Source organism: Mytilus galloprovincialis, chromosome 2 (assembly GCF_965363235.1).
Source record: "Mytilus galloprovincialis chromosome 2, xbMytGall1.hap1.1, whole genome shotgun sequence".
NCBI lineage: Eukaryota > Metazoa > Mollusca > Bivalvia > Mytilida > Mytilidae > Mytilus > Mytilus galloprovincialis.
This window is the reverse complement of record NC_134839.1, coordinates 14,544,490-14,688,668: the sequence shown is the minus strand read 5'-3', so window position 1 is coordinate 14,688,668 and position 144,179 is coordinate 14,544,490. Positions and strand designations below refer to the sequence as shown.

Sequence of the window (144,179 nt, the reverse complement as noted above, 5' to 3'; positions counted from 1 at the left end):
TGTTGCCTTTATCTAGAGGCAAAAACTAACATGTGCTTATCCTGTTATAGGTCACTCTATCATGGTAGTTCATATGCCAAACTCGATGTATGCGCTTTTTGTGGAAAGGATGATGGCATAAATAAACTTGGCAAAGTTCAAACCTAAAACACTTCATACAAATGAAAAGGAAATATCATATTCCTGACATTTTCTTATGTAGAAGACAAATAAAAATAACAGTATGTTCTCTCATTACTTTGAATTGCCGTTGACAAACGATAAATCCAAACTTAAAATGAACCTGTCTTATAATCTGTTGTGCAAATATCTTCATTTTTGTACACAGTCGTAAGAGTGTACAGGAGAACGCGCAAATGGGATGAAAACATGATTTGTATGATTAAATTATGTAGTAAAATTATTTAAATCATGTGGAATGGAATCAAATTTTAGTTGCAACTCATCGTATGCATTCCAATTTATCAATATACGGAAAGACGGAAAATCATAGTCGCAAAAGCGACCTTTTATTTCATACTTTTTAATTTGGCATCTGTATCTTTAATAACATTTTCTATAAGTCTCAATGCATGATCAAACAAGCCAGTATTAGTTCTTTGAAGAGACGATTCTTGACATATCAATTCGCGATTAAGTTGTAAAATACAAATAACCGGTTTTCCAACGTGAAGTACACGATCTTCAGACTACCTATATTTTTAAATGCATCATATGTGCACTATTTATTTTCCCTCCAGGCACTACATATTATGTTTAACTACTAAGTTTGCCTTCTCAATCTTCTTCTTTACTGATATGTAAATGTATGTATAACAAACAAAAATGTAACTAAATAGAAGTACAAATAAACTCAAAATATAAAGCACAATTATTTAAAAAGGAAACATCTGATAAAATTCTAGAATTAAAAAAAAAAAAACCAAAATATATATAAAAAAAAAATCCAAAAATAAATTCTCAACGGAAAGTCCCTAAACAAATGGCAAAATCAAGAGCTTGGACACCAAATGAATGAAAAATATTCCTAACTTGGTTAAGGCATTTTCCTTTGTAGAGACAATTGAGGATTAAGCGTGCTGGATAGCTAGCGTAACCTCACACTAGAATGACAGTTGCATTACATTACATAACATAGTTGCTAAACATACCGACATAATAGATAAACCTGTAAAAATTTGGGTACAGCATTCAAGGTATAATCGTAATCACTATAAAAACAATCAAAAATGTCAAGAAAGAAACCAAAATGGCATGTTTATATAGTGTACATTGTGGCCAACATGACATACCTTGTAAAACTAGCTTCGCCGGACCTCTCCTTCAAAATATTGAGAACACTACAGTCGATATACAAAAATTTATCGATAAAGCTATGACTGAGCAATCAAAGCAACCAGAACTGTTTTAAAGTCGGTCTGTAAATTGCTGTGTGGTAAGTAAAACATTATAATTATATGATACAAAACATGTATGAGATAAGATCAATTTGTTTGCACGATGAGTGAAACAAGTTTTGAATGTTACCGTTCGAATAGTGGGCTCAGATTACGTGAATAATTTTTGGCAGCAATGTGCCAAAGAAAGACGCGATGGACTTGCACTTTCCATTTAAAATTTTGTGTGATCGTTAATGCGTTTGGACACTTAAATCAAACATGTATTTAGTATTAAGAAAGCAACTTAAAACATGTCTTCCACTTGTATGTAGTTTACACTAAAATAAAAGAATGATAGATGCTGGGCTTTTCAAATATTCAAATAAAGCGAACACCGTTCTAATGTTTCTGCTTGAACATAGCCCCCGTCAGAGTTAAATAGTTTCTCCCTTCAATCAAAATGTCACAATTTTCGGCAAATAAAAATATGTAATTATATCTTTAATACTACTTATTTATTCAAGATTTGCTTACACTCGCGATTGGTTGTATTTGAAACAAACGTGTTACAGAGGAGGTTGTGCAGGGACCATATGGAAAGAATTGAAATAAATATCTTCTGTTCAACTTATTTTTGCGCCTTTTAAAAGACGTTCTAAGGAGCAGATTCAAATCGGTCAAGAAACTTTTGTGGTTATGGATATTTTTTTTCAAATCTAGTGAAATTTTAAAGAAATATTTCGATCACTACACAAAAGATTTTTTTTTTTCAGTTATTATTATAATTTAATCAGAATTATTAAATTTCTTTATTACATGTAAATTTACTTTTGATTTTTATTTCTTTCAAAACCAAAATAAATAGTTGCAGTTTGCTTTGTTTGTAGTATAAACCGCAGCATTGAGGAGAAAGGGTTGGAAAATGTCAGGACGGTCAACCAAATCATGTAAAATTATAAAAGTGATAACAGCAGTAACAATTCAAATGCATTGGTTCAATGGTTTCAACTGTGAGATATATACGTCCTATATTTAGATAAGCCATAAGGCGAAATTTGCTTGACATTAATTGATAAGTTGGAATAACTGCGTCATTTGGCCCGTCAATTTGATAAAAGAAATATGACATCGTTAAAGAAGATAAATTTGTTTTAAAACTTTGACAAAATTCAGAAATTATGAAAATGCTTTCTAATTACGCAAAATATGGATGGTCATTAACTGCACTATCATTCGATATTTGCGATAGGTTAATCGGATTTGTATTTGAAAGGTTCTGAATAATCGCATAGACCGATGAACATGTCTCAAATTTGGTCGAAACCTTTAGTGTATGTATCACTCGTTAGTCTAAATAATCTCATTTTACACGTTACTTTGCCTGTTATTACCACAATAAACCAAGGATTGTAAAATTAGTTGAAGATTGAAAATATACAGTTTAAATTGATTTATCTGTTCATAATTTACATTTATTGGACATTAAAATATAAACTTTTAAACGTTCCTAAAGTTAAAATCATAAAAGGACTTTGGAACCATGCATGTCTTTCAAAAAACGTTTAAAACCTGATCCATTATCAAAGTAAGTGTAGTATCGAGAAATCGATGATTGATGAACTAGGTTTGAACTCAACAAAACAGAGGGGGGTTTTGTTGAATAAATACATCAAACTTATTCAAAAAGAGAAAACTTTCAGTGCAACAATAAAGCATTGATATTCATTTTGTATGCCTATTCGTGGTTTTGTTTGAAACATAATATTACTCTACAATATATATGTCAGTTCCAAAGTATTATCTAATTTTCAAGATTAAAAATGCATGATCGCTCTTTGAACAAAACAAATGATAAACTATAAAGCATTGATATTCATTTTGTATACCTATCCGTGGTAATGTTTGAAACATAATATTACTCAAAAATAGATCTAAAACATATATTTCAGTTTTACGGTTATATCTAAATTTTTAAGATTGAAAATGCATTATCGCTCTTCGAACAAAACGAATGAAATAAAATAATCTTTTAAAAATTGTTGGTAGATTATTCGTCATTAATTATCTGTGAGCACAAAACGCCGATTGCTGTATGTTTAAAAAAGAAGGACGAAAGATACCAGAGCGACAGTCAAACTCATAAATTGAAAATAAACTGACAACGCCATGGCTAAGATGAAAAAAGACAAACAGACAAACAATAGTACACATGACACAACGTATAAAACTAAAGAAGTTGAGGATTAAAATGAAATAAACTCAGCTAGATATCATTTGACGAACTTGGATTTTAAGAACAGAAGATTTAGACTACGACTATAAATATTTTAAAAATTATAATTTATTTTAAAGTATTTTTTTTTTTTTTTTTAATAACTAAGTACTTTCCGTTTTATAGTGAAAAAAAAACTAATAAGGTGAGAGAAACTTCGGATTTACCACACGAAACCCTTGCTTTTTTTACTAAATTTAGTCCTGGTATCTATGATGAGTTTATTTCTTGTATGTCTTAATCTTTTATCTTGGGAATCATGATAGGACATGCAAGCTCTGAAATATAGTATTATCTGGTTGATATATATAAAACAGCGCTATTGAAATTAAGTGATGTATGATGTTTCAAAGAAAGCTAACTTATAAATCAGTCTTATAATTGATCGCAACAGACGCCCTTCGACAATATAACATGCATCGCTGAAATTGAAATCTAAACAATTTGAAAGGGGAAAAAATAAACACTTTAGAAAGCATTGAAAACCATAAAATCCCTAAGTAGAATTTGTTAATAATAAAATTGGTAAAATTTCTGATAAATAAACAAGCAGCTTTAAGCTTTTAGAGAGCCGTGGTGTAGTGGTTAGTGCATCTGACTTCTAATACAAAGGTTCCTTGTTCGATTTCCGTTCCGGGATGAACATTTCAGGGACTGAATTTTCGGCTCTCCCTTGACACCATTTGCAAGTATGGTCTTGAGAAAAAGATGATAGTCCATCGAAGGGCACGATAAATGACTGACTCGTGTTTAGAAAGAGCGATATCTCTTGCACGGTAAGGACACCCTTGTAGACTTCGAAAAAGAGCAGGCTAATGCCGCTACAAAAGCAGCACTCGCACCCGCAAAGTGGAAAGGGATTAATATAAGTTGCAAAACTTGTTTCACAATCCACTATAAATAAATATGTTTAAACTCAAAACTAAACTAAACACCACTTTATCAGATCTTTGTACCAAATGAAAACTGATAATGCTTCCTTTGTAGCATACAGAAAAGAAACTTGTTTGTTATTTCTTGATACGATACATCTGTGCATATCAAACAAATAGTAAAATTTCTCAAATATCAAAGTTCTTTCTCTATATGGAAAAAAGTCAAATAACAAAAGTACATAACCCCTTAAAACATTTAAAACAAAACTTCCTTATATGATGGCAAAGTTCAAACCTAAAACACTTCAAACGAATGGAAAAAAATGTCATATTCCTGACTTGGTACACGCATTTTCTCATGTAGAAGACAAATAAAAATAACAATATGTTCTCTCATTACTTTGAATTGCCGTTGACAAACGATAAATCCAAACGTAAATTGAACCTGTCTTATAATCTGTTGTGCAAGTATCTTCATTTTTTGTACACAGTCGTAAGAGTGTACAAGAGAACGCGTAAATAGGATGAAGACATGATTTGTATGATTAAATTATGTAGTAAAATTATTTAAATCATGTGGAATGGAATCAAATTTTAGCTGCATCTTATCGTATGCATTCCAATTTGACAATATACGGAAAGACGGAAAATCATAGCTGCAAAAGCGACCTTGTATCTCATACATTTTAATTTAGTTTCTGTATCTTTAATTACATTCTCTATAAGTCTCAATGCATGATCAAACGAACCAGTATTAGTTCTTTGAAGAGACGATTCTTGACATATCAATTCGCGATTGAGTTGTAAAATACAAATAACAGGGTTTTCCAACCTGAAGTACACGATCTTCAGACTACCTATATTTTTAAATGCAACATATATGCACTAACTATTTATTTTCCCTCCAGGCACTACATATTATGTTTAACTACTAAGTTTGCCTTCTCAAACTTCTTCTTTACTAGACATGTAAATGTATGTATAACAAACACAAATGTAACTAAATAGAAGTACAAAAAAAACTCAAAATATAAAGCAAAATTATTCAAAAAGGAAAAATCTTATAAAATTCTAGAATTAAAAAAAAATATATATATAAAAGAAAAAATTGAAAAATAAATTCTCTACGGAAAGTCCCTAAACAAATGGCAAAATCAAGAGCTTGGACACCAAATGAATAGAAAATATTCCTAACTTGTTTAAGGCATTTTCTTTTGTAGAGACAATGGAGGATTAAGCATGCTGGATAGCTAGCATTACCTCACACTGGAATGACAGTTGCATTTCATTACATAACATAGTTGATAAACATACCGACATAATAGATAAAATTGTAAAAATTGGGGTACCGCATTCAAGGTATAATCGTTATCACTATAAAAACAATCAAAAATGTCAACAAAGAAACCAAAATGGCATGTTAACATAAGTGTACATTGTGGCCAACATGATATACCTAGTAAAACTACACCGGGCCTCTCCTTCAAAATATTGAAAACACTCCAGTCGATATACAAAAATTTATCGTTTATACAACATGTTTCAAACATAATAAATACACATCAAGCGTATGATCCAAAGGTAATACCGACACAGCAGATCAAAGCCAATTAACTAATAAAACCTCAATGCGTTGACCTTAATAGACCTTTGATAAGAGAATTACAGGCTTGAACAATGATTAGAGATGTACAAATAAATATAATTTAACCTTGACCGCAGATAATTGATAGCTTTTAATGACCGTCTATAAGAACGATCACAGACAATATACCATAATTACGAAAGTAGTTATTGTTGATATAAAGCCTGTAAAAGTCCAGCAGGAAGTATTTCAAGATACCCAGTCTGATTTGTTTGAGTACTGAAAAAATATAAAACAATAAAATAATTATTTTTATTATACAAATATTTGGGCTTAAGGGTAACACGTTATGTTACAGAAAACCACCTTGGCGTCAGTGAATAAAAAGCGATGAATGTAAATTAACTGACGCCAACATTATACTTAACTATCCGAGCAGTGTGCGCGACACACTGTGTGAATGCTTGAGGATATTTTTTCTCTAGTATCATGTAATTCACTCAGTTTTGTCATGTTGTAAATCAAGAACAAAACAAATTACATGCTACCTGCAGTTGACCCAAAACACACAGTATGTACATAAAATGATAGTGTGTTCTCAGATAATTAAGGATAATTTGCCGCTAAAATACTGTGCCTGAGCTAGCCACATATCTTTGACAGAAATGCGTCACCATAGGGGTATTTTCATACACGTGTGTGTACGACTACCAGTCTACTTGTCTCAGAGTACTTTAGCAAGCCGTTCCCGAGCGGTATAGCCTTACTTGATTTACCACGTGGTACCGCATAAGAGTAAATCTTTGTGGGCATAGACCGACGTGAAATAGAGCTGTTGAGCAATCAAGATGAGACTATTCCTCGTTAAGGCACGTAGGCACCCTAACTACTCAGAAATGTTTTGGGGAAACGATATTATATTTGGCCAAAATATAATATCATAGCCCAAAACGAAATATGTAACGTTATGTTGCCTGCCCAAGTTGCATATTGAGTAACCCCAAAAAATTGAAGATGTTGTGCCTGATGAAGCCTTGTGTCTTGTTAAAATTAAAGTTGATCTAGAGAAAAATTAATGTCAATATAAAATTCCTTAACCACAATATTGAGATCAACGTGAGAAGAAAAGACACAAGGCTAGGATGGAGGACAAGTTACAAAGTTATAACCGATTATAAAAAACGTTTTCTGCATTGTATCTTGTCATTTAATCTTTTCCAGCGCGGATTTAATATCCAATTTGTAACGTTTAAAGCAATCTGATTTCCAACGTCCCAGTGTTTGTATCATGCTGTCCTCAATACCTTGAGAACTAGCACTTGTCGCCGCACCTGATCGAAAAGAATGTCCGCTATAATCCTTGTCACTATATCCTAATGCTATGAGTATTGTTTTCAGCTTGCTTATAAAATAGTTCCGGGAAAGTGGTTTTTCGGTTTCTTCAACGAAAAACGAATCATTCTGCTTTGCGTTTAGGTTTAATCTTACACTCATTAGCTGGGATAGCAATTTATACGGACAAACGACGCCCTCTATCTTGAACAAGGAAATTATAATACCTTGTCGGAATATATCTGTCTTTGTAGCTTTTAAATTAACAGTTACTTCGCATTCTGAAACGAAAGTTATGTCAGAAACGCATAAATTTGAATATGGATCAAACACAGTTCTACATGTAAACTCATTGCATCTCAGGAAACCATAAAATGCCAGAACACACGCTGTTTGAAATGTTAAATCCATATAATCATGATTGAAAAATCCACATTGCAAACAAGTTACTATTTCCTGTAAAATTTTAAGCGTTATTGGTAACTTTTGTCGTAATGGCTTACTCTCAGATTTTTTAACTCCATTTAACACATTTTGCAAGCGTTGGTATGTATGCCCAAATTTATCACAAAGTGGGTTCACATTATCAAAATTAACTCCATGAAAACGAACTCCAGCGAGATATAATTTGATTGTTGAATATTTCAGTTTTAACACTGATTGGCAATGGGCCACGAAATAGATCAATAAATCTTCCGAAACTTTAGACATATTGAAACTCCTTGAGTTGAATCCAGTGATATGATTGCCACAAAATTTAATAAAACATTTATATCCTGTTGAATAAACATTGCGGGTATTCACATTGATACTTTTATTCCATAAACTGTCGACTGCTTGATCTAACTCCACAGAATTTCGGAATGAGGAGGGCAGGTGCATGGATTTGGCGAAGCGTCCGGAGCCAATTGTCGAAACCGCTTCATCTGGTAACGAGAAAGAGCATCTGCTATGTTATTTCTTTCCCTGGTACATGTACAGCATGTATAACAAAATTAAATATAGCCACACACCAAGTTAAACGGCGAACAAGATTCATAATTACGTTACACTTTGAACGACCCTTATTAATAATGTACACACTAGACATATTATCACAATGATAAAGAATGCGTTTAGTAGACCATTCATGCCCCCATAAAATAGCAGATATAACAATCGGATACAATTCTAAGTAAGCCATTGAGAAAGACTCCTCATCGGGCCGAATAAAATTGTCGGGCCAAATGCCTTGAAACCACCTTTTCCTAAAATAACCTCCGTATCCGATTGTTGATGAAGCATCCATAAATAAATGAAAATCGGACGCATTAATAACGTTATCGCTGATAAAAAAAAAAAAAAAAAAACCATTCCACTGGCTTAGGAATTTAAACCACATTGCCATGTCATCTCTACATCCCTTTGCAATTGTAACGTGATGATAAAGTTCTCTAACGGAGTATGCTAATGTCAATAAATACGACACAAACGATCTCCCTGGTATAATTACTTTACATGCATAATTGAGATGACCCAATAAACTTAACATTTCACGCTTAGTACATGAACGTCTATTAAGATAGCTGTATAAAATATCCTTAATTCGAACAAGCTTCTCATCAGGTAATTTAGCAATCATATGCATTGAATCGAGAATTATGCCGAGATATTCTAATGAAGTAGATGGACCAACTGTTTTATGAGCGCTGAGAGGAATCTTTAAACTATTAAATACATATAACATAGTGTTCATATTCCTTGTAGCATCTACGTAAGGATTGTTAATCAGGAGAAAATCGTCTAACAAATGTAACACGTGCCGCAAACCGTAATTATTTTGTAAGATCCAACATATTGCCACTGATAATGTATCGAATATCTTGGGACTTGAACGGCAACCAAATGCTAAACGAGTATAAAAATAGTACATTCCATTTTAATCCATAAAGTCGCCATAAAGAATTATGTACAGGTATTAATTTGAATGCATCGGTTACGTCACACTTACATAATTGACTTTTAATTCTTAATGACTTAATTATTTTTATAGCGTCGTCAATTCTTACATAGGTTAATGAATAGTCTTCCTTATTTATCAAATCATTGATGCTGTGATGCTCATCTTTGTTGTGAGGAGCCGAAAGGTCTAGAATTAATCGTTTCTTTTTTGAATATTTTCCTTCAACAATACCTATCGGACTAATTCTATAAGTATCAAACGGAGGTTTTGTAAATGGTCCAATAAGGTATCCTTTACGAAGTTCGTCATCTACCAGTTTCGTAACATCATCGGGAAATTTCTTGGTAGACAATAAATTCTTACATTCCAAAGATTTACTTGGTAGTACGTTTATGTCTGTGTCAAAACCGTATCGAAGTCCATTAATTAAATTAAAAACAAAATTTTTATCTGGATAATGTGTAAGTTCAAATTCAAGTTGATCGATATCAATAGGCGTAGACACTAGTCAAATTTTTGCCTGCGCTTGTTCTTGTGACGGCCTACTGTTAGTAGTAGCACCAGTAGATGATCTAGTATTGACATGGGCGAATGAACATTTTGTCCCCTTGAAACATTTTCCTGATAAGAAATTGTTACACACTTCCCGACCACGAAAGAAAAGAACAGGGCGTCCTCGTATATCTGTATTGGAATCAACACGATCGTTACTCTCAACTTGTGATTTCTGAAAATGAGTTTGATTATAAGTTGGTTTGGGTCGATTATTCGATTGACCAAAGCTTGGTAACGTTTGACAAACAGCTGTGAGATGCCCAAGACTACCGCATGTTTCACATTCCTTAATTATTTGTCCACTTGTGATGGATGAATAGAGTTTTTCGTCTCTGATGGACCAATCCACAACTTTACCGTGGGTCAGTTTGATAGCAGCTACCTTATTTGCGAAAGCCTTGTGATACTCGTAGAAAACGGGACCTTTATATCTTGCAGAGATATCAATGACATCTTGAATATACATATCGAATTCGATTCGTCGGTCTTGCTTTTCACAGATAATATTTTTGTAAATATTAAAAGCTTCTAGAAATTCTTGTATAAACAAGTTTCTTTGAAGGCGGGGATCGCGATGTTTGATTAACAGAACGGACCCGTCAGATTCATCAACGGTTTTGTAATCTTGTACGTTTTCTTGATTGTTAAGAAGGGTAGCCAGATTAATGTACTTGCCTTCTAAAATCTGCTTCCGAACGTTCGGCGCCACTGCTTGAACATGCGGAAACATGCCTGAGGAAACCTTGGTAGTGTGATAAGATCCTGTATCATGATGTACTCCATTATTTATATCACTAACGACTGCAGGTTGACTAATGATATTTGATTCTCGACCTTAAAACGACTGAATTAAAGTTCCTTGATTCTGAACAGTTTGCTCCATATTGTTTAAACTGGTGGTAAGTTGAGTTAATGCTGGAATTTCGGGCATAACTGTATTATCCTGTCCTGAATTCTCATTTAGTAGTTCCAATAACTGCTCTTTTGTGAAAGTTGATGGAGCCCTGATGCCTTGCTTCCTTAGTTTTTCTTTAACTTCGTCAAATGTCAATTCTGTATTGGAATTCTGTACAACTGGTGTGTCACTTTTCTTACTTTTCTTACTAGAAACACGCTTTTTACGAACTGGCAGCATTTTAAGGAAGTTGTGAAAAGTTGTGAAATAACCAAATAATATTGATTTGAATTTTGCACTTCTATACTGCTACTAACTATCAATGCAACTGACTGAATAAACCTGACAAAGATTGAAAAATTAACACGTGCACCAAGTCATGAGACGGTTAAGAAAACATTGCCGTCTCTACCACAGACATCATAAATCTAGTAATAAAATGTGTATCGTCCACCTAAATAAATAATGATTTTAACAGAAGCCGAGTCGGACAGAACATGAAACATTAATATAAACATCAATTAAAAATTTCTAAATAAAGCCATGACTGAGCAATCAAAGCAAACAGAACTGTTTTAAAGTCGGTCTGTAAATTGCTGTGTGGTAAGTAAAACATTATAATTATATGATACAAAACATGTATGAGATAAGATCAATTTGTTTGCACGATGAGTGAAACAAGTTTTGAATGTTACCGTTCGAATAGTGGGCTCAGATTACGTAAATCATTTTTGGCAGCAATGTGACAAAAAAACACTCGTTGGACTTGCACTTTACATTAAAAATTTTGTGTGATCGTTAATGCGTTTGGACACTTAAATCAAACATGTATTTTGTATTAAGAAAGCAACTTTAAACATGTCTTCCACTTGTATATAGTTTACACTAAAATTAAAGAATGATAGATGCTGACCATTTAACTATTCAAATAAACCGAACACTGTTCTAATGTTTCTGCTGGAACATATTCCCCGTTAGAGTTAAATAGTTTCTCCCTTCAATCAAAATGTCACAATTTTCGGCAAATAAAAATATGTAATTACATCTTTTATACTACTTATTTATTCAAGACTCTGCTTCCAATCGCGATTGGTTGTATTTGAAACAAACGTGTTACAGAGGAGGTTGTGCAGGGACCATATGGAAAGAATTGAAATAAATATCTTCTGTTCAACTTATTTTTGCGCCTTTTAAAAGACGTTTTAAGGAGCGGATTCAAATCAGGCAACAAACATTTGTGGTTATGGATGATATATGGAGAATTTTGTTTTTCAAATCTAGTGAAATTTTAAAGAAATATTTCGATCACTACACAAAAGATTTTTTTTCAGTTATTATTCTAATTTAGTCAGAGTTATTAAATTTCATTATTACATATAAATTTACTTTGATTTTATTTCTTTCAAAACTAAAATAAATAGTTGCAGTTTGCTTTGTTTGTAGTATAAACCGCAGCATTGAGGAGAAAGAGTTGGAAAATGCCAGGATTGTCAACCAAATCATGTAAAATTATAAAAGTGATAACAGCAGTAACAATTCAAATGCATTGGTTCAATGGTTTCAACTGTGAGATATATACGTCCTATATTCAGATAAGCCATAAGGCGAAATTTGCTTGACATTAATTGATAAGTTGCAATAAAAAAATTAACGGTACCAATTTTCTTGCACCAGATGCGCATTTCGACAATACATGTCTCTTCAGTGATGCTAATAACTGCGTCATTTAGCCCGTCAATTTGATAAAAGAAATATGCCATCGTTAAAGAAGCTTAATTTGTTTTAAAACTTTGACAAAATTCAGAAATTATGAAAATGCTTTCTAATAACACGGGTCAGCCATTTATCGTCCCCTTCCGACGGACTATCATCGTTTCCCCGAGACCATACTCGCAGATGGTGTCAAGGGAGAGCCGAAAATTGAGTTCCTGAAATTTTCATTCCAAACGGGAATCGAACCAGGAACCTTTGTGATAGTAGTCCGATGCACTAACCACTACACCGCGGCTCTCATCGAGTGATAGTCTTAATAATCTCATTTCACACCTTACTTTGCCTGTTATTACCACAATAAACCAATAATTGTAAAATTAGTTGAAAATTGAAAATATACAGTTGAAATTGATTTATCAGTTCATAATTTGCATTTATTGGACATTAAAATGTAAACTTTTAAACGTTCCTGAAGTAAAAATCATAAAAGGTCTTTGGAACCATGCAATTCTTAAAAAATTTTTTTTAAACCTGATCCATTATCAAAGTTAGTGTAGTATCGAGAAATCGATGATTGATGAAATAGGTTTTAACTCAACAAAACAGAGGGGGTTTTGTTTAATAAATACATCAAACTTATTCAAAAAGAGAAATATTTCAGTGCAACAATAAAGCATTGATATTCGTTTTGTATGCCTATTCGTGGTTTTGTTTGAAACATAATATTACTCTAAAACATATATGTCAGTTCCAAAGTATTATCTAAATTTTCAAGATTGAAAATGCATGATCGCTCTTTGAACAAACCGAATGATAAACTATAAAGCATTTATATTCATTTTGTATACCTATATCCGTGGTAATGTTTGAAACATAATATTACTCTAGATCTAAAACATATACACTTTTACGGTTTTATCTAAATTTTTAAGATTGAAAATGCATTATCGCTCTTTGAACAAAACGAATGAAATAAAATAATCTTTTAAAAATTGTTGGTAGTTTATTCGTCATTAATTATCTTTGAGCACCAAACGCCGATTGCTGTATGTTTAAAAAAGAGGGACGAAAGATACCAGAGGGACAACGTCATGGCTAAAATGAAAACGACAAACATACAAACAATAGTACACATGACACAACGTAGAAAACTAAAGAAGTTGAGGATGAAAATAAAATAAACTCAGCTAGATATCATTTGACGAACTTGGATTATAAGAACAGAAGATTTAGACTACGACTATAAATATTTTAAAAACTATAATTTATTCTAAAGTATTTTTTCTTTTTGTTTTTAATAACTAAGTACTTTCCGTTTTATAGTGACAAAGAAGCTGAAGACACCAAAAGGACTTTAAAAACTAATAAGGCGAGAGAAACTTCGCCTTTACCACACGGAACCCAGGCTTTCTTGTATCTCTTAATCTTTTATCTTGGGAATCATGATAGGACACGCAAGCTCTGAAATATCGTTTTATCTGGTTGATATATAAAACAGTGCTATTGGAATTAAGTGATGCATGATGTTTCAAAGAAAGCTAACTTATAAATCAGTCTTAGAATTGATCGCAACAGACGCCCTTCGACAATATAAATTCTCAACGGAAAGTCCCTAAACAAATGGCAAAATCAAGAGCTTGGACACCAAATGAATGGAAAATATTCCTAACTTGGTTAAGGCATTTTCCTTTGTAGAGACAATGGAGGATTAAGCATACTGGATAGCTAGCGTAACCTCACTTTGGAATGACAGTTGCATTTCATTACATAACATAGTTACTAAACATACCGACATAATAAATAAACATGTTTAAATTGGGGTACAGCATTCAAGGTATAATCGTAATCACTATAAAAACAATCAAAATTGTCAACAAAGAAACCAAAATGGCATGTTTACATAAGTGTACATTGTGGCCAACATGATATACCTTGTAAAACTAGCTTCACCGGGCCTCTCCTTCAAAATATTGAAAACACTACAGTCGATATACAAAAATTTATCGATAAAGCCATGACTGAGCAATCACGGCAAACAGAACTGTTTCAAAGTCGGTCTATAAATTGCTGTGTGGTAAGTAAAACATTATACGTCCTTCGGTACTGGCATGAAAATACGGATTTTTTGTGTTATTAAAATTTGCTGTTACACAATATTAAAAATTATTATAAATTAAGGAATGTATCTCCCTCATGCAAAGCTCTGATTCCTTTCACGAATTTGGCTATACTTTTTGGACCTTTTGGATTATAGCTCTTCATCTTTTATATAAGATTGGATTTCAAATATTTTGGCCACGAGCATCACTGAAGAGACATGTATTGTCGAAATGCGCATCTGGTGCAACAAAATTGGTACCGTTGATTTTATTCAGATAAGCCATAAGGCGAAATTTCCTTAACATTAATTGATAAGTTGCAATAATAAAATTAACGGTACTGCGTCATTTGGCCCGTCAATTTGATAAAAAGAAATATGCCATCGTTAAAGAAGCTCAATTTGTTTTAAAACTTTGACAAAATTCAGAAATTATGAAAATGCTTTCTAATTACGCAAAATATGGATGGTCATTAACTGCACTATCATTCGATATTTGCTATAGGTTAATCGGATATGTATTTGAAAGGTTCTGAAAAATCGCGTAGACCGATGAACATGTCTCAAATTTGGCCGAAACCTTTAGCGTATGTAGCACTCGTTTAGTTTAAACATATTTATTTGTAGTGGATTGGGAAACAAGTTTTGTAACTTATATTAATCCCTTTCCACTTTGCAGGTGCGAGTGCTGCCTTGTAGTGGCATTAGCCTACTCTTTTTCGAAATCTACAAGGGTGTCTTTAATTAACGTGCAAGAGATATGGCTCTCTCTAAACACGGGTCAGCCATTTATCGTCCCCTTCCGACGGACTATCATCGTTTCCCCGAGACCATACTCGCAGATGGTGTCAAGGGAGAGCCGAAAATTGAGTTCCTGAAATTTTCATCCCAAACGGGAATCGAACCAGGAACCTTTGTGATAGTAGTCCGATGCACTAACCACTACACCGCGGCTCTCATCGAATGATAGTCTTAATAATCTCATTTCACACCTTACTTTGCCTGTTATTACCACAATAAACCAATAATTGTAAAATTAGTTGAAAATTGAAATATACAGTTTAAATTGATTTATCAGTTCATAATTTATATTTATTGGACATTAAAATGTAAACTTTTAAACGTTCCTGAAGTAAAAATCATAAAAGGTTTTTGGAACCATGCAATTCTTACAAAAAATATTTTTAAACCTGATCCATTATCAAAGTTAGTGTAGTATCGAGAAATCGATGATTGATGAAATAGGTTTTAACTCAACAAAACAGAGGGGGGTTTTGTTTAATAAATACATCAAACTTATTCAAAAAGAGAAATATTTCAGTGCAACAATAAAGCATTGATATTCGTTTTGTATGCCTATTCGTGGTTTTGTTTGAAACATAATATTACTCTAAAACATATATGACAGTTCCAAAGTATTATCTAAATTTTCAAGATTGAAAATGCATGATCGCTCTTTGAACAAAACGAATGATAAACTATAAAGCATTTATATTCAATCATTTTGTATACCTATCCGTGGTAATGTTTGAAACGTAATATTACTCTAGATCTAAAACATATACACTTTTACGGTTTTATCTAAATTTTTAAGATTGAAAATGCATTATCGCTCTTTGAACAAAACGAATGAAATAAAATAATCTTTTAAGAATTGTTGGTAGATTATTCGTCATTTATTATATTTGAGCACAAATCGCCGATTGCTGTATGTTTAAAAAAGAGGGACGAAAGATAAGAGAGGGACAACGTCATGGCTAAAATGAAAACGACAAACATACAAACAATAGTACACATGACACAACGTAGAAAACTAAAGAAGTTGAGGATGAAAATAAAATAAACTCAGCTAGATATCATTTGACGAACTTGGATTATAAGAACAGAAGATTTAGACACCAAAAGGACTTTAAAAACTAATAAGGCGAGAGAAACTTCGCCTTTACCACACGGAACCCAGGCTTTCTTGTATCTCTTAATTTTTTTATTTTGGGAATCATGATTGGACACGCAAGCTCTGAAATATAGTATTATCTGGTTGATATATAAAACAGCGCTATTGGAATTAAGTGATGTTTGATGTTTCCACGAAAGCAGCTAACTTATAAATCAGTCTTAGAATTAGTCGCAACAGACGCCCTTCGACAATATAACATGCATTGCTGAAATTGAAATCTAAACAGTTTGAAAGGGGGGGGGGGGGGAAATAAAACGACGTTAGAAAGCATTGAAAACCATAAAATCCCTAAGCAGAATTTGTTAATAAAAAAATTGTTAAAATTTCTGATAAATAAACAAGCAGCTTTAAGCTCTACTCTAAAGGCCACACCAATTTGATTAATAGTTCTTTGGATTGTCCCGCTCCTGTTTTGGAGAAATTGACTTTTCAATAAAAAAAATTATTACCGCTTCAGCAAATTTTTGGGCCACATGCCGCTCCAAAATTAGTTTATTCTTGACATTTTTTTTCTCGTAGATGTTTTTCTTGTGTATATATTGCTCCCATCGATTCAAACGCAAGTGTGATAAATCAATTTGTTAATAAACGGTCAAATTCGGGATGCCAACATGAAGTTGTGTCAGATCATTGCATAAGACAAGTAGTTATTAAACACACAGTTAATTGAGATGGATTTCGTTTCATCTATGAAGACCTGTCGTCAGACGACCACGATCACAACAGTACTCGTTAGAACCATTGTCATTCTCAAACAGTGTTTCAACAGATATAGTCCGAGATTAATCTGAAGTACAACGGCTGTTTTGCCAGACAAGATATGGTGTTGTTGTCCAACGGCTCCAGCTTGTCTGGCAAAACAGCCGTTGGACGTCAGATTAATCTCGGACTACAACATACATAGTTAGAGCTATCTGTCTTGGATGAAATTGATATTAAATTGACATGATTTTAAAAAAATGACATATTAATCTTATTTTAATGGAAACCTATATCCAATTGTTAGTCTATTGACATGCGCTCAGACCTCTTTGTAATGGACAATTTTCGCGACCGAAGTGGTGGTGGCCTGCAAAAAATAATAAGGGATGTATTATTGGTGCAACCACTTACAGTTTGAGATACATTTCAGGTTGCAGAAGGCAAAAGGAAAATATATTTTGCAAAATCAGAATAATGCATGTGAATGTGGTTTAAGGACTTGATCTATTTTAAGGGAATGTTGCGTTGTCAGTTTATTTTAGATTTATGAGTTTGGCTGTCCCTTTGGTATCTTTCGTCCCTCTTTTACATTACACTGGGATCTACATGCATAGCATAGCAGTATAATTATCTTACTCAGGATGTTGTTGAAATATTCACCTCACTCATTATGTTGATACTTTTATGGATAAATAGTTCCAACTAGATGCCAAGCAGCCAATAAACAATCACTACCATACATGAAAATATCTGTATCAAAGCAAGGATTTGTATAGTATACAATTATACAAATCCTTGATCAAAGATATTTAATATTTTTCAAGGACATTTTTTTAATATATACACATATTTTAATTTTATTCCATACAATATATTAACCTAACTAACCTAATTCATCTTGTTAAACTTTATCCGCTTTGCCTCCGTAATATATTCACATGTGTGAATTTAAATAAAAAGTCATGCAGTGAAAGCTTATTTGACGATAATCATAAAAATTATACTAAACCAAAGCGAACCAGAAAGTTGGGAATGTAGTACAGGCACTGTCAACGTATATTTGTTCCGCCTAACAGAAGTTCCACCGGAAACTTTGTTATAAACACGGGGCCTTTTATAGCTGACTATGAGGAATGGGCTTTGCTCATTGTTGAAGACCACACGGTGACCTGTTAATGTCTGTGTCATTTTGGTCTCGTGTGGACAGTTGTCGCATTGGCGATCATACCACATCTTCTTTTTTATGTCATAATACCTATCCCTGTTGGAACAAATATTCTAAACCATTTATTCCGTTAGGAACATACATGAATACTGTAATATTTATTCCTGTGGAAATAGTATTCCAGAATATTTTTTCCTTTTGGAACTTATATTATTAAGGAATTTCTATTCCGTGACAGCACAAACACATCAAATTATATGCATAAGAGCATGTTTCTCCTCCCTTTTCTTTGAAGTTACCTAGTTTAAACATTTATATAAATTTCTAAATTGCACAATTTGAAAAAAAAAAAAAAATGATACCGCTCGCTCCTCTTGTAGTGCACCCGCCTCAACAAAACTCATTTTCAAGAATTTTTTACAATCAAAAACATTTCGCTCGCTCGCCCCATATTTTTTGGAGCTTTTGTCCAAAGAACTATAAATCAAAGTGGTGTGTCCAAAGAGATAGGTTACTTGCGAATTTGCAGTCATAAATGTGTCGAAATTTAAGTATTTGTTCTAAACTTGACACAATATTTTGGTGAAAATACAAATGAGCAATATATTATTTTAGTGTATAGCAATATACTATTTTCCACAGAACGTAACCAAAAGTTAGCGTGCAATAAATTCTAATATTGCACTAGTGCAATAAATCTTTAAAATTCATGACGTCATTAACGACAAAATCTTAGTTTAAACCAATTTTTACTTTCAAATATTATATTGCTATACAATAAAAGGGTTATTGCATGAATATTGGGGAATATTGTCCCTCGTAGAACATATATTGCACTCGCAAGCTCGTGCAATATAAAATTCTACTCGGGACAATATTCCTCAATATTCATGCAATAACCCTATAATAGTTTTACTCAAACAGGTATATTACACGCATTAACATATTTGTTGTATCTTCTTTTTTAGCAAATGATCTTTTAAAGCTCTTGCTCATAAATAAATATAAACGACAATTTATCAAAATTAGACGATTGTGTGAGGGGAAACAAATACAGGTGAAATGGTCCTACCTCGTTTTGCAAATAGCAAATACAGTTATATCAATATCTGAGTAATTCTTTATCAGGAAAGAAATAGGCAGATATCCTCCTTCGTTGAACGTTTTTAAATGGTTTATTTTAACTCCTTGTATTTAAGTTGCATAGCTTTAACAAATAAACAGCTGCGCCATGAGCGCATGATACGCCCGACGTCTTGTGTGGAAGTTTTATGCAATAATCATAAATAGTTTCTGAGAACGTTTAAAGCAATAACCATATATTGTTTTTAAGACATGGCGGGACATGTGAAACCCCCCACCCTGTTTTTTTTCAAAAAAACTAAATATCACTAAAATAAAATTTTGAATCAAAACCAAAAAGTATACAGATCTTTAGATTAATATAACAAAGAAGTATGTAAAGTTTTAGGCAATAATCATAAATTATTTTTGAGGTACGGCGCGACATGTAAAAAAAACCCCTCCCCTGTATAACAAAATACTCAATAACTCAAAAATCAAATTTTGTGTCATCACCAAAAAATATACATATCTTTAGATTAATATAACAAAGAATTGTGTAAAGTGTTAAGCAATAATCATAAATTGTTTTTGAGATACGGCACAACATGTAAAAAAAACCCTCCCCCTTTTTTACAAAATACTCAATAACTCAAAAATGAAATTTTGAATCATCAGCAAGAAGTATACAGATCTTTAGATTAATATAACAAGGACATGTGTAAAGTTTTAGGCAATAATCATAAATAGTTTTTGAGATACAGCGTGACATGTAAAAAAAAAACTCCCCCTTTTTTACAAAATACTCAATAACTCAAAAATGAAATTTTGAATCATCACCAAAAAATATACAGATATTGAGATTAATATAACTAAGAAGTGTGTAAAGTTTTAAGCAATAATCAAGAATCGTTTTTGAGATACGGTGCGACATGTGAAAAAAAACACCCCTCTGTTTTAGTTATATTACAAAGTGCCTTAACTCAAACAGTTTAAATCTTATTTTCACTAAAAAGTATACAGATCATTTGACCATCATAAGAAACAACTGTATTAAGTTTCATGAAATTTGGATAAGTCGTTTTCAAGTTACGGTGCAACATGTTTACGCCGGACAGATAGACGGACGGACGGACAGACTGACGGACATCGGACATTTGTATATCATAATACGTCCCGTCAACATTTTGACTGGCGTATAAAAACGGGGCCAAATTTACTGCAACAGATGCGCATTTAAACAGTTATCGTCTCTTCAGTGATGGTTGCGATCAACATAGATCTATTAGAAAAATCAGACCCTAATGAAAGCGTTAGAGCACTTACTAACAAGGTGATAATGGGAAAAGAATATTATCAGCTGTGCAATGAATGCATGATGCATCATGTCCTTCCAAACGAATTTCCTTATTTTCAAGTACAAAGTGGATAGACTTATTGAAACTAGTGGAAGTGAAAAGTATATTCTTTCAATCTATTTTTTATATATTATATTCGTTTTTCGTTGAAATAAACGACTTCCTCTTTTGAAATTTATTCAAATTGTCCAACGACTTTAAATAAATGAAGGAAGTAATTCTTAATGAAATCTAATATTCCTTTGAAAGATCTGTTTAGAAAATGAGTTATACATGTAGCACTACTTCCTATGCATTGACAGACACATGTATACAAACACAGTCGTACATGTATTTATGGATAAACATGTCTGTGAAAAAACTAAAGACTTTCATTTGCATTCGTAAATTTCATATTTTGTATGTCACAACTTAATGTTTAAAAATTTATATGGCAATAAATATTTGAAAATATTGAATATTTAAAATATATATATATATAAAATTAAAGATTCATTATGGATACTTTTACTTTCAGGCTATCGTAAACCGTTCTCGAACCGACAACCACATGAAAATTGTGTTCAATTGAAATTCTTAAGAGCATCATGGATCGCATTTTCAAATCCGCAGAACAAGAATAATAAATATATGAAATATACAAGTTCGAATCATGCATTTGTTTTCACGAAATATCATGGTTAAATTCACCTGAATATTGTGTTAAACTCTTTATGATATGAAATTTATAATACCGAAACATATCAACTGTTATGCAATATTGAATAATATGAATATTATCGCTAACAAAATACAATTCATAAAAAAACTAAAACCAACTTTCTAAATCTGTATCCTATTAATCCTATCAATTTTGCATCATGGATATCAAAATAGTAATGAAACTATCTCAGATTGCAATAATCTTATAATATTCCTCATTCAAGTTTTCTCAACTAAACTTAAGGTGGTACCTAACACTACAGGGAAATAACTCTGTAAAATCAGCAGAACGTTTTAATGACGTTGAGTTCATAAGGGAATATTAAGCTTCTCAATGATCAAAATAAGTGTTTGTCAAACTGCTATATAATTGTGTAATTTTTCTGATTAAACGGTTGGTTCAAGTTTTTTGAATTTTTTATATTTTTGTCAAAGGATCAAAGTAAATACTTTGTCAAAATTTTAAGAAAATTAAACGAGCCAAATTAATTTTTAGTTAAAGTGTTAGGTACCACCTTAATACCATCTTAATATAAATAAATGCTACTCCAATCTCAACGCTCTTCAAAGCACTTGCTGTCAGTATGGGATAGAACAAACGAATATAATTATTTTGTCAGAAAAGTAAAAATATAAGAATTTGTCGTTTTTTTATGCTTTTCATCATTATTCTTGAATATTAAAGAAAATGGACTTTTGTTGTGCGACTTAATTTGATATATGAAATCATAGTGAAATGACAGCCAGACTATATTCTCATTTAGTTTGACTGCATTTCGTTTTAATGTGTTTTCAACCAAAATTTAGTCTTTTTTCATGTTAATAAAATTGAAATACAATATTTGCGTCTATAGACCGAAGTTAAATGTCCATATATGAAGATAAGGTGTACTTTTGAAAGTTGTAGAAACGTATTGTACACAACTTACAGATTTACTGAATATGTTTTTATCAATTTGGACTTGATATGTCATACAGCTAGGAGGCAAAGCACTGTAATATCTATTTCCGCCCATTACTGTTATAAATATGCCAAGTGATGAATGTGAAAATCAGACAAATTTATTAAATATTCCAATCATGAAGTATCGAAAAGGAACAATGAATATTGATCACATATTGTGTTAATATTTTGAAATTGATGAAATTTACTTTTCACATTTATGTCAGTATTTTTTTATTTAAGTTAGTCATAAAAGAATTCTAAACTTTTTAACTCCTTAAAAAAAATCCCTTTCCAAACAAATGGAAATTTTTCTGCTGTAAACGTTACATAAAAGCTTATGACGTATACATTTTGTCTTTGATGCGAACAAACGAGATGTGATTAAGTACTAGTAGGCTAAAAAACGAGTGCTTTCGTTTTTTCTCTTTATCTTTCCTGTTTTATCTGAAATTATAAATCAAAAGAATGAGGGAGACTGTGTCTTTTATGTATATTAGTTTTTAGAGTGCCTAGAAAATAAGCTTGACAATAACAAAGTAGATTGTATTCTTTATGTTCTTTCAAAACCGGGGCTTGAATCTGTACTTCTACTAAATCTATCTTAAATAAGCAATAATGAGCTTTTGTTATGCGACTTAATTAATGTATTAAATTATAGTGAAATACAGACAGATCATATTCTCATTAAGTTTGACTACATTTTGTTTTGATCTATTTTCAACCAAAATTAAGTCTATTTTCATGCTAATAAAATTGAAATACAATACAGTAATTGCGTCTATAAACCGGATTTAAATGTCCATATATGAGAATAAGGTGTATTTTTGAAAGTTATGAATGTGACAAACATACATATGTGTTCAATGTTTCAATCATGAATTGTTGAACAGAAATTTGACAGTGTATATTGACTTCAACTTGTATCAATATTTTGAAGTTGGACACATTTTCTTTTCACTTTTATGTCAGTATTATTTTTTATTTACCTAAGTACTAAATGAAATCTAAACTTTCACACTTCTTAAAGAAAAATTCCACTCCAAAGAAATGGAAAATTACCAGCTGTGAACTTTATTTGGCTTTTTTAAACTTTTTTGAATTCGAGCGTCACTGATGAGTCTTTTGTAGACGAAACGCACGTCTGGCGTATGTATAAAATTTAGTCCTGTTAGTCTATGATGAGTTTTTTTTATATTAAATCTTGTGACTTATATCTTTTTTCTTTGGTGTGAGCAAACGAGATACTTTGGCTGAAAAAAAAGTTTTCTTTTTCTTTCCATCTTTTCCTGTTTTATGTGTTTAAAAACTTTTTCTGAAATTATAAATTGAAAGAGTACAGGTGACAGGATCTAATAGGTGCATAGTCCAAATAACTATGACGTCTTGAAAGGCTATTATTAATTTTTTTTTCTTTGACGACTTACATCGACGTCATAACGCCGAACTCATATTCTTAGTTGGACTTTGAGAAGGATTTTACTGCTTTATTAAAACGTTCAGCTGATTTATCCCAAACATGCTTCATTTTGGGAGTATAAAATGTTTTTTTTTAAAACAAACTCGGTAAAATTTGACGGACCTGAATCTCCGGATAATATAAAACAAAGGTTCTGGAAATTCGAGTCTTGTCAAATTTTACCGAGTTAGGTGTAAAAATTATTTATAATCTAAAAAGAAATAAGATAAACGTTTAAAAAAGCAGTCGACAAGTTCCCGCCTCGGATGGAATTGTCACTTATTTTATTACTACTTAAGGGGTTAATTGGAAATATTTTGCACAAACAAGCACATGAAAGATTAGAATTTTTATATATGCCAAAACATTTAGCCTTCAATGAAAATGTTATGGCTAGATTGGGTCTCAAAGTTGAGAGCATATTTTGCTCTCAAAGCCCAACCGAAAATAGTGGCTTCAGCATTATGACGTAGCAGGAAGGCGTCAAAGCAAAAATTTAAAATAGCCTTCCTAGACGTCATAATTAATTGGACTAATAGGTGCATAGAAAAATCAAATTATTATCAGAGTAAACCTTATTCGTTACTTCTTCCCAATCGGAGGAGGAAAAAAGAGGAACAAAAGATACCAAAGGGACAGTCAAACTCATAAATCTAAAACAAACTGACAACGTCATGGCTAAAAATGAAAAAAAAAAGACAATCAAACAACAGCACACATGACACAACATAGAAAACTAAAGAATAAACAACACGAACCCCACCAAAAAACTAGGGGTGATCTCAGGTGCTCCGGAAGGGTAAGCAAATCCTGCTCCACATGTGTCACCCGTCGTGTTGCTTATGTGATAACAAATCCGGTAAATAGTCTAATTCGGTAGGTCACATTCATGAAAGGTAAGGGGATTGTAGTTACGACGTAAGGAACATATCCGATATCATTTGTGAAACGGTTATTCAATAACGGTAAACCAACTCGTGATGGCGTCCGTAAAATTTACGAAGGGATGATTTCAACTTCACCATTTGGAACTCTTGGTTTAATAGCTTCCTTGTGAGCAGCAACCCTCTGTCCAGAAAATCATGGTAGGAAATGCTAGCACGGGAATATCGTATCGATTGGGAGATATATAACCCGTATGCAGGTGCTGCTAGAATGTTGCTACTTAGAAATGGAAAGTTCACAATTGGAAAGCTGAAATCATCTCTTTTGTCGTAAAGTTTTGTTTTCAACCGACCCTCATTGTCAATTTCTAGGTGTAAGTCAAGATATTAGGAACCTGTTCTTTAAATATATATGTCTAAAATAAGCATCAACATTCAATTTAAATTGGATAGGATCAGTTTGAAAATAAGAGTTGCCTCGTGGTTGGGTAAACAAAAAAGTAATGCAACTAAAAAATAATAAATCACCTGCTAGGTGTTCAGAACAACTATTGGCACTTTTTACTAAAAAATATAAAAACAAATCTGCAGCAGCTCTTTTTTTATGTTAAAGGGGTCTTTACATAAAGATTAAGACATACTCATTTTTTTTTACCATTTTCATCTCGACCAAATCACTACTTTATCTTGTTATATTCATGACTCAATTCAAAAATAACTTTTCTCCGGTTGTAGTTACTTTATTTATGCCTGGAGATGTCTATGTTTCGAATTTACAGTTTAAGAATGTTATATTATTTCTACAGTTATGTATTTTCCGATATCTTTATGAATTCACCCTTTCTTCTTTTTATCAATGAAAACGGCATCGAAATCATCCCTTTGTCATTGGTTGTTATAAGACGCTTTACCTGTACAGTCGTTGCTAGGGTGCTCTCTTCGAGGTCTGCGTTAGAAGTATAAATAGTGGGTAGCTATTCAGTTTAAATTGTGTTGCCGACCGTTTGAAGACTGTATAGCCAGTCAAGGTCGTTAAACACTTCCAGTTGTTTTTAAATTGTCATTTGTACTGAAGACAGCAGACGGTAAACATCGGAAAGGAAGTGGTTTTATAGCAGGCAGAAGGTTTAGTTTGAGTAAAGTGAAGTGCTTGGAACAGGTCGAGAACTTTAGATTTCTTTACGTCAGAATATATTTGCATAGTAATTTCCCAAACACAAGGCCAATACGGCCTTGAAAAACTGACCAATCGATTCAGTGAGCTACAATGCATTGCGGGCTACTACGAGTTTACTTCAACCGAAAAACACGTGGAATTAGTGGAAGAACTGTCAACTAATATAGTGTCTGGGATTCTCAAAATATATGTTTTTGTTCTGCGAATGTGATTATTGTAAAATATATAACATAATCTTAATTTGCATGCTCAGATTAAAAAAGTATTGTTTACGGGCTTCACTATTCGACTTTCTTTTTCGCCTTGTTAAAGTTGTTGAACAGGTTTTTTCCATTGTTATTCATTGTACCTGTGCAATAATATTACGACATGAAACAGTGAAATTTCAGATGAAATGACCACTGTCCACTATGAAATTTTTTTGAGCTCTTTTAAACCTGTATAATGTCATTCCAGAATCATTTATGCCTAGAAAAACACGAAAACTTTCATTGAAACACTTCTTTCTGTACTGGATGTGTAAAATTTATCAGGAGCTGAACTAAAGTAAGAACATCATAATATTCATTATGCTAAAAATAAGTGTTATGAAAGCGGCAGGGCGGATCCAGCCATTTTAAAAAGGGGGTCCGAACCCAGGACAAAAAAGGGGGGTTTCAAACTACATGTCCCCATTCAAGTGCATTGATGTTCAAAAAAAGGGGGTCCAACCCCCGGACCCCCCCTTTGGATCCACCACTGAGCGGATACGGTATATAGCTTAATACAATTTATATAGCTTCATCCATCGATAAAGTCCGTTAGTTGCTAATTTTATCACAAAATATACCTCAGAGGTTTTTTATCGTTCGGCTGCTGTCATGTTGACGTATGTGAAATATCTCCAATATTTAAAGCCTCTGGATCACATTTGGTGCCATATTACTTTTATTCTAAAACGTGCTTTGTATATAGAAATAAGAAGATGAGGTATGAGTGCCAAACGAGACATCTTTTATGGCTGACTATGCGGTATGGGCTTTGCTCATTGTTGAAGGCCGTACGGTGAACTATAAATGTTAATTTCTGTGTCATTTTGGTCTCTTGTGGACCGTTGTCCCATTGGCAATCATATCACATCTTCTTTTTTTATATTAGATCCAACGCTGCAATTTTCACAAAACACATATACATATAAGGATAACATCATTACAGCTTATTTCCTAATGAATGTAGAACAAAACTTTGGTTAGCTTGCTTGCTTTGTTTGTATATTGTACAATCATATTAGGATAACAACAAATTAAATTCAAATATAAAATGTACAAGTTAAACTATGCCTATATATATTGTTTAAACAGCTATACACACTAAGCAAGCAAATCAACCAAAGTTTTACTTTGCAAACATTAGGAAATCAGCTGTAATGATTTTATTCAATTTGGCGAATGTCCGAGCCCGTTAAAAAACGAAAACAAAATGAGACTACAGTTGCTGACTTCACTACCTTCAAAACAAAGGGAACAGTTTGGAAGTCTCATATACTGAAATGTGACAAACATAAAAACTTATAGATTTTGTTTACACTGCCATGTATGTAAATATTTCTTCGCCTTTTTTACGAACACAAAATTCAAGGATCACACAGTTGCCTTTAATTATCTATACGGAAATTGCTGTACTCGTGAATATTAGCACCGGCTGTTATCGACGGCTTACTTTACACTAGTAAGTTTGTCTCCTGGGTAATTGGTTTTTTCGCTGTTGTTTCGTTGCTGTCTGGTGGACGAATACATGAAATCTCCGTGCCATCATCAAACATATTAATGGCTAAATATCGGGTAATTCAAACCCTTTTTTTTTTCTTCGCATAGAAACAACTCTTCGTTAATCTGAGCATGGAAGGAATACTTCGTACCACAAACTATACATGAGGATACACAAAATGAAAAACTAAGCGAAATTGTGAATCCCGCATTGCACAAAAAATGTGTTGTATTTCAATAAATAACACGTGTTCTCAGTTGGTTGTAAACACGTTAGAGTTAATCATGCATTGTTACTCATTTAGTTGATTGGTCAAAAACCTAGGTAAAAATAAATTGCGTCACATGTAAATAAACAATTACATGTGCGAGAACATAAGTATGCTAATTTATGCATTTCCATATAAGGTAGTGGTCCCGACCTGTGGAACCTGCGGACAGAATTAATATAGAAAGAGCTTAATAGACTGTTGGTTCGCTACATATTGTCCAAATAGGGCTGGTACTGAGATTTTGCGTCTCACATCTCTCACTATTGCAGTGAGTGTTTGGTGACATGCCATGCCTTAGTGCTACCCTGTTGTTCCGACAATTATAGACATGTATATTTAATAAAATTTTATACGAAAATTTACACCAGTTTAAATAGTTTTCAAACATTCGTTTCAATAGGTTCCATACATTAAGGTTTCATACATTTAGGTTTCGGACCAGTTCTATACATTTAGGTTTCAGACCAGTTCCATACATTTAGGTTTCAGACAAGCTCCATATATTTAGTTTCCAGACCAGTTCCATACATTAAAGTTCCAGACCAGGTTCATAATTTAGGTTTCAGACCAGTTTCATACATTTAGGTTTCAGACTATTATAGTTCCAAACAGTTGGTTTAAACAGTATCGGACTGGAAGTGTTTTAAACAGTTTTAATTTTAACAGGTTCGGGTTAGGTTGATAGGTGTTAAAATTCGTTTTATGTAGTGTGGTATTTGTTTCATATTTGATAGTGATAGTTTAAACTTTTTATTGACTTTAGAACTTTTGAATTGCTTTTCAAATCCCAGGAAACTGGTACGAATCCGAGAATAAAAATATCTAAACGTTCCGCCCGGTTACACGTTACATTTAAAACACTTTATAAGTAATACAAGGAAATCATAAAGAGCATAACGGATCTCATTTTAAATCCTGCAGAGCCAGAATAATAAATATTTATGAAATGTGTACATCCTAGTGCAGATCGTGTATTATTTTCAACGCATATAATGGTTTCGTTTAATTCAATATTGTGTTTAATTTTTTAAGATATACAATTTCATGAAAATGAAACAAATAAACTGTTATGCTTTATTGAATCATGGGAATATAAATGATAAAGAAAGAACCATTACAAGAAAAACTAACTTACTATATCTGTATTACATTAATCCTGATCAATTTGGCATCATGAACATAAAAAAACTTACGAAACTAATTTTGGAATAATAAATATTTGTAAACTCTTCATTCAATTTATCTAACATAAAGTAAAAACCCTCTTTATAATATACAATAACTGATAATTTATTTCAAGTGTTGCAATAAAAAGTAAAATTACAAAACTTTTTCGTTTTTTTTTTTTGTTTTTTTTTTTATACTTTTCACTATCATTTTTAAAAAGAAAGGTACGTTTGTTTTAAGACTAAATTGAGTCTCAGAAACTATAGTCAAATGATACAAGACCATAGTCTCTCTTGACTTACCTGCAGTACATTTATACATACTTTTATATATAAAAAGATTATTCAAGATCTTTGAAAAACAGTTTTCATTATTGCTGCCCAATTGTTAACTTCCATTTCTATGTAGCAACCTACCAGCAGCGGCTGAATATGTAGTACTTAACTAGGAGTTAATACACTATTCCAGTGTTTGTGTTCCTATCATGATTTTTGTGTTAGAGGCTTGCTGTGTTGTGTGGTTCGTGTTGCTGGGTATTATGTTTTTTCTGATTTTTTTCTTTTTTAGCCATGGCTTTGTTTATTTTCGACTTGAGGGGGAGTTTGATTGTCCCTTTGATATATTTTAGTTTTATAGAACCGAATAAAATAATTGAACAATCACGAAATTTAAGGTATGCGTCAACAAAACAGCAATAGATAATTGGTTCTTTTTATATTGATTAAAAATAAAGCCAGTGTCCAGAAAAGTGTTTTTCAGTGTAGACAAGCGCCGCGAACAAAATTAAAAACCTAGTATCTATGATGAGTTTATTTATAAGTTGCAATACAACATCTTAGTCTAGGAACTTCTACCTAAATGAGGGTATTCTTGACTTTTGAAGGGCAAGATGTTCTTTTAATGGTGCATAAACTTCATGATTTAATGTAAGTCTTGAATCTGGAAGACCGTTTTGCACATATGTCCCGGTTCAGGTGAAGATGTTTTTATCAACTTGAACTTGATATATATGACTGTCACAATGTTGAGAGATAAAGTGATATAAAATCTTTCTCAAATTATCACTATAGTTGAAAAGTGAGTGCACCAGGGCATGAATGGAACAATAAGACAACTATTTCAAGGTTTAAATCATCAATTATCGAAAAGAAAGACCGTGAATATTGACGAAAATTTTTGTTTAAGTCTTGAAGTCCAGGTCAATACTTTACCCTGTTATTACTGCGTTTTTACTGTAAAAAAGGAAATAGTTAAAGATTTTTAGACATAGTCAGAAAAAATGTCCCTTATCAAAAATGAACATGTAAATGTAACCTGACTGCTATATATCTTTTGTCTTTGATACAAACATAGGAGATGTGATTTAGTAGGCTGGTGAAATGTGCTCTCTTGTTTCTTTCTTTCCTGTTTTTAACGTAGTAAATATTGCTGAAAATCTAAATTAAAAGACTTCACCAGACAGTGCCAAGCGATAAAGGCTGATACTGATAAAATGATAAATATTATGTAACAAAGTATTTTATATACTTAATACGTTGTGTTTGGTATATTGAAAGATAAGATATATGCATTTGTAAATAACACAATGTAGTAGTCAAGTAGATTACAATCCTTCAAATTTTATGACATGTTTGAGATTGCATGCAGTTATTCATATCGTAATTCCTTCCGTTAATTTCTACTGACAGCATGTTTCCTAATTTCTTATTAATGCACATTTTGTTTTAATCTCTGCCTTGTTATGAATAAGAAGAGTTTGCTTGTAAAGTAAATGTTTTAGTTTAAGTTTGATAAAAAGAAACTTTCCATTTTTTCTTTTTCATTTTAAGTTGCTATTTTTGCAAGAGGATGATATAATTCAATCTTTTGCTATCAACAACTGATAGTGTAATTAATATTTATCCAATACACATTTAATAAAGGGATTGCAGTCAGCGTGTGGTCGTTCAAACAACAGATTTTACATATCAATTTACAATTTCAATACTGATAACGTGTACTTCAATAAAGAAGGAGATGTTGTACATGTTTGAATGCAAACTATACAAAGTATATATATTTGTTTATTGGTCAGCTGAAGGACGCCTCCGGGTGCGGGAATTTCTCGCTGCATTGAAGACCTGTTGGTGACTTTCTGCTGCTGTCTGTTCTATGGTCGGGTTGTTGTCTCTTTGACACATTCCCCATTTCCATTCTCAACTTTAACTGTCCACTAGAATCCAAAATGACGTGGATCTAACGCAGTAATTACTAGTATATGACACTGTATGGCCTGCAATAATGAGATACACCCAAAACCATATAGTCGCTTATTAAAGACCCTGACATGACAAAATGCAAATCAATTCAGCGAACTAAAAACCAAAAGGACTCATTTATGACAAACAAATATAACACACAGCTTACTAAGACGACCACATAATTTCAGGTTCCTGGTCTAAGACATGCGCCTACTGAATTGGTAGGATAAAAGCAAGTTTGTTGAGCGCTCAATTACCGCACACCATCAAAACAAACTGTACAAGTCCGTTACAAATGGCTTGAATCATCAGTTTGATTATTATTGTTTCGTTGACAGTAATGAGTTAAAAACAAAATGTCCAATGTGACTCCTATAATAGTACGCAAATTAAAGAAGACTATTCAGAGCACACATTTTGGTCAGGTTTATTCAATTTTGAGCGAGAAAAAAAAATAAAAAAACTAAAAAACTAAAAAATAACAATAGAATGAAATTAAAAACAGTGTGGCTGTGGCCATTGATTGACACATTAAATTCATCCATTGACTGGGACAATTTACATGAACGTTTGTCTGTAACGACCACTGTTCACGACGTACCTAACGACTACCTACGATAGACATTTAAACTGTGGGGTCACCAAAGGTTTCTTAACGCCTTTAATTATAAAATAATTCAAAAAATTAATCAGGAATAACCTTTATGTTTTGATTGATATAATTGATATAAATCAAAACATCGTGTTATTTTTGATTAGTTTTTCGAATTACTTTATTAAGGTGTTGAGAACCTTTGGTGACCCCATAGTTTAAGTGTCTTTAAAAAGTACACAGTGAGCAGTGGTCGTTACATACAAACGTTCACCTAAATTGTCCCAGTCAATGGATGAATTTAGTGTGTCAATCAATGGCCACAGCCACACTGTTTTGAATTTCATTCTAATAATAATTTAATGATAAAAATAAAGCTTAATGTCACAATGTATAATTATACGATGAACAAACTTTACTAAATAATTGCTGACATTAAATCGTAAATCTATTTGAGGACCAATTTTTGGAATTATTGCACATTACAGAATAAAAAAAGTTAGTAATGCATAGGGTTTTACTACCTTGGTTTTCATTTGAACAAAACAAGTGTTATTGAGAAATTATCTGGCTTTATTCAACGGCCATAGAATATGTATGTTTTGGTATTTTGTAATATTTCTGTGTTAAATTCATATAAATTGTACAAAACGTGAAAAAGTTGTTTTACGCGTTTAAACTTTGAAAGATTTAACAAAAAATAATTGATCTATGAAAATATGAAAATGTGGTATGATTGAAGATTGAATAACTGAGATTTTGTAATGTTATCTCTTACATGATTGTATGTATTTCTTAAACTTCTTTATGGATGTACTTGTCGAACTAACTCCCACTAAACACAATTATGTTTGAAGAGTAATGTTTTTTTTAATTGAAAATACTTCATATAAATTGCTAAAAGGGGAAAAATGCGATTGAAGAGAAATGGAAGTAGAATAAATGTCACCGCATAGGGATGTTCAGCAATCCAATAAATACAGTTGTATTTTATTCTATTTATCTTTTTTATTCATTCTACGCACATATAAAGAGGCTAACTTGCAATGATATTCCTAGTAATCTCCAATGAAGGAAAGCGTCAAACTTAGACATTACTTAAAATAGAAATCAGATAGACAATGCAAGACCCGAAAAAGAAACTAAAACTTACCACGATAGATACATAGGCGAAAACACAATGATTTAGAAAGAAACACGGAAATATGTTAACAAGAACAAAAAATATAAAACTTGGATTGAAAGAAATTTGACAAAGTCTTCCCCAAATGCGACAGCTGTTGGATCGACTACCGATAACATTGGCCACACCAATTCAATTTCTTGTTCTATGGATTATTTCCACTCCGGAAATAAGGACGAGCGAGCCATTTTAAAATTTTAATAACAAATATAATAATTTGCAAATTTTTATGGGCGAAGCTGGAAAAGTATGGGGTACTGACTAATTTTTTTTGTGAACAAAAATCAAAGGTTCAGACAATATTGATCTAAACAAGATTTTATAGAACCATATTTACCTCTTGTACTTAGATATTTCCTTTATTTATAAACTGCTGAAGAGTTTTTTTTTTATTTTGTTCACTAAGACATGAAATACCCACTTTCAATCGCAGCATATCTATGACTTGTAATACTTGTAATACTGTTACTTTCTAAGGATATCAGATCTTTCAACTGCCTTACATGATCTCCATCCAAATGTTATAAATACCATTCCTACTTACATGACATGACTTATAACTAGAAACATAGTGGGTGTCTTGTAAGAAGCAGCAACTGCCCATCCGTTCCGGACACCTGAGGTCATCCCCCTTTTTTAGGGGATCGTGCTGTTTGTTAATGTACTTTTTAGTTTGTTTGTGTTATATGATGATTGTTTTTTCTTCGTCTGTTTTATGTTCTCAGTTTTGTACTTTGTCTTTTGACACTTTGTATATAATAAAAATGTAGTGTAAGTGCCAATGAGAAAATATCCATCCAAGTCACAGTGCAGTTTAAGTTAACAATAAAAGGTCAAAGTACAGCCTTCAACACAGAATTTCCTAAAATTTTAGTGTTGAGTCGAGAGTACAGGCTCTTTGTCTGTAGTTGAATTCATTCTTACCGACACTATAATCGCATCTGAACAGGTTTCTCGGTCGTAAAACTTAACTCAGTACAAAATATGTCTTCGAAACATCAAATCGAGTTTAATTATGTGTTGATTTCTGAGTTTGAGTAAAATAGTCATGCTCGAAAATTTTATCACCACAAGGCCTGGTAATCTTTTCAACCCTTCATTGTTATGTTTGACCATAACGAGAATCGGATGCTGCTCGGCAAAATCTAGACAAATCAGTAGCGGAATTTCCGATTGTGATGGCAAATTACAATAATAAGCATTATCATTGCCGAGATCGTGAAGCTTTTTTAAATTGAACTATTTCAAACAATTATGACTATGATTATACCAGCATTTAGGACTCCGGAAACAGTAATGTTTAGTATGGAAGACATCTTGAGAGTTTTCCTACCACATAAAAAAATTAAAAGAGGTATGTTTAATTAACATTGAAAATATTTTTCACCAGGCACATTTTCGAAAATTCTGTATGTACCTATTTGCGGTATACCAGCTTTCAATCCATACATGTTTAAAAGACATAAGAATTTTGGAATTTTGTAAACATATAACACAATTAGTTAATTGTTTACTTGGTAAAGCGTATGCATTACCTTTCAGATTCAATAAATTATATTTCAGTTAAAGTTAGGTATAGCCTTTCAGATTCAAACAGCAGTTTGATTAAAATTGTCCCTCGATGCATATTCTTTTTGGTACAAAACATATAAATTTACAAAAGTGTATCTAATTTTGGAGATTAAGAATTATGAATGGAACCACAACTGTACGAATCTACTGAGATTCATTCAACTGTCCAAAAATACACACAAGACTTTAACGCGGGACCTTTGGTGATCCTGTTTTTCTTGTGATAAAATACATTAATGAGACTGTCTACCCCATTTGGAAATTTGTCAAATGTGATTTTATTGACTGACAACCCATCTGATAGCGGCTTCATCCCCGTATATAAAAGTCAATACAACTTAATATTTATTGACTTTCATTACAATTTAATGTAGATAAGTGGTGTCTACAAAATGACTACTCGGGTTTATTAAGAAAATCAATCTCGACCATGTCGCTATATAGCTTTTTAAGACGCATTTGTACTATACATGGGGACAGTTATAAAATGCATTAATGTTTCCTGGATGTAAAATGTCACAGACACATGAAACTAACATGCCCTCTCAGTGTTAAATATCATGAATCGGTATTATTTACAGTTTTAGAAGTGCACTATACTTGGATGTTAAGAAAGATTTATTAAAGAATTTACTTTCTCAAATCATATTTGAGGTAGGGATAATTTCCCAAGTATATTTTCCACTCACAAGGTCAAAATAATAAAGTTGTGATAAATACTGGAATTCGAATGTTTTCAATATAATATTGCATGTTATTCGGTGCTAAATATTGCTATTAAATATAGTATTTCTTTTCACGTTCTCAAGTTATTCTTAAATATTGAATCGAAAGGGGCACCTTTAACTAATATGAAATAACTTTATATCTGAAAGACAATATATAATGTAAAGTCATGATACTTTAAATAAAATGTTGGGTTTAGCATAACAATATCAGTTTTGCAGTATATTTATGTCATTATTAGAATAGTAAAATAATGAATACTTGCTTTTGGGAGTATTTCGTCGTCATTTAAACTCTGGTGGATCATTTATAAACAATTATACCACGCATCCTTGTTTTTTTATAGCCATATGATCATTTTTATGTCAGGCAAAATGGTTTTGAAAGTTTAGCACCTGTATCAGTGTATGTAAAGTGCGGATCCTAAAATATCATTTTTACTGTATATGCCATAAATGTCTAATGTAGAATGATAAATAAACAGACGAACTTTTTTTTAATTTTTGAAGAAAATGAAGAAAAATAGTTAAAATGTATATGTTCAGAAATACATAATACTAATAAAACAAAGTAAGAGATGCGAGCGGGATTTATCGCGCTTAAAGCCATCCAACTGTGAAATATATACCAAAATAGGTGAATTTTTAGGACATTTCACGAACAGATCGTGCAGGTGCTTTATAACTAACAGGTGAGATGTTGTTGCAGTAAAAAATATTCATTTTAATACAATTATTAAAGTTGTATAACGTAGAATATGTTTTGTCATTCAGTTTCTTCATATTTAACTAAATTCCACTATGATGATTTCGTAATGCTAGTCATGTTTACTGTCGAATAATGATACTATTCTTTCATTTTAACTGTGGAGCGAATCATTAGTATTGTATATGCGGTGCATTTTCACTGTATAATTATTATTTTTTTTATCTATTACAGCTCATTTCTTTAAGCATGTAGAGCAAGACTTTAGTTGATTTGCTTGCTTTTTTTTATTGGATAATCATTATGATAACACCCAATTTAATTCAAATATTAAAAATACAGGTTAAACTATGCCTATTCATATTGTTTAAAAATGTCAATCTTATTTACAAAGTTTGTATAAACAATTATACAAACAAAGCAAGCAAGCCAACCAAAGTTTTGCTTTACATGCATTAGGAAATTAGCTGTAAAGCCTTAATTTAGCCGACTTGCTCAAATAATAGATAAAGTAAGAGAAAGATTTGATAAAATTTAACTGACGGATAAAAGTTTGGTTTTAAAACACTCTACTAAATTCAATAGAAATAACATTTATTTCAAATGTATTCCATTTTTCTTATAAAGCGTATAGAGATCTTTATCCTTATTTTTTTATTCATTTCCATGACACTTCACCACTAATTACGTACATCTTGATATAGATTGCACCTTTGTTTTCCCGTTTAAAAGGTTTTACACTGGAGCCCTTTATAACTTGCTGTTCGGTGTGAGCCAAGACTCCATGTTGAAGACCGTATTTTGACGTATAATGGTCTACTTTTATAAATTGTGACTCGGATGGAGAGTTGTCTCATTGTCACATACGACATCTATATGGCTCAAAAACGAAACGAGACGGGATAAAAAGGGATGAAAAAATCTACGCTACTTTTTTAATATATTTATAATGGGCTTTATATGAGTCAAAATAGAGTAAAATAGTGGGTCACATTTGGGTATAAGCGTCACGCCGGATTGCCGATTTTTTGCAAGCGTGACAGGTGAAAGTCAAATGATTGTGTAGAGAAAAACGGGAAATGAAGTCTAGCGGGACACGGATAATTACAAAAAATTAGAACTGCATAGTATAAGCGGGATACGGGAATCTGACAAAACAATAAGCGGAATTTTTTTTTATGTTTGGATATATCACAATTGTCGAATCCCAGATTCGTCAAGGTAAGTTATATTTACTATGTAGTAAATATATTTTTTAATTCAAACTCTTACTTTAATTTTAAAATATTTTTTGGGTTACAGTCATGCCTTCGATAACAAAAGTATCCGATGCATGCATTTTTTCATATTTTTGGTCCCTTTTTCAATTTTGTGGGGTCCAAATTTATAGACAAAAGTCCTTTAATATAGATATTTGGAATTCGTTGACATGCTGAATCTGACCATGTATCAAGTTTGGGGATTTTTTGCCTAGTTGCTGAAATAGCCCACATAGAGTTCCAAAGGGTCTAAAATCAACAAAAATGAATTGTAGCATGCATTTCATGTACAATAACCCAAATGTGCATGGTTTTACCTCTGTGGTAGTATCCATTCGCGGATCTAGAATTTTTCATAAGTAGGGGCCCACGGACTGCTTAAGAGGGCCCGCTGCTGTCACGCTCCAGTGATTCACTATATAAGTTAAAATCAAGGAGAAACGTAATCTGAAGAATACAATATGACATTTTGAGAATCGCTTTTGTTACAAGTTTGAAAAGCTATATATTTGATGAAGAATGAATGAGGAGTTTGTATTTCAATTGGAAAATACATGTATCATAAATCCTAAAGTCATCAACTAAGTTTTTTTTCATTTGTTGCAAGTGCATTTATCACATAATTCTACAATAAAAATTCCTCGCATCTTTGAAAATTCTACATTAATAATGACTGCACTAACAGTGATAATTCATCGCATCTATAGTTAAAATGGATCGCTTTCAATAATCGATATGCTATATTATGATGCTTTTATAACACTTATTTGAAGTTTAATGCTATGTTTGTATATTATAAAGACATATCACAATGAAAATATGTTAAAACTTAACTTAAAATCCTTTAACTTGATATTTTCAAAACGTAAACAAATACAGTTTTCCCATGATCCTTTATTCTACAATAGACATACCCGCATATAACAGTAAAAATGAACTAGCTGGATTCGCACTTTATATACACTGTGTATACCTTATTTTTTTTTCTATGGCGATCATTATCCAGAAAGGTTTAAAATCAAGAAGATTCGCCGATGAAGTAGAAAAAAAAAATGCAAAATACATACTAAGAGCTCAATATCAATAAATCGAAGAAAAACAACAAAAAGACCAATAAAAGAAAAATGATAATCTACAAAACACTGCAGAGAAAACTATAGACGGAGCAATATGAACCCTTCAAAGACTTGGTTGATATAAGGTACTTATCCGGGAGGTAAGCAGATCAAACTCCACTAATTGTACTATTTACTTTTCGCAACATTTATAGTAAAATAACTAGTATGCCTTAAAAGACCACCTTACACTATGTATAAACTATTTTTCGTTAACAATTGTATCTCTAGATCTAAATGAAATGTTTGATGTAAACTTAGTAGAAAAGTAAAAGTTTATGTTATCAATCACACACACGTCTTCTAGTAGAAAGTTAAATGTACTTATAAATAAATTGACAGGAAAGTCTACAATTGCCTTTATAATTGTATCAGCATGATTTAAGGCGTGAAATTTCAAGAGTTGAATGCTCGTTTTTCAGTAATCAAAATAAATGTTTAATCAGTCTGATAAAGTCATTTATTTTGTAACCAAAATTTTCTTGACAAATTGATGAATTAACAGAAACGAATATCAAGTGATTGTCAATATGTGAAGGTAAATCGTTTCATTCAGGAAATTAATAGATGTCTGTTAAATGAAATCGAAACTTTCCACAAGATTGTACCACACACCTTGACTAAAATTGATTTAGCTTGATAGATTTTTAAAACAAATTGACAAAATATTTTCTTTGACCCTTTGAGAATAAAAATAAAATTTCACAAAAATTGAACCACACACAACGAAAATATTTCATTCGATTCATAGCAGTTTGACTAACATTGATTTTGAACACTGAGAAGCTTTATCTTACCTTAACAGCAGTACCTAATTAAAATGTTCGGCTTATTTTTTACAGAGTTATCGCCCTGTAGTGGTATGTGCAACCATAATAAGAGTTATTATAGCCATAAAAGGAGGGGTTAACACCGATTTGAAAAGTTCTTCTCTGAATTAATGCTAATCGACCATTTCTGCATCGAACATTTAATTTGTTTTGCGATGTGCTTAGTCTAAATAAATGATTTTTAATGAAGTACACCACCCTATCCACAATATTGTTCAACATGTCACTGTTGAGTCTTATGTAAACGAAATGCGCGTCTAGCGTATTGAATTATAATCCTGGTACTTTTGAGATCTATCTACTGTGCTGAGAAAAGAAATTATGGTTTAGCGCTTTAAAACCAGGTTTAATGCACCATTTCTACATTTGAAAAGGCCTGTACCAAGTTAGGAATATGACAGTTGTTGTCCATTCGCTTTTGATGTGTTTTGTCATATGTTTTTGCCATGTGATTATGGATTTTCCTATTTGATTTCCCTCGGAGTTCAGTATTTTTGTGATTTTACGTTTTTCAGTAAGATCAAATGGAAATTTCGTAAAATAGCGATAATAATGCATCCAACTGTAACGTGTTGTTTTCAATATTTTATGTGTTTTTAAAGACTACATATATTTGTATGTTGGAAGAATTTTAAGTCAATTAAGTTTTGTGGAAACTTTCTTTGATTTTGAAAACGGTTTTATAATTCCCAATTTTCATGAAGAAAAAAAGGACAGATCCATATGCGAGATAAACGTCAAATAGACAGCAACCTTAAGACACAAAACCATTAGAAAGCTAGAGGTGAATATACAGTAACTTTTTAGGAAAAAAGATAAGAAGTTACAACTGTAGCAATAGCCTTTAACTTTACTTTCCGCTATAAAGATGATGTTCTCTCTGTAAATAATTCATAATTTGGTGACTATGTTGAACGCATTCATCCCATCGAACTAGAGATAAAGGATTAAACAGATACAGCTAAGTTTGCCTCATATCTTGACTTACATCCATAAATTGACAATGAAAACAAAACTTTACGACAAACGAGATAATGGCTTCCAAATTGTGAAATTTCCTTTTCTATGTAGCAGCATTCCACCAGCGCCGGCATACGGAAATATTATATATATCTCCCAATTGATACAATATTCCCGGGCTTATACGTCCTATCACGATTTCCTTGACATAGGGTTGCTGCTCACAAGGAAGCTATTAAACAAAGTTGAAATCATCCCTTCGTAAATTTTACGGACGCCATCACGAGTTGGTTGACCGTTATGGAATAAATAAAAGCAACAGTAGAATATCGCTGTTCGAAATTCAAAAATCGATTGAGAAAAAAAAACAAATCCAGGTTACAACATAAAACTGAGAGAAACACATCAAATATAAGAGGAAAACAACGAACCGTTTCACAGATGATATCGGACATGTTCCTTATGTCGTAACTTCAACCCACTACCCTTTTCATCACGAATGTGACTCACCGAATTAGACTATTTACTGGGTTTGTTATAACATGCATTGATAACATGAGCAACACAACGCGGACACGTTTCGAGCAGAATCTGCTAACCCTTCCGGAGCTCCTGATATCACCACAGGTTTTTGGTGGGGTTCTTGTTGTTTATTCTTTAGTTTTCTATGTCATGGCTTGAGTATTATTATGTGTCTGTTTGTCTTTTAATTGTTACCCATGGCGTTGTCAGTTTATTTTCGATCAATGAGTTTGACTTTCAGTTTGGTATCTTTCGCACCTCTTTCATTAGAATACCAGTTCTCCACGTGATTTTTTCAAGTTTTACGTGTATTCGGGTCAAAAAAGTAGTACCTATCTTATATAATCCAAAAAAATTAAGACTTTAAACATAATATTACGCTTACACTGACATGCATATGGTTGTTTGTCAAATTAATGAGATACATGTATGTTTATCTATCGAAGAACCATTTTTCCTTATACTTTATATCATATCTGTTATAGAAATAGTAAACATTTTTTTCTTCCCGGTAACAATAGCGATCTTATTCTTATTTGTAGTAATAAAACTGGTAATAAAAATACTTTGTCGTCATTAACGACTGCGGAAGGAAAATCGGATCCATGTGGTCGTTTGCAAAACCGGTAGGATAATGGCCGTTATTGTCAGTTATAGTGTTTTATTCGAAAAATGTATCTTATGATAACTTTAATTCAGAATGTAAAACAAAAACAGATTTCCCGCTATAGACTGAAGCTTTATAAACACGAATATTGCGACCAAAATGACATCAATTCTGTATAGAGGTTATTAGCTAAAAATGACGATTTGACCATTTTCATATGTTTAGCTAATACAAAAAATATATTTAACTCTTCAAACGATTTCAAAAGATAGCAACTTAATATAACATAACTGAGTTGTAAAACATTATCTGAAAAAATGCCAAATTGAATATAATTGAGTAATTGGGGTTTGTAATTTCAATAAACCTGAAGTTATATATGTCCACAGTCACGAAAAAAAAGAAACAAAGAACCACAATACCCTCAATGCGGGCACTTTTCAAGAGTTTTTGGTAGAGAGAAAGACAAAAACAGCAATATAAGAATTGAAAATTAAACCAATACATACAATGTACTTTCCATTTGACATAAATATTAGAATGTTAACATAGTAATCTTATTCTTTTCATTTATACATCAAATGTTCTTGTCGTTCGTTCATATACTTATACTTGTACATGTAAATAGTCGACTTTAGATTCTCTTTGTACGTTTTCATGTGTTTTCATTCAATACCGCAAAACATATTTTTTTGTTAACTTCACTGGAATCTGATAACATTAAAAAACATATCATTTTGGTATCCGGAAAGAAACATGGTAGTAACTGTGATATATCGTATTCACATTTAACCTATCTTAATTAATTCCCCATTTTCGTCTTTCCCTCCATCGCTTAATGGAAAATACATGTATTAAACAAAATCGAAGAAAAATGCATCTTGTTAGAAGTATAACCAACATGTAATTAAATCACTTCAAATTGTACATTGTTTCTGATATCTTTTAAGCAAATAAAAAAGATATTACCTAGTTCTTGAGTAATTGTTATCTGTGCAACAGTTTTACTCTTTTTTCTAACTTAAAAACATTGTGTCTCTATTGATGGATTTTGTACAGTCATTTGTGTGCTAGTCGTCACGGTGTGACTTCAATGGAGTTTTAATTTCTATACTGAGTTGTCAACCTTAAAATATCAAATATTTCTTTATAGATCAAAGATTGCTATTCTGTATACTTTATTTTCAAAACATTTGTTCACAAAAATATGCTTTTAAAATTATCATACACTAGCATTTTGCTAGATTTAAAGCACACCCCTGCATGACTTGAATCAATAAATGATTTAGTTGTTACAATTGTATGCATGTAATTACATTACTGTGATTCATTTAATTTGTTGTTTTTCACAAAATAACTACTTTACGCTGGATTATAAAATATCTTGATATCACTTAGTCTAATAAAATCTGTTTAAGAAAGCAATATGATTATACGTTTTACTCTAATTGACAATTTTTCTTAAAACAAAAACTTGTAATCTTATAACGTAATTACTATCTTTAACAGAGAAACAACTTGATTCCATTAATACTGCTCTGTGATTTGAAATTATCAAATCCTACTTTTTTGTAAAGTGATCTGTTATTATATAGCATTTAATTTCCAGCAATTTCACCTAAACAGGTTTTAGTCAAGTACGCGTGATATAAGCCTCTTCTAACTTCAGGTAACGACTCTCTCGGTCCTGTGTTGGGGACGAATTACTGGAACTTCGTGAATTTCTTACGTCTGAAGACTGAAATCGAATTCTGACATTAGGCACCATTTTAGATTTAGGCTTTTTGACACCATTTCTGTAATTCCTTCCTCCAACATTGTCATTGAGACAAATATCTGACTGTGTATTATCAATATTTGAGTGTCCTCTAGAACTCTGTGACCCGGTGTGACGCCATGTGGACAGCATGGCTGTACGAGTGTACATTGTGCTGTCTGTTCGATTTAAGGCATATTTGTACCAGCATTTTCGGATCTCTACATGAATCTGAAAATAAAGTTATCAATTTTTGTTTATTATATACTATATACTAATAAATTGTAAACAATGTGAACAAGCATTATTTGTGAAATTGCTTATTTTATACCCACTCACTTTTTCTCCATCTTCATAAAGCCATTTTAACTTAGTGACAGCCACTATGAATGCAAAATTTAGACAATATTTGTTATTTTCTATTTTAATTTTCAACCTTGTAGGTAAAAGACTAAGCCAGGTATATTGCAATTAACATATTCTAGTCCTGAATATTTATTCAATTTGTCGCTTGACGTTAAGCAGTCATCACTATCACCCCAAGTGTGACTGGAGAATAAAAATATGGTCACTTGGTCTTCTCCCGACCGGCAGTAAAACGCTTGCCGAATTGGGGCGTCCGTTTGGCTGTGCGGGATGTATCAAGTTCGCAGTTACGTCCGGTCAGAATGGGAACGTTAAGGTGGCTCGGGGCCTATTAAAAGTTTCTATCAGAAGTGCCGTATTTTTTGTTATTTTATTCTTTACAGAAATTGAATCAAATTGGTAGAAAAAAAATAGGGGGTCACCGACCATTTAAGCTCAAAATTTTACTTTTAAACAGGTATGTAAAAGGGACCATTTTTCAATGAAATGATAGGGAAAATAGAGGTGTTGACATATTTTTATCGGATTATTAAAAAAACGTTCTATGACACATGGTCCAAAACTGTAATATAAAAAGCTAAAATATAGCTTCAAAGAATGAGCAAATAAAAAAGATAGGTCACCGATAAGGAAAAAAATATATTTTGCCTTAAAACCCAAATTTTGGCGGGAAAATGGTGAAAATGGGTGAAATGTCATTTTGACCCTTTAACAAATACGGATAATAATGAAAATATTCTATTATTCACATAACTACAATGATTTAACATTTCTAATCAATCAAAATATTTTAAAAAATTATATCAAATTAACGACAAATACTTTTGTAATTCATGCGTGAAATGATGCGCAGTCGAATAGTCACGAGCCACCTTAAATCCGATTCCTCGTGTAAAGAGAGTGCCACGCTCTTTGCACGTTAAGAACCCTTGCAACAACTCGTTGAGGGGTCCGTAGGCGGCCTGTTGCAAGTCAAAATGTCTGTCCCTATCCAATATACCCTCATTTTCCAGTGGCAGTTCAAATTTCCCCGACCATCATCCCAAATGGCCTATATTGTGACAAGATCTACCTATTGTATTTATTGTGAATTTGTTCTCTTCCTGAATATGCATGAAACATTTTCCACTGGACGTTAAGCAACCAACAATCAATCAATCATCAATATCAATCTCTTTCTTGACCGAGTCCATTTAAACAGAACAAATAACCGTATAAATATAAAGAGGTTTACTAATCTTCAAGTCCAGAATAAAACTATATATTTGCCTAACCAAAATAGTTACTTATCTACAAGTCAAGAATAGACTATATATTTGCCTTTACGACAGCATAATAAATCAAGTACCTCCTCATTCAGGAAGCAAAACACAATTGCCAACAGAAGACCCTGAAAGAAAAACAATTATCGTCCATCAGAAAGGACAAATATGCAAGTATATAATGTATGCAGGTTTATGGACACATAAATCTTTTCCATTATTTAAAATCATTGTGCATTAATCACATGTATGGTCTACGTTTTTCGTACCGGCATTGGGTATGTTTCACATTTATCGTGTTCAGAGTGGGTATGGTTTACGTTCATTTTGTGCGCTGATCGAACGTTTAACATTTCATGAAAAATGTATGTTTCCAACGTGAAAGTTTTATTTACATGTCTATTTAAAATAGCTGTTTATACGCTCCTTTTGTTTTCTGCAGTATGTTATTTTGATTAGATTTGTGTTGATCTGTCTTAAGTTTTCTATGCTCTAGCTGTTCTTTGTACGGTTGTTCGTTGTTGTTTTGTGGTCGATGTTCGTTTTTTGACATGACTTTGTCAGTTGTTTACTTATAAGTTTGACTATCTCTTTGACATCTTTCGCCTCTTCTTTTTGACACATTAGGAAAAAATGAAAATACAAGTACTGTCGATGGATGTATTTTAAAAGAATAACATGGCAACGAAACGCAATTATTCCATTAGTCAGTATCTAAGTCGAATCTATAAAAGTACCACTTTATAGATAATTAGAAAGGATGAATTTACGTCAAATAACTTTGTAAAGATTTATAGTTTTTCTTTAAAGACAGAGATCTGCTTTCGATGTACTTTTTATTCAATCTTAAAAAGATTACTTAATTAAGATTAAATCAAACAGTTTGATTTTCCTTGTCAGTATGATGTAATGTTGTAATGGTTCTTAATGCATTTAAAGTTTAACTCTATATCTGTTGCTCTTTTCGAATATTCTGGCACTTAGGAAAAGTAAGGTATCTTGTCATTACAGCGATGACATTTTAAATCTATGACATTTAAAATAAGTATGTTTTGTATCTTTTTATGATAAATAAATCATGATATCTTAATTAACCTAAAGTTATTGCTTTTTGAGAATTATAACTTAACATACCTGAAAAGAATTATAAAACATTTCAGCATACATAACTACTACATCTCTTTCTTCGTTCAACTTTGGATTATACAGAAATGAAAATACAATATACAGGACTCCAAACAATGGTATCAGAACAACTATGAACTTGGACAGTTTCCTAGAAATAAAAGTTTATAAATCATTAAAACATGATATTCATTAACAACAAAATATTGTGCTACATCATTTTAAAGCAAAAAAGATAATAAAGGTTCAAGATTATTGAACTATTTTCTTGTGTGGGAGGTGTCTCTTCCATACTTCATCAATTGTATTAACAGCTCGTCCCCTTCCCCCAAAAACACTAGCATATACATTGTAAATAAAAAAAAACCTAAATAAAACACAATAAAGAAATATATAAACAAGAATGTTTCCAAAGTAGACGGATGCCCCACTCGCACTATCATTTTGTATGTTCAATGGACCGTGAAATTGGGTAAAAAATCTAATTTGGCATTAAAATTAGAAAGATCATATCATAGGAAACATGTGTACTAAGTTTCAAATTGGTTTCACTTCAACTTCATTAAAAACTACCTTGACCAAAAACTTTCACCTGTAACTCCCACTTTCATTTTCTATGTTCAGTGGACTGTGAAATTGGGGGTCAAAAGTCTATTTTGGCTTAAAAATTAGAAAGATCATATCATAAGCAACAAGTGTACTAAGTTTCAAGTTGAATGGACTTCAGCTTCATCAAAGCTACCATGACAAAAAACTTCAATATGCCAATATGCAGCGGGACAGACGGATGCATGGAAGAACGTATGGACGGACGAACAGGCAAACGGAAGGACACAGGGACGGACGAACAGACGGATGCACAAACCAGAAAACATAATGCCCCTCTCCTATCGTAAGTGAAGCATAAAAACAATATCATAGTTAAGCAAAAAAAAAAGGGAAAAAATACAAAATAGGGCATTACAAATTCTTGGTTGGAGAAAAACAGACAACATGACCAAAATATATGAATATGCAAACACCAATGTTCGTATATCATTCAGCTACTATAACACCAACCAACATACCTATGTTGTAGAACTTGAATCGAAGACATGAGTATTTGTAGTGTTTTATATTTTCAAATTTGCCTTATTTAAATTATGCTGGATAATAGTCTCTATGGTAATTATACATTGTACCACACCTCCTTTTTTATATATGAAACAGAAATACGTTTCTGCAGGTTTTGCATGTACACAAAAATCCATAATATTACTTTTTTGGCTTAACTGTCAAAGCCAACTCATGTTTTATTTTACTATATATTGATAATAATTGGGGCAACCATTTTCCATGCCGCATTGAATGATTATACAAAGAGACAGTAGTATACCGACGTCCTTTACTCGGGATTCATTTCTGATGTATCTATGACCTTTAAAATAAAGCATACAAAATTCTTAGATTTGAGTTTCTTCTGGAGTCGAAAGAGGGACGAAAAATACCAAAGGGACACTCAAACTCATAAATCTAAAACAAACTGACAACGCCATGGCTAAAAATTAAAAGGACAAACAGACAAACAATAGTACACATGACACAACATAGAAAACTAAGAAATAAGCACCACCAAAAACTAGGGGTGATCCGGAAGGGTAAGCAGATCCTGCTCCACATGTGGCACCCGTCGTGTTGCTTATGTGATAACAAATCCGGTAAATAGTCTAATTCGGAAGGTCACATTCATGAAAGGGAAGGGGATTGTAGTTACGACGTATGGAACATATCCGATAGCATTTGTGAAACAGTTATTCCATAACGGCCAACCAACTCGTGATGTCGTCCTTAAAATTTACGAAGGGATGATTTCAACTTCACCATTTGGAACGCGTGGTTTAATAGCTTCCTTGTGAGCAGCAACCCTCTATCAAGAAAATCATGATAGGAAATGCAAGCACGGGAATATTGTATCAATTGGAAGATATATACCCCGTATGCAGGTGCTGCTGGAATGTTGCTACTTAGAAATGGAAATTTCACAACTGGAAAGCTGAAATCATCTCTTTTGTCGTAAAGTTCTGTTTTCAACCGACCGTCATTGTCAATTTTTAGATGTAAGTCAAGATATGAGGCCGACTTAACTGAATATGTAGTATCCTTTATCTCTAGTTTGATGGGATAGATGCGTTCCACATAGTCACCACATTTTGAATTATTTAGTGAAAAAACATCATCTATATAGCGGTAAGTAGAGTTAAAGGATATCGCTAACTTCTTATCTTTTCCCTAAGAAGTTCCTGCATGAAGTACAAGCTGTTCTACATCTAACTTAAAGCTCAACAAGTTTAAGTCTGTAAATATACTAGTGTCAATTCAAGATACGATGATTCAATTCAGAAAGATAAAAATTATCATATATATCCGTTTTAGCAAAACAATTGAGGCTACATTTGTTATAGTATTAGTAAAATGTATATAAAGCTTTTTGGGACCAAATCTTTAATAATTTTCTAGGAATGATAGTTTTGAATTTTTTTACAAGGAATCCCTTGTTGATCGAGTCAGATAAAAGACAGGATTCGTTATTAAAATAATACGATTAAAACAGCCCTAATACTACCACAACGACATGTGTCATACTAGTGACGTCGTCCTGGTCATATAAATCACTAGATCTATATTGCTTTTTGGACCGGTCCAATATTTCAAATACGGACTGGCAATGAATCCTGAATAACATGTAAACATATATTGTGCATGTAATTCAGGATTCATTGCCAGTCCGTATTGGAAATATTGGCCCTATATTCACACCATTGCCAGTCCGTATTGGAAATATTGGCCCTATATTCACATCATTGCCAGTCCGTATTAGAAATATTGGCTCTATATTCACATTTGATGTATGTAATACAGCATTCAGAACAAGTCTGTATTGAAGAGTTGGATTATTTAATAAAAATGTTATGAACTGGCTGTTTATGTATTGGCACTAGGATAGATTCTCGGTCAGCTGTATTGGCCCTCGACCCTATGGGTCTCGATACCAATACAGCAACCCTTGAATTTATACCAGTGCCAATACAGAAACAGCCAGTTAATAACACTATATTATTTCATTCTGATTAATAAATTTTAATTCTTCTTCTCTCGAAAATCTATGCAACAACCAGTTGTACTTGTCGAACATTTTATTTCTTTTCTATGTAAATCATTCAAGTGTAAGAATTTATGAATAGAATCAAGATTCATGAACCTCAATGCTTTATATTTGATAAAAGAAAAAAGTGTCTTTGTTCTTGTTTAAAGATTAACTTGTTGGTGAACTCTGATTATGTTGACCTGGTCATGTAAATTTAGTTACTGACAGGCAGATTTATATACTAAAAAGAATCTTCTAAGAGATCTTTTGGTACTTTGATTTAATAAACCAATTTGATTATGTGATCGATTAGCGGAGATATTTCTGTTCATAAGTAAATGACATCATTCTACTTGAACAATCTAAAATAGTTGTGGTATATAGAATATGCAAGGCGACTACCGTAGCTCAGCTTTCCCCAAAGACTTAATCAAATTACCATCCCAGACATCACTTTATGGAGAATAGCTAATTTAATTTTTGATACATGATAGCAATTTTAATGTTTTATCTTTCATATAAGATATTGACACTTCAGAAAGAAAACATATTTTAACAAAGGCAGTATTAATGAAATTTGTAAATAATTATTCATCAAAAGGCACTATGTCAATTACCTAGAAGAGAAAGCGACAAGGGGACGTGTCTCATAAAGTTGTGATTCAATATACTGTACACATATGTTAATTGTTATGTCATTTTCAACCTACTATATTTGATGACTTGTAAGAGAAATCACATAGCATAAAATGTTTGTCAAAATGGTTATTCGATAAGAATTTTGCAAAAACTGAAATTATTGCTGCTTATGATATGGTGTACTAGTTAAGGCAAAACTGATGTAAGATAAGACGATAGAGGATGAGATACAAATGCAACTAAAACAGCTATTTTTTTAAGGACAAAGGGACAAAAAATAAACTATTGCAGGTCATACTGTATAGTAAGATTTGGATTTAGGAATTTTTGTCCTCACTGCTCTTTAACTTCGTACTTTGTTTGGCCTTTTTAACATTTTTTCGATTCGAGCGTCACTGATGAGTATTTTGTAGACGAAACGCGCGTCTGGCGTAGATATGAAATTTCAATCCTGGTATTTATGATGAGTTTATTTATATGCCCGAGATAATTAAAAAATGTGAAAAATTTGTAAGAAAAAACTGTTGGCCTTAACTATACTTATTTGGAATATACTTTCGGTATTTAATACATGCTTGTGCATTCCAGCTGTGTTAATATGAGCTTCAAAAATTGGACCTATGTAGACAAAACAAACCAGTCTTAAGTAGACGAAACACGCTTCATGGTTTAAGAATTATAAGCCTGGTAATTTGTTTTTCTATTCAATGAAATTAAGACGGCAATTTCAGAAAATGTAGATTGGTCATTTACTGCTATTCATTATTATACAGGAACAAGATGTAATGTGCTTGCGAAAGTAAAGGCGTGCTTTTATATTCTATTTTATTATCTTTAAATTGTATGAGGAAATATAGTTGTATCATGCTCATTTCTGTTAGTCTACATCATCTTTATTGCAAATCAAACTAAAACCAATTTTGGTTATGGAAATACAGACACTAAACAAACATAAGAAAAGCTCAACAATAAAAATAGACATGTTAATAGGTCATTTGTATTACGTAGTATACAATAATTTCATGCAGCAGAGAAAGCCAAATAATATACAAACAAAAGTTTGTCGACCAGCGTCCTGCTTCTATACATTGTGTGCTCTCGACTATATTCAATCCAAATTACGCATTTGTTTTAAACTATACAAATGAAGACATATCAATTAGCTTATAATGGCATCTTTATAATTTGACACTCAAATTGTTTGGAAACTGACAAGGAAAAACTAATTTTTAGAAACATGTGTCCTTTTGTCAATGTCAAATGCACAGAATCGCTTGATAAATGAACATTCAAAAACAGTCGATATTTTTTAATGGGAAATCGACTTACAGCTTAAAGACAGCGGTAATACAAACTATTGCTTGTCTAAAATGAAATTAAACGAAAAAAGCCAATCCGATTACGTTTGTAAAGCCATTCTATGTAACCTTATCAAAGAAACTAGAGGGTCCAAGGACCCTGTGTCGCTCACCTGATATTTTTATTTACAATTGATGCATGATAAATGCAACTGTTGTACTGTCGTTTAGTTTCAGAGATATAATACTAAAAAGTGCGTTTGAAACCTATGTTTTATTTCAGCCATGTGGGCAGGCAGGGTCATCATACACAGTGGTCCCTGGATATCCTAGTGGTGATTTAAACCAAGTTTGTTTAAATTTGACAGTTGTTTCAGGGGAGAATTTTGTAAAATTTATCTAACGAGAAATGCAAAGTGATGAGAAAGTTGTGAAGTTGTTTTGTTGTTGCGCAACCCCCCCCCCCCCCCCCCTGCTCCCCCTTTGCCAAAAAAAAAACAAAAAGATAATAAAAATTATCATATAAGGGCAATCTATCCTATTAATGATTTCTGCAAAATTCAGTTGATTGTTCAAGGGTTGTATAGCCAGCTGAGGTCGTTAAAAACTCTCTTTTGTTGTTGCAGATAGATCTTGACCTGATAAACAATTTTACCACATGTCAGATTTGCTCTAAATGCTTTGGTTTTTGAGTGATAAGCCAAAAACTGCATTTTACCCCTATGTTCTATTTTTAGCCATGGCGGCCATCTTGATTGGTTGGCCAGGTCACCGGACCATTTCGGTCATGTTGACTTATTTGTAGATCTTACTTTGCTGAACAATTTTCGCTGTTTACAGTTTATCTCTATCTATAATAATATTCAAGACAATAACCAAAAACAGCAACATTTCCTTAAAATTACCAATTCAGGGGCAGCAACCTATCAACGGGTTGTCCGATTCATCTCAATATTTCAGGACAGATAGATCTTGACCTGATAAACAATTTCACCACATGTCAGATTTGCTCTAAATGCTTTGGTTTTTGAGTGATAAGCCAAAAACTGCATTTTAACCCATGTTCTATTTTTAGCCATGGCAGCCATCTTGGTTGGTTGGCCGGGTCACCGGACACAATTTTGAAACTAGATACCTGAATAAAGATTGTAGCCAAGTTTGGTTTAATTTGGTCCGGTAGTTCCAGAGGAGACGATTTTTGTAAAAGATAACTAAGATTTAAGAAAAATGTTTAAAAATTGACTATAAAGGGCAATAACTCCTAAAGGGGTCAACAGACCATTTTGGTCATGTTAACTTATTTGTAGATCTTACTTTGCTGAACAATTTTGCTGTTTACAGTTTATCTCTATCTATAATAATATTCAAGATAATAACCAACAACAGCAACATTTCCTTAAAATTACCAACTCAGGGGCAGCAACCTATCAACGGGTTGTTCGATTCATCTCAAAATTTCAGGGCAGATAGATCTTGACCTGATAAACAATTGTACCCCTGTCAGATTTGCTCTAAATGCTTTGTTTTTTGAGTTATAAGCCAAAAACTGCATTTTACCCCTATGTTCTATTTTTAACCATGGCGGCCATCTTGGTTGGTTGGGCGGGTCACCGGACACAATTTTTAAACTAGATACCCTAATAATGATTTTGGCCAAGTTTGGTTAAATTTGGCCCAGCAGTTTCAGAGGAGAAGATTTTTGTAAAAGTTAACGACGACGGACGCAGGACGACGGACGACGGACGACGACGGACGCCGGACGCCAAGTGATGAGAAAAGCTCACTTGGCCCTTCGGGCCGGGTGAGCTAAAAAGATGCAAAGTGAATATATGCGATGACATGTATAACATGTAAAATTAGTAGAAATGCATTCACTTATCATTTTACAAAATAATTGTTGGCGCCAACATTTTACGTCTTCGAATTAATACATCAGACAAAGGCTTTTCATTAAACTTCGTGTTTTAAAAATGATGCAAGTAGTGTTTAATATTCAATCAAAACATGCTTTCCTGTTAAACTGGCTGTTATATATATTACAACTGTCTATCTGCTGACCAAATATTAAGTTGTTATGTTCTGTAGTTCTGTTGACTAGCATTCTGCATTCTGTGCTGTCGAATATATTTAACTTGAATAACAAATTTGTCTCAAACTGTAATGTTACTACTCATCACTGTCTAGTTACTTACTAAATATGAAATACTTCTTCAGAGCAGTTCACGAGAAAAGTGTGACGGAAATGGGTTTTTTTCATTGACAAACGGACGAACGTACAAACAGAAAAGGTAAATGCAATGTCGCCAATATCAGTCTTTTTTATATAGATTATCGTTGGTTTAAATGGTTTTACACTGGTAATTTTTGTGGCACCCTTTATAGCTTACTGTTTTGTGTGAGCCAAGCCTTTGTGTTGACCGTACTTTAACCTATAACGTAAAAATTTGAAAAAATTGTGACTTGGAATGAAAGTTGTCTCATTGGCATTCGTACCACATCTTCTTATATCTGTTTACTCCTTTAGTTGAACATAATAACTTACCTAATCTTTCTACTGCCAGTCACCCGCTTATTTGTATGTACTCTTTTATACAGAACTCGTACTAAATCAACGAAGAAAATGAAGTTTATCTGTAAAAGATGTGCAAAGTGTTAACCAGTGAATATTCATGGAGTGTGTTATAACCTTATTTTAAAAGCATAACATGACCGTCAACAATAATTCTAATGCAACAACGTTTGAAACGTTCATTTTGATTTGATAACGTCACTTTTTTACATGGCATCAATTGACAATTGATGCTATGGGATGTACGCGCAAGCGCAGACGACATATGCCAGATTTTAATGTCATGTTTTAACGTTGTTTTCTGTCAGTTTCATTAGAATGGAAATAACAATATTGCATTTTAAGCTCCGACGGCATCAATTGGGGATTTGATGGTCGCAAATACCCGTTAACTGTCTCCAGTAACGCGTCGCCAGTAAACTTAATTTGCGACTAAAAAACGCAATACAGTTATCTTCTAAATGACAGCAATTGTGTTGTAACTTACACTGTGCTGTATTGTTTGAAAACAAGTTTTGGATTTTCTTATCCCAGGAATAGATTACCTTAGCCGTATTTGGCACTACCTTTTGGAATTTCGGGTTCTCAATGCTCTTCAACCTTGTACTTGTTTGGCTTTATAACTATTTTGATATGAGCGTCACTGATGAGTCTTGTGTAGTCGAAACGCGCGTATGGCGTATTAAATTATAATCCTGGTATCTTTGATAACTATCAGCATGTATTACATGATGTAATGCAATAAGATACTGTATGTGGTGCAAATATAACAAAGTCGAAGGAGTCTATGAATAGGCAACAATAAAGGGGAAAAAATGATGTTACTCGACATGTTCTCGAAATTCTGAATATGGTCTTAAAATTTCTTGACATTTGAATACTGTCTTGAAATTTATCGACATATTCTCGACATTCTTATTTTTTCTCAGTATGGCTTGACATATTCTGAACATTTTGAAATGTGTCTTTAATTTACTTGACAGTTCTGTGCTCTGCAAATCATGACCAATATTCATGATATAACTTTAATCTTTATTTCTCTTTTTTATGATATACTGTTGTTTCAAGTTACACTTCTTACAACAAAAATACAAGTTTGGCATGTAAAATAATTGTAAATTTGGGTATATAAATATTTGTACAAATTCAAATATGGCTATGAAATCTAAAGTATGAAGTAATTTAAATGTGGATTTTTAAATAATTACAAATTTTGATTCCTAAATCTTATAAATTAAATGATTTACACCAATCATACTGTAGACACATTTCATTCAACATTCATGATGTTTTATGTTTATATGGTAAAAAATTATTGTACCAAAATGTGGTTGATATAAATAGCAAATCATGATGATATACAAATCATTCATTTAACAGATTAAAAATTTGTGTAATGTAATCTGTTAGAATATATATAAAGTATTACACATGGACAGGATGTTCCCAATAAAATTAAGATATTCCACACCCCAGAGTACACGCAACTGTCAAATAGAAATTACCGCTATACATGTAATCAGCCATACAACTTATCAGTTGACTGACCATGCCTCTACAATTTAAAAAGTTTGTTGATAGATGAAAATGAAAACATCATTTTGATGATGAGAAATTAAATTAAAATGAAATTTATTCATCAAAATTTTGAAGTTAATTATTTTAACATAAAAACAAATTGAATAAATCCCAAAGATTAAAAGAAAATTATTATCTCCTCCAGAAATAATAAGTCTGTTCACATTTCAGGAAAAATTTATACTGTTGAGATAGTGTTAAGACATATTTTAGACTGTCAAGAATGTGTCGAGAAATATTCAGATATTATTAAGAATGTCAAGAATATGTCAAGACAGATGGAGACAAATTTAAGACAGTCAAGAATTGGTCGAGACTAATACAGAATCTTATCAGATGAAACAGGATGTGTCGAGATATTTTAAGACAATGTTCATACTGTCAAGATACTTGTCAAGAAAAATCAGGAACCTTATTAGACAAATTCATACTCTGTTAAAAATTTTTAAAAATTATTCAGGCAAATTAAGAATGTCGAGTAAAAATTCATGCAAATTCAGACAAATACTGGTCTTTTCAGACTTTTTGACTTATGTACTGAAGGTTCGAAACAGTTAAAGAATAAACCTACAATAAATGTAACACTGTTAGGACAGTAAATTACGGAATATACTTATCTACAAAATGTATACTATCAAGCAAAACATAAATGGCTTTAAATATTTATTTGCATATACAAGTGTAATAAATTTAATTAATTTTATACATCTATCTATTTCAATATATTACAAGGTGAAGTATAAATATATCTGGTATTATAACAAATGTCTGGGTATTTTTTGCAGTAAAAAGTGATTTCACAAAAATACTGAACTCCGCGGAAAATTCAAAACGGAAAGTCCCTTATCAAATGACAAAATTAAATGACAAAACACATCAAACGAATTGCCATATTCCTGACTTGGTACAGGCAATTTCAAATGTAGAAAATGGTGGATTGAACCTGGTTTTATAACGCTAGACCTCTCACTTGTATGACAGTCAAAATATGTATTTTTCTGCACAATGTAATAAAGAGTTACCCCATTGATAAGAAGAACAGGTCCAGTGATGATCCACTGATAATCTGTATTACCAGTCCAATTCCAGCAACTAACAGATAAAAAAATATACAAAGTCAAATCTATGTAGAAATGCCTATTATTTATTAAATTTGTATGAAATTAAATACATTTTTTGCATTGATTATGTTGATATATACTATGAATAAAACATTAGATACTTTGGATACTTCCATAAAAGACCTTTTCATTAATATTAAAAGTTAAAAATTCGCTTTGTGTGTTTTAATTCACCTTTGATGTTTACCGTCTCTCTTTTAACAGATTTGTGTTTAACAAACCTTTTGCGGCTTCAAGGTAATACATAACTTACTATACGTCTTCAAGTTCTATTCTTACAATAATCCATGGTATCACAAATAACAGGGGGGTAACTGTAAAATATGAATAATAACGTCATTTATTAAATATTGGTAAATTAAAGCGACAATACTTTAAAGATATTCAGATCTCGAACATCATGTAGGAAGATGGGAATCAGGATACTAGGAACACAACAAACATTAAAGATTGGATGAACTAAAAAGAGTAAGACATGATGCCTAGAGAGAAAAAGTGTCTCCTGCTAGGAATGTATCACCCGCCATGCGAATTCACACTCAGTCATCATATCTGATTCGGGAATAGGACACAATCGATAAAATTACAGATCAGAAGCCTATTCTGTTATCTATAGATCTCAGAGGTCGAAATCATATCGCTAGTTAAATGAGACACCGACAAATTGTATCGGTCAACAAATTCGTAATGTTGACCTTAAACCTATTTACTAGTATTTAATGTCGATTTCAGTCGGTTTTTTTCGCATTACCTGGTGAAACATTTTTGTGTAAAGAGCACACCTCCTGTTAAGTAAGTCCGTGTCGTGTGAACAAGCATGATCGTAACCTTATAACTACTTGTATTGTAAACCCTTTGCAATTGAGCAGAGGGTATTGTTGATAAGAAATCAACACTTGGGAAATTAAAATCACTTCGTTTTTCATGTTTTCTAGTATTCTTCCTATATCAATATAAAAGAAAGAACTAAAATATGATGAAGACCATTTGTCTTTGGTATTACCCTTTATATCAAGTTCACTTGATGATGTAAACTAACATTAAAATGTGTGTAATTGAGTCATAGAATATGAAAAGTATATCGGTAAATGAAATTAAAAAAAAATGCAAGATATTATAGCACACTTGTGGCTTTTAAAAGGTTCCGGAAGAACTCTTCTTAGTGTGGACCAAAAACAAATTGGCTCGGTCCGTAGTGGTGTATAACTAGTACTCATTGGAGTACCAGTTGTCTGCTAAAATGAAACATCCACTAAACTACACAAATATTCTGTCGATCAAAAAGTCTATGATAGCATCTTAGATATATCTGTTGATGGAATCCGTTTGGTTCTTCAAATATTAACTTGTTTCACGAACTTGACACCAGATATTTGTATCTGTGTTTGTTTTTGTAGAAAAAAAAACTGTTTATTAAAACGATTTGATCGATCTTTAAATCAGGAAATAGCAGTGATAATAGAACAAAAAATCTAAATTTTAAAAACTTGTGATTGAAGTTTTAGATTTAGATAATTACAAATTTAAAGAAAGCATATCTGATTGACTCAGCTGGTTAAATCTATATCATCCCAAAAAATCTGACGTCTATCTTTAACTGTACGATAAATCGTGGTTAAGGTTGTTTGGACGAACATTTTGACTACCGGGCTTTGGTATCCAGTATAAAGATGAGAGATTTTTAACGTTCTATTGTAGGAACGAAGTAAGGATTTGTGATTTGAAAAATCGTGAAAATGTTCGTGAAAATGTAAGGGTATATGCGGGATTCCCAGCTTTACAGTGAATTCCTTGTTCATTGATTCATTCCAAATAATGCTATTTAAATATAAAAACAATATTGCAGGATTTCGTTTTATGGTGATGTTTGAATACTCGATTTAAGAACAAGTCAACATAGGAATATCTGCATTTGATTTAGAAAATGTTTCATTTATATTGAAGACTAGAACAAACATTGGTCAATTTTATCCTAAACTATTACGTAATGGGTTTCCGACAAAACGTAGGGTGTATCATATCAATTAAACATATTCTCAAGATTGTATAGTAGTATTTAAGAATTGAATGCTTCTTTTTGTAAATTTATTGGGGTGTAAAAGTGTTGACCGAAGTACATTTTGTTGAAGCGCGAAAGCGCTTCATTCTAAAAATGTACGCACGGTCAACGCTTTTACAACCCTATAAAGTTACAAAAAGAAGCATTCAATACTTATAATTACATTTTTTAGCTATGATCATGAAAACACGAATTTTATATATTTTATTATTTAATTCACCTGTGCACTTTATTGTTGGAGCACGTGTTATCATGAGTGAAAATTGTATTGAGCAATGCAACTGCTTACGGAATAACACGTGATGTGCAGTTAGCCAATCAGAATAAAATACTATAATGAAACATACATCTAATGTAATTATTCTTTAAACAAAATTGTACATTAACATCGAGTACAGATTTTATTGCAATAGACTGATTTCTTTAATAGATTTCCCTTCAGTGATACCCGAAGGCAACCTATATTTGAAAATCCAAAACCTAGTACAAGCAGACAATCTTACCCAAAGAAAAGGGAGGTGAAGTAAATATGTGAAAGAAGCTTAAAATAGGTTTTAATTCCTTAAAAACAGTGTTAAATCTTATATTATAATAATAAATATAAATAGGTTGATATAAAACAATTGCGTGGGATATTTCAAATGGCAAAAGTACTTTACTTATATAAAGGTATAAAATGACTCTTTACACTATAGGAAAATTGTATCTTAAATCTGCATACTTTAACCAAACACTCAGTATTGAATAGTTATGTAACGAAAGTCTGTTGTGCGAAATGATTTTCTTTCAATAACGTTTGAGTTATGTGTTTATTAAAAGGTAATAAGCAAAATTATAGACTTTAATTCTCCCAGAGTTTCGTGCTTCTCCCTTTTTACTCAGGAAACCTGTGAAATACTCTACATGTTATAACTTAATTTCTGTTTAACACTCTACAGATACCTTTTAATTTCCGATTTAATTGCATTGTTGGTTACATGGAAGGCTGAATAAATAGATTTTCTTTTAACGTGTGGTGGGCGATCATTAACTTATATCGTTTTATTCTGATTTGCACGATTATATAATGTACCATATTGACTCTATTTAATTATTTGTATGTTATAGATATGCGATCATTCTTTATTCGTTTGAAAGAAATTCGAAATGCCCTATTTTAAATAGTGTAAATAATTTACAAACGAATATATATATAAGGTGAAAACATTATATTCAGTGGGTAATAATTTCCTATTAAAAGCATAGAAATTATAGGTTGTGCAGTGTAGTCTCTGCTCCATTTTTTTCACTATCATTAAAAATGAAATCCAGGGATAAGATGGTTAACATTTAGTTTACTTTCCGTTAGAAAGATGATGTGCTCATACTAAGGGTCAGGGTCACTTTACGCTGAAAGAGATGGTGCGAGCTTTCTAATTGTGAACGTTCCATATCTATGTATCAATATTCCTTGATAGAGGATCGTTTCTCAACATAATGCTATTAATCCTAGAGATCCAAGTGGAAAATTGAAATCAATCACTTCGATAATTTTTACGGGCGCTATAACGAGTTGGTTGACCGTATTGTGTTATCTGTTTCACATCTGAAGACAGATATGTTCCAATTGTCTTACCACAATCCTGTCTCCCTGAACGTGACCTACCGAATTAGATTTATAACTAGTTCCTACTTACATCAGCAACACGACAGGATCTAACCACCCTTTCGAATCACCTGAGATCACCCCCGTTTTCTTTGGGGGGGGGGTCGTGTAATTGGGTCTTACGTGTTCTATATTTTCGACTTTGGATGTCCCTTTTCAAAGTGAAGGTAAATATTCTGTAACAAATTTTGCAAATCTGTTCAAATATGTCTCTTCAAATTTGAAGTAATTGTTTCCCTAGCTCAGGTTAACTTTAACTGAATCAGAAAATTTCCCACTTTTTCAGAAGTCCCTAAAGTATTTGTGTACCATAAACACAATGAAAATAGTATGAATTCAAGGTATTTTAATTATCGTATATTAACTCTATCATAAAGAAATTCGTCATTTATATATATATTTATTCATATATTCTTGGATTTCAAATATTTGGATTTGAACGTTCCTGTTGGATGTATTTCCAGAAAATATCTTCGGTCGCATATCATTTATAAAGTATACATGTTTTTGATATCAAACTGTAATGTAGTGTTTTGTAGACTTATTCGTTTTCATTTCCTCGATCTCCGATGTTTTGCCGTTGTGGTTGTTTTCCCCTTTTCGATATTAGCTTTGAATTTACCCTTGGTATCTTTTATTTTTGGTATGAATATATTTTTGGACGTTAAAAAAAATGTTGATAATTTTGTTCCTAAGCAAATTTGCGTACAACAGATAAATAAAGGCAACAGAAGTATACCGATGTTAAAAACTCATAAATAGATAGAAAAAAAAACAAATCCGGATCACATACCAAAACAGAAGGAAACGCAGTCAATATAAGAGGAGAACAGCGACATAACATTAAAATATAACACATACAGAAACGAACTAAGCATTAGACAAACATACTCGCTGAACCTACCAATTTTAAAAAACAAATCATGGATTTCAAAAACGGCTCTTTGAAATTTGATTTTAGAAGCAAACCACGCCGAACATGTAAAACGAGAACGGAAATAAATTGTCCTGAAAGTAGCTACAGAATTTTAAATGCATTTAAATACATCCTTTAATGTTCTTGGTAATCGTTTAAATGCAGAACATCGCTTATAATCTTGTAGTTTGCAGTTAAAATTTTTCTTGGTACCAGAAAATAGGATATTCATTAAACTATTTCCTTATAAAGCAAATTGCTTTTTGTTTAAACGAAAATGATTGAGGTGACGAAATACTTTTCGTCACTCCTAGATTAATTTATATTTAGTGAATATGTAAGAAACGTTCAAATTTTACATTAGTAAGGAAATCATTTGGGCATGTGTACTCATTTTTTTCAACGCAATCATTCTACAAGTATTTTTTTATGTTTATTAATAGCTATAGTTTTGTTTATTTCGTATATTTAAGTTGACCAGTTTACTAGAGCCATTTTACTATTTGTTAGCCTATAATTCCCACTTTTTCTTTTGCCGATCATACGTGAGCTTTGATAGTGACAACAGATAACTTTGTTCAAGGTTTTGTCGAGAAAATAAGAAATAACAACAGGGCTTAAGACAGCTTAATTGGAATTCTAGGAAACATGTCTGCACAACACACTGTCATAACATGAAGTTTACCGACATCGAAGCATAACAAAATATTAAAACAGCAATATACTTCACCAATTCTTATGAAAATTGCATTTATAACAAATTAAAAAAAGTGTAGCCACGTAATATTTTATTTTGCAACAATAGAAACTTGTCAGATTTACAGCGTTGCTACATTGACATATCCACGATAATAAGATAATGATACATACCAAAAAAATAGTAAATAATAAAAATTCAAAGATTCTGACACATAAATTGGCAAATGTGTGGATTGGTCATATTTAAATAGTAAAATCAAATTATGTTTCGTATAATGCAATAAGTAATACTTACACCAACCAATGATCATATATAGCTTTACACCATGCCTCTCTGTGAAAAGTGTCTTGTATACCAACATATGTAAATATAAGGCCTCCGTAAAAATCCATGTACATGTTACTGTAACACCGTATATAAGTAAACAGTAGATTAACTTACACTCCCAGTGCTAAAGAAATAAAAAGGAAAAACAATAAGTACCGATGGGAAGGAAAGTATGTGTAGTTGACAATTGACAATGTATTTCACAATATGTCAGTATTTAAAAAAGAAATGAAAATGAATTATAACAAAACTTGGCATAAAAATGATAGACTTAAAAATTTGATGCCCTGTCCAGATTCGGACAGACTTGTCGAGGGTTTTACGACGAAAAAAAATAAAGACATTGGCTTCTTCTAAAATAAAAAAAAAAACATAAAAAAAAATTGTTTTCATTTTTAACTTTGCTTTATCAATTGATTAACATTCTTAGTACTTACTGATCCTTCTTGTATAAATGTGACTCCTCCATTTGTTCCTCTTTTGACATCTTTGGATAACCCAAATCCATCAACAAAAAGAATATCCCGGATACAGGACATGGAAGCACGCAGAATAAAGGCAAAGAATAAGTTGATATGTAGTGTGTTGCTTTTAGAATAAAGCCGTCTGTAAGAAAACATAGTCAAATAAATTAATTAATCAACTGAAAAAAGTAAAACAACATAAACAACAAACTATTAGGAAAAATCAAAGCGGAAGGTCTTTCATGAACTGGTTAAATAATAAAGCTCAAACACATCAAAGGAATTATAACAACTTATAATTCCTGACTTCATAGATACACAATGCTTCGTGTCTTGTATGTTTGAATTAAATTCGTTTCATTATGAAGGAGTAGGGTGCAGATTCGGCTTCCACATGTAAAGTAAAAATTAAATCTTTGTGTATTCTTTTAAGCTACTGTATAATCTAAAACAAAACTTGTGTTGATACGTTTTTGAATGTGTGTTTTGTACACTGTTGTCTCTTGATGTTTTTGTGTTGATTTTTTGCCATGACGTAATCAGTTTGTTTTTTACTTATGAGTTTGAAATGAAGAATCAATGAACTATTTAATAAGTCCACACAATCGAACCAGTACTTAGTGGTTCTAAAAATATAAATGCATCTGCAATGGTAAATGTAATGATAATGACAACGCGCAACTTATAAATTCAGATAAAACTCCTCGTAATGATATCTGAATTGTAATTATAGTTAGACTATAGTTTTTGTTGTAAACAATGACTTTTAAATCGTGCAAAAACTAACAATAAGAAATGTTAACTCTGACAAAGATGTTAAAATTTCTATAATGCTTAATGATATTATTTTGACAAAAGCTTTTGAATGGCTACATTTTATTTCATCGTTAACACTAAAAAGTTCTTCCGCAGTAAGCGTAAATGCATAATAGCATGATATAAAATCGGTTATTACTTAATACGTTTTTAATTACAGTATTAACCAGATTTATCAAAGTATGCACTTAACTCAAAAGCACTAGAAAGGTTATGAGAAAAACTACTGAAATCCTAATTTTTAAGTTCTACGTTCTCTATTATGAATTTTGTTAATCGTTGCAGAGTCTCAATTTCTAAATATTATATGTGACTTTTAACTCATATATTCTACATTGTTACAGGTTTTGTCATGTTCCTGGTTTTGACCTTTATTATTGCATGTCACATTGGTATCTTGCGAAAGATCATTCTAGTACACGATTGTTCTGTCTTCATTATTTTTGTACATTGTCACTATTTTGAATTTTGTCCCCATCATTTTATTTTCTGTATCGAAGGATTTTTGTCCTGTTCATTGGACAAATTTTAAGGACAATATTGTATAGCATTGCTATCCTGTGAACTATATTCTTCAAATTATAACTGTCTTAAATTTGGACACAAAAGTATCACGTACTACTGTTATGTTTTAAACTTACAAATTGATGACTCAAATTCAGAAGGTAAAACATATCTGGCATTTAACAGACAAGCCAAAAGGTGGTCAAAATGCATAACGAAAACAAATCTAAGCCATGCTACATATTTTATTAATGTAAATGCAAACTGTTCATGATTTTAATCCTTCCTTTTTTAACAATCCTTGTATATAAATATGCTTCATCCACAAGCTCATATATGCCATTTCCATGTGATATCCAAACATGTAATTGAAACCAATTTTAAATAGTCTTTAATTTTTCTTATCATTTTTAAAATCTTACCTACAAAAGCACATAAGAAAAACAGCAACAAGAAGTGAACCAAGGGATAAACCATATCCAATATTATACATCAGCTTAATCCTAGGAAAATGTTCCTGCAATTAAAAATATTCTTCATCAAATATGTCTTTATAAGTGAACATTTTTCGATTTTTATTTTCAGCGGACGAACATTTTGTGTGTCTATGAAAATGGAATGTTTTGTTAGTCTCTGTGTGGCTATACAATGTAAGGGACACTCTTAAATATTTCATGTATATGTATATGTATTTAGATTCCAAACAATAAGACTTGAGTGTACAAATGAAGGATAAATCCTGTCGTGCACACCTGAGTCGATAACCAAACTCTTTTTTTTTTACATGTTTTATTCATTTTATTTTGAAAGATAACATTCCTATTTCGTCGCATGTAACCTGACTTTCTAAGATATATATTTACATTCTTTGCTTTTTTTGTAGCGGTTGAGTGTTCAATGCTCTATAACATCGTTTTTCGTTCGGCCTTTTTAACTATTGTTATTCGAGCGCCACTATTGAGTCTTTTGTAGACGAAACGCGCTTTAAAATTTTAAACCTGATATCAATGATAAGTTATTTTTGCATTGTAATGGACAATTCGGAGAGAGCTTCTCATACATCAAATATACAAACTGTTATTTTTATTTACGGTCCCCATCAACATCAAACTCTTAGTTGGACGAAAAGTCTTTCAAATCAGCAGTGGTTGTATGTCATATCTTACTGTTTTCGTGATATTTGAAAAAAATATTACTTGCAGATCTTTATTTGTTTACGTTTACGTTTATTCGATACTTTTAAAAAGCTTGACATATTAAAAAGGAAACGGTTACTTTCCTCTAGATGTTTACATGAGCAACATTATTGAATTAACCACATATTGTCAATATACATGCATTGACTTTAATATTTAAAAAAACGAATAAAGTGCGCTTGTGTATGCATATAGTGCAAGTTTTTATGTCGATAAATATTTTTATTTAAATCATAGCTGCTATTTATTACAAATTACTTTCAATCAAATGAACTTGACTTTTTGCATGTTATACATCAACTTACTTCCATGAGAGAAAGGTTTACAGTTGGACACCTTGTATAATCTGTCCATGTATGATTTGTGTGAGGACTAACATACCAGGTACCATTATCCGTGCATGTTCTCGTTGCAAACTCTGCAAAACATTTCATGAAAGAGACTTATTATTGGAAGGTACAGTCGGAAACCCGGTTTATAGAACAAAAGTATCGAAGCTCTTTGTTAGAGAAGGCGATAAATGTGTACTGTATTGTTTAATATAGTGACAAAATTTAATAGAAACAAACAAAATTACAATTTTCTTCTCAATTACGAGGTGTTTTGTTCTAAAAACACCATTTGCATAAGTTTTCAATTTATCTAGTACATAGTTAAGCAGAAGAATTAGATTTCAAATCGACGACATGGGTATCTTTCAAGTTGGATGAAGAAAATGCATAACCTCCGATTTTTTTGAAAAAATTACCACGGACGGAAAACATATCAATCTATTAGTTCAAAAAATTTCGTGTCTGCCCTTTCATTATGTGACCCAAGAAAAAATTCCAAAAAATGGGTAACAATTGTATCGAAAAGAGAAAATCGAGTGCACCTTTTTTTATGTTAGGGCGTGTTTGAGATGAATATTTTGTCTTGATATCGGATAAAGTAAGATTATTTCATACATCGTCTCGCTTCAGATTCTATTATTTTTATATATCAAAGCTACAGATTGACTTTATAACACAAAAAAATAACAGAACTAAAAGATGAAATATATGGATCAAGTGAAATACCTAACTAATGAGTCACAAAAACAGAGAAGGTGTGTTTGAAAAGCTATTTTTTTTACTGAAAGTACTTGACGACAGTCTTTCAAGTTGGATGATGAAAATGCATATCTTTGAAAAAATATAATTTTTTGTGTGTGAAAACTAGGGTTTATAGTCTTTATACACTAAAAAAATCTAGTCTGCCCTTCCACGAAATTTTTAATTAGAATTTTTTAAAATGTTTATGAATTTTCGAAAATTCCACCTGACAACCGATCAGACAATAGTTTTAAGTTGAATCAATGCAGACAAGATCATTAACTGATGCTCATTAGCTAGTTGATACATTTGTCTTTTAAAATACAACTGACATATAAGGATCGTAATGGTGGATAAATTTATCGGTTTCCATGAACAAAATTGGTAGCGCGTCATCCCTACAATGGCTTCCATTTCTACGATTGTGAAAATGAACTGGCGTAATGGGGAGATAATTCTGACGAAGTAGAATCCTGACTGGTAAATGGAAGTTATATTTCTTATAAAGCTGAGGGACAAATTGATAATTATGTTGCTTTAATTAAGTCTTTCCACTTTTCTGTGGAAAGACTTATTGTTTTTCTTCTGATTATTTTTTTTTTCTTCCGCCAAATTTTGTTCTTGCGATAAATGTTTGTTTCGCAATATGTCGCTTAGATATTTCTCATATGGTATCTTATAGTTTATGTGCTTTTAAATTTCACCCTGCTAAGGCAAACCATTTTCTTTGTAAGAGTTATCTCCCTATTCACTGTTTATCATGTGTGAGCATCTCCTTCGTAACAAAAAAAGAAAGCGACAAAATTCCTTTTACAAATTGTTCGTTACATCCTCAGGAATTTTTGGCTAATTTGGATCGAAGCGATTCGATGACATTTTATAGGAGTTATCTACCTTTACAAAATAAATTTGTTGGTATGTTTTTTTAACTCATAAACAGTTAACCGTATAACCCTGTAATGTTTTTATTTGATGCCCCTAGGTCCTAACTTAGAAAATGAGGTCAAGGTCAAAGGTCAAGGTCAAGTTCTCAATTGTGACTTTTGCTTGTTTTTGCATTTTCTTCAACACTCTGAAAGATACATATAAAAGAACAAGTGCAAAATGTCTGCTTTATTGTAATGAAGATATGCTACATTTAGCTTGCTACACTTTAATGGCATCTTATAGGAGTTGGTGCCCCTGAAATGTCTTGATATGAGGTTAATTGATTATAACTTCAACTAAGTTCATTATAAAGGCATTTGACCTTGTACAAAAGGTTAGGTGACAAATGACCTTGAAAAATGACTACCGGAAGTAGCCTTATTTGCAATTTTTTCATATAAAAGTACTCAAAATCCATATATTTTGTCATATAGATACATAAACTGATTACTGAAGACTAAAAATGACTTCCATCAAACCGGAAGTGGCCAATTATCTCCCATTCTACATACAAAAGTATATAGAAACTATATATTTTTGGAATCAGTGTGAAAAAAAGCTATCATATGAGACCGGAAGTGACATTCATTTCACCAGAGGTAGCATATTATCTCCTTTATATCACTCAAAAATTTAATTAAACCATTAGTATGAAGAAACTCTTCTTATCCAAATTTCTTTAATGTGGAAAGACTTTCAATTGTTCTCTGAACAATTGGTTTTTAATTTGTATCTCTTTTTCTCCATATTTACAGTCTGATTATTAGCAAAAACATTCCAGCAAACAAACATCGATGCATTTTGAACTTTTAATACTTCTATGTATGTTAACATATACATTTTGAATCGTGTATTCGTATTGATAACATACTACATGTATACCTGTGTTACTAAAGCCTTCTATATAATGTGGACATTTCATTTTTGCAGTAGTTCCAGCTGGCGTTGCATCCCAACACATGATGTTATCCCATACCATATCACAAAATGAACCTGGTAAAATTGAATGACATGGAATATTTATGTTTAGAATTTGCACAGAAATTTGTTTTCATTTAACAATCTTTTTACGCTTTTGAAAACGTCAAACCAACATTGAAAACAGTTATAACATAGAGGGTCTCAGACAATTGTCAACCATATCATCTATGTGAAACCAAATATACAAATCAGAAGATGTGGTTTGATTTTCTATGGCACAACTCTCAAGCGGACACAAAATGACACAAAAAATTAACAACTATAGGTCAATGTTCGGCCTTCAACGATTGTAACAACAATACCGCATAGTCGGTTTAAAAGGTACCATAATTCTTTTTATTTAGTGTTTATATGTTATATTTTCTAAACTTGAGGTTAAATTGTAACTAAGGCTTGTACACAGGTCAAAAAGGATAACATTTGATTGCCTAACTTCCAGTGGTGATTATTGTTTTATAGGCAATTGAATGGTATGTATGAAGACAAAACACGCGTCTAGCGTATTAAATGATAAGATTGGTACCTTTGATAATTCTTATGTGAAATTTTGTATATATTACTGGGCTAGATAAAACTTTACTCATGCCCCAAGTAGGTAAATTCTACACATTTTTTGAAAATGCAAATTTTACAAAGACTAATATGTGATATTAAATAGTGGTATTACACATTTTCACTGAATATACATGTACCACAATAAAATATATACATTTATTATAGCTTACTTCACAATATCATGAATACATCTTCTCCGATTGGTTTCAGGTGGATTTTTGTTTTTATTGGCAAGGATAACACATCGTCTCATTATATGTAACATATAACATATACCGGTTTATTGTCTATCAAATTTCAATAAACAATAAACTATAAATGCAAAGTCAAATGAAGGTTTATATATATTCACAATGTACCGCCCACCATATTTATTTTTTGTGTTTGATCCTTTTTATTTGCATATAAATTGGCTTGATAAAACAGCTAATTTTTAAGCTTAAATATAAATTAAAAGATTTTGCAGCTTTAGTAAAAACATGTTGGATTAATAACAACTGATATTCAATTGCCTACTTTTCATTCATTCAAATGAACTTCAATCATGAATACAATGCTTGAAATTTCTTTCAATGACTTATTCGATTAGGTAGTTTAATGAAGTGCGTTGTCAACAAAATATTTAATATATGTTCTGTGTTGCCTGTCCTTATTTAGTTTAAAGCAATTGTCTCTCATAAAAAGTTTTAATTTACTTCGTGACGATGTTAAAGTACAAAACTGTATGCAATAAACAAAAACATAATGTCTACGATTGAAAATTGGCAAAACTTTTAGGATTTTTTTGTCTGCAATGTTCTTCAAATTCGAACTTAATTTGGCCTTTTAAACATGGTTTGATTCGAGCGTCACTGATGAGTCTTTTGTAGACAAAACGCGCGTGTGGCGTAAAAATAAAATTTGAATCCTGGTTTCTACGATGAGTTTACTTAATTAAAAGTAGAATTAAATTAAAGAAAATAAAAAGAATTGGGGAATGCATGATAATTTAATTAATTACATGTATGTGATACCATTTTTAAAAGAACAATGCGCCGGATAAACAGGTAATTTTGTTTTGAAAAATGAGAAAGGTATTGAAGCTTTTTGTTCTCCGTTTTTTTGGGTTTTTTTTAGTATTTTCACGCATATAGTTATCAAAAGTACCAGGATTATAATTAAGTACGCCAGACGCGCGTTTTGTCTACATAAGACTCATTGGTGCGGCTCATATCAAAATATTTACAAAGCCAAACAAGTACAAAGTGAAGAGCATTGAGGATCCAAAATTCGGCTAAGTTAATCTATGTCTGGGATAAGAAAATCCTTAGTTTTACGAAAAATTCTAAGTTTTGTAAACAGGAAATTTATAAAAATGACCACATTATTGATATTCTAGTCAACACCGAAGTGTTAACTACTGGGCTGGTGATAGATACCCTCGGGGACGAAACGTCCACCAGCAGTGGCATTGACCCAGTGGTGTAAATCTTATGAATGGCTTGTGGTCTATGACAAGACAACGTAAAAAGGTGCTTTTACTTATAGATGTCATACATGTATCAAGAAGGGTTTTACAACTATGCTTTAGTTATATGTATGCGCTTGGTTATTAAGGACATTTATTCTTCTACATTTTGATGACTTTATAACTTTAATATTAACATATAGTTATAGAGTTAGTTACACAATATACTGTACAAAATGCTACCTGAACAACATTTAATGAAAAAGAAAACAAACACGCTACCATCATTCTCTTTATTCATAAAGAGGAAATCCTCTACCTTAATAGTTTTATGTTGAAAATATAAACAATACAGTATATATCTTAAACTATCTCTTATAAGTAAGCTGTGTTATGACAAATGAATCCTTAAACACCTTGTTATATTAATACTATACAAAAACATTATGGAGTATTTGGTTTTGGAAATGTTGCAAGAACACCATACTGTTTCAAAAACGAAATACATGGACATAGATAGAAATAAGATAAACTTCTAGAATATGGTAAACTAAATAAGATAAACTTCTAGAATATGGTAAACTATTTAAACTACAAATAGTCATTGTTTCATTTATGTTTATCCTAAAAAGAAACTAACTCTATTTTAAATGTGTTTAGTTAACCTATTTTCAACATGTAATCTAACCTGTTTGTGGTATAGTATAGTTGATTATTTTGGCCTCACATGTCTGTTTTTTTACATGTAACCTCATAAACTGTTTCTTCATTTGTTCGGTCATTCTAGGTGCCTGCAAAATATATTATATTATTTCGTTAAAGATAAAGAAAAATCTTCTAGAATAAAATAGACCACATAATCAACTGGTTGGGTTTCAATGCTTAGCAGTAGTTGAATATACAAAAAAGGTATACTCCATGGACTATATTTCTAAAAAATCATCAGAAAAATCTGCAAAACCTCTACAAGTGTGTAAGTTAAATAATGTGTACATCTTCAACAAATGCATTTATTTAGAAATTTACATTGGATACTATTCTACGTGGTGACTCGGTATTAATTGTCTTTGTTTGAGTGTCTATTATTCATTTGGTTTAGGTTCTTTCAGTAGTTTGCTGTGTTGTGTGACATTTTTATCTCCTTTTATATAATATTATTCTGGTTAGAAAGCTGTAGAAGGAGTAAGAGGAGTAACTTAATTACACAAACGAGTATCCTCATTTAGCCACTTTCCCGACATTCATCATATTACATCTATAAATATCAGAAGATGTAGTATGAGTGTCTATGAAACAGCTTTCCATCAAAGTCATAATGTATAAATGTAAACAATTATAAGTCAAAGTACAGCCTTCAACTCGGAGCATTGGTTCACACCGAACAGCAAGCTATAAAGGGACCTAAAATGACTAGTGTTTAACAGTGCAAACAGGAAAACCAAAGGCCTAATCTATAAGAAAAAAACGAGAAACACATTTTAACCACGGCAACAAACATAACCATGCTCCTGACGTTTTGAATAAACAGTTGAATAAAATGCACCGAGTTTTAAACGTTTATACTGGGACAAACGGCGTTACATAACGTCACTCACATAAATAAATTTAAATAGTTTTTTTTTGTTACGAGTAAAAAATTGTGTTCTTAGTACGAGTGCAGAAGTGAAAATTTACCGTCCTACTAAATACTTATACGCAGTAGATATCACCCAATTGATACGATATGCCCGGGCTTATATGTCCTATCATGATTTCCTTGATAGAGGATTGCTACTCTCAAGGAAGTGTTTTAAACTAAGAGTTCCAAATGGTGAAGTTGAAATCATCCCTCCGTAAATTTTACGGACGCCATCACGAGTTGGCTGACCATTATGGAATAACCGTTTCACAGATGATATCGGATATGTTCCTTATGTCGTAACTACAATACCCTTCCCTTAACACGAATGTGACCTACCGAATTAGACTTTTTACCGGACTTGTAATAACATAAGCAATACGACGGGTGACACATGTGGAGCAAAATCTGCTTACCCTTCCGGACCACTTGAGATCACCCCCAGTTTTTGGTTGGGTTCGTGTTGCTTGGTCTGTAGTTTTCAATGTTGTGTCTTCTGTACTATTGTTTATCTGTTTGCCTTTTTATTTTTAGCCATGACGTTGTCAGTTTATTTTCTATCTATGAGTTTGACTCTTCCTCTGGTATTTTTCGTCCCTCTTTTATCAAAGATACCACATGGTCAAAATAGCGAGAAGAGATATAACACAAAATAAGTAATAATTGAAGTACAGAAATGCATTACAAATTGTGGCAATAGGTCAAATTAACACGACTCGCAGTTACTGAAAGCTTGTTTAAAGCCAAAAAAAAAAAAAAAATGATAAAAAAAATCATGCATCAGAGACTAAGCATCATAAAATCATTAGCATGAATTACATTTGTGCAAGTAACCTGGAACTTGCTAGTAAGAATAGGTGCTTTGGCAAGAATGATATTCCGTATCATGTAGATAATTTGTGAATAAAACCATTCATTGTTATCGCATTTAATTTGTTTCTAAATTGAATCAGAAGCAGTATCATCATTGACCCCAAAATTATTTCAATAGATTTTATTCCGTGCAATTTGTAATACTTTAACACGGTTTTCAACATCTTTCAAAAAGTTTTTTTTTCCAAATTTTACATTTTAACTGTGTTTACGTTTACAATATATGTAATCGTTTCATTACTTGTACAGATAATTAGCTGTAATTAGTAGAATTTATTGAAATCTCAAGTATTGAAAGGTGTAAAGAAAAATCGTCATTTCAACTTTTCTCATCTGACAATCCCATGCTTTATATGGTATGCAGGTTCTATAAATATGTATCCACGTCCGATCGGAATTGGGGCATTAAATGTGATTCCTTGTTTAAGGGGAGTTTTGCGATCTATCTAAATGTAAATCTCCTTCAGCAACCCATTGCGGGTCCGTTGATGGTCAAAATACCTTCATTTTTAAATGGTAGTATGAATTTTTCACGATCGTCCTTTATTACCGAATTTACTTATTGTTTTTTTTCTGATTTGTTCTCGTCCTAAACGTGCCTTAAACAATCGCCACTCGACGTTTTGCAAACGACAATCAATCAATGAATAAATATATATATCTAGAAGACATTGTCTATTATTTCAATAATTGATATAAAATGATAATCAATATATCAACAACACATCAAATCTAAGACATTCAGGCATTCAATTAACTAACTGTCTGATTCAAAATATTTTACTCGGGGTTTAAATATTACAGGAAATAATTATTCAATACTTTGCGTGGATTAAAAAAATCTTTCATTCACAATTTGAGAAAGTATTTTCGTGTCTTGTCAAATGTCTTGCTTCTAACCGTAGTTGTAGAGAAAGCGATTAATCTTCATTTTCTAAAGTATGTGTATCTTTCTGATGAATAAAACAACATATAAGTATCTGGTATTCACATGTCGGTGATAAACAGATATCATGATACTTTTAAAATAATCAAAGCGTTCAAGATTTGTTGTAATTTTAAGCATTTATCTTAAAGGGATAAGCTTTTATCATGCTGTATAGATTTGATAATTCAAATGATATAGACAGTGATAATACAAATTACATGTTACACTCGTGATATACTCAAAATGGGTGTTGAAGATTTTTGTTGTCCACCATATATCTTTACGTTATTTTTGTTGTTGGGTTTCTACCTCATTGGCGTTATCTCAACATCTCCTTTGCGTGGTGTGCCAGATGTAATGTCCAATATTTGTTATCTGTTTTTATGATTGCCTTTAATTAGTTGACGGGATTTGTATTATTGTCTGATGTTCTATCCAATATTTAAGGCTATTTTTGTTATCTTTTTATATGCATTAGTTAAAATTTCTAAACTTGACAATTGGTTGATGAGGATTTGTTTTAATGATTTCGGCTACAGTTAGTCTTTTACAACTATTAAGTAATATGTTTTCTGGACAACACTCACACAAAAAAAATACTATAATTTGTAGTAAAGCATACTACTGATTTTTATAGTGTGTTCTTATGTTGTACTGTTTCACGTTTGTCAAAGGTTAAGAAGAGGGTTGACGCCTTCAAATTAGTTTAACCCTAACACATTCTGTATGTGCCTCTCCCATGTGAGGAACCTGTGTTTTTTTCTCCTCGTTTGAATTGTTTTAAATTTATCACTTCGGAGCATTTGATAGCTGACTATGCTGTATTGGCTTTGTTCATTGTTGAAGGCCGTATGATGAACTATAGTTGTTAATTTCTTTATCATTTTGGTCACTTGGGGAGAGTTGTCTGATTGTCAATCATACCACAGCTTATTTTATATGATTGTAAGTCAATGAATTAATTATTTTTTGAAGCGTATCTAACTCTTTGGATGTTTTAGAAAAAAAGGCAAATTAAATACAGACTAAAACGTTTTTTTTTCACATTTAAATATTTTTGTAACGTCGTGCCCATTCATAGCGTGCTAGTAAGCAGTCTGACTTAGTTTGTTAAATCTGTACCAGTGCATAACCTGTGTTTAATTGACAAGGCAAACTGCGTCCTTCATGTAGGTGGTCCAATTTTGTTATGTTGTCGATATATAGATCTCGACACTGTTATAAAAATATTGGCAATTAAAGATAGAAACTGGCGGTTATCTATTGAATTAAATTGCTTGTTATTTCTGAGTTATAGTGTAAAGTTGACAATTGTTCGTGCAGACAAATCAATTACTATGTGTAATCAGGTAGCAGAAATAGATTATGCGGAAGAAGAAATATGATTTCGTTACTTATTCCGTTCATTTCTCAATGACAACCGAAGGAATTAAGTTTAAAAGAGACAAATCATTGGAACGTTTTTATTTCTATATCGTTATTTACATTTTGATTAAATGTTTAAATCACATATCTGGAAGTTGGAATGTGTGTTTTTAGTTTAAAATCAAAGGAACTGGTCTTTTATAACTAAGCAGTAAATCAAAAGATGAATTAGGGCTACGATCCAAGAATAATTTTTGATATTTAATTTTTTGATTACAAAAACAAACATCCAGTTTCTGGTTAATTATTTAGCACGCCATAACCAATTATCTTGATGACTATTACGAAGTGCAATAAAAGTTGTGAAAGTACAAAATATTGCAAATTGCTTAATGTTTATAAATCAAAGAGAAATTTTCTTATAAATTCTGTTGTTTTGACATTACGCTTTTCAAAGCATAAACAGGAACAAATAATTTTAGTATGGTCAATTTCTTTAGATAGAAAGGTAATAATGTGATACAGTTATCGATAAATGTAACCATAAAAGTTAAAAGAAAGAAGGTATGATAAAGAAAGTTAACTTTTATTTCACCCTATGAATGCAAAAACAAAAATGAACAATGGTACAGCTATGTGTACCTAGGAGATGCTAAAAAATAGCTTATTAAGACTTACTTTGAGACATCTTCATTAATTTTACGATCTGAACCTGATACTAACTTATATATCTCGCTTATTAAAAAGTTTTGTGGAAAATGTCAGATTACTTGTATTGTTTTATCATCAACAGTTGATTTTCTAGTATGAGTTGTTTCGTGTTTTATTATTTCAGAGATCTTTGTAGTTAACAATATGTTATGGGCTTTGGTCATTTTTGAAGGCAACGTTAACATATATTTGCTTAAATCCAAGTCGTTTTGGACTCTGGTAGATAGCAATTATATAAACACATATCCTTATTGTTACGTTTTATGACAAATATATCAATGTTGTTGAACAAGCTCGAGTTTATACAAAACAAAAACATATCACCACATTCGTTGGTATTTCTGGAAATATATATTTCTGTCCGACTAAATATTGGATTACAAAATAGTAATAAAAAAAAATATTGATCATATTGGGACTATTTCTTCTAACAAAATACAGATGTAAAAACCAATTTACGTACCACAAGTTTCCGCGCTGACAAGCAATATTTAAATTACTACCTTTTATATGCACAGTTATTTGCAATTGATTGTGTGCTTGGGCAACTGGTTCTGCATACAATGAACAACATATGGATTCTGCGTAAAGTTTATTATGAACTGAATTCGATGAAACATATTTTTCATAGAATGCAGACGTAAGTTTCTGGATTGGAATAAAACGTGTTTTCTTTGTAAACAGTCAGTGCGATTGTGACATTGCAGTTTTTCTCCAAATCATTACAAAACTTTAATGCGGTTGTAAATCTGCAGTATACCTTGATGTTGTCAGTCAGACAAATTACCTCAATATATAATCTGCCAAGCGTCACTCACTTACATAGCCCAGTATGCAACATAACAGAACTTTTATGACCATTGTCAATTGTTTTAATGTTTAACACTACGTAAAGCTGAGTGTTCTTCAAACAATCTTAAATATTGTTACCAAACCATGCAAACAGGCGTTTTGATCAGATGATAATAGATTAGTATTAATAAAGGAACGTTTTTAAAAGTGTATGTTATAAAATTGAAAATGGAATTGAGGAATATGTCAAAGATACAACAACCCGACCAAAGAGCCGACAACAGCTGAATGCCACCAATAGGTCTTCAACGCATATTAATCGTTAATAATATACACTAGTAGACTGAACCTGTAAGGCAATCTCATCGGATTTTGTCTAATGCTTAGTTCGTTTCTGTGTGTGTTACATTTTAATGTTGTGTCGTCATTCTTCTTTTATATATAATGCGTTTCCCCCGGTTTTGGTTTGTGACCCGGATTTCTTTTTTTTTCTATCGATTTATGAGTTTTGAAAATCGGTATACTACTGTTGCCGTTGTTTGATATTTAGCATTAAAAAGCTAATAGTCCGTAGATTTTGTTCTGTTGAATTTAAATTGATTGTGTACCAACTCACAGTTACTGTCTGATTATATTACTATGAGTGGAGGTTTCCACTGTGTATTAGCAGCTCAATAACCATATAAACTAGGTTATATAAAAATAAGATGTGATGTGATGGCACATTAGCCACGATTTTTAGTGTTTCTGGGAAAGGTAAATCCAGATAGAATTATTGATGCATCAACTTTATAAAATACTTTTTTAGTTTTGCATACGTTTTAAATAAATCTATGGCTATTTTCACCCCCGATTACAATTAATTTAGAACTGTATTTTGAAGTCTTACTAGATGATCACTTTTCTTTTTTAATTATTATTGCTATATACAGGTATACCTATCATTTACATATCACTTATCTTTCCTTTTTGGGTATCTTGATGACGAAAGTTCGTCGAACATTCCACTTTAATCTCCAAATAGATGCGGGTAATACAGAAGGGATATCTCGCAAGTCGATGATAAACCTCATTGTTGTGGGTATTTGGTGTCTAGCGGATGTTTGTCTCTTATTTTGAGCAACACGAACTCCACTCAATGTGAGAATTTCGTGCTAGCAAAACGTAGGGACTTGGCTTTCAAAAATTTAGTTTTTGAGCGTTTCTGGTGAAGGTTATTCCAGAAAAGCACTTCGTAAGAATGCAATTTCTTCTTCTTCCAAATACGGGAGTAGACTCCTAGGTAGGAGTGTAAAACTTCCTGGAACTTGTGTGCTATGTAAAAATGGATTTAATTTAAAATATATGACAAAGAAAAATCGTTAACAATAACATATATACATTATGTACAGTGGCTTTGAAGTTTAATAAGTCGTTGTGGGTCCTTCAAATGTTAGAGTGGATATGCCACTTTGAAGGATTCCAGGGTGTCAGACATACCTATTGCTTCAGGTAGTGAGTTCCAGTCCGAAATAGTGCGAGGATAAAATGAAAATTTATAGAAATCTTTATTTGTTGATATTTGCCTAAATTTATGTTCCCCCCTAGTACGTCTATCAGATATTGTTAAATTGTCTTTAGGAACTTCAACTAACCCCCAATTTATTTTATACAGCATAGTTAATCTAGCTTTTTTCCTTCTTATTTCTAAATTTTCCCATTCCAATGATTTAATTAAATTTGAAACTGCTCCAGGTGATCTGTCTTTATAATCATTGAAGACAAACCTGGCTGCCTTACGCTGTACCTGCTCAACCTAGGTGATGTGTTGCTTTTTGTACGGATCCCCGACAGGGGAAAAGTGTATGTTATAAAATTGATATTGCATGATTGCAACAATAACGTATTGTTTTCATTTTGAGGTTCACTTGATTTGTTTGTAACTAGCACGTGTGATCTTACCTGGTGCTTTTTATTGTTCTGTTTGGAATATTTTCTTTTCTTTTCAAGTTACAGTATTTTGAATGGCAAGTACTATCAAAAAAATATAAGAAACCCAATTACTTTCATTTACATGAAACCAAAATAGTTATTTATACCACATCTTTTTATATTAAACAGATCAAAACTGAATGTAAATATCAAATTTTATTTGTATTCGCTTTAGTTATGTATGTTTCGACTGTTGGAGAAAAAAAACGCTAAAAAAAATCACAAACACGCACATTGGAAACACAGGAACGAATTTGTCTTGTTTTTCTCATCTATGGAGTAATGTGAAAAATGGAGAAGTAATTTTTTGAGAAATTTCTATTAAATCAATTCTGTATTGCCATCCATTAAAGTCAATTATACTAGTGTGTAGACATATTGCTATTGCATGATTGCAACCATTTAATATTTGAAGTGAACAGATAAGCAAATACCGTATGCCATTAAATGCCATTTACACAATAAAATACAGTTTAGAGACTAATTTGCTTTAAGTACGTCCTGTGAAATTCAGACTATAAAGGAATCTTTCGTCATAGACAAACGATTTCTTACCGCAACTGTTTATGTCTTAACATAATAGTCCAGTCAAACTATGATTTAACCTCAAACTAATTGTTTTAGTTCTAATCTATAGTATTATGCCCTTTATATACACAGAAAAAAGTCCCATCAAATCTAACTTGAGGAAAACTAAAAATCAGCATTTTTAATTTCCTATGGAAATGAACATTGGAAGGGGAGATAAATCTTGCAAAAATGAGTCTTTTTTATCAGTTTTTGGTTGTTTTTCTTGAAATTTATGTAAAGTATGATACTTTGACTAGATTATATAATCTTCAGCTCATGAAATTTACAAATCTGAAGTGTTATGAGTAGTTTTACTTTTTTCGTGCATTTTTCATTAAGGAAATTTCAAATTTGAAGCTTTGTAACCATTTTGAAAACATCATTTGAAAATTTTGTATTGTTTTTATCTATATAATATATTATATTTTTTCAGCAACTTACTTATCTAAACCACAAAAAGAAGAATACATGCTTAATTATGTTTATTAAATTTAAGATTATTTACCTTGACATGTTGAAAAATTCAATAAATGGTCAACTAATGAATTACGAAATCTAGATTATAGCTTAATAAAATATATGAAAACACCTTTACAGTTGTTTATTTTACTCTATAAAGACCGCTAAAAAATGAAGAATCAATACATTCTGAAGAATAGAAGCGGTGAAGTTATAATTTTGTATCAATTTTTATTGATATTTCTGCCTTTTTTGCAAGAGTTATTTCCCTTTTCAATGCAAATCTCCGAAGGAATTATAAATGTAGATTTTTTAAATCTGCCTCAAGTTAGATTTTATGGGACTTTTTTCTGTGTATATTTTGGGGTATAATGCTAAAGATTATAACTTTAAAATCTTCTGTTGCAATTACTTTCGGGTTAGAGTCAAATTTATGCTAGATTGACTGGATAAGAACTTGTGAAAATATGTCGTCTGTTATCTTTCTACAGTACGAAAAAATCAGTTTTAACATCTCTAAATGAATATTTTTTTCTTCTAAAAATTGATATTTGAATAGATAAAGTTATCATAGATACCAGAATTAAATTTTGTATTTACGCAAAACGCGCATTTCGTCTACAAAAGACTCATCAGTGACGCTCGAATCCAAAAAAGTTTAAAAGGCCAAATTAAGTACGAAGTTGGAGAGATTTATACCTTGAATTTTTAGCATGATACCCCTTCAAATTTTATCATAACAATATCATTAATAAGATTTATTAGACTTTCCTTCACATTTATTATTTTGCACTTCTAATCATCTATATAATATCTTCTCATTAACACTTTTTTTCTAAAAATCTCATCACTTCTGATCATCTACATTATATCTTATCATTAACACTTTTTTCTAAAAATCTCATATTAATTAATTTTCTAACTATGATACAATTCTTAGTTACATCATACCAATACCAATACTATGAGATTTATCAGTCGTTCCTTCACATTTATTATTTTCTTGATTTTTTTGCACTTCTAATCATAAAAATGTTGCGCTATCGAAACAATAGGCAAGGAAATGACCCACATCACTAATATTGATAATAGCTCAATCAAAAGTAATCACCGTTACTAATACAGAAATAACGATATAAACATTGATATTCTGTAAGATGGGAAAATAATTATAAAGTCAACAGGACACGGAAATAGGCATAATTCAACCGCTGACACACTCACATTAATTATTTGTCTGTTATCTAGAAAGCTTCATAGACTTACAAATATTTATTGAATCTCAAGCCGAAGATAAGCCAAAACATCTTTGAACATGATTTGAAAATAACTGCTTTTCCTATTTCAGCATTATTTTTTTTTATCTCTCGCAGATTTGTTGGAAAAGTTTTAATTAATTTTAGCTTGCCAAAGCTTGTTTTATCACTTTTTCAATAGGAAAATATTTGTTAATCGAGGTGAATGCTCTACATGGCTACAACATAGTTCAACAAATGTCATTTTGTTATAATTAGCTCTGACACAATGTACTACTCGTGCCTAAAGAAAGAAAGAGGCCTGAATATGAATAATAAAATAAAAAAAAAAGAAAGGACTATTAAAAAATGTACAAACAAGTATAATTTGATACGAATTAATACATTGATCATTTGTTCGGTGCAAATAAAACGTAAAATCACAAAAATACAAGTACTCAACTCCAAGGAAAATTCAAAACGGAAAGTCCCTATTCAAATGGCAAAATCAAAAGCTCAAACATATCAAACGAATGGATAACAATAGTTTGCTTTATCTTCCGGTAGCAATGGAAACAAATATGATAAGACTGATTTTTAACGATAATCAATGGTCCTTGTTTAAAGCTGGATGCATCTTTTTTGTAATTTTTTTTTTTTATGTTTAAGAGATGTTCGAAGAACATTTTGTTTAAAGCTCGGATGTGCACAAGATCAACACTTTTATAAATGTAAAAGCATTGGTTTCATATAAAAAGTAAAATCACAAAAATACTGAATTCCGAGGAAAATCCAAAACGAAAAGTCCCTAAATAATTGTACTTTTATTCTTCAACCATGAAATAACGAGTCAATTCAAACTTTTCGGTTGTTTTCTAATACATTATTGTGAAGTTGTCATGGAAGGCACATGCTGTCATAAATGTTGCTATTTATGAGAACATCTCGTGAGTGTTGTCAGCCAATGAAAAGTACGAACTCTTAGTCTTATGAAACATGCATGTAATATTATTATATAATGTTGTTAATCATTAATGGGATCATTTATCATGATGAACTTGGTTATTAGCACAACACAAACTTAACATCGAACTACTTGATCGATGATCTACGAGATAGGTAACTCATTCATTCGAATCACATTATTTACAGCTTATATTTGGGTTTATCTGCAATTCATTCATTTTCCTTTTGATCCTCATATTTTTCTTGGGTCGCGGACAGAACATGATACTCGATAATATTAGGCAATGACGTCAATTAACGATCAAGAAAATGTATATTATGGATACCCATCCGCATTAATTCATTATTGAAATGAACACCGCTTCATTCATAAAAACGAATTATCGTTTCATATTTTCGCTTGATATTCATGCCAATTAAGTCAGTATAAAAAAAACAATGAAAAAAAATCTAATATGTATTCGTTAATGTTGTTGATTAATGCTTCAAAATCTCCACCACTTCAAATTAAATATAAAGTAAAATCACAAAATATTGAACTCCGAGGAAAATTCAAAACGAAAAGTCCTAATAAAGAGGCGAAATCAAAATTTCAAATACGAATGGACACCAACTTGACCCGAACAAGTTTCAATTTGAATCAAGAATAAAAGTTCAGATAAACATGAAACTTTTAAGATCTGCGATCCTAATATATATTTGACAAATTAGGGATTTAATCAAGTAATCTCGATTCATTGAGCATGAAAAGTTACCACAAATATTTGGTTAAAACAAAATCAGCATAAAGTTGTGGTCACATCAGCTTGAAACTTTGCGGTCATGTTCAGGATGCATTGTTTATTGCGTAACCAAAGTTTATTCTTTTTCAATCCAGGAATTCCTGACATATTTCATACTGAATTGAACATCTATTTGATGTAAACAAAAACTGAAATAGTTCTTCACTTGAACTCTTGTTAAAAAAAACTAGATAGTTTTCTCATTGGAAGTCAAAACAATCTCTTTATCATCATACTGACCACTCTAACATGCTTTTTGAAACATTATTTTAATCAAAGCAAAGTAATTTTCTTCGTATTGCACCTTGTGCCGAGGGTATGAATTAACTTGGATTCGCCGTTTAATGGACACAGATGATAAAGTATTTTTGTTTTAATGATCATGCTTACAGATGTATGATAATAGGTTCATTATTGATATTAATTATACAAGACAGGCAGTGAGTTGTACTACAGGTAGGAAAGTTATTAATAATGATATCAGTCGGTAGTTACTACTTTTCCCCATTAATCTATCTTTGATGAACTAACTTTGACTTATCTCAAACTGGTATTTCCTCTCAGGATATTTTATTTGACAACGCAAAAAGATAGCAAGATAATAATGTTTTATAAACCATTCATCATTTCCCCTGAAAGCTTGTATTGGCAGGCATTGAACGCTCTGATAAGAACGATTTTCTTTTTTTAAATCTTTAATGACTTTGGATAACACAAAAGTTGTCGTGATTTTTGTGTCTTTGACATTTAATTGGTTTTTATATGCATGCTTTTTCTGAAATATTTCGATATGAAACGCAAAAGAGAACTCTTAACATATTTTTAGATTGAGGAATGCCTGATATCTTTTAATTAAAGCATAAAATACAAATCGATTGAAACAGTAAGGACAATCAAAATCTTGAATTATTTGTTGCAATATATTAAACAAATAGTGTTTTTGTACAATATAGTAGATTTGGCATAAGAATTATAAAATGTCATTCAAATTCGACACCACTTGTTTGATTGTACATTAAGTTTCTATCTATATTTCAAGTTCAACGTCTAAGGGTGCATATGTACATGTATGTGCGAAAGTAACCTTCATATGCATGCTTATTACCAAAATAAGTGTTGACGGTAAAAATTAATTCAAAAAGGCGTATTTTATTGTTGTTTTTGGGTATGTTCCATTGGATAATTAAAGTTCCTTGAATTAAGTGCTGGAATATTTTCAATGCAGCCATTTTAAAAGTGTGAAGTTTAAATACAGGTAGATCATTAAGTAATGGAAACCATGTACACTTTCAAGTTACCCAGTTCTGATGTGTACGTTTCTGCTGTATTCAGGATGCAAATATTTTCGGATTTTTTTAAAAAGTCCTTGAAAAAAAACTCTTGCAAAATAGACATTTCTTTCTCTTTAATAGATTTCATGTTATTACTTCAAGACAAAACTTCACTATAGTACATTAAAATTAACTAACCCCTAATGACTAACAAACTATAGCTTTCAAGTATAAATCATGTAAATAAAAGATTGAATATCATGCATGCAATAAAATATGGCATGCACCGCTGTCATTTCTTAAGACTTCTGGTTTTGGAAGTTATTATGTACAAGGCTGTTCCTTATTATTACCATACTTTTAAAATCAATATTCAACGAATAAAATGCAACGCTGATGTAATCATTTGACTGTTGGATCATAACTATAATTTTACAACGTAAATCAGCGGTAACACTGTCAAACATTTCCTGTAATTCCTATTATTATGTTGTTTTTTTTTATATCGTTAGCATCAATATCAATATGTTTCCTTTAGATTTACCAAATAAACATGGCATATTAGTATTACCTTTTTTCAAGGGATTGTCTTAATATAATAATATGTATGACTCCATTTTTTATTCTGCGGATATATCTTCTGAAAAGTTAGGCTTGTAACAGTTCAGTTTTAACTTTTGCACACAGTCATTTGGCAATGCATGTGGTTGGTTTTATCTGTTATGTTTAGAAAATTTCTCCGTTCGATATTCTTCATAAAGTTATAAGAAAAAACATAGATTTGTTACATTTCGTTTTGATTTACAGGGGAAAAAATTGAAAACGATCACATACTCTACATTTTCATTTGCCTAGTTCGTGTTTGGTATATCGATAGTGAAGTTCCAAGCAATGCATTGATGGAAAAGGTAGAAGTAATAGACCAGGTAGAGAATTCATAGAGAATCGAGGTAATGAATGGTTTAGAAAACTATTTTCGTTCACAATTGTTTGTAAAATGTTACCATATCGAGGTTAACAATTATACGGTATGCCTTTTGTTTATTGTTGAAGGCCTCATAGGTACTTTAGTTTTCTTTATTTTGACTCTAATTGATAGTTGTCTCATTTGCAATCACGCCTCATTTCCATGTTTGTTTTTAATTTATTCTGGTGATCCAACGATTGTTTAAAGTCACCCATTGAACATATCGAATGAATATTTGTAGAGTCTCATTAGGCGAAGAAATATCAAACACTAAGCTGTTTTCAATACTAATAACTCTCTGACTTGACTTGCATATATAGTGGTGCTTCGGTTGGAGACAACAGCGGGTCTAATATCATAGGTACCGTAATATTAGGAGTTCGAAACGTGTATCAATGCACCAACAGCGTAAAGCAGTACAAGATGAGAAAAAAATCATCAAAGATAATCATCTCGTTATTTGGAACGCCAGATGCGCGCTTACCCTACATTAATTTCAAAGTAGAACTCAAATCAAAACAGTTAAAAGAGAAACGTTTATTTAACCTCGCTTTGCAAGTTTAAAGTTACCGAAATGCTAAAACGAAATCATCTTGAAACATCAAATAATAATGCAAACTTATCTACCATAGTTCTGTTCTGTTAAAGCTCTATTGTATATTTTTGATTTTAGCATTTTATTCTTCTTTGACTGTTGTAATTAATAAAAAAAAATCAACGGCTTTGTTTTTCATGAGTTATACATTCTTCCAGGTCATTAGTTCCTGTCGGAACTTAATCGAAGGTGTGTGTCGGTCATTTATTCTAATGTCAGCTGCTGGTTCCTGCCTATTTGTCTTAATTAAAATGAAATCCTGGTAACTTTATCAGGTCTGCATACGTAGGTAGTCTACGGAAATATACGACCGGAAGATGATCCCTTGAAAAAAATTAATACTAATTTACACTGTGTACAAAGTAAATCAATGGGGAGCATACAGACATTCATGCTAACAATATAATATATATACAGGATAACATGTCTAGGAATCGTCGGAAGTGTTTGACAGTGGGACCTCTGATTTACATTGTGAAATAATAGTTAATATACAAACAACGATCTAAAACCTGTCAATTTGATGTGTTTAACTTTCTTTCGTATTGTGTTGTCACTCTTTAAATAAAAATGTCATTCCATTCAAAATGTAAAGTAGAGATTAAACGAGTTAGTTTAGAGCTTTTCATTTTGACGGAGTGACCTTGACGTTTGAAATTTTTAACTGTCACTATGAAAAAAAAATAACTTTTAATCATTTTTGAAATGCTTTGTACGACGTGACTATATGTCCAATTTGTTAACCAATATAAAGCAAACTAACTCTTTAGTGAAAAAACGAAGGTTTTTTTGATTATTTCGCCTTTTTTTATTTTTTATCAAATATTTTTCTTTTGTCTGTTCGCTCTTTTTCTCCCCATTGTATTGTATGTTTTATTCAATATATTATTTTTAATTCTCTCATAGGTATCTGGTTCCTGATATTGAATTTCCCTTTTCATATATATATTATATGACTATGTGCAAGTGTGCACAGAAAGCTTTATAAGTCAATAAAAAGAAAGATATTTAGTTTGTATATCTTTAAATTTTAGCATTGCTATAAAGGTACACTAGGTGCTGAAAACTTCTACTACGCTTATCGAATTTATATACCTTTGTACCTCTTCACTTTATTGGATATTAACTATCAGAAATGAACTATGAAACTTGTTGTACCCAGTCAACTGGTTTATGCATCTTGATTGGTAGATGTACTTTTATGCTTGATTAGTCGTGAAAGTTTTAATTGCTTTTAGCTTAGACTGATTTAATTCGTCAAAATGAACGGTGATAATATTAAAAGGCAAATATATCCTCTATTTCTGTTATATGAGATATGTGTCTATGTAAAACATCAAATAATAAATTTATTCCACAAAAAATAAAATTGTTTCTTATAGAAATAAAATTTAAAAAAAAAATTTAAAGTTTCAGGGGAAAAAAGACTGTCATAAGTTCTTTGTTGATTTGATAACTATACCGTTTCAACTTCACTAATAATAAACGCAGGTCTTGAAGTATATATTCAAGGTACTGACGTTGTTATTATCTAAATAACATCATGTATTTGTCTTTGTAAATAATTCATTTTACTGTTTAATATACTTTTGGTAATATCTTTTTAACGTTGCTCGTAATTGTACATCCCGTTATATGCCTGACTTTTTTTTTCTTTTTAACAAATTTGCTTGTGTTTATATTGATTCAGTATAAAACGCAAGGTTGACTGCTGTACCTCCATTTTTGACAATTTTACCTTTTTGTCAAACATCAATGTCAATATAATGGATTTTTTTCGCGACTGTCATTCAAGTGGATGTTTAGCTAGATATATAAAAAAGTTTATTTCACCGTTTTCTACATAAAAATATGCCTGTACAAAGTCAGGAATATAACAGTTATTATTTATTTGTTTGATGTGGTTGAGCTTTTAATTTTGCCATTTGCTATGGAACTTTCCGTTTAGAAATTTCCTCCGTGTTCAGTATTTTTGTTATTTCGCTTTTTGTTACAAAATGTAAATAAACTTACACAGTTTGAGAACAATTTAAAAAAAAATGATCTTATATTTAGAACTGAAAGTTCGTATGCAAATGGTTGGTCGAAAGCTTTCTATTAGGAGACAATTTCACAGCAAACCGGGTTTTCATCATTTTTCATGTAACCATTGTTAAATTTGAGGACAGAATATACGGGGGAAACTGATGTATTCAACACTATATACATTGTCCTGCGATGTTCTATGTCTATTTTAAATATATAAAGATATGTATATATCCTGAATGGAAAAAATAAAAACAGTAATAGATAACTTTACCCCTATTTATTCATCTATAAAACATATCTGAATTTGATGAGCATTAGTTAAATGGTTCATTGCATGTAAAAAGGTTGCAATCTCTCAACAGGAACCATACATCTTAAAAACGGCAAATGTAAAAATTGTCGATATCAAATTTGACCTTCATTTTGTTTAAATCAACCAAATACTAAAATGCAAAAGCATTGGCGAACGGTTCATAAGGTATTGTTGGAGACACTATTGGCAGCTGCACTTCTCGTGTCGTAATTCATTCTTTTAATGATTAGTTCATCTTCGGAAATCCCGAATAAAATATCTGAGAGATTTGTTGTGTTTTGATACTGCATAGGGTATTTGTTCTGAATTCATACCACTCTTTATTAACATTTTTTACAGGAAGAAAATTTTGTCATCTTTTCACTCGCACAAAATTAAATAGTAAAGTACTATTTATTTTAAAAATTGCATGCTCTTATTTTACCACAGTGTATTGTTATATACTGTAATTCGGAAAAGGGATTGACAAAATAAATCCTGAATTAATCCTTCGTTTAACTATATACAAAACCGGAACGAATTGAAATCAAATATCACATTCTTTACTTTGTATAGGTATTTCCGAAGAATATGGTGGGTTAAACTTGGTTTTATAGCTAGCTAAACCTCCCTATTGTATGACAGTGGTGTGCAGTTATATTGCAACAATTTGATGAGCGACCCAACCCGACATAATTGATTAATATGACAATAATTGGAATCCAGCATCCATCGGAGCAGTCTTTATGAGTAGGAATTATGTGTATCTAATCCATTTCACTTACGTGGTCTGATCCATCGAAACAACTGCGTATAACTATTTTATTCTCTCCCTTTTATTGCAAATGCGAGTACCATAGTAGAACTATTATTCAGATATGTTGCAAATATTAAAATCTGTATTCAGCACAACTTCCATGTGTTCAAGGGAGAAGTTTGGTGTGATAAAAGTTCATACAAGACATAAGAATTACTTAAAACAAAATTGCATTGATTTGTTTCGTTCATTCATTTTGTTTTACAAGAAGCTTTTATTCAACTCGTTTTCTCAGTTCACTTTCTAAGATGTTAAGTTTTAATTTTACAGAAGTTTTACAGCATAAATGGCAACATCAAATATAATTGACCTACTACTGTTACCTAACAGATAGTAAACCAATAGCCTTGGTTCATATTGTTGATTCTAGTAAATGTTTAATCGGATAGAATTGTTCGTCTTCATCTTTATCAAGCGTATAACTCTTGTAAAATATTTATCAACACTCAAGATTTTATTTTCCATTTTTGCCGGAATGAATATTTAAAAAAAAAATCATCAAACAAACCAGGCTTATAGTAATGTAAGCCAGACCACCGTATCGTCTACAACATACTAATCAGTGACCTCAAAGAAAAACGACAGACGGTCAAAAAACTCTTCAATGCGAATAACTGTTTTGTTTCTTTTTTAAAATGACTTTCCTCGATATTGCGCTGTTTGGTTTACATCTTGAAATAATCTTTTAAATCACATCTTGTAAAGATTTGCATAAAATTATCTCCGCTAAATCGTGTCGTTTATATTGTAAGCCAATAAAATAAATATATACAAAAATCAAAGCAGCGCAGTGACAGGCCAAGAAACAAATGACAAAAGACCCATAACTACAGTGATGAAAGTCTCTGGTTCAATCCTAAATCGGGATGCTTGAAATTTCCATTCATTAGAAGGATGATTTTCACCCTCCTACACATATCTCTGGTACCCATAGTGGAGTTAAAACTTTGGGGCCTCTATTATCGAAGTGGATTCGGATTTTGACCAGAGATCAATCTTCCTCTTAAAATCATACAAGACTTACAAAGACCAGAGGCTCCTAACTGGGACAGGCGCAAAATTGCAGCTGGGTTAAAGATGTTTATGAGATCTCAACCCTCCCCCTATACCTAAGGCAAATGTAGAAAAGTAAACGCATAACAATACGCACATTAAATTCAGTTCAAGAGAAGTCCGAGTCCGATGTCAGAAGATGTAACAAAAGAAAATGAGTAAAATGACAATAATACATAAATAACAACAGACTACTAGCAGTTAACTGACATGCCAGCTCCAGACCTCAATTAAACTGATTGAAAGATTATGTCTTCATCATATGAATATCAGGCACATTTCCTAACGTTAGAGGTTTAGTATTATACTATCATAAGATAAAATTGTATTTTACAGATGAATTTAAAAGTATTTTCTATGACGTCACGTACATAACAACGTTATGGATTTTTGAAAAAAAAACAGCAAAAGTTAAGCAAGATGTTTTTTTTTTATTTATTTTGACAGACAAATACTAGATTCTGAGCCAAAACGAAGAATTTAAGCATTGTCTTTAATAACTTAATAATGTAAATTCAATTCATTGTCCTTATCATCGGTTTTTAATTGGCCTGAACGAGAGGGTAACATTAAAAAAAATTGTCACCCGCTCAGCCATGTGATAGAGTAAATTAACATCCTGGTATTAGCCAATCAAAATATGACAGTTTAACGTGAAGTATGATATTAAACAATGAAAACCAATAAGCGTCCGACATTTTGTTTTAAAGACGTATCTTAATACTCTACATCTTTTTAAAACGTTTTATTCATTTGGGTTTAGTGCACATGAACCTATAAAAACAATAAAATAACGATAAATATAATGAGCAATACAGTCCTGCCAATCAGTGTGTAACTGTCAAATCATAAAATCAAACCAGGCAAATTTGTACAAATTTACTACGGATCAGAAAATTACCATTCAATATAACTTCCTCTAAAACAGGTGCGAGCATAAGATTTCATATATCAATTAATAGCTAATTTTCAAGAAAACTCCTTTTAGATTATAACAGTTTGCATGATTATCTCAATTTAAACAGAAATAAATTACTAGTTTTCCGCTAAACATCAATTAGCATCACTTGGCATATTACAAATATTGCGAATGTGTTTTTTTTATTAACAAATAATTTGAAACATGATAGCTATAATGAACAACAGGATTGAACGTACAAAGTTAATTCCCTCAAATAAATATCTATTATTTTCAAAATTACTTTTTAACCATTTCATTTACCATTTTCTCGAGGCATTTTTTAAATAAAAAAAAAGTATTCAAAGTTCTAGTCAAGCTGCCAATTAATCGCACTTAGATATGATTTTTAAGGTTTTAGTAACACTCCCAATCGTATCCTTGTTTGTGACATGTTTTTGCTGCCGTATATCTTTGAAATGAAATAGATTTCTAACCTGTAAATTTACCTCTTTTTATTTATTTAAGGAATGACTGTAATATTTTTTTTGTCTATGAAGAAATTACGCGAGTTATTCAGTGTGCACCACATTTTTATGTTATTTCGAATAGGAAGAAAAAATAAAATAAGTTGATGACGTCATGGTCACATGACAAAATTATGTCTATGGGCTGATAAACAAAACGACGCCAGTCAATCAGAAGACACGTTACATCCAAAATTAAATTGTTCCCGAATGTGACAATTTGACTGAGTGTTAAATTTGCATGATGGGAAGAGACCCCCTCCCCCGTTTTTATAGGGTTGGTATTGCTGAGTCTTTCGTTTTCTATTGTGTTTTTTTATACTGGTCTTGGTCTTTTATCCGTTTTTTCTTTTTTTTTTTTGCAATGGCTTTTAGAGTTTGTCATCAATTATCAGTTTCAATATCCCTTTGGTATCTTTCGCCTCTCCTCTAGTTCTGTTCGCATGTTGTAGAAATTGTAAATTAGTTTTCAGATGCATTAGATCTACGTCAGAAACATGAACAAAATTATTAGATTTCACATAACCGTGTTTACTGCGTTATAATAATCAATTCTGTTTTGATTGATTCAAAGTTGATGCAATGTTGATAGGTTGTCTCTACGTTATCTTTGAAAACGATCAGATACTCTTCGTGTAGTTTTACTTCTTGTGCCAACTTATCAAATGTTTTAAAAAATCATGTCATAATGATTTCATGTTGATGCTTAAACATCAGATGTAAAATAAGATTTAGTAAACTAATTACTAGTAAATTTATAACTTCCATGTAATAAATGTTTACAAAAATATATGTGTGTATCAGGGGATATTTTAAGACTGGGTATCTATGATGCGTTTAGTTATTTTCATCCAGTTATCTAAAACGCTTTTATCTTTTGACTGTTACAGCAGAAATCGTGAATACAATTTCATCAAAGAAAATGTATATAGCATGTAAACAATTCGATTAAACTGTGAGCTCAACTGTTTTATTTGTATATGCACCTTAAAACCCCGTTCATTTATTTGTTGGTTATTTTTTTTTTTTTTTTGCCTAGTTTTAGTTGGATTTTTTTAATTGTACACTTGTACGTTTTAAAAAACATTAAACATAAGAATATCCAAATATAAAATTGTGAGATCGCCAAACTCTTGCTACCTTGAATTATGTGATATGATATTACCCTGTAAGATACTGATTTTAACCTTTTTCATCAGTATAAATGAACGCATTGGTATGAATAGAGAATCAACGTTGTACCATGGTACTACAGAATGGTATATCCACGGTGTGACTTTGTCTCATTATTTTTTAAACTTTTGAATGTGAGCGTTGCTAGTAAAGATAACTCTTGAAAGCTATTTATCTCATATGAACGGTTTTATTTGTGTTTATATGAGAGAAGAAAACAAACTTGGCAGCACAAAATGTGGTGTTCATCTTCTATCTTTAATAATTGAATTTGACACAAATGGTGATTGAAATAAATGAATGCGTTATTCTTTATGCTCCATAAAGCTTGGCTGTATGCTCCATTTATCTCGAGTAAAGAATAAATCCTAACCGATCAGGCTAAATCGGTCATTGTAGTAATAAGTGAAACCAACCATGAAGAGATGTGCACTTATAAGATGATATTGCATAATCACATAATACTCATGTTGCTTCCATATGAAGTGACCTTTAATGGGTTTGTCCAGTCAATTTTAACACAGAAAAGGCGATTTATAGGACATATGTTGAGGGTACCAATACATATCTACTCAATTTAGTTTTATTAAATAATGTACTTGAATGATCGTTCTGAAAATATAATGCTTCTGATGTCAAATAGTCTGTTTTTCTGTTTATTAAGATTGACTTAATCTTGCATCACTACAACGTTTATAAAATACAAAAAAAAATAGCATTTTAATTAAAACCGAGTATTTCCACTTCGTTATTTTGCATTAATATAAGACTTTCAAGCATGCTCTGTCCTGGATAATCGCTTGTTTATTTAATTCCATTTTGAAAGAGGAAGCTTAATAATTGTATAATTTTATTTTGACGTTTAATCGACGACCAACACGCGCAGCGAACTACTGTTAGTCCTTAGGCAACAGCTTTCTGAGAGAATTTTGTTGAAATAATTATTTTATTATGACACTGTTATGACAAGTAATTTATTACCCTGAATTTGTCAAGATAACATTTGAGTATTTTAATTTTGCTGTTAAGAAATCGTTATTATATTTAGAACGGAGGATAAAGTAAAATAAAAAAACAACAAACTCTAAGGAAAATTCATAACGGAAAATTTCCTATAAAAATGGCACAATCAAACGCTCAAACACATCAAACGAATGGAAAACCACTGTCATGTGCATGACGTGATACAGGCATTTCCTTATGTAAAAAGTGATGGATTTAACCTGATTTTAAAGCTACCTTAACTTCTATTTTTTCTTGCTTTTTCTAGCTGTTGTCCTCAGTCAATACATTTTAACTAATCAATGAAGTATATCTGGCTTTTAGTTACAAACAATGACTTAACAAGTGGATAGTACTTCATCAACGCATTATTAAGTTCGCAAGATAGTAGTCTTTATAAAAACACTAAATAAACCAAATATAAAAGACAAAATAATAAGTACATCAAAACTTTTGTAATACATCCAACTTATCTTATATTATCGGTCATATTCATTAAAATGATTTCAAAGAGCACCATCGCTCTAAAGACAATGTCTGAGACATCTGTGTTTTATGTCATAATAATTGCAACAAGTACGTTATCTAACATAGTAAAACAATCCCCTGATGGGCATATATAGTTCAGTGTTTAGCATAGCCTTTTTAAATATATATACCACTAATGTATCAGTGGCAAGCATAGACTACAGGAAGCCATATAGGAAACTTCTTTGAAGCTTTTAGCCTCAGGAATGTAGTTATATGTTGTTCCTGTCATGTAAATTGTCAATTACTACTGTACCATTATTCTATTATCTCTATTCGTATCTATAAGCAGAACTTACGTTAAGTTTTGTGATCCTTTTTACAAGAATGAAGATACTTGACAGTTATGCTATATATATATATATATACCAAATTCTTAGGAATTCCGTTTCACATAAAAAAAAAATAAGTGTCTTAGCCTACGTTATAATGTACCCAGTCAGAAATAAAATAGTCGTTCGTTCTGTTGGTTGGTAACGTTTGGTTTTGTCAGCTTTTGTGGACCTAAGTATTTTTATTAACCTTAGAGTTCGATATATTTTTTATTTTGTTGTCGTTCTCATTGTTCTGGTTTTATAAATACACATCTATTGTTTGATGTTATTTTTATTCTAAATATATCTTACCTTTAAGTTGGATAATACTCTAGTATTATTTTGAAAGAAATTATTGATGAAAGACAATGTATAACAAGTCGCCTTTCAAAAACACGTGAAATGATTTGAACGCGTAGACTGTTACATTAGTTGAAATAACCATAGTATAATGAATGTGCGAAGAAAAAAAATAGTACAAGACCAAAACAAGTATACCTCAGTACGTTAGTAATGGCATATACATTGTTTTATTGACATGTCAGAAAACGGCGCAATTAATTCCAAATTCTGTTATTTACATACCTAATGTATAGTTATTGTCCAGATTTGGTACTAGTAATTCATATAGTCTGAATCAATTGTATGAGGTCTTTAACGTTTGTAATTATCTTGAAAATCCGTTCAGTCTATGTTTAGACAACACGTATTAGCACATTTTGTGTAGTTGTTAATTACCTGTACATATCAGAAAAAGCTTAATACTACTGATTTATTTGCAAGAGAATTGGTTGAAAGGTATCGAATGTACCGCAGTGGAAACATCTGGATATTGACTGACAGTCAGACCATGACTGAATGATTTTTTTTTTAATTATGTTAAGATCAAAATGACCATTTAAGACTTAAAGCAGTAACACCACAAGATAATTATATATTTATTACCAAAATAATAGTTATATGAATAAAGTAAAATCACAAAAATACTGAACTCCGAGGAAAATTCAATCGGAAAGTCACTAATCACATGGCAAAATCAAATGACAAAACACGTCAAACATATGGACAACAATTGTCATGTTCCTGACTTGGTATATCATATATCATTATATATGATGTAGACAATAAAATGTTAGTTGATATCAGATGAGTTGATATCATTCGCTTTGGAAATATTCCGTTTTAGCTACTATTTTAGCAATTGCCTTACCCAAGCAAAGCCTTGAAAATAAATAAATCAGTTTAAACGAAGTCACACGATGAGTTTAAAAAAGATACAAAACCAAAAAACATCAATCTGGAACATGTGTACTATTATATCAATGACTCTACAGTATTCTTTCTCATTCAATATTCTTTGTGCCAGGGCATTCTTCGATGCCAACTATGGTAAAAATTGCAATATTATCATTTGTTATATATATCTTCAATACTAATGTGCATGTGTGTATTTGATTTTAATCGACAATTTAATGGTATGTTCTTCTCATTAACACTGAAGTTCTAGTGCATATTACATGCACAATTTAAGGAAGTGGGTCCCGTAAACAAATTACCTGTCTTTCACTGATGTTTCAAAATTATATCAGTGATGATATAACTATTAGTCAAAACAGAAATACATGTACAATTCGTGTACTTCGTAAGAAAACATGGCTTATACGCATAAACAACAATCGTAGTACTAATTTGTCGAAGGACATTTAGAAAAGTCCGTCCGTTCGGAAAAAATCTTGAGTTAAATTATTTTATGCATGTCAGCTCTGATCTAAGTTATAACTGATGAATTCTGGACCATTCACTAATTGCATTCATGGGACTATCAAATCCACCTGCAACAGTGGTCACGAACCAGTGGAAGAAAATCAAACAAGTTAAACGTAGTGTTTCGATGGGTGCATGTTCACACTATACGGACTTCATATACAGAAGTGTGCTCCTTACACAGAAACTGCTTCAACAAAGTTATGAGGAGGACAGATTAAAATTGACACTCCGTAAATTTTATGGACACCATCACGAATTAGTTGATCCATATGATGTGTCTTTGACCAAACTAGCTAAGGACATTTTTACCACATGGTAGATTGTGGTTTGTCATTACGTCGTCTAATCTTTTAAATACCGAACGTGACTTATTCCCGATTGTGACTGTTTTAAATGTAGTATCAGTATTTAGTTCTATTATAACCTTAATTCAAACCTATTTCTATCTTATTTTTTAGAAATAATTTTTCAAATATGACGTCATATTTTTGCTGTTTCAGAAATTCAAATGTCTACATGACGTAATATTGTACCTTTTCAACACTTCGTATGTGACGTCAATGGTTATGACTTTTTGCGTTCAGGCCTGGTTTGTCACTGAGTCGGGTGTGTCTATTTTCTGTGTTGGTCTTCAATGCATTATGTATTATGGTTTTGTTTTCTTTAATTAGTTAACGTCAGTTTGATCATGTAAATCTTTTATATTCATTTGATAAAATTTATTGTTGCAATAGCATAAATTGTTCTATATAATAAGGATGTTCTTATCACAAGCAAAAAACCCTAGCCGTATTTGGTACATCCTTTTTCAACTTTTGATCCTCAGAGTTGTACAACTTTGTCCCCCTTTTTTTTAATTTTCGAACTTTTATATCTGGGCGTCACTGGTAAGTCTTGTTTGGACGAGGCGCGTTTTTGGCGTAATGAATTTTAAACCTGATGCCTTTTGTTATCTATTATTCATGTGTTTCTATGCCTAATACGTTCTGCTATTTATTTGTATTGTAGTCCTGTATTATTATGTTGTCATTTTAATGTTATATTTAACAATGCCATCAAAGTGCGAGGTTTGGCATGCCACAAAACCAGGTTCAACCCACCATTTTTTTCTTTAAAAATGTCCTGTACCAAGGCAGGAAAATGGCCATTGTTATATCATAGTTCGTTTCTGTGTTTGTAACATTTTACGTTGTGTTTCCGTTGTGTCGTTTGTTTTCTCCTATTTTTGAGTGTTAATTCATATTACTATAAGACGTGTCACGGTACTTTTCTATCCCAAATTCATGTATTTGGTTTTGATGTTATATTGGTTATTCTCATCGGATGTTGTCTAATGCTTAGTCCGTTGCTGTGTGTGTTACATTTTGATGTTGTGTCGTTGTTATCCTCTAATATTTAATGCGTTTCCCTCAGTTTTAGTTTGTTACCCCGATTTTGTTTTTTGTCCATAGATTTATGAGTTTTGAACAGCGGTATACTACTGTTGCCTTTATTAATAACATAAGTTGTTTGTCACCAGCACGGACGAACCGTTTTTCACTGAATAGGAACCCTGAATTATAACCCTAGGTTATTCGATGGATAATGACAGTCACTGGATAAGATAAGCTTCTGCTCAATTAATAACAAGCATTTTCATTGTGGCTTCTATATAACTTGAATTTTGACTATAATTCAAAGCAACGATTTCACGTAAGATGCTGCATGAGAAAAAATTATCTTGTCAGACAACAAATGAGTTTAATAATTCAATATAATTATTGAATAACAGCAATTAAATGAAAAAAAATATAAACGTTTTATATACCTTACACCTGCTGTTGTATTAAAGATAATAAATGAAGAAGAACATATGATACCAAGTGAAAAAAGACATCAACGCACACTTAATTGAATAGAATTTTGTAATATATATTTTATCTCTTTCAAATAAAGCAAACAGGGGGTTCAGATTTACACCTGTTCTTGCTTACAAAAGGTACAACATAATCAAATGTGCTGCCAAAATGTTTAAGATTACATACCCAACATAATACGAATGCGTATGTTTCTCTTTAGCGAGAATTAACATGAAACCAATTGTATGTATCTTAAACATGCATGAATTGGTACATACTTTAATTGTGTAATAAATATAATAAATATAATTTGTAGACTCTTTGTACGGGTTATTAATATTTTGCAAGTCAGGAAAAGGGCCATTATTATATTATAGTTCGTTTCTGTGTGTGTTACATTTTAATGGTGTGTTTTTGTTGTGTCGTAGTTCTCTTATATTTGATGAGTTTTCCACCAGTTTTAATTTGTTACCCGGATTTGTTATTTTCTAAATCGATTGATGAATTTCGAACAGCGGTATACTACTGTTGCCTTTATTGCAAACACATTAATCGAATAAAACTAGCACATACTACCTATAAACTAGCTCATGCTCACACGACACCCGGTTACATTCTTATTTATAATATAACAAAGGTGTGTTGTTTATATAAGGACTAAGACTCTTGAATTGGTGAGACAAAAATCGGATAAAGCCCTTTGTTTTTTAAATTTTAATGCGGCTTGCAGTAGCGAATATTTGTATAGCCTTTTTTTAAAACGTCATTTACTATACTATATTTCTTTCATGTAACTTCAGTTCATGTATTACCCCATTATTATTTTAAAAAATTCCTGCGCAGAAGGACTAGCACTTAATGGCAGATATATAATCGTAAGAGTCTGTAAATTTGACTAATTTGTAAATACTTCAATACAATATCAAATTGAAATAAAATTTGAAGTGGGTTTTGGCACCTGTTGTTTAAAAAGATGAATGAGAAGAATTTATCAGATATCAAGTATTTCGTATAATTATATAGTTAGCATCGTCATAAATGTAGAAGGGTGTGATCTAATAGAATTAGTTTTACTTTCTCTGTTATATCTTTCAACACTAAAAAGATCAGTATCGATATAAAACAATGGCAAAGTCTATAACACATCAGACATTATAGCTTAAGATTTTAATTAAAGACAGGAAATATCGCAGTTATACTATTCTTTGATATTAATTTCAAAACTGTTTAGTCTTTCAGACAGTAAAATTATATCCCAAAAATACTGAACTACGAGGAACAATCAAATGGCAAAATCAAAAGCTCAAACACATCAAACGAATAAATAACAACTGTTATATTCCTGACTTGGTACAGCCATTTTCTCGTGTAGAAAATGGCGGATTGAACCTGATTTTATAGCTAGCTATTGCTCTCACTTGTATGATAGTCGCATCAAATTCCATTATATTGACAACGATGAGTGAACAAAACAAACATACATAATAGATAAAAAAGTAAAAAAATACAGCAGTGCATTATTGTATTTCAAGTTACTTGTCATATTAGTATTAATCTATTATTTTTATATTTCTCAGTTTTTTTAAGATATATTTTAGAACTTAGATTTTTTAGTACTATTCAAATTGACATTAATTTATTCTTTAAAATCTTTATGATGCTCATAAACTCTTCAAATCATGTAACCTATAAATGAACATAGAATTTAATCATGTACGGTGATAACAAAAAGTCGTATAAGTCTCAATATAACGGAACAATAAGCAACTATTATACAAGTGAGAGGTTTAGCTAGCTGTAAAATGAGGATTAACCTATAATTTTCTACTGAAAATGTCTGGATAACGCATGAAGATGACAGTTGTTTTCCTTTGAAGTTTCGTTCCGTTAGTTTATACAGTCTAACGTTTGATTTTGTTCGTTTTTTTGGAATTCACCCCCCCCCCTTTTCCCTCCCCTTTTAAATATATATAATTGGAGTTCAATATTTTGTTCATGCTTTTTTATGGTTTAAACACAAGTTTTTGTAAAAGAATTAATCAAGAAAGAAAAAAAATGGCGCACTAAATGTTAAGATAAAACACTATAACGCCATCTTGTCATGTTACAGATGAGTGGGTTTCAATTTGGCTTTGACTGATTCCGACATATGTGAACTTCATGAACTCACCGTTACGCCTTATCAGAAAAATATAAATAAATTTTGTTTTTATCTTTGAATTTCTATAGCTATTCTTCAGTGCTACATTCAAATTTAATATATAGTATTGAAAATACGCTCATAAACTTTTCAAATCATGTAACGTAAAAAGTAAAACAGAACTTAAACATTTACGGTGATAACAATAAGTTGTATAATTCTGATGAACTGAACGTGAGTTTTATTCAACAGATAGAGAGCTTTTGGTGCTTTGAAAGTTAACATAATACATTATTATAATTCTATCTTGTCATGATATAGTTGAATGGGTTTCAATTTGGCATTGACTGATTGAAACATTTGTATTGTTTATAAAAGAACCAACGCCTGTTACACATCAACTAATTAGCTTAGAACATTTGAATATCACGCTTACCTTTCGTACAAGGGCCTGTGTTTAAACTAATATTAAAGATTAATTTTCTATTTAAACATTCATTTTTTTTTTTTTTTAATAAAAAAAAAAAAATTTTTGAAAGAGATAGACAGATTTGAGTACATTTTGGTTTTAAGATGCATAAATGTCGAAAAAACGTGATATTTAAAATTACCTGCTGTCATCCCTTCATTACCCAAATTTGAAATATTTAAATTAATACCAAATATGAATAATTTAATTTTGGATGTAACGCGTCTTCTGATTGGCTGACGTCATTTTGTTATGAGCCCATAGACATAATTTAGTCATGTGACCGTGACGTCATCAACGTTTTTTCATGGTTTTCTACGGTTTAAAATGGAATTTAGAATTAAATTATACGAAATGACTGTAAAATTTTTTCTGTCTATGAAGAAATAACATAAAAAATTTGGTGCACACTGTTAAATAACCCGCTACGCCGTTATTCAGTGTGCACCAAATTTTTTTATGTTATTTCTTCATAGACAGAAAAAATATTATAGTCATTCCTTAAATAAAGACAACAGTAGTATACCGTTTTTCAAAAGTCATAAATCGATTGAATGAAAGCAAATCCGGGTTAAAAACTAAAACCGTAGGGAAGAGGAAAACAACAAAACAGAATGATATATATATACAATGTTTTTATCGCTGCATTTACAGTTAAAAGAAATTTGATTATAATCTGGATGTAAAAAAAACCTCCGAAATGTGCTGTATGGGGAGCCGAAAATTAGTCTATAGTCAAATAATATAACCATGAAAATATCCCTCTTGGCGTAAGGGAGTTTTGAATCCCAAAGTGCAGTATAAAACCAAAGACAATGCAAATAGAAGAGATTATTATAATACTAAGAAGAAGAATCTTTCTTACCTTTGTTAGTGAGGTGTTATATAAACAATGTTCGAATCTACTTTTCTTTTACTTTCTCTTAGGAGAGATAAATTAAACAGACGAAATTTAAATTTTAGTTATAATTCATAAGCTCTGCATGAAAACGAACTCAACAATTATGATAACCGAAGCTTGACATAAAGGAAGTTAATGAAGAATTACAAATAAATGAAAAGGTTTCTGTGCAGAAACAAGCAAAGTACCATCCTCTGTCCCAGCATGGCTTTGAATTCATGATAAAAGCATGGTTTATCAATAATTATTGTTTGCAACATGTTGTAAAACTGAAAATAATTTGAAAAGAAACTGCACTTAATAACGTTTTATTGTACCGCAATGTTATGATACTACAATTATAGCTACACATATTATGAATTAATACTGACAGTTAAATAATTCTGGATGCAATTTATTAAGAGGATAGATTGTGTTACAAAGCGATGCAAACATTCTTGAGAGTAACACGGTTTTTTTTTTATACAAATAGATAAATCTTTATAAAATTAAACTTGATATATATAGGGACTTCGAGTCAGCAGAAGAAATCATCAATGAATTTAAATAAACTCATCATAGATACCAGGGGCCGTGTCAATGAAAGTATCCTAGGACATGTCCTAAGATAGGTCTTAGGACATTATTTAGGATGGTCTTAGGACGTGTCTGAGACATGTCTTAGGATGTAAAACAAAGCTGTCTTAGGACAATCCTAACTACGATGGTCCTAGGACCATCCTAACACATTTATTTAACTGAAATATATGTAGAGATTTGTATGACATAGAGTGAATTGTATTTTAGAACCTATATGTAAAGAAAGGGAGGATGACTCTTATATAGAAAACAATTAACGCAAAATAAAAGTTAAAGTTTTTACGGAATACTAATAAATACGTTATTAAGTATGATAAAAGATATAAATGAATTTAATACGAAAACAAAAGTAAATGGTCACAAAACTTTGTGATATTCGGGCTGCAATTTTAGTACATAAACTAGTTTTGTCCTTAGGTCCACTCGATTTCATTACATGTATGGAATCAGGATTAGGTAAAAAAGAAGTAAACTTTTCCCCATATTTGAATTATTTAAAATATGTTGCTTATGATGAGTATCGTTTAGGCTTCACAAAAGGCAGCACGAAATAATTTTATATAATACAATCAAATATTTAACAAACATTAAACAATATTTGTTTTTATTAATTTTATCTAATGATAGTTTAATATTGTATTAGTATGTTTAGTATTGAGTTTATGTCATATTTGTTGTTTTTATTACGTTTTAGGACGATGTAACCTTTAGGACTATCCTAAGACACCGAATTGTATATCCTAACTTTAGGACCAAATTTAGGACATATCTTATTTTAGGAGACTTTCGTTAACCCGACTTAGAACTAAGACGGGAATATCCATTTGGAATTTATCCTTTAGATCGGTATTTTTTTTTTTTTTTTTTTCTTACTTTTTTCTTTATTACCAATATGAAAATTTAAATACGCTGTTAAAACAATATTCTATTTTTGTAGGACCCTACCTCCCCTCTTTTATCTTCCAATCGGTGGAATAACAAAAACATCATGATAGGAAAGCCTACCGTTACAATCAGTTAAGAAATGCACTTTAATAAAATCGATATTTTACACACGAAACACATGCACAAGTAAAATGAAACCGATTCAAAGAATGCATTAAATCATAAATGGAAAACAAAAAAAAAACACCCAGAGTACTTAAATCAACAAAATATTAAAACTTCTTATAAAATACGCTGTTATCGGTGTTACTTATCGTCATCTGTGAAACCAATATTCCGTAACCAACGGTTAACCATCTCGTGAATGATGGTGTCCGTAAAAATTACGAAGGGATGATTTCACCTTCAACAATACTTCCGCGTTAATAGCCTCATTGTGAACAGCAACCCTATATCAAGGAAATCAGGATAATTAGAAAGAAGACTTATCCCTAGGTCTGTACTTACATGAGCAAGGTACTGTATATATTTAACTGGAGACTCGTTTCAGTTAAAACATGTATACAGTAACTTCATGAATACAATACAAAAAAATCATTTTTGGTTTGCAATACGCAAAGAAAATCGGGATACCACCATAATTAACATGAGTCGAAACTGACACCCTATACTGAATTCGTGAAAGCATACGAACTTGTCAAGAGATTGCTTGATTTAAAAAAAAAGGTCGACTATTATAAATTATGATTAAACAATGCAATGGGATATAATGAAGATTTCTTACATACATTCTAATAAAATGCAATATAAACAAGCTTAAGTATGCAGGACAAAATAGAATATTTCAGCTTCAAAATTGTGAACTTTTCATTTATATGCAGCAACATTCTGCAGCGCCTTCATAAATATTATATATCCTCGATTTAAAACGATATTCCAGGGCATGAATTTCTAATCATGATTTCCCTTGATAGAGTAAGGATGCTATTAACCCAGAATTTCCAAGTATTGAAGTTGAAATCATCCCTTCGTAATTTTACAGACACCATCACAAGATGGTTGACCGTTACGGAATATCAGTTTCACAGAAGACGATGGATATATTCCAATTGTCGGCACAACGATCCCGTCAAATTTATCCCAAAGGACAAGGTTCACTAATGGCACAAAATGGCCTAAAATATCAACTTTATCATAAAACACCAAAAAGGTCTCAATTTGGTTCGTAAATGGGTCTATTTCAAAAGTATAAGTGCTAAATATATCAGTTCTTTTCATAAGACTACAAGATATTTGCCAAAGTAAGCCCATTTTGGACATTTTGTCAAAATATGATGATTTTGTGCATTTTTTAGACCTAAAAGCTTTTGAAACACATTGGCCGCCACCTACGATCCAGAATGTGTTGTAACCAAAAGATTCCAATTTTGATATAGATTTCATCAATATAAACACTTTTAGGATCGTAGATGGAGGCCAAGGTTAATTATGCCAAAAACAATTAAAATTATGGACAAAAAGTACCAAAATTGACCTTTTAATACAAATTGTACTCATTGAAGGGGTCATTGCTCCATAAATAGTAAAGGAAAGTGCCAGAAAAAAATATTTTTGTCTTAGTAGTATTATCACAAATATTTCTATGTGACATTTGTAACTTTTTGCCCCAATTTAAAAAACATAAAAAAATCAGGGCCAATTTTAACCCTTCGTGAACCTTCTCCTTTGACCAACCGAGTTACACTTGTCAACATATGCAATTACATGAGCAACACGACCGGTGCCACATGTGAAGCCGGATCTGCTCACCTTTCCGGAGTATACTTGAGATCGCCCCCTGTCTTGGTCTTCAGTCTTTAGTTTTGTATATTGTCTTTTGTGTACTGTTGTTTATCATTTAATTTGGTCTTTTCCCTTTTTTTGTCCTAGTGTTGTCATTTTATTTTCGAATTATGAGTTTGAATGTTCACTTTGGTATCTTTCATATCTCTTAAATATGAATCCAATATATTTGATATAAATTTAAAATACTGTACACAAAATAATAAAACAGAAATGTCTGGTGACTTAATCACCACGGTTTCACCAACCCAGTAGTCAGCACTTTGGTGATGACATGAATATCAATTATATGGTCATTTTTATAAATTTCCTTTTACAAAACGTTAAATTTTCGAAAAACTAATGATTTTCTTATCCCAAGAATTATATATAGATTACCTTTAGTTAACCGTATTTGGCACAACGTTTTGGAATTTGGGGTCTTCAATGCTTTTCAACTTTGTACTTTTTTGGCTTTACAACTATTTTGATCTGAACGTCACTGATGAGTCGTATGTTGACGAAACACGCGTCTGGCGTATTAAATTATAATCCTTGTACCTTTGATAACTAATTACCAGCTGACCGTTGTTATGATTATAAATACAGAAACATCTATTATTTCGCAAACAGACCTGTAAGCCCCACATTCGGGCTATTTCGTGGCAGTCAGTTTTTATGGATAGAAGAAAAACCACCGACCTTCGATACGAAAACTGACTATCCTAGTCAATTAAGATTTTTGCAAACAAAGACTGCAGATAAAGTCTTATGTCTGCCATTTGCTGTGAACTAAACAAATGAGAACAGTCACGGACAGTCCAGGTACAAAAGTCGGTTCAGTCTCCGGATTAAATTAATCTTTCGTCTGAGTCTTGCGAAGCGAACCCATTGTAAAAATCAAGTGTATAATCTTATCAATCCTAGTTAATTATCGTGTAAACAGAAATATTTCTATCGTTTTGGTAGTGATCCACCTTAATAAATTGGGAAATATTTAAATCCTTTCAATTATACATAGTAATTCTCTCTGCTGACTTTGTAGAATCTACTACTTTATCGATCAAACACGCCCACGACACTTTTTTTTTAATTGAGAGTTCCTTGTAATCCTTTTCCACATGAAAACAATTGTCATCTACTTACCAAGCAAAACAATATTCTTAGAGGTAGGTATTTATTACACTTAATTTCAAGGTTGTAGCATTAAATTATAATTGAAAGAATTGAATGCTTCTCATTATAATGTTATAGGCCTGTAAAAGCGTTCATTGTGCGCACAGTTTAAATATTAACCGCTTCCGCATTGCATACAAAATGTAAATACATTTACACTCTAATAAAATCATAAAGAGAAGCATTTATTCTTAAATGAAGCACCAAAACTGTAATTCCTCATATTTACCGTTTCAGCAAGAAATAAATAAAGCATGGTGAATGATACGGTGCATTTTACTTGAAAATAACTTTGCAGATTGAAATCTCTCTTACCGCACAGGTATTACCTCAAAAAGAGTATTTCTCTTTTTCAGTTGTCTGTGACAATACTCTGATGATCAAAATTTAATAAAAGATTTTGCTTGTTGTTGGCACTAAGCGAGAAGATTTAAAAAAAGAATACATAACATTTTCGCAATTAATACGATTCCATCTCGATGTGGAATAAAATTAGTATCTCTCAAAACTTAAGAATAAAACACTTCAAAGTCTACCAAAAAATAACAACTGTACTAAGGTCAAACTTCAAGGCACAAGAAATCAATACAAATGTATCTCCTTATTACATAACACAACTTAATTAATAATTGTCAAGACAACAACACTTAAAAAAATATGAGAAGGGAATGCAACATTAAGTATTGAGTAAAAAAATGAGAGTTGAAATGAAATGAAATGTTAATGATATTATTTTTTTTTTTTAAACTCGTAAAAGTTTGATTTGTATGTTCTGTCGAGCTTTAATACATAAAACTTTTAACGATTTGGCTGTTCTGTTATTTTGTTTTTAGATCGACTATGAATGCAATATGAAAGAAATTTAATATACTTTCACAGACGGGTCAAATTGAAACAAGCATAGTACATAAATCGTTCAATTGATTCTATATGTACTTTTATATAGTAATTTTGAGTTCGATATTGAGGAAAAGTTGATACATTAGAGTTTTATTTTAAAACAAACCTGCTAAGATCATCATTAGGGAATTAACTACAACTGTTCTTAGGCTAGATAATGCAAAACATATCGGAAATCCTGTTCTCACGATCAAGCAAAACGTATTATTTTCAAGCCAATATAAAAAAGAAGATGTGGTATGATTGCCAATGAGACAACTGTCCAAAAGAGACCAAAATGACGGAGACATTAACAACTATAGGTCACCGTACGGCCTTCAACAATGAGCAAAGCCCATACCGCATAGTCAGCTATAAAAGGCCCCGATATGACAATGTAAAACAATTGAAACGAGAAAACTAACGGCGTTATTTACATAAAAAATGAATGTTTATGAAAAACATTCTATCAGAAAAACTCCATGCATCCAAGAAATTTGATTTAAATAAAAGGAGTTGTGAAGATTATCTTTATGAAACAGCAAACGAACAATGCAAATACGACACCAAGAGTGTTTCATTAGAATGCAACTATACAAAAACAGTAAATAATGTTGACGTTCTGGCTTTGAATGGATGTATCAAGTATCGTTTTATGTTTGTGTTATATTGTCAGCATCTGATACTTCGGATAAGCTATAAGCTCTTACTCGTATATATTTCAGATAATCGGAATTAAGATTAGCTAATGTAAAATGTTCAAAAAGACTAAGTTCAGGCCAGCTTAGTTTATATTCTTATTTCCAAATCTTTCCATTTGTTTCCTATGCAAATAAAGAGATAAGTAAAGCTTTTACTATTGATGCATTTCTTTGTTTTATCTCAGCAGTCTCTCCTATATCTCTATAATATTATGTTATGGATAATAACTTCGCAGTTGATTCATTACTCATTTAGACCGTGATTTTCCCTAAGTATATTAAAACATAAAAGATTCCAATATTATTACGTTTGTTTGTATGCTCAAAGCAGCACGAAGCCATTACAACAAACCGGAATATCTATCATGAATTCCAATCACAGCAGTTAGTATACAAAAACAAAAACTACCTTAATCTTCTTCTTTTTCTTAAATAATGCTTCACAAAAATCAAGATTTTAATGATATAATAATTTTACTTTGGCATCTTCTGGCCGTTTCAGTGATATAAATATACTTAATAGTACATTAAACTTTTTTAACAGTTAAAACTTGATAATATTTTATTTTGGGGAAATGATTTCAAATCTCTTAACCAAAAAAATTCTTTATCTGTCAGACATGGCACCTGATACCTGCATTATTTAGGAGCTAAAACAATTAAAGATGAACGATTGTGTTATTTTGAATTATTGCAGTATAAAAACATGCTCAACACTGGAAAAGTATTTGACTGATAATATATAAATCATGGAGAAGTGCAGTTATTGTTTTTCCTTCTAATTCAATTAAAAGTTGGTAACAAAATGAAAATCAAACATCAACTGTACCAGAACTTTCTCTTTAACCACATAGACACTAGACTTGTGAGTCAAAATCATCAAAAACGTTAAAAAACTTTTTACAAGATATATGTATTTTCTTAATATCCCCAAACCCCGTAAAATATCGTTTCTTATCATATACTTAGACTTAATAACATATGATTTTTACCGTATGATAATAGCATTAAATTAAAGTATTTTCTATATTTTTCGAATTGGTGCTTAGCGGGCTGATATGAAAAGTTTATCACATGCTTCGATTGTTATCACATGCCTTTCCGTAACGTTATCACATGGCATTCCGGTGATACTCGGCAAATTCCGGAAAATACACCTTAATGCTACGTTTTCAGTGAAAAACATTACAAACTAGTGTACAAAACAATTATATGAATACTGGAAAGTATATTGTGTAAAATAATTAAATTAAATTAAAAAAAAAATATTAAATAAATGCATTTTTTAAGTTTTTCTGAAACATAATTTAGAAAGTTACTTTAAAAAAAGTTGACTTTTCCAAACAATTTTCATTATGTATATTGTTGAATTATTTTTTTGTCGATTCGTCCATATTAAAATGGGTTTTTTTTTTCTCTCTGTTGAGGCATATGATAGAAAGATTTCTTATTGAATGTATCAAATTTTGGGTCCGACGTCCGTGAACTTTTTACTCTTTCAAGATCTTTTCGGGAACCAGAAGGATCAATATATGAATCTGTTATTTTTCTCTACTGTTGAAGCATATGATAAAAAGATCATAACATGTCATATTTCATATCGCATGTATTATCAGCCCTCGGTCAATATCAGCCCTCGAGCCATGCGGCTCTTGGGCTGATATTGAACCTAAGGCTGATAATACATGCGATATGAAAAATGCCATGTAATAATCTGATAATATTGGCTTCTAGTATTTTTTTTCTAGAATAAACTTTCTTGTCCTTTACACTAATTCCCAGACTAAAGTTAAAGTACGTTTGCTAAATTTTGTTATTTATATAATTAAGATCTATAAAAATGATGGAATTGAAGTGTAAAAAAATCTTTAAAAGTGTGAGATAGATAACGTGCGGTTAATGGTCCTTTCAGTTCAGTTTCTACGCTAAACTTCAACACGCGCTTATCTCACAGAAGTTTTCTTATTTAATCGAATATATTTTGAAGCACCTGATTGCAAATGCATTTGCTACGTTTTATATAAAGCCTTTTCTGTAATGAAATATGTAAACAGACTGCAACTGAACCGCCTCGGTGGTCTCTTGATCGCCTACAGACGTCTTTCGTTCGAACCTCGCCAAGGTCAAACCAAAAAGACTTTGAAATTGGCATTGGCTACTTCATCGCTAAGCACGCGAAATATGAAGAAAGACAGGTCCGCTCTTTGTCAAAATTGCATGTCTGTGTGAAGCCCCGGTCACAACAGATCGTACGATTTTTTGTCGTGGAAGATCTTTAAAATAAGTGTGGCGCTGTCGTGCAAAATGTCAAAAAATCTTTCGAGTGGTCACATCAGCTACGACATGTCCACGATGGTTCCAGGATGGGTACAAGACAGAAAAAAATAAATGTAATTGTACTGTCGTGGGTTTGTCGCAAGTTGGTCTTGTGACAGTCGTGCGATAATCGTGAGTTGTTTGGAGCTATTTTTCAGGTGTTTATGTCAATGGATGCGCGTGTTACTGTTGTCCCACTGTCGTACAACTGTCGTACGACTGTCGTGCCACTGTGATGCGACTCTCAACAAAAGCTCTTGAAACATGCCAGGCTCCATCCGCATGAATCCAACGAAATCACGGGAATTTCCCGCACCAACTCTTACATCAGTGTACTATACTGCCCAACATCAGGAGCCGTTCGATCCATGGCCTAACCCACCAATGTCGGGCGTTCCACTGGTTCCTATACTGTTCACGGGCTTGAATCAACGCTAACAGGACCATATTTTGCTCTTGCTGTGATCCGTCAAAGCGCCTATTCAGCAGGGTCAAGCATAGTTGTTCTGATGAAATAGCCATCCTGTTTAAACGGTAGTCGGTATGTTTTTCCAAACATTCATGCCCATCGAATTGTATTTTAAATACAACGAAAATATGTTGCACGGCGAACGTACCACTGTCGTACGACGGACAATCAATGTTGTGCGATCATCGCACGAAATTTGGTATTTGTGACACAATCGTGAGACTGTATCACGATTGTCTTGCGACAGTCGTGCGACAATTGTTTGATTAAAATGCATTATATTGATATCCACGACAATGTGTTTATCGCACGACAGTCGCACGACGATTGTAAGACACTTTCGCGACAGCCACTAGACAGTGACACGATAAAAATCGTAGAGCAAAAAAAGTGCATGTCCAATTTTCGTCCCACGACACACGACAGCGCCACGATGCTCAAAATGTCGTGCAACTCTCGTGCGATTTTCGTACGACGACCACATATGACCCGCGATTTGACCAAATTTCGTGTCGTGGCGCTGTATAGATGTGTCGTAGGTTCGTTGTGACCAGGGCATTAGGTGATATGTCTTTATGCGGACCATGTGAAGAAACATCATCAGTTAAAAAAAAATCTCGGCGTATCTGTCTAAGTTGTGTCATGTTCATATTACACTTTTATGTTTTCGTCCTGAATATGCATTCAATTTACACTCGTCGTCAAATAGTCATCCAACCAGCCAGCTGCCATCCTCAAAGTATCATTTTTTCTTAGATTTTGTGTTAATTTTTAGCCATTAACTTTTTTGAAAAGGGCTAGAAAAAGTTGTCATGCACACACACAAATCCGAGATAAAAAATTCCGGTTTTGTTTCAAAAATGATTTCGAAAGTTTTTCTATGCAACATTTTACAAAGTATTTAACTGCAATATGTAAAGCATCGAAAATAACATTATGATTTATAGTCGTTAACCTCTCGAAATTAATCTCGGAGGATATTGTTTCAACTCTACGAATAGTCTATCCACTTTCCGACATCGAGACAAATAAAAAATCTTTGAATGAAAAATAAAAAATGCAGAGGAGATTCACCATAACTAAGTTATTAATTTCTTTTTTTTTTGCTGACTTTCTGTTTGAGGCAAGTTTAAACATTATTCAGCAAGACCATTGCATACGTAGTCGTCTATAGTTTTTACACTATCAATGAACAGCTATTTGTCTAAATACGTGCCGTTCTAACTGTACGTTGTGTTTGTAGGCATCTTTAAAAATTGCGATCAACAGTCAAAGCTGAAATAATGTTTTATGTAACATTACGACATTACGCTATGTTTAAGAATCCGATTTATGGCAACACAGTTATTTGTCGTTTGATCATTTCTGTTCTTTATAAGGAGACAGTTTATTTAACACTCGAGTTTCATCTTTTTAATGGTTTACTTGTTGAAAATGACTTTTTGTAATTACTTGTTTTATAAGGATTGTTATTTTGATTTGTATGAAATGGTTATAACTATTTTTGTAATTGTCTATTTTGAATGTTTGCAGATCGAATTATTTTTGACAATAGACGAAAGAACTTTAATGTAACATTGAGAATATAATACATTGGTATATGGAATATTCTTTATTTTATTTCATTTATACACTATCTGAAACATTAGTCAAAGTGAAAGAAAAAAAACCAATCCATTTCATGTCGTATTACCAACTTGAGTTACCACGCACCCAATATAATGGTAGGCTTTAGCAAATAGCTGATCCTGGACCAGTGTTAATAAATTTCAATTGGCTGCCATAACTGGTTATTGTTTATAATTGATACTAAGAAATCAGACCTTCAATTTTTTCGTTTAATTGATTTCACATATTGTCATACCCATGTAGCACAAAAACATTTTATTGACATTTTTAAAATATATTGCAAAATGTCACCAAAATATCATTCAAAAACATGTTTTTGACGTGATATATCTCGCTTTACTCATGTGAATAGCATATTTTCTGGAAATATTTGTTCTGAATGTTTAAAGAGCATTATTTTTAAATATCTTGATTTTATATTGAAATAACATAATTTTGATATTATTCTACGGAAGCGTATTAGGGACATAGAAAAAATAAAATTAGCAGTGAACTTTTTTTTCAAAGTCGAAATTTTGCTCGAAATTTTAACTTTTCTTATCTTGAAATTTTGACTTTCTAAAATCTTGAAATTTTGCCTTTCTAAAACTTTGAAATTTTGAGTTTAAAACAAGTCGAAATTTTGAGTTTATAAAAAGTCGAAATTTCGACTTTAAACTCAAAATTTCTACTTTTTTAAAACTCGAAATTTCGGCTTTTTCTAAACTCGAAATTTCGGCTTCTTTTAAACTCAAAATTTCGACTTTTTTTAAACTCAAAATTTCGACTTGTTTTAAACTCAAAATTTCGACTTTTCCTAAGTATTTAATAATTTGCGTCCATGTCTACTCCTTCTAAAATTGTAATAACTGTGTTTGAATACTAATATCAAAGTTTTAAAAGTACTTAGAAAAAGTCAAAATTTCGAGATTTCAACAGTCGAAATTTTGAGATCAAAGTCGAAATTTCGATTTTAAAAAAAGTCGAAATTTTGAGTTTACAAAAAGTCGAAATTTTGAGTTTAAAATAAGTTGAAATTTCGAGTTTAAAATAAGTCGAAATTTCGAGTTTTAAAAATTATCGATCACTACATTTTTCAATAACGAACGAACATCATTGGTCTTTTATCTATATACACGGTCTCGATTTGAGAGTACATGCATTTCAAAGCAAAATCAAATTAATGAATAAATATGCCGTGTTTTTCAAGATAACAATTTCAACAAATACACATCTAAAAGATTTCAGTTTAAGACGTCAGACAAATTCTGAAAAAGTACGACCTTGCGCAATGTCAACATGTATGTATCGCTAGGATGTAAGATAATATTCAAAGAGCTTACTACAGAGTTAAATTGGTAAAATTTCGGAACTATTTTATTCAGAGGATTAATAAGTAAACAAGGATTATATTTAACTGTAGTAGCTCTATCAACAACATCACTGTAAAAATAGCAATAAAATGTCTACAGATTCAGCCAAACTTCCAAGCAGTTTGCATCCCTATTTCCTATTCAATTCTTAACGTTAATAAGTAATAGTTATACATGTACATTTTTGTAGTATTAAAACGGCTAACACACATATTTTCTTTAATTGTCCAATTTGAGTATTTGCTTTATGATTGCTCCATAATTGGAGTAGAATCAGCTTATCATTACGACCAACTGAAATCAACTCCAGTCTTTGGTGGTGTTTGTGTAGCCCGTCGTTAGTTTTCTAAATAGTATTTTTTTTTACCTGGTTTGCCTTTCTGTCGTCTTTCATTTTGTCATTGCGATGTCATTTTCTCTCGAATTTTGTTTTAAAAGTACACTTAAGATATACAGTCTTTTTTTATTAGATAAATACACGAAATCTTTATAATTTGAAGTGGCTTGTGAAATAAGCATGTGTGTTAAATTATGGGATCTCTTTTACTTTTAGATAACAAGAATTCGACAAAAATCAATGTGAAATAAACAATCCATTCACATTTTCAAAAGCCATTGCTAAAAACATTATGTAAACAAAAAAAAACAAAAAAAAAAATACTCTTGTGTTATCAAGCCATCTTTTTTGCGGTGAAACTATTCACGAAAATACAAGTTTCCTCTACAATGTTAAACGAGAACACGAGAGTCCTCGTGAGGACCTAAATACAATACAAGTTTCCTCATGAAGGTCAAACGAAAATAAACGTTTCCTCGTATAAAACAAAGGGAAATGGCAAGCATACATTGTTAACGTACATAAAGAGACGCAGTATGATTGAAAATCCCAAAACAATCCAACAATGTCCAAATTATGTGGATTTAAGCAGTTATTATAGCTCACCATAAGGCTTTCAACAATTAAAAAAAAAACAACCCATTAACACAGATTAGTCAATATATATAGAAAAGGCCGCGATATAACAAAATTTGAAGAATTCAAACGAAAGAAAAATCGCCCTGATTTATGATAAAACAATAAATTAATCACTAATATATTAGACAACAACCAATGAATTCTATGCTTCTGACTTGGGGCAGTCACATGCAGATAGTTTCAGGCCTAATTTTAGCTTTCAGTCCTAATCCATCTCTTGGACAAGGCATAGGAAACAGCACAGCGTAAAAAACTATAAAAAGAAAACAGTTAAGAGTTTATAATATTCTGTTGATACAAGAAAGGGGGTAATACAAAATACGTTGTTTTTAGGTTAACATGCTCGAAAAAAAATAAGATATAGAAAAAATGGGACCCAATTATACCCGACATCGTGTCAAAGCCTTTATTTGCAATAAAATTTCATTCAAAGGTTGTTCATTTTTTTTTTCAATTTCATTTGTGTTAATACGATGTATATGTTACTGCTATTATTTATAACATATATTTCTATAATTAAAGACAGAACGCATTTTTACAGAAACAAGCATCATTACCGTTAAGGAACTCATTATCAAATTGTGCATTGAATGGCCGAAGAAAATAACGGTTTGGATTAATTTCAAGTAATTCGAAATTTTTGTTTATTTTGCTACGATATGTTATGGGTAGGGTTTAGTAAAATTGTATTATGATATTCTAAACTGAAATATTTTTCTTTTCTTTTCATTGCCTCTTAATTCACAGATCGGAGTAAAAAGGAGAAGGTTGATAACTCTCAAAAAGATGAATTAACAAATATAGTGTATGCAGAGGAACAAAATCGGATATGCCATTTGTTTTCTCCTTTTTCGTTCTGTATTGGGTGGGTTGATGTCAGATTTTCATTTGGCACTTCTATTAAAGCTATGTATTTATCATAAAGACATTTTGCGATTTATACCTTAGCATATTAAGTGAGCACTTGCCGCTTATAGAAGACTAAATTACTAGATGTTACTTGTTAATGGTCTTGTTTTGTTTCTGCACGATTGGGTTTGGGAAAGGGGCGATTTATTGCTGATATATATACAATGTATTGCGTATTGCATACCAGATGGTTATTAATTATGTGTTTCCTGATATGCTACAATCATATCATAAAGCAAGAATACCTAGTGTACCTCTTGTATATTGAATACGTTAACATCTTTAATATACACACGATAAATTTAAGCTATTGTTCATCATGTAACTTTTCAAAAGGTTTATAATTGAGTACCAAGAGAAATTTGGTGCTTTTATAATTTTGTCGTTGTTGTTTGTTTTTAGTGAAATCTTCATTAGGTTTTATTTTCTTCAAATTTCCATAATGTGTGCATTCTACAACATTAAAGCTAGTATATATAGTATAGAGACATATCCAAGTTAGTATAAAAATAATTAGCGCCAGAATTGAACGTCTCATGTGCATCTTTCACGATAATCCTTGGACTTTTGTATCCATATTCTTTTAATATACTTCCGTGTGTAAATCAACTTTTGTTAAATGGTTAAATTCGAAACATGAACATGTAGAAATGTGTACAAAAATAATAAGTAAAACGCATCGGAGCAAATTATTTATTTATTAAAATTTTCCTGTCAACCCTTATTAATAAACAGGCCATCCCAACCAACAATACTGGATTCCTCCGCTTAAGCAGACACCCAACAACATAGAACAACAGGATGGTCGATTTTTTTAAATGTCAAAAGTTTTCGTGTATATCAACTGTTTGAATTAATACGACATGTTATGTAAGAAAACTCTTTAAAAATATTTACAAAATTAAGGGCATATACAAATCTTACCGTGAAGTTTGTGTTTCCAGTCATCATCTTCCTTTTTTGGTGATAGTAAAAAAACTCGAGTTCACCAATTATAAATTTCTAGCACTACCATATGATTAAATAAAGTATTTCCTATATTTGTCCTCTGTTTTAAAAATCTTAGTTCATTTAAAATCAAACATTAATCATAAATCTCCGGGAAATACAACAACTTATCATTTCAACTTCCGTACTTGTTTTGAATTTTAGATAATCAATGCCACGTGACTTCGACATTATCAATGAAGCGCTTGATCATTATCGCAGATATGAACATCACTTACATTCTGATAGTGGTTATAGACAATATTCCGACGTCTGTTTCATAACAAGTTAATGGTCAGACGTATTTAGCATACTTATAATTCTTCAGATACAATCAGACCATTAGAGTTATTGCAATTAGAAATAATCTGCATGTTTGTCTGAAGTGACCGTTATCGTTTATAACCAATGCACTATTGTTTCTCCATATTTCTCAATTAATACCAATTGAACATGAACAGTTTATACGAAGACAATTTTTAAATAAAAAGTTAGTTAAACCATAACCATAGATGTAATTAACCATAGATGTAATTACATCTATGGACATCTATAATTAAACCTATATGTTAAAACATTCAGTTTGATAGATGCTATATGTTTTAAAACAGTCGGATTAATCTTATATATTTTAAACATCTTCAAAATTACTTTTTCAACTTCAAATAAAAAATGCGAAAGATTTATAATAAAATTGACATATTCCCATTGACATCCCATATAGTTTATCATCAAATAAAAAAATACGGCAATCATGCTTACAAACTTTTAAAGTAGTCTAAAAAACATTCTTAATATATTTTGATATTCTTATTAAACCTCATTTTAATTCTTTCAATGTTTAATCCCAATTTACAGTTCAATATATATGTTCTCTTTGAGAACTTTCTGTACAGGTCACCATTTCATAACCTTCGAAAACATTGAAAAACGTGTGTCAATCTAATTGTTATACAGCAGCATTAGGCAAGAAGTACACAAAAGAAAACAACCAAAAAAAATATTTTCAGTAGTGTAAGTATTAACTGAAGCATCTAAGGATGTGTTTGTAGTGCATTGCGGTGTCGGCTGGTGGAATTGTTATAATTGGCTTTATTTTGTTTTTCTTGTCAACCATCTTTGTCTGTCATCTCTGAATGGAATATCTAAATATGGTTGAGTAAGAATGAAGATTATAGCGTTACCGGTGAAGGAGTGCATAGTTTGTCATCCTTTCCTATGTGTGTTGACAATAATATATTAATACATCTCATAATACTGGATAACAGTCAACACAAAGCCATTGTTTATCTTTATTTCTATGTCGTCTCCAGTTTCTTCCTCCCCCACAAAAGTCAAAGTTCTGCAAGTTTCATGCTGTTTATGAATAAGTATACTAGTATTCATATTTGTTCGGATATACAGCCTTCTTTGGCTATAGCCAATTAATGTATTTTAATGAATACTTTAAGACAATTTATTTCTATGAATGTTGAGTTATTTTATCAAAAACACTTGCAGACGAGGAAGCCAAACATTCTTAAAAGTTGAGAATCTTATTGCAGTAAATTGTATGCTACGTTTATTTATGTCCTTCTTGTATATTTCGTCCCTCTTTCATGCAGGGGATATTTCTGCATTTGTGAAAAGCTTTGAGCAAAATATTTTTTTATTAGTTGTTAGAGGCTTTGAACTAGCTGTCAGATAACTGCGAGTACTCTCAGATCTGTTCATTGTGTCTTTTTGTGTCGGGATGTATAAGTACCGGGCCACGTCTACTTGTATTTTTGTCCATCTTAGGAGTTAAGCCTTTTTCAACTGATTTTTATAGTTCGTTCTTATGTTGTACTGTTATAGCACTGTCCCAGGTTAGGGGAGGGTTGGGATCCCGCTAACATGTTTAACCCCGCCACATTATTTATGTATGTGCCTGTCCCAAGTCAGGAGCCTGTAATTCAGTGGTTGTCGTTTGTTTATGTGTTACATATTTGTTTTTCGGTTTTTTTTTGGTTTTTTTTACATAAATAAGGCCGTTAGTTTTCTCGTTTGAATTGTTTTACATTGTCTTATCGGGGCCTTTTATAGCTGACTATGCGGTATGGGCTTTGCTCATTGTTGAAGGCCGTACGGTGACCTATAGTTGTTAATGTCTGTGTCATTTTGGTCTTTTGTGGATAGTTGTCTCATTGGTAATCATACCACATCTTTTTTATATTCGTCACAAGTTTAGTATGAAAGTAAAATCGAAAAATGTTTTTATAAAAATTATAACATATAAATTCCATGTTATCTCTAGATGTCTGGATAAACGTGGATAGACAGATTAATGATTAACGTCTAGAAGCAATTATTACATGCATATCGGGACAAGAACATAACTATATATGAATATAAAATAAAAATATATGATATGTTTGTCAGTGAGATCACTATCAAATAAAGTCCATTTGATGCGTATTGAGGCAACTATAATAGGTTTCCGTACGGCCTTCTGCAGTGAACAAAATCCTACCATATAGTCATCTATAAAAGGCCCTGACATGAAAAAATGTGAAACAAATTATACCTAAATGACAAAAAAATAAACAAAAACATATATGACAAAAAAATAACATATAACATCCAAATAACATCCAATCATTTGAATTGCAGGCTCTGCCTTGGCACATGATATTACGAGATTAAATAAGGGACGACATCAAAAGTTCAATGTAAGATAAAAAAAACTTAATTCACATAGTTTTTTCACTGACCCGCCCCCCCCTCTTTACTTCATTTGGAAAAAAAATGATTGACCAATAGAGATAGATGTAAAAGCGATTTTGGATATATAAAACTTGCAGCAATTTAGCCCCCCACCCCCACCCCAAACTATTTGATTTAAGTTTGTTTTTTTATCCTACATCGATCTTTTGATGTCGTCCCTAAGTTTGTGATTGGTAAGCCGTCCACCTTAACTGGAGAAATGGTGTAACATCACATTAGACACAAACAAATCAGTTATAAATGACCTGTCTGGTCAAATCGTACGAAGCCCACAAAAAAGAAAACCGTAAAGACAAAAGACCAAAACTGCCGATCAAATAGTACTCGCAATTACTAAACGTTAGTAAAAAGGCAATAGCAACTAATACATAAATCATGTTCTCTCAGACCATGTTCTGTACTAAATAGACTACTAATGCCGGACTTTAAACGTGTTAGTTTCTTTTTTTTTTGGGGGGGGGGGGGTTGTGCTTCTATGTTGTTTCTTGTGTATTGTTAAGTCTTTTCGTCGTTTTAGTTGTTTTGCTATGACTTCGATTTGTTCTTAACTTGTGAGTTTAAATATCCCTTTGTTATCTTTAGTCTTTCACATGATTTTACTTAAATTTGAGAGTCCACACAAGACGTTCATGTTAGTCTACATAAACACATTGTTCCTAAATGGCGCGAGTTTCGCATTGAAGCAGCTAATATTAACTAGTCAATCTGGTTTGAACTGACCAAAGGTCGAATCAACAACTTCCCGAACTCGAGAGACGAGAACAACAAACAAATATATCAACGAGGTGATTATATCTGATACGATGTACTAGGTAAAAAGTCTTTTTTTATTGCCAACTTAACGTAGATTTTGCTGTACACAACATTTCATAAATAGGGTGGAATGATTATCTAGTATATTAGTGAACAAAAATTATCTCTTATTCATATATAATTCTACTCCTGGAGCAACTATTTTAAAAGTTATGAATTCTAATAATATATTATTTGATATGGTTTTTATTTGAAACTATGGTTTACTGTGCTTTTTGTCTCGAAAAAAAAACCACTTGTTTTCAAAAAACAAGGCATGAATATAATGAAGGTTTTCTTGGATTAGATTTTCTTGTTTTGATTCAAAAAAAAACTTCATTCAACCGACAGTAAAAGACTGTGAAGCGTTCGTTTGGTTGTCGGGATGTATAAATACACAGCCACGTCAACGTAAAGTGTTCAAATATCCAGATTGCACCGCTCCCTGCGTGTTCAGAAACCAACTATTTCAGGGATCCACAGGTGACCTGTTAAAAGGCTTAATTTCTGTCGCTTCCCAATTTATCCTCATTTTCCAATGGCAGTTCAAATCTCCAATGTGATAGCTTTTACAGGACCTATTAGTACCTTTTGTATTTATTGTTATTGTGTTTTCATTCTGACCATGACTGAAATATTTGCCACCGAACGTTTAGCAAATGACAATCAATCATAAAAATAAGATGCAACAAGCTGCACTATATAATGTATGTCCACTCACGATGACTATACACAGTCGATCTTTAATTTCTAAATTCAAATATTTCCCTATTTTAAAAGAGAAAAATTAATGACATGAAAGATTTTACATATTTTTACATTACATCAATCAAAAAGTTAATCAACCATTTTAAATTGAAATCTATACATGCTCAGCTGTGAAATGAGTTGTCAATTTAATATTATCTTGCCCTTAGTATGTAACAGGGGAAATTTATTTCAATTTACTTTCTTAATACTTTAAAATCCCTTTCTTCGATAATATAATCTAATGATGCTATTTTCGTCCATTGTTTATTATTCAAAATGATCAAAACAAAACATTACGTAGATGAAACAACTTTGTCTCACTAAGCTAAAAGTGAGACAATTATTTTGTTGCGGTAGAAGGTATGGAAAAGTGCAAATAAACTCATCATAGATACCAGGATTGAAAGTTTTATATATACGGCAGACGCGCGTTTCGTCTACAAAAGACTCATCAGTGACGCTCGAATAAAAAAATGTTAAAAAAAGGCAAAATGTTTTATATTACACGTCTATAGAGTTACACAATACAAAAATGTTTATGTCTATCGAGATTTTATTTCTCAAAAGATTTTAAAGAAGAGTGTCGCCGGCAACTGTCAACGAATTCAAGGAATCAGATTTGAGTCTACAACTGTTTTCTTTCATTTCGTATTTTTCTATCTATTCATCTGGATGATATGCTAATTTTTGCATTCAATCTTAAAATCTTGTGGTTTTTTTTCGGAAAGAAATTTCAACTTTTTTGTAAGACTTGTAATGATCCTATCCTATAATATTTTATCTCCTTTGTTAGCTTCCATCAAAATTATGCTCTGATGAATAATTGATTCGTGTTATTGAAGAATCAGTACTTTCTGATAAAAAAAAATCTGTCTAAAACGTAACAAAGATGTTAATGAAATAGAAAGCCAAGCGTAATGATCATTATATATATGTAAAATTGTTTAGGTTTGGCTTTGCTAAGAAAAAACAAAGAGAGCAGATCCAACCTAAAACTTAGCATTTGTGCTGGGAAAAAGTCTGCATAAAAAAGATTTGTCAACATCTACGTTTCTGTGGTAAAAAAGAATGGAACAATTAAGTGTTCAAAGTTGATCTTTAAGAGTAGCTGCTGTGTCAAGTTCACGAGATATTTTTAATTCGTTTAAAATTCACGTGTGAATTATGTCAATAAATTATGTTTAACACGGCAGTTATTGCAGATCCCTATTGACCTCATGCTTAAAGAAAATCAGTTTCTAAAAGAATTTGAGCATATTCGTATCTATTAAATTTTTTCTAATGATAAGTGTTTTCTTGAAGTTTGTGTTCGGAGATTATTATTTAAGATGAAGTCAACAGGAATATCTTCCATTTACAATAACGTACTAAGATGAACCTTAAACTTAAACGCATGTGAACCTCGATGTGAACTGCCGTGATTCTAAAAACTTTGAAGTAGTCGTTTCGCTACAGCAACTTAAATATAAAGTTATTCAATTTGTCATAGAATACAAATATACATTTAAATTGCCCGATTTGATGACGTAGAGCTCTTTGATGTAGAGAATATAATCTACGGGAACCAGAGAGTAGTCAGCAGGTGTAGATTTGTTGTAGTTAAGCAATCATGACGGTATTTATGTTTGATACCAAACTATGCCAAATAATGATTAAGATAATTTCATATAATGCTATAGAACAGTTAGATAGGCTGTTACTGACTTCATTCATTTTTTTATCTTTAGTATTAATTAAGAATTATAGTTGGACACATGATTTAAAGACATAAGACTGACCAGGTAAACCGACCAGATCGAGTACGTACAAGTTAGTACGATATGAATACATAAATATATAAATTTTTAGAGATGTGGCATGATTATGCAACAGATCCAAATCACCTACTGATAATCGTACGGCCTTAAACAATGAACAAAATCATATAGTAAACTATAAAAGGTATTGGCATTACAAAAATGTGAATTACTAGAAACCAAAAAGAAAAAAATCTGTTTTGTACTAGATTGAGCCGATAATTTTGAATGTGTAAAGTTCTACATCAGAAGATACACGTGTAGTTTACAGAAAGCCATATCCCGTCATACTAGTAATTCGTTCACCGAGTTGATTAATCTTTCCTCTTACTCCTACATGTCTGCTTGGCAGAACAGTGACAATTACCTAATAATTGTCTGACAAAAGCTTCTACAATCGATGTAAGTGCGATACAACGAGACCTTCGAGGTAAGCAAAACACAAGGAGGAACCGAGAAGAAGGGTCATTGTAACTGTCTTTGATCCGTCATAGGTTTAAACTGTTAAAGTTGTCAAATCCTAAAATTGAGAATGTGTCAAAGAGACAACAACCCGACCATAGAGAAGACAACAGCAGAAGGTCACCAACTGGTCTTCAATGCAGCGAGAAATTCCCACACCCGGAGGCGTCCTTCAACTGGACCCTAAACAAATATATATACTAGTTCAGTGATAATAAACGCAATACTAAACTCCAAATTAAATTGTACACAAGAAACTAAAATTAAAAATAATACAAGACTAACGAAGAGGCTCCTGACTTGGGACAGGCGCAAAAATGCGGCGGGGTTAAACATGTTTATGAGATCTCAACCCTCCCTCTATACCTCTAGCCAATGCAGAAAAGTAAACGCATAACAATACGCACAATAAAATTCAGTTCAAGAGAAGTCCGAGTCCGATGTCAGAAGATGTAACCAAAGAAAATAAAAAAAATGACAATAATACATAAATAACATCAGACTACTAGCAGTTAACTGACATGCCAGCTCCAGACTTCAATTAGACTGATTGAAAGATTATGTCTTCATCATATGCATATCAGGCACAATCCTTCCCGTGAGGGGTTTAGTATCATACCATCTTAACATATATGAGAAGAACATAATCCGTGTCATGCCAACAACTGGTTTTTTAATAAATGTGTTTAGTTCCGATGCAAAGACCCTATAAGTGAATCAATTCCTGCATGTATTGGAATATAAGATATATGGTATTGTAAATTATTTTTAAAAAAATTGTTTCAACTATCTGATCAAGGGGCGTTTTTGATTGAGTTCGGGTTTCTCAATCAATAGTTTTCAATGTTGTGTTTTGTGGTCTTTGTTTAGTTTGTTTATGTATTTTTTCGTCTTTCACCATAGTATTTTAAGTTTAACTTAATAGACTTATGAGTTTTGAATGTCCCCTTCTGCTATTTTTTTAACATATTTCCTTGGCTGAATTTTAGCTGTGATCATCTTCCGTTTTGAATGAAGAACATGCCGTTTAGAAAAAAAATTATAAACATATTTGGAAGTGACAATAAGATATTGGTTAAAAAGTTGAAAGACAACGAGTCAAAACAGAATTGTCCTCCGAGCCGATTAAACTGAACTTATGTCTAAAGTTACTCTGTCATCACGACCATCTAAAAGCAGCACTATGCATATGTCTGGTCTCCATATATGGAGGGGTATTTGCAAAAAATACCGTCAAGGAACTTAGAACCTAAGTCCCAAGATATAGGTATAGTTGGCTAATACCAATCCATAACATGATAGGAGTCTGATATACATTAGTTGTCGTTTGTATATGTAATTTATACGTATTTCTTGTTTCTCGTTTTTTATATCGATTAGACCGTTGGCTTTCCCGTTTGAATGGTTTTACACTAGTGATTTTGGGGCCCTTTATAGCTTGTTGTTCGGTGTGAGCCAAGGCTCCGTGTTGAAGGCCGTACATTGACCTATAATGATTTACTTTTTTTTAAATTGTTGTTTGGATGGAGAGTTGTCTCATTGGCACTCACACCACATCTTCCTTTATCTATATCTGTTTAATTACACCAAATAGATTTTGATTGAAACTCTCTGTACAAGTGAAGGGAAATCTTTTTTTTACTTGTAACCTGTAATCCATAAACATGACTGTTCATGCTTAATTTGTATTTGTGGATATTGCATCCTCTCATTAGGAGTAATGCCACAAAAATATATTTTTTTGAAACATAAATTAAGTGTGCAAGATTGATCATCTTTAACTTTGTTTAATCAAACACTATATCATATGAATAATTCAAGTGTACAATATAATAACAGAAACATGTTAAGTAACAGTGTCAACTATGAATGTTCAAAACTAAATTAAAAAATATTGTAAATTGTGACTTAAGTGAATTGTGACTTTACAATAATTAAACAAGATAGGTGTTTATTTATTCCAGTATTCTGTACTGTTGGATTTCTATTGGTTTGACGGGAAGAGGTTGTAATTCGGCGTCTCCTCGTGAATACTTTCAAAAATGTTGTAGCATAGAATTATTCATATTTCCATTGTTATGGCTCTGATAACAATAACAATCAAAACCAAGGAGTAAACAAAGACTAAAAACCGAAGGACATTTACATCAACAGTTATAAATAATAAATAAGAAACAACACGAACTCCGCTAAAAAGCGGGAGTGAAATCAGGTACTCTGGAAGGGTAAGCAATTCCTGCACCGTATACCGCACCCGTGTACTAAATGTGTAGTTGAATTTGCAGCAGTAAAAGATTAAAAGAAATCACACATGTCACGCTTCTGTGCAATAGATGTGTCACGAACACTTCGCTATTTCCTATGGCTTGAAATAGTAGCAAATAGCTAGCTTGAAACCAAGAATCACTTAGTACGGTTATGCATGTTGTTCTAACACAGTAATTTGTACAAGTTTTGCAGAGACTTGCTGATTGAGAAATATTTTTTATCATACTTCTTAAAGTGATGTTCCCGAGGGGTTTATTTTCATACCATAGATCTTCTTCCTCATCAAAAGAATATCTATAGGTCTTTGCCAAAATGCTGTTTGGTTTGGTTAAGTTTTTGGAGATACTTCTTGAAAGATAAAACTGGGCACATTCTGGTACATGTACCTGTGGCATACATTTTACCTCCTTCGGACTCAAAGTCTTCTTCTTTTTTCTGTTACTTCTGATGATTTTTTTTGCAGATATTATTTATCTTCATTATTTTCAGATATTTGAAAGTCTTATGGCCTTTTTTCAAGGAGGTATTATTGCCCTACTGCGGCAAATATATAGACGAACTAAAAACCACACTCTTTTAACAGTCCAGAAGGTGACTTGTTGATGTTCATAGTTTGTTGAATTCACCTTTTGCAACTGAATTTTTTATATATTATTATGTTAAACTTGGAAAAACCTAATAATAGAACAAAAATAAACGCCGATTTGTTTTGCACATGTGTTTGGTCTGTGACATACTTTTTTAAGAATGGGATAACAATTTTCTGAACCACTTTACCCTTACCTTTAATAGTATTTGTTTAACTTCACATGAACAGATCCCGAGTTCTTGGAAAGAGGGCATTATTGTCCGTATTTTGTGATACTTTTTATAAGAGCTTTATAAATAAATAAATAAAAAGACCATAAAGTCCTCCTTCTCCTGATTTCACCACTAGATTAGACATTGATGGGTTGTTCGAATAATGTTGAAAAGACCGAAATATAAAAGTCACATAGGTTTGTGCTGACCAATGGTGCACTGATGTCTGTAGTTTAAAATCGAATATGGCGACTGCAGATGGTAATATTTGTAGCGAGTATAGAGCAAATTACGTAACATAAAATATAAATCCAATGCCTTAACCATGTAAACTGAAAACAAAAAGATAGAAAATAAAGAAATAATAATTCTCTTAAGATTAGAATTGAACCTTGAAAGGAAACCAGGTTATAATCCGGAGTGAAATTAAATTTTATTATTTATAGCGAGATATATGTCTTAGTGAAAGAACATTGACGCTGAGAAGTTCTTTGCAACTCATAACAACAACAATTCGCTCTCTGAAGATCTTAACTTATTAAGTGATGCATATAGATCCGTCAATTGTAAAATCACATAGTGTTCATGATGAATGACCTTTAATTTTTGTTATATCGTTAAAAGGAATGAATATTGTCGTAAAAACCTATAAAAGACTATGTGCTGTTGATAAATCTACAGATAAGTTTTCTTTAGGTATTAATTCGATAAAAATGAAAAAAATATATACTTCTTTATTCTTAGTTGAAATGTAAAATATGCAATAGTGTGTTTAAAGCATTGTCTCAAAATAAAAATAGAAAGTTACAATCTTTCTCCTTTTTACGTTATTAATCAGACAAGGGATTATCATCAGAAATAGCAGAAAACATCAGGCTTAAATATATGATTAAAATAATAACAGAAATCTCATATCTCATTTCTATTTTGCTTTTTTAAAAACAGCATGGCAATGATTTCCATCCGCACAATACATACATGTACGTATAGAATGCACTTGATCAGCTGCATTTTCCATATTTCCGATATCTCTCATAAAAAACTGCACAAAACAGTAGATGAAAGTCAATAAAAATATTCCTTTCAATCAGACGGCGTAATAATATAACTGCAGGAGCCCAATCTTACTTCTGATTGATCTCTTCTTGAATTTTCCGTCTAAATTTATATTGCAAAACTTCTTTCATATCGATAAGGCGTGACACACTCTTCAAAGATGACTGAATTTACTTAAACATAAACTGAAGTTTGAAAAAAGTAAAATCACAAAAGTACTGAATTCCGAGTAAAATTCGAAAATGAAAGTCCCTAATAAAATGGCAAAATCATAAGCTTAAACACTTCAAACGAATGAATAACAACTGTCATATTCCTGACTTGGTACAGGCATTGTATTCTGTATTAAATGGTGTCTCATTTCGTTTCAATCAATTTAAAAAAAATCACCCAAAGAGGAATTTTACATATTTTAATTTGTAAGTGTTCAAATATTAAAACAAATGTAATATGTATACAAAAAAAAAAGAATTCAAGAATACAATTAAATACAGAAGGGCGTAGTACCATTTATCAGATCTAGAGGAGACAACTGTTCATCAAACACCTTCTAAAAAAGTTATAGTTATTATCTTCCAGTATCTAATATTCAAATTATGATAAAAAACTATCACTCGACATCAAAAGTACAAATCATTCATAAGTCTTAGATACACATGATTTTGTATTAGTTGTTATTGTCTTTTAACTAACTGCCAGTAACGGCGAGTACTCTGAGTTCTGTATCTTATGTATTTTAGGGATGTATGAATACCCTACCACGTTCGGGCTGTAGTTTTTGTTAGATTGTATTTTTCGCTATCATGCCGCCTACTCTTTTTTCTAACACTGTAATTTCATGTTTAGTACCTTAATTGTTACCAACTTTGAACTAAATTGCATGACCTCAAGCCGTTAGACAATAGAACAGCCTTGTATAATATTTGTATTTCTCCGCAATTGTCTTAAGAATTTTATCTCTTTTTTTAATGAATTAAAATAAATGAGTTCTGAGGATTATTGATATAGTTCGTAACAGGCATGATTGGTTAAAATAATTCTCGAGAGATTTACGTTTACAGAAATTCAAATAATTGATCATGTTTTGTTTTTTACTTTTTATAAATCTTGGGATTTTGATGAAATATGTTTTTTATGAGTTTATGATATCTTTTGGGATTATTTAATGTGAAAAAATAGCCAACTCTTTAAGTTGGCACAGTATAATTTATGTTATTTGGATCGGCTGCCGTGTTCTATATGTCTAGCCAATCAGTCAATCGGTTAATCATAAACTAGTTCGATTTGGTGAAAGTAACTTTAGACCTCATTTTTTCATAACGAACCGATCATTCATCGTTTGTATGGGGCATGTTTTTAAAATAATGTTGGATTCTGATTAAAAAAAAAAATAAGAGTATTTCGTTTCAGAAATACAACTAACATTTCTTTGTTTCTATTGATAATATGTAGAAAAAAACTGAAACAGAATTGACATGATTGAAACGGATTTATTTTGAATATTCGAAGTCCGTTTTTTTATTCAACCTTAATACTTTCGCTTCTACTTACGAAAATAAATATACATTTTGTTATATGAGGTAAATGTACATGTACCAATTAAAGGAAGGATATATTTGTGTATATTTTTTTTATTTTAGTTTAACTTTTGAAATGCCTTCAACACCACAGTTATCACCTGTATACATAAAATACTTTGTGATGTATTGAATGCAGACGATTTACACGATGTAACAAGGTTTTCACAATTCTATTTTCATTTCGTTTCCCCTTTAACATATGCGTGTTTGTCTGCTTCATCTAGCTAGTTATTTAAACAACACGTATTTACCTTCCCGTGTGTTGTGTAGTATTACATATTGAATAACATGCAAATTACTTGATTATTATATTTGACAACATGTGTGTAACGTTTGGAGAATGTGTTTTCAACAAACAATTGACATTCATAATGATATGGGAACTAACTGTGCCTGTCTTCTCTCATTATACTTTAAACTATAAAAGAAAAACGACACAAATCAGCCTCTCACAAAGTACGAAATAATTTTAAAAAACCTTACATCATGATTTTACTTCACGTTCCGCTAAAAAGATATCATCTCACTAAATAATCAAACGTTTTGTGTATCGTTGATAATGTTGAATGGATCTATCCAATTAAACCTGAAATAAAGCAGTTAAGTACGTCTCATATCTTTATTTTATATGCATATACTTATGAACAAAATCTTTATTCAAAATTGATTGGCAAATTTACTAAAAAATAAAATACACGTAAACATAGGATGCAACTGGGCAAAATTTCATTGGTCTTTTACCTATTCTTTTGGAGGGTCTTCGAAATCAATACAAGTATTATTAACGGATCGATAGACAGAGATTCTGTACCTCACACTTTATAAATTAAGAGGAATTTAGTACCTTAGTTTCTTAATAATTCATTTGATTTAAAAAAAAAAAAAACTGAATATAGGATGTGTATGTTGATATAAATCATTTTGGCATTGGCGGATCCAGGGGGTTCCGGGGGTTGGAACCCCCCTATTTTGGAAGATCAATGCATTTGAATGGGGACATACTTGGAACCCCCCTTTGTCCTGGGTTGGGACCCTCCTCTCCACTTTTTTAAAATGGCTGGATCCACCCCTGTTTTGGTATTGCAGTACTGACTATTGAGCTGATGATACGTGTACATGTACCCTCAGGGACTAATAGTTACCAGCAGCGTCATCGGCTCAGTGCTTTACAAAATGTAAATAACACAATCTCATATCGAACGCATCGCTCTAGCTATTTTACTGTTGATTAATAATTATAAAATACCGTCAATTTGAAACACATTCTAAGGATTACTTAATTACCCTCTATATTTATAGGGAAAACGGTACTATTTATTCTGCCATAGGCGACAATACTAACATTTTCTAATTTTACCACTTTTTATAATAAAAACCTGGATAAAACAGTTATGTGTGGTGTTAGTACTTTATTACTCTATTTTAAAAATTGAAGCCAAATAGTATCATGACCAATTTCCAACGGAGCTTGTTTATGTTATCCATGCCCACCGTCATTTTGCTGCAAATTTATAAAATTTTGAAAGCCTTTTCGAATAATTCTCTAGAAAATATTGCAATAGGTTTTAAAATTTATATTAAACACTGCAGTTATTCATAGATAAATAAAAAAAATATATTGTACCCGTACATCCAATCACAGCGCTCCTAAGTTGACTTCCTTCACCTGTCTTGGGTACACAAAAGGCCAACCTAATGCTAGGAAAATGTAATACTACTGTTTTCCCTATAGCTTACGGCACTTCAGTAAATGTAATTAAACATGGTTGTTATGTAACAGTGTAACAGAATGTAAGTTCTCCAATACTATTTGTTTAAATGAAGTTTTAGCATAACAAACGTTCCATTTGGAACTATCCTTATATAATATTTTATCCAATACTTTAAGAAAATTTCGTTCTTAAAGGATAAAATATTACATAAGAAATTTCCAAATGAAACATTTGTTGTTTGATAAAAGTTCTTTGAAATAAATGTTGTGGACAATGTTTTAACAATTTACACCAGTATGAAACTTAAGATTGGAATTTTTGCTATGTGACAAAAGTTCCCTATAACAAATACATTGGTTTCCATCATGAAATCAAATAACAAATTAGGTAAAAGCATTTTTTACTTATGCATTGTAAATTCAAAACATATTTATAAAAAAAATCAAGAAGATTGCTTTTTTACATTTATTTTAAGAGAGGAAAATGTTCAAGAACTGTTAAAGAGCCCTTTCCAACACATTGTCGTCAATAACTTCCGCATACAGTGTCATCACCGGAGTTAAAACTGGAGATGCATGCATGGACACGAAACAAGTTGATGTACCTCTTTGTCGGAGACCACAATTATTTTGTAGTGCATTTCTTTTAGAACATAAATGAAAAATTTAAAAAATCCCACCTGCGATTTCTCAATGACATTTTTACAGTGTGTTGTACTGCTTTTTGGACAAATTATATCAAAATTATAGAAAACTTCATTGGCTCTAACTCAAAATATGGACAATTGTATGTTTAGGGCGTCTTGAAATCTTTTGGGAGCTACCGGAGTGTTAATTTTTAACCTTTTTCAGCTGGACCAAATCACTACTTTTCTTTAAAATTCTTGACCCAATTTTTTTTATAGTGTAATTTCACCCCCCTCCTTGCAATTTGAGGCATTAAACATGGAGAAATAAATTTGGAAGGGATATAAAAAGTAATGGCAAGTAACCCACTGTCAACACTAGGAACTATATTCGTGGACAACGAAAATCGGACAACGAAAATCAAGGGACGACAATCTGGTCTCGGACCTCTTCATCGAAAGTAGCATCTGACTGAAAAATAGATTGAGTCAGAAAGGTGCTATCATCTAGCTTATTATAGTTACAATCATGTCAGTCATTTTTACCGTGTTTATCCCTTTCAATAGACATAGGAAGATGTGCTGTGAGTGCCAATGAGACAACTCTCCATCCAAATAACAACTTATGAAAGTAAACCGTTATAGATCAATATATGGCCTTCAACACTGAGCCTTGGCTCACACCGAAAAACAAGCTATAAAGGACCCCAAAATTTCTAATGTAAAACCATTCAAACGAGAAAACCAACGGTCTCACTACTGTACATCAGATTCCTGACTTGGGACAGGTGCAAACATTTACAGCGGGATTAAACGTTTTAATGGTACCAAACCTTCTCCCTTTTTCTGAAACAATAGTATAACATCACAACATAGAAAACACACGATAAAATATCAATTGGAAGGCTTAACTCGATCAAAAAACGTAACTAAACACACGATGAACGAATAAATTTGATCTGCGATACCTGCATGAATGCAAATACATAGTTAATAAAATATCAGAGACAAACATTCAATGCCAAAAAGCAAAGAAAACAAGTCCAAACAAGTCATGGCAAGACATCACCGCGAAATATATAACAACCCTTCATAAATAATCACTTTTGAAAAAAGAAACTGTTTTCAAGTTCATAAGCTGTTCCATTGGTATCCTCATCTTTGTCGTGTTTGTCTAACGATTCTTCAATTATCATTTCCTCTGGCTCATAGTATTTTTGTTTTATGTTTGTGCTCTGACAGTGCTGGATGAAGTGCTTTACATCTGCAGACATCCTCTTCCAGTAAAATCATTCAGCCAATTTATAATAAGTTTTTTCCAGACCTAAATGACTTCCATTCTCAAAGTGACATAACTACAATATAGAAAGTTGTTGATCCCTTGTAATGATTAATTTCTGTTCTCCTTTGTTACTTTTACCACCAGTATAATACATGTTCCCCTCTGTGATCTCGAAATTCTGGGTTCTCTTCCTGATACGGGTTATTTCGTAATCATCTATATCTCGAACAGTAAATGACATAATCATCATTAATCAGTACTTAAGCAACAGTACCAAATACAAGATCAGATAGTGGCAACAAAATTTTTTACACAAACTCATTGTATCAAACAACACCAATATCAATCTGTTAAAATATATATGATTCATTGACAATCATTATCAGTCGTTAACATTTTTAGTGATACAAGACTAGGGCTAACAGTTTATTAAGTTTGTTTAAAATGCATTGAAGTATGTTGATTAAAGATCGATTCAAGTTTCTGTAATTTTTATTGTAAACCAAGGGAAGTTTGTTATTTAATAAAAGTTCCAAGAATATGTGTTATATGAAAAAAGTTCCAGGAATATCTGTTATAAAGAAAGAAGGCAACACTCTACGCCTGTGAGTTGATTATCGTCAGCTCAACAATAGGACGAAAAAGGATAGCTATAGTTTACCAAGGATTGAAGACCTGCTTGACTGTCTCTCCGGAAGTACCTTTTTCAGAGTCGTTGATATAAAGTCCGGGTATCACCAGGTGGAGCTGTGCGAACCACACAAGGAAAGGCCTGCAATCACAGTTGGACCTCTAGACTTTTAGGAGTACAACAGAATGCCATTTGGACTCACCAACAGTCCAGTCACCTACCAAAGACTCATGGAAGACTGTCTAGCTGATTACCATCTAAGAATATGCTGTGTGTTCATTGAAGATGTGATTATCGTTGGAAAGACATTTGAAGAACATCTCAACATCTTGCAACTGGTTATGGACCGCATCAAAAAGGTAAACCTGAAGTTGGCAGCAAGATTAGCAGACCATTGACAGAGTTGATGCCAATTCCATCAGGTAGGAAAGAACAAAAGAAAAAACAACCACAGAAGGAATGGCATTAGGGAGAACAACAGGACCAAGACTTCAGTAAACTGAAATAACTCCTTACGTCAGCTCCGATACTGAGTTATCATGACAACAGTTTACAGTACGTACTTCACACCGATGCGTCTGGTTTTGGACTTGCTGCCGTACTCTTCCAGGAACAACATGGAGAAAAACACGTCATCTGTTATGATGGTAGAGGACTTACCAAAGCTGAGAAGAATTACCCGACTCACAAGATGGAGTTCCTTGCGTTAAAGTGGGCGATAACAGACAAGTTTAAGGATTACCTGTATGGACCAGCACATTTTACAGTGATGACCGACAACAATCCTTTGACGTATGTCCTCACTACTGCCAAACTTGATGCCATGTGACAAAGATGGTTGGCTGATCTTGCAACTTACAACTTTTATATCAAGTACCGTCCAGGGAGAAACAACTCTGATGCCGATTCCTTAAGTAGGCTTCCCAGGGATATAGTAGAGATCAACATCGACACTATCACAGCCATCTGTAATTCCATAACATCTGTATCTTATGCCGAGTGTTTAGCAGTCAATCCAGATATACAACAAGATGACATAGATCAAAATGGAACATCAACATCAGATATCATAGACTGGAAGAGAGCTCAAAGACAAGACACAGTTGTTAGTCACTAGAATGATATGATACAGAAGGAGCAGAAACCAGAGAAAGGAGATGCCATACATATGAGGCAGTACCATCATCTGAAGATCATAGATGGAATACTATATCGTCAAGTTACTATCAACGATGAAGTTAAACAGAAGCTAGTACTTCCAGGAGCTCATATTTCTACAACACTCCGGGCATTACACAACGACATGGGACACCCTGTCAAAGACCATACTTTGTCATTAGTGAGAGACAGATTCTACTGGCCTGGTATAGCAAATGATTTTACAAAGTGGATAGCGCATTGTGGAAGGTGCATTAGGAGAAAGACACTTCAAAACCAGGGAGCTCCGCTAGTAAGTATTGAGACAACAACACCACTACAGCTAGTTTGTATGGACTACCTTACGTTAGAACCATCTAAAGGAGGTCAACAACACATCCTGGTCATAACAGATCACTTTACCAGATTCACTCAAGCCATTCCCACCAAGAACCATACGACAGAGACAACAGCTGAAGCCTTTTACCAGCATTTCATAGTGCATTATGGAACACCTGACCGTATACATTCAGACCAAGGAGCTAACTTCGAATCAAAGAACATAAAAGAGTTAGGCAGTCTAACAGGAATGACCAAGTCACGCACCACCAGTTATCATCCGATGGGCAACGGAATGTGCGAAAGGTTCAACCGAACACTACTTAACATGCTAGGAACACTTCAACCAGACAAGAAGAAGAACTTGAAAGCCTATGTAGGACCACTTGTCCATGCTTACAACTGTACCAAGCATGAGTCTACAGGATTCGCGCCATACTACTCATGTTTGGAAGAGATCCTAGACTTCCAGTGGATGTCGCGTTTGGCATACGAAAAGATACAGGATCTAATTACATCAAGGACCTTAGAGAACGGTTGGAAGTTGCCCACAACTTGGCTACGGAAACATCTAAGAAAGTTCAATTGAGACAGAAGAAGAACTATGACACCAAAGTAAAAGGAGGTATCATCAAGAAAGGAGATTTAGTCTCGGTGAAAATAGTAGCATTTGAAGGCAAACACAAGCTGTCAGACAAGTGGGAACAAGACCCTTACGTTGTACTTGAACAACCGAATCTGGAGATACCATTCTTCACAGTGAGGAAGGAGAGTGGAGAAGGACGTAAAAGAAACCTCCACAGAAACTTGTTGTTGCCAGTGGGTCATTTGGTAGAACCAACTAGACCATTACCAAAACTTAGAAAACCATCTAAAAAAGAACCACCGAAACCAGCACCTAGAGTATTGAGGAAACCGACCATTGATTATCCGGAGTCATCTGATGAGGATATTATAGATGTATTGTTGGCACCATTTGTTGAGGATGACAGTGATTCAACCATCACTTCAGATATCATTTATCCAGTGGTGAATCCAACAAGTGACGTAGAAACAGAAGATGAATCTGAATCTAAAGGGGACGACCACTCTCATGACACCAATGGGACAGATTCGGATATCGGCGACAAAAGGCCTTCACCAGAGGTGACAGCCTACAATCAGGAGGATATTACTGACAGTTCGTCGTTGTCGTCACCTGTTAGTATTCTTCGGTCAACCAGAGCAAAGAAAGCACCTGCGTGGATGACGTCAGGGAAGTACGAGCTTTCGAAGAGTGCAAGTCATACCACCACTACAGATTGGTTTCAAGGGTTCAATGCCTTACATCTTTAGCGGACACTCATCTACTTCATGGAAAACAGGCCGAAGCAGCACAGGCTATTATTGACGTCATTACAACAGCAAACACAGACAGGAAATGACGGGACGCCATTTCACGGCTGGGGAGAGTATGTGATAGCCGGTTATTTTATGTATTTTGTATATTGTTATATTCTTAGTAATTGATATTAGTACATATTTGAATAAAGTTATATTGTTAGCTTATTAATTACATTCTGTAATTCTGTAATTAAGGATTAGTATTTTGTGTTATTCTATTTTAACTTATTGACATGGACTATTGACGGACGAATTCTATTCTCATTCTTTGGCTAAGTCTGATTTCACTGTAGTTATTACTTTATTTTCACGGTTGACGTGAGCGCTTTCGGACATTTCGACTATTGGTCAGTACTTTTGGCGGTTTAATTCTTTTGGTCTATATCTTATGGGAAGACATCGTGTGGTCAACACATATTTACCTGTCTGCAAATTAACAACTTTAGAAATTAATATATGCAATAACAATTCTGTGACTGGAGTTTCTTATATAAGGTCAGTCCTATATCTTTCTTTATTAATTTCCAATAGTTCATATTTTTACACGTATGCATGTTTAGATTGAATGTCGAGAACGAGAGTTCAATTTCATAACAAAGAAGATCGTAAATGTATATTAAAACATAAGAAAAGTTAAATTTTACGATCATATGAAATAATACTTCAATAACCTATTTATCTGGTATAATGATTTGAAGATAAAGTTTACATATAAATTGAATGATAGCGAGTGTCGAGTGGACCGAAAGAATCTTGTAATGTTTAAAGGTTAATCGAATCAAAGTAAATCGATATAAGAACTTAAAATAGATATCAAGGTTTAATATTGATTTTTACTATAAACAATAAACATTGCTTAACAAAGATTTATAATAATCATTTTTGTTATACAGGTATATTTAAACCTTAGTTACCAAAGATGTAGTGTTTGTAATATGGTAAAATGGTTTATATGGAAATGTGCCACTTGAACGATATGTGAGTTAAGCTAAGTGTATTTGTATTCTTGTTTCGCTTAGCTTTAGTTTTTAATATTTGCTTTGCTTTTATTGTTACTTTTTTATAAGTTGCTTTTTGATTTAACAAGCATGCAGCTTACGCTTTGTGTAGTTTATATTATCAACACAAGTATTGTTGAATAGACTTTGGTATGAGACAGCATATGAGAACATGTACTATAATAACTTTAAAGTCGAATTGGTATAACTGTAATTGAGACAAGTAATTGCTATGGTATCCACATTATATATTTTTGTGATCAGATACATATGTATGCAGCTAAATAAGTTTGCATGATAATGAATTACGAACTTTAGCTATTAGTTATTATTACTTAGTAAACAGATTTATCTATCTGTAACTTATAAGTACATTTATATTTTACAGGGCTTTATTTACACTCAATTATAGAACATCGTTAGTCTGAATAAAAGTTACAGAACCCTAGATTGAAGTTTTAGTTATTCATTACTAAAAGCCTGAAGAAACCGGCTTTACATTATAAATGTTTGATAAATAATTGTTATATTATAAAAGTTCCAGAAATACTTGTTAACTGTAGTATAAAAGTAACATGCATCCAGGAATATTTGTTATATTATAAATGTTCAAGGAATACTTGTTATGCTGTAGAATAAAAGCACCATGTATGCTGAAATATTTGTTATATTTATAAATGTTCCAATCATTACTAGATAATTGTTCCAGGATTACTTATTATATGATCAAAGTTCTAAGAATATTAACTACGATATCCACACTTATTTCAGCAACAAATGTATGGAAGAGAACTTCCTATAACAAAGTAAATTTGTGGATAAAGTCATGCTTGACTGACATATAAGTCAAATTTTCTCCTTGTATAGGAACAGACGAACGGTCCATTTAGTTTAGTGAAGTGGAACTATAATATTAAAATATAGAAATTATATATTCTCCTTGTTTAGAATAAGAGCACTAATTTAATTTATATATGTAAAAAGTGTGTTGTATTCCTCAGCCTCCATTCTTTGTATATGCTACATTACGGTGGGTAATGTTGTCCTGTGAGAGAACGTTATGTGCTGATAATTTGGTCCTGACTGGTGATCATTCAAAAAATGTAAACAAAAATAAAATTATAATTTTTGATGATTTATTCAAAAACAGATGAAAATGAAGATGTAAGATGTTTCAAATTTGTTGCTTATTAGTTCAAAAGCAAGCAACCAAAAACATCAGTCGTCTGCACTACTGTAGTATGATAAACACAGCAGTGCTCATATTCAGAATATCTGGAACACAAAACACAAACACAAGTCATTATTAAGTCCGTTTGCTATACCTAGAACTGCTGAAAAAAAAAAAAACACCTGTAGCGCTCTCTTAAAATTGCACATTTAAATAGATTATATATGTCCTGAAACTATGCTGATGGGTCCTGATACCGTGCTGGTGATTTGTCACGAGATGTCAATATTATTATTATTCAAACATTGCTAAATTAACTGTCTATTGTGCAGCCTTGTGCTAAAACTGATTTATGACACATATTTTAACCTTGGACATGTCTTTTGATTGTAGTATAAGCGTTTTAAAATAATCGCAACTAAATATTATTGTTAAGGACAAAATCTTTAGTTCGATATCAGATGAAAGCATTTTTAATTCTAGTATTTTATCCAAAAACATAAATACCTTAAACATGCTTATTTACATAAGCATTGGATGCTTCCTACAAACTGTTATCAGAATTATGGATCACCAAAGGCAGTTAAATCATCGGAAAACATATATGGATACAGGCTGAGACATCTGAAAGAAAGATTTTAAAACGTGTCAATTCTGTTATTGACAAAAACGAAAACGAGGATATATACAACTTTTAATAACGATACTGGACAAGACAGGATGGGACCACATGCTTTAAACTTGATATTTTGGCTAAAATGCCAAATGTCCAAAGCTAGAGAGAAAACTTTGAGCTTTTTTTCCAGCTAGTTTTATCCGAAAAATTTCCATTCGATAATATCGCCAGTATGATTTAGTTCATATCAAAAACCGAACATGCCAGAGATGAGACATAGAAAGTCTGTGTAGATCTAAGGAAAATCAATGGAAGGGGAGGCCTGGAGTCTGCCCCAGACGATTTATGGGGACACGAAAGCAAACCTATAAAGTCAGAAAAACAGGCCGATGTTGAACATGATATTGAAGTTGTTACCAAATTGTTAAAAAAAAACTACCAAGTTTTGTATGAATAAGGCTCTGACACTCTTGTTTTCGTCAGAGAAATTAAAGAATAACACAAATATCTGAAGACTAAACTTCTGGAAACGATGCAGTTTATATTATGCAAAAGCATTAAATTGTAAAGTCTATGCTTACTTGGCAAACAGCAAGGGCTTCCTAAATTAAAGAACAAATCAGTAAAAGAGGGGTTTTCGGACTGGAGGCAGTCAACGTACGCATTGCAACAAGTGCAACGACAAATAACATTGCACTTAATAAGGTGAGAATGCATACATGGAATGATGAATGCACTCGATGAATTTTGGCAATTTTGCTCCGTTTTAAACGATTTAGAAAGAAGCTTTAGATATGACACTATGAATACGATGAGCAAACAAGAAAATCTAAAATGCTGTAGCCGATCTCAGAAAATCCAATTTATAGACATAATCAGTAGGACAAAATGTATCAAACATCGATCCGATGATTGGTTAAAAATACGCTGCGAGGCTAAGGTTACGGCAAGTGAACTGCATCATACTCTAGCACTAGGGACATAACGTCAACAACAATATCATTACGACAAAGTCATCTTAGGAAAACAATTGAACCAAAAAAATAGATACGAAACAGATGGAACATGGCAAAAACAACGAAAAAAGCAGTAGTAACTATTTGTGGTAAGATCCTACCAACTTTTTCAAATCAATATCTTCAAGCGAGAAAATAAGTTCACAGCTCTGCAACGAGTCATTAAGTCTTTATCATAGTGTGAATTCAGGTAACATATACCTTACCATTTATAATTTAACACCCGTGAACCAGTTAAGCGGAGATGGAAAGGCCTTACTCCCACAAAATAGGCCCAAAGAGATAATCAAAACCATTTTTCGAAACAAAGACAACATCTTGCCTTGAACAAACCAAATTAATGAATAGACAATTGATAGGCCACGAAAATCTCAAGGTTACACAATGTCTTCTCCAAAAGTGACAACCGTCTTGTTGTTCATAGCAGAACCACCAGTACGTCTTATTGTTATGACATAAAAGGTGAAAAGAGGAAGAGCTATTTGCTTCGACTATTGACAAACACAGTAAATGTCATCAACAATATAAGGCAAATAAGTTTTGGGTGCAGTTTCGTTCTGAATAAAAGGAAATTTATTGTGATAGCGATTCATAAAGACCAGAGGACAAAGGTGTGAGACCCATTTGGGTACAAGAGTCATAAAAGTTGGAAGGCTATATCAATGACGACGTTAGAGAGCATAGGGAAAATCATCTAATAGTTGAGCAAAATTGGACAACGGCTATCTATGCGGGATACTCCAACGATTAATGACAATTGTGCATTATTTTAGAAAGAGATGATTGAACTTGACCATTAAGGACTCTTGATGTAGTGGTTTCTGGTAAGTAGACACTCAATATCAAGGTAATCATGATACGAAGTGAAAGAATAACGTATTAACTAGGAGATATTAAATCCATAGGCATGCGCTACTCTTACTATGCTACATAAAATTGCCAATTACAACATGAATTGTTTTGAAATTGCAATTTTCTCTATGGTTACACATGAAAAGGATAACAAGAATCATCAAAATATATTTTGAAGTACACTATACCGAACCAACCGCCATCATTCGATAGTTTGTGTGTCAGACTACCAAATCAGTCTCTCCAATCTGGATCGTACTATGACACTAAATAATGCTTTTGGTGTCATTGCAATTGTTTAATTTAACTAACCAACAAATTTGCAGATATGAAACGTTTGGTGTAAGAGATATATATTTGGACCATTTTGAGAAAAAGTTTACTGTCTCAGAGTTTGCATTGAAAATAGAGGACCAATGAGCTCCATTATAATTAAACTAATTTAGGATTTCTAGAAAACCGATGGTTATTTTTAGTAGAACTTGTCTTCCGAAAGGCAATTCTTAAAAGACTTTAAACATAAGTTGGAAACTGGCATGTACAAAGGTGACTCATGTACAACTCCGGATATACCTGGTTTCTATGAAGTTAAACTTATTAGAATAAAATATTAAGAAAGCTGTTAAAATTACAAAACATGGTCGACTAGATAGGGATTTTGATTTGTTGGTCTGACACGTTTAGCTCTTAATCGCAATAATACTATTTATACGAAGGAACGTGAATAGGAAGGACAATTTCTTTTTTGATTCTACAAGTATCTATCTGAAATTTGCTTGATACGAAGAAGAAACAATTTGGAGCGACCAGGGACCAATTTATTAAAAAAAAAAAAAAAAACGATAATAACTGTTAAATGTATTTAAAAATCAGCTGTTTTTGTACAAGGCTAAGAAACAGGTATAATGCGAGCTTCAGCGATCTAATTCTCCTGTTTCGAGCGGAGTACATATACAGCTGATATTTAAAGACACTATAGACAGTTAGTCTTCATCCTGCAATTGATTTTATTCATTGTTTTTGCTTTAAAAGACAGAAATACTCACATTTATTGCATTTATTTTAGTTTTAAAATATATATTTTTGTTTATTTTTACCTTAGAAGCCCGCGTAGTAATATCAATCAGTTCATGACCTGTACGCCGAAAAATATTTCGCATGGTCAACAAAAATATCGTTCAAAATTATCAGTTTTGATTTTAACATAACAACTAATTTCAACAGTAAAAAGCAATAATAAAACATTGTTCTATTTAAGACAGAAGTGCTCAAATTGTCTTGCGTTTCAAAATGTCTAACTGATCGTGATTGACATTGTTGCGTGGTTGATTTTGTGTGTTACACATGAACACATTCAAATTTTGAACTGAAAAAACTTGTCTGTGAGGAGAAAATGCGTTGCGGATCGGACACTGGCACATTCGATTCGAATTCACAGACGGTTAACAAACAGAACGTAAATTAGTCTTTACAGTTCATATAAGGTGACGCCATACAGTATTGATACTTGTGTTCTAATTCGTAACCTCAACCGAACATAAAACATTTATCAAAATAATACAAACCGCTCACATGGGAGTAGCCATTTGCAACAGTCCAAGTGCATTTTTATTCAGGAAATAAATACAAGTAATTCATTATATATCAATGAGAATTGTGAGAATTGTTAGTCCGCGATTACTCTGACGTCCAACGGCTGTTTTGCCAGACAAGCTGGGGCCATAGGACGTCAGAGCTCGTTCCATATCAAAAAGTGGATATCTGCCCATCCAAAATAGATATGCTGCTTCGTTGCTTCTGGTGCCAAATAACGGCATTGGAATTATATAAATCGGGTATCAATTTGTTCATTCTTCATTTATGTAAGCCTACCTGCCACCCTTTATTTTCCATATTTGAACAGTTTTCACAGTGACTGATCGATTCAGACATTTTTACTTAAAATCTTCAACAGTAATACAGAAATGTAGTCTGGCTGTGGAAGAAGCTTTAAAGCGATATATGTATAGTGTACAGGATGGCAATATCTTTTGGGCTGATAAATATAGATTATATCATGGCATTTTTAAAATTAAGATATATGTATATTCATTTGCCATTTTATTATGAAACAAAGTTGAACTACTTTTTTAATATGTATACAGCGTTTAGATAAAATCAATATTCCAAATAAACTCTTTGTTCTTTTTATGCCCCATCTACGATAGTAGAGGGGCATTATGTTTTCTGGTCTGTGGCTCCGTTCGTTCGTCCGTTCGTCTGTGCGTCCGTTCAGGTTAAAGTTTTTGGTCAAGGTAGTTTTTGATGAAGCTGAAGTCCAATCAACTTGAAACTTAGGACACTTGTTGCTTATGATATGATCTTTCTAATTTTAATGCCAAATTAGATTATTACCCAATTTCACGGTCCATGGAACATGGAAAAGGATAGTGAACCGATTGAACCGTATCGTATACGTTGACGTATCCGCATCTGCAGATTTATCTTGCCTCCTATACATTTCTAGGAATATGATTGGTTAAAAGCGTCCTTGTGGAAACCGTGAACATTTAATATTAGGTTAGTTGGGAGTCGGGGCTTATTTCATACACGGTTAGTAGTGGAGTTACGTCCTTTTATATTTCATATAAGGTAATAAGGAGGCGGGCGTATTTCATACACGGTTAGTAGTGGTGTTACGTCCCTTTAGAAAAACAAAACAGTACTGAGAAAAAAATCTTAAAGGTTTCAACAGACGAAGAAACTTATGATAAAGTGAAATAAATTCATAAAACACATTTAAATCTAACAAGTTGTCATTGTTGGCATCTGTTTTTGTAGGACCAAAGGAAGTAGTTTCTTAATCATGTTAATGCTAACTGTATCGAAGACTTGCTCATTTTGATAGGTCACTAGCCTAAATTTTACACGTTAAGATAGTCGGTAAGATAAATTCGTTACATTGTGTGCTAGTGACGTAATACGGTATATATAGGGTCAGTAAATTCCATATGGGGATTCGAACTTCGCTCTCGAATCCCCATATGGAATTTACTGACCTGATATATTGCTCTCACCCCATATGGAATTTACTGACCCCATTTATACCGTATTAGGTCACTAGCACACTATGTAACTAATTGTACATATTAAAAAAATATGTGGTTTGACCTGACTGTGAAATATTTGCGATAGTGGTGTTTTGTGAGAAAAAAATCAGGGGTCTATCAACTACTTTTACATGCCCTTAAAAAAATCTTATGTAGGGCAGGAACACGAATATCGTACTCAATCCTTTAATTATCTAAATAAAAAATATGTCAAGATCTTACATGAATAAACATAAAAAAAAATCAAATGAAATACGTATAGAATCATATTCAAAACAGTATGGCTGTGGCCATTGATTGACGACCTTAATTATCCCATTGACTGGGAAAGATTAGGTGAACGTTTGTCTGTAACGACCACTGCTCACTACTTACTTATTATAGAATTTAAACTGTGGGGTAACCAAAGGTTCTTAACGCCTTCAATAATAAAATAATTCGAAAAATTAATCAGGAATAACCTTTATGTTTTGATTTATATTATTGATATAAATCATAACATCGTGTTATTCCTGATTAATTTTTCGAATAACTTCATTTAGGTGTTGAGAACCTTTGATGACCCCACAGTTTAAGTGTCTTTAACAAGTACATAGTGAGCAGTGGTCGTTACAGACAAACGTTCACATAATCTGTCCCAGTCAATGGGATAATCTAGGTCGTCAATCAATGGCCACAGACACACTGTTTTGAATATGATTCTATACATGTAAGCATGAACATATATATTTGTTAGATATACCATTCCCAGATGTAAGGAACTTTGAATATTGTTCATTTGCGATTTTATCATGAAATGTTATAAAACACGAGTTGTCTTCAGATGCTATATAAATACATTTGAAAAAAAAAAATGTACTGAATATCACTCTTTTTGTCCATTACAATTTACTTTTACGTGAGCACAAGCTAATACACAAACAAACAATTTTACAGTATTCACTCCTATCATGCCTGTAACGGTAAACTGTTTTTAACTATCTGGAACATCTTTAAAGAAGGATTACATGTCATGTTCCACAAAACTCGATATTTCCTAATTGTTTTGTTATTTTTTGCATTAATCAGTTGCGAATTAACATAAAATTGAAGCTGGAGATCACATATATACTGTTTTTGGTATATTTTCAGATGCGGATACGTCCACGTATACGATACGGTTGATACGTCTTTAAATGACCGACTTCTAATATTACGACTCATTGAAGTGTATGCCTTGTTTCCAAATGAATTATCAATACCTAATTTATTTTATCAAGTAACAATTTATTTATTGCTATAACAACTCAAATAACGATACAATTCTCTAATACCTAAGCAAATGATAAATGGAAATCGTAAATCAATCGTAAAAACGTCCAGACAAGTTATTGAGACACTTATATAGCAAGTAGTTTATACATTTATCAGGTGAACCAACTCATTTATACATATAATTAGTTTACCTTGTAACTCAACAGTTTGATTCCTTAAGTGTCATATTTCAAATCATTGCTTTGCAGAGCTGCTGAAAATTATATGAAAGAAAGCTGAAGGAGTAAAATACATAAT

General features: G+C 31.9%; 1 protein-coding gene across 2 annotated transcripts; it reads right to left on the bottom strand.

Annotated features, from left to right (window-relative positions):
* Positions 1-42,711: 42,711 nt before the first annotated feature.
* LOC143062963 (secretin receptor-like) lies at positions 42,712-115,726 on the bottom strand. Of its 2 annotated transcripts, XM_076234833.1 has the most exons (14): positions 115,465-115,726; positions 78,227-78,298; positions 70,687-70,789; positions 67,898-68,008; positions 65,321-65,433; positions 64,242-64,336; positions 62,473-62,641; positions 62,003-62,159; positions 56,642-56,702; positions 56,290-56,359; positions 53,663-53,751; positions 46,069-46,210; positions 45,021-45,062; positions 42,712-43,537 (listed from the first exon to the last, which is right to left on the bottom strand). In XM_076234833.1, exons 3-14 carry the CDS (start codon positions 70,778-70,780, stop codon positions 43,184-43,186), a joined length of 1,497 nt encoding a protein of 498 aa, XP_076090948.1. In that variant the 5' UTR covers positions 70,781-70,789; positions 78,227-78,298; positions 115,465-115,726; the 3' UTR covers positions 42,712-43,183. The 2 variants fall into 2 exon arrangements, with proteins under 2 accessions (XP_076090948.1, XP_076090947.1); XM_076234832.1 differs by lacking the exon at positions 78,227-78,298.
* Positions 115,727-144,179: the final 28,453 nt, after the last annotated feature.

Bases quoted from the DNA above. Each gene is read 5' to 3' on its own strand.
- LOC143062963 (XM_076234832.1), bottom strand. From the start codon at position 115,491: ATGATGACTGGAAACACAAACTTCACG. The intron at 64,337-65,320 runs GTAAGTTGATGT...TTTTAATTGCAG, and splicing joins TAAACCTTTCTCTCATGGAA to GAACATTTTCCTAGGATTAA. The intron at 62,642-64,241 runs GTAAGATTTTAA...GTTTTCTTACAG, and splicing joins TTTCTTATGTGCTTTTGTAG to ACGGCTTTATTCTAAAAGCA.